The 124,087-nt window shown below is 46.8% G+C and overlaps 5 protein-coding genes across 13 annotated transcripts in view; 3 read left to right on the top strand and 2 right to left on the bottom strand.

The window, feature by feature from the left end:
* Nucleotides 1–7,709, bottom strand: part of mgp (matrix Gla protein) — a 22,319-nt gene extending 14,610 nt beyond the window's left edge. The window contains exon 1 of the mRNA XM_072442252.1: nt 7,549–7,709. The gene's annotated coding sequence lies outside the window, so the exon portion shown is untranslated. The remainder of the gene's footprint in view (nt 1–7,548) is intronic.
* A 29,351-nt stretch (nt 7,710–37,060) lies between these two features.
* Nucleotides 37,061–38,419, top strand: pde6hb (phosphodiesterase 6H, cGMP-specific, cone, gamma, paralog b). Its single transcript, XM_072442251.1, has 3 exons — nt 37,061–37,199; nt 37,937–38,094; nt 38,182–38,419. The coding sequence occupies exons 2-3, from the start codon at nt 37,952–37,954 to the stop codon at nt 38,297–38,299; spliced, it is 261 nt and encodes an 86-aa protein (XP_072298352.1). The 5' UTR covers nt 37,061–37,199; nt 37,937–37,951; the 3' UTR covers nt 38,300–38,419.
* A 2,558-nt stretch (nt 38,420–40,977) lies between these two features.
* LOC140358701 (retinoic acid-induced protein 3) lies at nt 40,978–48,029 on the top strand. The gene is made up of 4 exons (XM_072443719.1): nt 40,978–41,153; nt 43,038–44,140; nt 47,719–47,774; nt 47,948–48,029. The coding sequence occupies exons 2-4, from the start codon at nt 43,081–43,083 to the stop codon at nt 48,023–48,025; spliced, it is 1,194 nt and encodes a 397-aa protein (XP_072299820.1). The 5' UTR covers nt 40,978–41,153; nt 43,038–43,080; the 3' UTR covers nt 48,026–48,029.
* Nucleotides 48,030–61,132: 13,103 nt separating this feature from the next.
* LOC140358699 (RNA binding protein fox-1 homolog 2-like) lies at nt 61,133–107,233 on the bottom strand. Of its 8 annotated transcripts, none has more exons than XM_072443712.1 (13): nt 106,525–107,231; nt 95,158–95,208; nt 80,425–80,628; nt 80,142–80,318; nt 79,722–79,775; nt 79,541–79,633; nt 71,130–71,217; nt 70,775–70,831; nt 70,099–70,249; nt 68,788–68,830; nt 66,307–66,407; nt 65,671–65,746; nt 61,133–64,304 (listed from the first exon to the last, which is right to left on the bottom strand). In XM_072443712.1, the coding sequence occupies exons 1-13, from the start codon at nt 106,765–106,767 to the stop codon at nt 64,260–64,262; spliced, it is 1,383 nt and encodes a 460-aa protein (XP_072299813.1). In that variant the 5' UTR covers nt 106,768–107,231; the 3' UTR covers nt 61,133–64,259. The 8 variants fall into 8 exon arrangements, 6 of the variants coding, with proteins under 6 accessions (XP_072299813.1, XP_072299814.1, XP_072299816.1 ...); XM_072443713.1 differs by lacking the exon at nt 68,788–68,830 and adding an exon at nt 67,845–67,887; XM_072443715.1 differs by lacking the exon at nt 68,788–68,830 and adding an exon at nt 67,845–67,887 and having other exon boundaries at nt 70,775–70,828.
* A 4,517-nt stretch (nt 107,234–111,750) lies between these two features.
* Nucleotides 111,751–115,150, top strand: cd9r (CD9 molecule related). Of its 2 annotated transcripts, none has more exons than XM_072442250.1 (8): nt 111,751–111,946; nt 112,446–112,551; nt 112,632–112,729; nt 112,829–112,903; nt 112,974–113,075; nt 113,429–113,524; nt 113,603–113,686; nt 114,571–115,150. In XM_072442250.1, exons 1-8 carry the CDS (start codon nt 111,887–111,889, stop codon nt 114,658–114,660), a joined length of 711 nt encoding a protein of 236 aa, XP_072298351.1. In that variant the 5' UTR covers nt 111,751–111,886; the 3' UTR covers nt 114,661–115,150. The 2 variants fall into 2 exon arrangements, with proteins under 2 accessions (XP_072298351.1, XP_072298350.1); XM_072442249.1 differs by having other exon boundaries at nt 113,866–114,664.
* The last annotated feature ends 8,937 nt before the right edge of the window (nt 115,151–124,087 follow it).

The raw sequence follows: 124,087 nt of genomic DNA, 5'->3' as shown, positions 1-124,087 counted from the left end.
TGAAGGTGAGAGCAGGACAGGTGAAGGTGAGAGCAGGGCAGGTGAAGGTGAGAGCAGGACAGGTGAAGGTGAGAGCAGGTGAAGGTGAGAGCAGGACAGGTGAAGGTGAGAGCAGGGCAGGTGAAGGTGAGAGCAGGGCAGGTGAAGGTGAGAGCAGGGCAGGTGAAGGTGAGAGCAGGGCAGGTGAAGGTGAGAGCAGGGCAGGTGAAGGTGAGAGCAGGGCAGGTGAAGGTGAGAGCAGGGCAGGTGAAGGTGAGAGCAGGTGAAGGTGAGAGCAGGACAGGTGAAGGTGAGAGCAGGGCAGGTGAAGGTGAGAGCAGGGCAGGTGAAGGTGAGAGCAGGGCAGGTGAAGGTGAGAGCAGGACAGGTGAAGGTGAGAGCAGGACAGGTGAAGGTGAGAGCAGGACAGGTGAAGGTGAGAGCAGGGCAGGTGAAGATGAGAGCAGGACAGGTGCTCTCGAGCGTCACGTCTGGACAAACAGCACATGGTGTAGTAATGTCTCTGGGCGTCCTCTGAGCGGTCACTGCGGCTGGGCGTCCTCTGAGCGGTCACTGCGGCTGGGCGTCCTCTGAGCGGTCACTGCGGCTGGGCGTCCTCTGAGCGGTCACTGCGGCTGGGCGTCCTCTGAGCGGTCACTGCGGCTGGGCGTCCTCTGAGCGGTCACTGCAGCTGGGCAGGTGCATCAGGCTGAGCGGTTGGACACAAACAGAAACTTCTCCCAGGAAAACTAAACTTAGCCAAAGTACTAAACATATTTTCCTATAATAAGCCTGTGTTGTTGAAGGTGATTGACTTGAAGAGGCCGAGGGGAGTGAGTGAGTCAGATCGTGGGCGTCGCTGTAGACATGACTCCGCCCCTCGCTCTCTTTCCTCCCGGGCCTGTGATGCTCTGTTGTCCACTCCTGTGAATTCTGTCACATGAACGTCAGAGCTGCCGCATGTAGATTTATGGAGGTTGCAGAGCATTGCCATTTGGTAGATTTCAGGATTTATAAAATGATCTATGTTGTTGATTATCATATAATAACTGTAATAACAGTAGTGTTCTGGATCAGCATCCGCGCAAACTCTTCACAGACACAACCACACTGCTGCCGTAATAGTCTTATAAATCTAATTGTATTTGTCAGATCACAGCAATAAAGAGCATATGGATTACTAATGTAAATGACACATTATTGCATATTACACGTATAAACCAGGTCTTCTGAATCTAGATCCCCCTTCATTCCAGATTTGTTATTTCCAACAAATCCTAGAAAAACTGTCGCCAAATGTGGTTTCTGTCGGAGTGACCAGCGCGCTAACAGCACCGCCCTTCATTCATTTACTGGATAGGTACCAATTTGTTCCTGCAAACCAGAGCTGCTCACCTTACTCTAAAGTAACTTACGGCGTGCCACAAGGATCAGTACTCGGGCCAATTCTGTTTCCTCTTTACATGCTGCCGTTAGGTCACATGATCAGGTCACATGGCATTAACTTCCACTGCTCTGCTGTATTTATCCATGAAACCTGATCAGAGCGATCGAGTAGACTTAGTGCTTGTGTGAAGGAGATAAAAACCTGGATGACACTTAATTATCTGCTTTTTAAGCCTGAAAAAAACGTCATTGTGCTGGTCCTAAGCATGTACGAGACGCTCTGTCTGAGCAGATAGTCACACTGAAGCCTCCAGTTCTACTGTAAGAAACCTCTGAGTGTTATTTGACCAGGAGCTCTCATTTAAAGCTCATATAAATCAAGCTTGTAAAACAGAATATTTCCATTTGCACAAGAGCCAAAATCAGAAGAATCCTGCCTAAAAGTGATGCTGAAAACGTCTCCTGCATTTGTAACGTCTAGATTAGACTGTAACTCCTGCTCACAGCAGGTCCTAAAAGATCTATAAAAAGCTTTAACTGGTTCAAAATGCAGCAGCAAGAATACCAACAGTAACTAAAAGAAGAGAGCACATTACGCCGGTGCTGGAGTCTCTTCACTGGCTCCTGTCCAGTTTAGAATCACATTTAAACTCCTCCTCCTGACCTACAAAGCCATAAATGACATGGCCCCTCCCACCTCAAAGATGCTATAGAACCATATCATCCAATCAGAGCTCTTCACTCTCAACATGCTTGCCTTCTGGTGGTGCCAAGAGTCTCTAAAAGCACAATAGGTGGTAGAGCCTTCTGGTGGTCCCAAGAGTCTCTAAAAGCACAGTAGGAGGTAGAGCCTTCTGGTGGTGCCAAGAGTCTCTAAAAGCACAGTAGGAGGTAGAGCCTTCTGGTGGTCCCAAGAGTCTCTAAAAGCACAGTAGGAGGTAGAGCCTTCTGGTGGTCCCAAGAGTCTCTAAAAGCACAGTAGGAGGTAGAGCCTTCTGGTGGTCCCAAGAGTCTCTAAAAGCACAGTAGGAGGTAGAGCCTTCTGGTGGTTCCAAGAGTCTCTAAAAGCACAGTAGGAGGTAGAGTCCTGTCCATGTTAAAGAGGCGACACAGTCTCTTCATTTAAATCCAGGCTTAAAATGTTCCTCTTTGAAATGACTTATGGTCAGGCCAGTTAGGAACAGGAATATAAACCTACAGTTTCAGCTATGCTGCCCTAGGAGCAACTCTGGGGGATGTATGGCAGCTTGAGCACTATCCTCTGCTTCTGAATACTTATTCTATCAAACAATATTTAATATTTAATTCCACTTGCAAACTGTTCATTGCCTTTTCTTCTTCTCTTCCCACTTCCCGCGATGACCTGTGGATCCAGATGCTCGACTCCCTGGAGAAACGGTCTCTACTCCTGAAGAACGGTTCTTTATCTGCCTGGAAGAACTGGTTCTCCTCCTAAAGAACTAGTTCTCCTCCTGAAGAACTAGTTCTCCTCCTGAAGAACTGGTTCTCCTCCTGAGTGGCTCCAGCTCCACTGTCTCTCTTTATACTTTATCACAAGGAGCTTTGGTAGTTTTTTCTGGCCCGGAAGGAGGGTCTAAGGACAGGGGAGCTTGGGACATGTGTCTAAGGACAGGGGAGCTTAGGACATTTGTCTAAGGACCGGGGAGCTTAGGACATGTGTCTAAGGACAGGGGAGCTTAGGACATTTGTCTAAGGACAGGGGAGCTTAGGACATGTGTCTAAGGACAGGGGAGCTTAGGACATTTGTCTAAGGACAGGGGAGCTTGGGACATTTGTCTAAGGACAGGGGATGCTGGGACATTTGTCTGAAGACACCGGATGCTGGGACATCGCCCCTCGTCCTTATGAACATTGTTCAATCTGTTTTTCGCCCTCCGAGACAACTGCTGTTGTGATTTTGGGCGTTACAAAAATAAATTGAATTGAAATTGTGAGTTTGTGTCTGATGAAAATGAGAGACAAACATCTACTTTCACAGCATCAGTTGTACTTACAGTACAGTACAGTACAGTACTTACTGTACAGTACAGTACAGTACTTACAGTACAGTACAGTACAGTACTTACAGTACAGTACTTACAGTACAGTACAGTACTTACTGTACAGTACAGTATAGTACTTACAGTACAGTACAGTACAGTACTTACTGTACAGTACAGTACAGTACTTACAGTACAGTACAGTACTTACAGTACAGTACTTACAGTACAGTACAGTACTTACTGTACAGTACAGTATAGTACTTACAGTACAGTACAGTACAGTACAGTACAGTACTTACAGTACAGTACTTACAGTACAGTACAGTACAGTACAGTACAGTACTTACAGTACAGTACAGTACAGTACTTACAGTACAGTACTTACAGTACAGTACAGTACAGTACAGTACTTACTGTACAGTACAGTACTTACAGTACAGTACAGTACTTACTGTACAGTACAGTACAGTACAGTACAGTACTTACAGTACTTACAGTACAGTACAGTACAGTAAGGCAAGGCAAGGCAAGTTTATTTGTAGAGCACATTTCATACACAAGGCAATTCAAAGTGCTTCACAGCAGGAAAAATGCATTCAAGAAATTACAGAAATACAATAAAATTAACTAAATTAAAAATTATCAATCCAACTGATTTTCTAAACTAATAAAATCACAAACAAAAGAGAAGAGTGCAAAGATAAAAATTAACTACAATAAAATTAACTAAATTAAAAATTATCAATCCAACTGATTTTCTAAACTAATAAAATCACAAACAAAAGAGAAGAGTGCAAAGAAAAAATCCTTTCAGTCATATGCGCAGCTAAACAAAACTGTTTTTAGCTTAGATTTGAACATTGTCAGAGTAGAAGCCTGTCTCACATCTTCAGGAAGACTGTTCCAGATTTTAGCTGCATAAAACTGAAACGCAGATTCCCCATGTTTTGTCCTGACTCTGGGCACCAGCAGGAGGCCGGTCCCTGAGGTCCTCAGAGTCCGAGATGGTTCATATGGCACTAACATATCCAAGATGTACTTTGGTGCTAGGCCATGGAGAGACTTGTACACAAGCAGAGCTGCTTTAAAGTCTATTCTCTGAGCCACAGGGGGCAGTGCAGAGACCTGAGAACAGGACTAATGTGATGGTACTTCCTGGTTCTAGTCAGGACCCGAGCAGCAGCGTTCTGGATGTACTGCAGCTGTTTTACAGCTCGTTTGGAGAGACCAGTGAGCAGGCCGTTACAGTAGTCTAATCTACTGGAGACAAACGTGTGGCTAAGTCTCTCTAAATCTGGTTTTGACACTATATTTTTGATTTTGGCAATGTTTTTTAGATGGTAAAAAGCTGCTGATGTTATTGATTTGACGTGGCTATTAAAGTTCAAGTCTGAGTCCATTATTACCCCCAGATTTCTAATTTGGTTTGTAGGTTTTAGAGCGAGACTCTGGAGGTGACCGCTAACACTTTCTCTTTGTTTCTGTGGGCCAAAAACGATTATTTCAGTCTTGTCTGAGTTCAGCTGGAGAAAGTTGTTTTGCCTCCACAAACTGATCTGTTGGATGCAGTGACAGAGTGAATCTACTGGTCCATAGTCACCTGCCGACAGTGAAACATAGATCTGAGTGTCGTCTGCATAATTGTGATAGGACACATTTTCACTGCGTATCAACTGACCTAACGGCAGCATGTAGAGGTTGAACAGAAGGGGACCCAGGACTGACCCTTGGGGCACTCCACAGGTCAGGGTCATGTGGTCTGAGACACAGCTACCAATTTCAACAAAGTACTTCCTGTCTTCCAGATAGGACCTTAACCAGTTTAGGGCAGTGCCAGTGATGCCCACCCAGTCCTCTAGTCTCTGTAAGAGGATCCCATGATCGACAGTGTCAAAAGCAGCACTCAGATCTAACAGAATTAAGACTGAGGCTTTGCCCGTGTCAGTGTTCAGGCGGATGTCATTTGTCACCTTGACAAGAGCAGTCTCAGTGCTGTGATGAGGTCTAAAACCTGACTGAAAAACATCAAATGAGTTGTTTATTAAGAGGAAATCTGTGAGCTGTTGGTAAACAACCTTTTCAAGGACTTTGCCCAAAAATGGCAGATTAGAGATGGGCCGGTAATGACTCAGTACTGCGGCATCAAGACTGCTCTTCTTTAGGAGAGGCTTTATGACCGCAGTTTTCAAAGACATTGGGAATGTTCCAGATTGAAGCGACATGTTAACTATGTGAGTGAATGGTGCTAACAAACTGTTCAGCACAGACTTTAGAAATCTGGTGGGTAACACATCAAGGCAGCATGTAGATGAACTCAGACTGGTGATGATCTCATGGACAGTTTTGTCAGTTACTGGTGCAAAGTGAGTTAGCTCTAAGTGTCTTGGTGGTTTTAGGGTAATTTTTTGCATTGTGGGATTTATAACATTTTTAATGCCCTGAACTTTGTCATTAAAGAATAATGCAAACTCATTACACTTGGATGTGGAAATGAGTTCTAACGGCAGCTGAGCTGGAGGGTTTGTTAATCTGTTTACTGTGGCAAACAGGACACGCGAGTTGTTACTGCAGCTTCCAATTATTTCAGAAAAATATCTTTCCCTAGTTCTACATAAAATTAGGTTGTACATGTTCAGCTTTTCTTTGTAAATCTCTTTTTGAACCTGGAGCTTTGACTTGCGCCATTTCCGTTCGGCCCTGCGGCACTCCCTTTTCTGTGCCCTGACCGAATCATCATTTCTCCACGGCGCCTTCTGCTTATTTTTAACAATTTTAGCCTTTATAGGGGCGATGGTGTCCAGAACATTCAAAACACTAGATGTAACAGAGTTCAACAAATCATTTACATTAGAACATGAGACATTTTCAAAGTTTATCATTTCCATAAACAGTGCACCTGTGCCATCACTTATGTGTCTCCTCTGAACAACTGCAGGACCAACCGGAGGTTTGGGAGAAACAGACAGGTCAAAGAAGACACAGAAATGATCAGACAGAGCAACATCGATCACATTAACATTTGAAATATTTACCCCCTTTGTAATTATGAGATCTAGAGTGTGTCCTTTGCTGTGGGTGGGGCCTCTCACATGCTGAGTAAGACTGAAGGTTTCAAGGACAGCATCAAGCTCTTTAGCGTTTCTGTCACAAATATTATCAACATGCACATTGAAAATCACCTGTAATGACCAAACCATCAAAGTCTGTGCATATGACTGAAAGCATCTCAGTAAAATCATCAATAAAACTTTGGCAGTACAGTACAGTACTGTACAGTACTTACAGTACTTACAGTACAGTACAGTACAGTACAGTACAGTACAGTACAGTACTGTACAAACATCATAATCCCTTTAAGGAACGGTTTTCACAAATGTTTCCACATTGAAATTTAAATTTAAAGTCTTTCCAATGAAGGACAACCCATAAAAATATCAGTGCCTCAAATAGATAGAATTATACCACATCTGGATGTGCTCAGAGATGTCCTCTCAGGGCCACCGTAGTGAATGTCATATTCAAAACCTGGATCACTCCCACTGGAGCCCTAATTGCCAGGTAACAGAAAAACACTGTGCCCATTTATGCATGATTATATACTTAAACAACCATAATGATACATGATATATACTATTGCCACAAATAGATCGATTTAAATGGAAGCCATCATTATAATGTTTACATACAGTATGCACAGATTTGTCCTGATTCAAACAAAGAACAATCAGTACATACATACATATACATCAGTGAATAAGTGGGACTGCATATGGGGTCCTGGATTTTGCCATTGATTTAATCCAAATTTAGTCCGGTTTTCACTTTGGTTCTTAAAAGTAGCCTAATAATAATGGCTTGGATAAGCTATATTTTGCTTTATTAGTTCGACAAGCTTCTCAAAGCTTCTCAAAGCTTCTCAACCACATCCAACCACCCACTCACACCCCTTTTGTACATAGCAGGGTGCAGGAAATACACCACTGTTGTACACAACTGTACAACAGGTCAGACAGTCTTGGACTGGGTTTAGATTAGGTTTATCTCTGCATTAGTTCATGGTGTTTTGTCCCCAATGCAATGTTTTGGTCCTGAGTTTTGGATTTTATGCTCCGTTTACTCTGTCAAGATCCCACAAATAAGCCACATTTGGTCTAGAATCATAATATTTGAATAGTCTCACCGTGCTGCCGCTGCACACTTCGAAGAAACTGTTCCACTCGTCCTTCCAGCTGCAATGGTGTTGACTTAGCACCTCATCTTCACCAAGGCACTTCTCAGAGCGTCAGGTCCACAGTTTGACAGACACAAGCAGAGGTCAGATCCTCTAATCTCCACTGCAACCTACAATCAGCACAACACGCAGGCATGCACAGCTCCACCGGGCGAGCGCAGGGAGCTGTAATTAGATGTAATTGTTTGACATTTTGTACCACACAAATTAGTGTTAAAATGTGAGCTATTGCATAAAACAATGTTGCATTTGTAAACATGAAGGTGCATACAAAAGGTGCATAATGTGACTTTTGTGGTCAGGGCCCGCCATGATTGCATCTTTGGATATCTTTGATTCCACAGAATGGCAGTGTGGCATTAAACCCACTCATCTCCATGGAGACAAGAAGGTGGTGGCAACAGGCTAAAATACAGGACAGATTTTAAGCAATAAACATGTGAAAACCTGCAGTATTTTGGTTGAAACGGCAGGAGGAGCGGTTGTGAGGCACAAGGGGGCGCTTAAGGAGATATCACCTGCATTGCACCCGCATTTATCACAGATCAATCTAAGTTTCTGCTTTTCCACTGTGCCAACTGTAACAAGCCTACCAGGAATCTCACACAACACTTTTCACGCACCACCTACTCACGGCACTATCTCGCAATTAGGCGGCACAAACAAAGCGTCCCAGACAGACGGCCCTTTTATCGGCCTCATCTAAGTGCAACAGACGAGAGGGGAATTTCCTCCAGACTCACCCGTTCACTTCACCTCAAATAAACTAACTGCATGTTTCATCTTGAGCACTGTCTTATCATGTTTGACGTTCTTCCATTTCAGAAAATAAGTAGTGGATTCTTTTTTTTCTACTATTTTCTTTCCTCTTGGCTGGATGTTCTATATCATTAAACCAACAACGCCAACTCAACTGTGCTCGGGTTTGTTCTGCCGTTTCTAAACTTGGAGGCCATGCTCCCAGATAATGTGAATATACACTTTAAATTCAGCAACAAGAATGTGCCAAAATATCTTAGCTAGGTCTGCATAATTATTATATTGGGCCTAATCTTTCTTTGTGAAAAGGTCAGTTTAAAAACAGTAAATTGTAGCATATGCACGGTGGTGGAGTGGTTAGCGCGCTTGCCTCACAGCAGGTTCCACCTCCAGGCTGAGCGGGTCGTTCTGTGTTTAGCACAGTGTGTTTCTCCTCACGTCTGGGGGGTCCACAACCCTCCAGCTACAGTCCTGACCAAGACTAGCACACGATGTGGAGATGGGTCCCATGTGCTGCTCCTGACAGGTTGCCACGGCAGCGGATGAATGGGTCAAATGCAGAAGACAAAGATCCTCTTAACAAGGCTGCTCTGTAATAAAGCAAAGCCATTTAAGTTCACAGAAAGTGTTCCAGAGAATACTTGATTATTTGTCCTAAAGAGGCTTAAAAATGGCTTGTTTTGACTAATAATAAGGAGATGATTGTATCAGATATGAACTGTATCCTGAATGCAACAGCAATGTATGAATGTTTAACATGAATCTTATGTTATACATATTCTTTTATTAGGTTTTAATAATGCAACTACAACAAAAACAACAACAACAAAACAGTTTATTTTGCTGTTGCATGTTGGGTGTTTGATGGCAGCGCACGAGGAAATGAGTCTGTGGGGAGGTTATAATAATGGCCATCTAAGTTGTATTGACATTTTTCCTCTAAGCCCGGTCTGTGTGGTTTAAGTTTGGCCTGGATAATCACACGTGTGTATGAGAGTGTGACACGCAGCTGCACAGAGCTGCACAGCGCTGCACAGCGCTGCACAGAGCTGCCCAGAGCTGCACAGAGCTGCACAGCACTGCACAGAGCTGCCCAGAGCTGCACAGAGCTGCACAGAGCTGCACAGCACTGCACAGAGCTACCTAGAGCTGCCCAGAGCTGCACAGAGCTGCACAGAGCTGCACAGAGCTGCACAGCACTGCACAGAGCTACCTAGAGCTGCCCAGAGCTGCCCAGAGCTGCACAGAGCTGCACAGAGCTGCACAGAGGAGCTGGAGAGGACCCAGATACTTGCACCCAATAACCTCTACTCAACACTAAACGGAGCACTTTAAGAGCCGCGGACACTGCAGAACGTGCAGTGTTCATGTGTGCAGAGTTTAACTGAGGAAAAGAGTGTCTTTTATATTGAAAAATGCATGAAAGTTTAGCTGCAGTTGAAATTGGGATTGTGTCTGAACATATTGACATAACGTTATATCTGAGTTAGTGAGTCAGAAGTATTTTGTGCTTGAACTTCTCGGCCTAATCTGAATCAAACTAATCTGATACACACAAAGCTGCCACACACAAGCCAAGCCTCTCCTGTCCCCTCCTGTCCTCTCCTGTCCCCTCCTGTCCCCTCCTGTCCCCTCCTGTCCTCTCCTGTCCCCTCCTGTCCCCTCCTGTCCTCTCCTGTCCTGTCCTCTCCTGTCCTCTCCTGTCCCCTCCTGTCCTCTCCTGTCCCCTCCTGTCCCCTCCTGTCCTCTCCTGTCCTGTCCTCTCCTGTCCTCTCCTGTCCCCTCCTGTCCTCTCCTGTCCCCTCCTGTCCTCTCCTGTCCTCTCCTGTCCTGTCCTCTCCTGTCCTCTCCTGCCCCCTCCTGTCCTCTCCTGTCCCCTCCTGTCCTCTCCTGTCCCCTCCTGTCCTCTCCTGTCCTGTCCTCTCCTGTCCCCTCCTGTCCTCTCCTGTCCTGTCCTCTCCTGCCCTCTCCTGTCCTGTCCTCTCCTCTCCTCTCCTGCCCTCTCCTGTCCCCTCCTGTCCTCTCCTCTCCTCTCCTGTCCCCTCCTGTCCTCTCCTCTCCTGTCCCCTCCTGTCCTGTCCTCTCCTCTCCTGTCCTCTCCTGTGTTCTCATCTCCTGTCCTCTCCTGCCCTCTCCTGTCCCCTCCTGTCCTCTCCTCTCCCCTCCTGTCCTCTCCTCTCCTCTCCTGTCCTCTCCTGTCCTGTCCTGTCCTCTCCTCTCCTGTCCCCTCCTGTCCTGTCCTCTCCTCTCCTGTGTTCTCCTGTCCTCTCCTGCCCTCTCCTGTCCCCTCCTGTCCTCTCCTCTCCTCTCCTGTCCCCTCCTGTCCTCTCCCCTCCTGTCCTCTCCTCTCCTCTCCTGTCCTCTCCTGCCCTCTCCTGTCCCCTCCTGTCCTCTCCTGTCCCCTCCTGCCCTCTCCTCTCCTCTCCTGTCCCCTCCTGCCCTCTCCTCTCCTCTCCTGTCCTGTCCTCTCCTGTCCTCTCCTGTCCCCTCCTGTCCCCTCCTGTCCTCTCCTGTCCCCTCCTGTCCTCTCCTCTCCTGTCCCCTCCTGTCCTCTCCTGTCCCCTCCTGTCCTCTCCTGTCCCCTCCTGTCCTCTCCTGTCCCCTCCTGTCCTCTCCTCTCCTGTCCCCTCCTGTCCTCTCCTGTCCTCTCCTCTCCTGTCCCCTCCTGTCCTCTCCTGTCCTGTCCTGTGCAGCAGCAGCAACCACAACAACAACAACAACAGACTCAGTCTCATGCTCTGCTGAATGAACGACGCCCTCCACTGGCCAACATGAGTCATTACCCTTCACCCTGGAGCCTGTACACACACAATTACCCACAATTCAACTCTGTTACACACAAAGACTCTTTTTCAGCTTCAGCGTTTTGTTCACAGGCTGTGGGCAAACAACATGAGCCACAGCATATTCATACATATACATATACATATACATATACATATACATATACATATACATATACATATACATATACATATACATATACATATACATATACATATATCTTCAGCATGTTATCTTCAGCATGTTATCTTCAGCATGTTATATTCAGTATGTTATATTCAGCATGTTATATTCAGCATGTTATCTACAGCATGTTATCTTCAGCATGTTATCTTCAGCATGTTATCTTCAGCATGTTATATTCAGCATGTTATATTCAGCATGTTATATTCAGCATGTTATATTCAGCATGTTATCTACAGCATGTTATATTCAGCATGTTATATTCAGCATGTTATATTCAGCATGTTATATTCAGCATGTTATATTCAGCATGTTATATTCAGCATGTTATATTCAGCATGTTATCTTCAGCATGTTATCTACAGCATGTTATCTTCAGCATGTTATCTTCAGCATGTTATCTTCAGCATGTTATATTCAGCATGTTATCTTCAGCATGTTATCTTCAGCATTCAGCATAAAGTCGGCCTGACCCCTCTACAGTCAGCCTGACCCCTCTACAGTCCCTCTACAGTCGGCCTGACCCCTCTACAGTCAGCCTGACCCCTCTACAGTCGGCCTGACCCCTCTACAGTCAGCCTGACCCCTCTACAGTCGGCCTGACCCCTCTACAGTCAGCCTGACCCCTCTACAGTCCCTCTACAGTCGGCCTGACCCCTCTACAGTCGGCCTGACCCCTCTACAGTCGGCCTGACCCCTCTACAGTCCCTCTACAGTCAGCCTGACCCCTCTACAGTCGGCCTGACCCCTCTACAGTCAGCCTGACCCCTCTACAGTCCCTCTACAGTCGGCCTGACCCCTCTACAGTCGGCCTGACCCCTCTACAGTCGGCCTGACCCCTCTACAGTCCCTCTACAGTCAGCCTGACCCCTCTACAGTCGGCCTGACCCCTCTACAGTCAGCCTGACCCCTCTAGAGTCCCTCTACAGTCGGCCTGACCCCTCTACAGTCGGCCTGACCCCTCTACAGTCGGCCTGACCCCTCTACAGTCCCTCTACAGTCGGCCTGACCCCTCTACAGTCCCTCTACAGTCGGCCTGACCCCTCTACAGTCGGCCTGACCCCTCTACAGTCGGCCTGACCCCTCTACAGTCAGCCTGACCCCTCTACAGTCCCTCTACAGTCGGCCTGACCCCTCTACAGTCAGCCTGACCCCTCTACAGTCCCTCTACAGTCGGCCTGACCCCTCTACAGTCGGCCTGACCCCTCTACAGTCGGCCTGACCCCTCTACAGTCGGCCTGACCCTTCTACAGTCGGCCTGACCGCTCTACAGTCAGCCTGACCCCTCTACAGTCCCTCTACAGTCGGCCTGACCCCTCTACAGTTGGCCTGACCCCTCTACAGTCCCTTTACAGTCGGCCTGACCCCTCTACAGTCGGCCTGACCCCTCTACAGTCCCTCTACAGTCGGCCTGACCCCTCTACAGTCGGCCTGACCCCTCTACAGTCCCTCTACAGTCGGCCTGACCCCTCTACAGTCGGCCTGACCCCTCTACAGTCCCTCTACAATCGGTCTGATCCCTCTACAGTCGGCCTGACCCCTCTACAGTCCCTCTACAGTCGGCCTGACCCCTCTACAGTCGGCCTGACCCCTCTACAGTCCCTCTACAGTCGGTCTGATCCCTCTACAGTCGGCCTGACCCCTCTACAGTCGGCCTGACCCCTCTACAGTCAGCCTGACCCCTCTACAGTCCCTCTACAGTCGGCCTGACCCCTCTACAGTCAGCCTGACCCCTCTACAGTCCCTCTACAGTCGGCCTGACCCCTCTACAGTCGGCCTGACCCCTCTACAGTCGGCCTGACCCCTCTACAGTCGGCCTGACCCTTCTACAGTCGGCCTGACCGCTCTACAGTCAGCCTGACCCCTCTACAGTCCCTCTACAGTCGGCCTGACCCCTCTACAGTTGGCCTGACCCCTCTACAGTCCCTTTACAGTCGGCCTGACCCCTCTACAGTCGGCCTGACCCCTCTACAGTCCCTCTACAGTCGGCCTGACCCCTCTACAGTCGGCCTGACCCCTCTACAGTCCCTCTACAGTCGGCCTGACCCCTCTACAGTCGGCCTGACCCCTCTACAGTCCCTCTACAATCGGTCTGATCCCTCTACAGTCGGCCTGACCCCTCTACAGTCCCTCTACAGTCGGCCTGACCCCTCTACAGTCGGCCTGACCCCTCTACAGTCCCTCTACAGTCGGTCTGATCCCTCTACAGTCGGCCTGACCCCTCTACAGTCCCTCTACAGTCGGCCTGACCCCTCTACAGTCCCTCTACAGTCGGCCTGACCCCTCTACAGTCCCTCTACAGTCGGCCTGACCCCTCTACAGTCCCTCTACAGTCGGCCTGACCCCTCTACAGTCCCTCTACAGTCGGCCTGACCCATCTACAGTCGGCCTGACCCCTCTACAGTCGGCCTGACGAGGGAAGAACAACTCCAGCTCTAAAACGACCCTCAGCGCTCTTAAGAGGGAGGCAGTGCAGAGGAGGGAGTCTTAAGTTGATTCTGGATGGAGGAAGTGTCTCACCTCAGAACACGATCCTGCAATGGAAGAACGAGGTGTCAGTGGATGTAATCGCTATAGAAAAGACGCTTTGGGTTGTGGGGAATTCGATTGTGTTCAGTCCAAAATGCTTGGATTCAGTTACACACAAACACTTCAGGCTTTCATCACACTGAGTACGACATTGTGCAGCGTGAACATGATATGTTATTCTAGAAGAAAACTGCCTTACTTACGAGACGAAAACAGCATGAAAGGGAGAATGCCTGGAGAAGAGGAGGAGGAGGATGTACTGGACAGGATCAAAGAGACCAGACTTCAAATTATATAAAATAATCTCTCGTTTTACTGACTTCTGAGCACAGGAAATAAACGAAGGTCAAGCTGTCACAATGTCGAATTGGGTTAAAATATTTTGAGGAATAACATCACGATATAACGATTACACACAATTATTGACTAACAATAAAACAAAAGTGACATTTTAAAATGTTCTTTCATTTTAATAACTTACTGTTCCAACGTTTACAGTTATTCACACTGACATAAACAGACACTGACTTGATTTTGCTTCACATCCCGAAACGCACCACATTTTACCCAGAGGAAGTAAATTTACCACAGAGATCATCTTCTTTGTTGTAGAAACATTTCAGAACGATGTATTTGGGCCTCAAAACCCTTTCCATGGACACAATACATGATACTTCTGGAGCGTTCTCCCGGCTGTGGGAGAACGCCATGACAAAGAAAGGAACGACTCAAACTGCAACGATCAAGGATTGTCCCCAAATTATATGACATTCGAAACATTACATTTGGCTTAATTTGACTTATTTGTTGTGCAATAATTCTAGTCTTTTTTAATAAATGTCTCGATTTTGTTCTCTGTGTTTACATTTAGACCGAATCTGGACGTTGTCACCGTCAATCAATAATACAAACTGTTCGTATTAAAAACTAAAATCTTTGATCGAATTTGTACGATACATTTTTGTTCAAGATAATGATTAATATAGGATGTTAAAATGTACCCAGACGTTGAGAATCGCGTCCATCGCTCTGTGTTCTGCAGAGTTTATAACGAGTTTATAATGAGTTTCCACAGTATTCCAGGCTGATGACATTTATACTCTCTATGTATGTCTCCTCTGGGGTCAGGTGGGGTCAGGTGGGGTCAGGTGGGGTCAGGTGGGGTCAGGTGGGGTCAGGTCCAATCACCACTCACCACTCACAGCTTATGTAATGTGTAATGTGTCTCCGTGCTTCCTGACTCTTAATGACTGCCTGAAAGCACAATGGTGCAGTCGCATTGTTATGGACTATTTAAGTATTTATGAGTACAAACTGCAGCCTGGAAATGTGGATGTCAAAGTAGCCGAGGGCGAATCCTGCATCGCTCACACGTCACATGAATAATGAACGAGAACAGATTGGTGGATTTATGAGCCGCAATCCAAGACATAAACATCATTAGTCGAGCGATGAGCGAAAGCTGTGAGAAAAACAACATCCAACCGGAGCGTCCCGATACAAATGTGGATAAATGAATGGGCAGGAGTCAGGACGACAGGCCCGAGCGAGAAGGAGGAGTTAATACAGTTTAATAACGGGCACGTGACAGGACGACAGGCCCGAGCGAGAAGGAGGAGTTAATACAGTTTAATAACGGGCACGTGACAGGACGACAGGCCCGAGCGAGAAGGAGGAGTTAATACAGTTTAATAACGGGCACGTGACAGGACGACAGGCCCGAGCGAGAAGGAGGAGTTAATACAGTTTAATAACGGGCACGTGACAGGACGACAGGCCCGAGCGAGAAGGAGGAGTTAATACAGTTTAATAACGGGCACGTGACAGGACGACAGGCCCGAGCGAGAAGGAGGAGTTAATACAGTTTAATAACGGGCACGTGACAGGACGACAGGCCCGAGCGAGAAGGAGGAGTTATCACTTCAGGCTGTGGAGCTGGTGGAGGCTGTGGGTGGTGTTGGACATGAGGTGATGTTGGACATGAGGTGGTGTTGGACATGAGGTGATGTTGGACATGAGGTGGTGTTGGACATGAGGTGATGTTGGACATGAGGTGATGTTGGACATGAGGTGGTGTTGGACATGAGGTGGTGTTGGACATGAGGTGGTGTTGGACATGAGGTGGTGTTGGACATGAGGTGATGTTGGACATGAGGTGATGTTGGACATGAGGTGGTGTTGGACATGAGGTGGTGTTGGACATGAGGTGGTGTTGGACATGAGGTGATGTTGGACATGAGGTGGTGTTGGACATGAGGTGGTGTTGGACATGAGGTGGTGTTGGACATGAGGTGGTGTTGGACATGAGGTGATGTTGGACATGAGGTGGTGTTGGACATGAGGTGGTGTTGGACATGAGGTGGTGTTGGACATGAGGTGGTGTTGGACATGAGGTGGTGTTGGACATGAGGTGGTGTTGGACATGAGGTGGTGTTGGACATGAGGTGATGTTGGACATGAGGTGATGTTGGACATGAGGTGGTGTTGGACATGAGGTGGTGTTGGACATGAGGTGGTGTTGGACATGAGGTGATGTTGGACATGAGGTGGTGTTGGACATGAGGTGATGTTGGACATGAGGTGATGTTGGACATGAGGTGATGTTGGACATGAGGTGGTGTTGGACATGAGGTGGTGTTGGACATGAGGTGATGTTGGACATGAGGTGGTGTTGGACATGAGGTGGTGTTGGACATGAGGTGATGTTGGACATGAGGTGGTGTTGGACATGAGGTGATGTTGGACATGAGGTGGTGTTGGACATGAGGTGGTGTTGGACATGAGGTGATGTTGGACATGAGGTGGTGTTGGACATGAGGTGGTGTTGGACATGAGGTGATGTTGGACATGAGGTGGTGTTGGACATGAGGTGATGTTGGACATGAGGTGATGTTGGACATGAGGTGATGTTGGACATGAGGTGGTGTTGGACATGAGGTGGTGTTGGACATGAGGTGATGTTGGACATGAGGTGGTGTTGGACATGAGGTGGTGTTGGACATGAGGTGATGTTGGACATGAGGTGGTGTTGGACATGAGGTGGTGTTGGACATGAGGTGGTGTTGGACATGAGGTGGTGTTGGACATGAGGTGATGTTGGACATGAGGTGGTGTTGGACATGAGGTGGTGTTGGACATGAGGTGGTGTTGGACATGAGGTGGTGTTGGACATGAGGTGATGTTGGACATGAGGTGGTGTTGGACATGAGGTGGTGTTGGACATGAGGTGATGTTGGACATGAGGTGGTGTTGGACATGAGGTGGTGTTGGACATGAGGTGGTGTTGGACATGAGGTGATGTTGGACATGAGGTGATGTTGGACATGAGGTGGTGTTGGACATGAGATGGTGTTGGACATGAGGTGGTGTTGGACATGAGGTGATGTTGGACATGAGGTGGTGTTGGACATGAGGTGGTGTTGGACATGAGGTGGTGTTGGACATGAGGTGGTGTTGGACATGAGGTGATGTTGGACATGAGGTGGTGTTGGACATGAGGTGATGTTGGACATGAGGTGATGTTGGACATGAGGTGATGTTGGACATGAGGTGGTGTTGGACATGAGGTGGTGTTGGACATGAGGTGATGTTGGACATGAGGTGGTGTTGGACATGAGGTGATGTTGGACATGAGGTGGTGTTGGACATGAGGTGGTGTTGGACATGAGGTGGTGTTGGACATGAGGTGATGTTGGACATGAGGTGGTGTTGGACATGAGGTGGTGTTGGACATGAGGTGATGTTGGACATGAGGTGGTGTTGGACATGAGGTGATGTTGGACATGAGGTGATGTTGGACATGAGGTGGTGTTGGACATGAGGTGGTGTTGGACATGAGGTGGTGTTGGACATGAGGTGATGTTGGACATGAGGTGGTGTTGGACATGAGGTGATGTTGGACATGAGGTGATGTTGGACATGAGGTGATGTTGGACATGAGGTGATGTTGGACATGAGGTGATGTTGGACATGAGGTGGTGTTGGACATGAGGTGGTGTTGGACATGAGGTGATGTTGGACATGAGGTGGTGTTGGACATGAGGTGGTGTTGGACATGAGGTGGTGTTGGACATGAGGTGGTGTTGGACATGAGGTGGTGTTGGACATGAGGTGGTGTTGGACATGAGGTGATGTTGGACATGAGGTGATGTTGGACATGAGGTGATGTTGGACATGAGGTGGTGTTGGACATGAGGTGGTGTTGGACATGAGGTGATGTTGGACATGAGGTGGTGTTGGACATGAGGTGGTGTTGGACATGAGGTGGTGTTGGACATGAGGTGGTGTTGGACATGAGGTGATGTTGGACATGAGGTGGTGTTGGACATGAGGTGGTGTTGGACATGAGGTGGTGTTGGACATGAGGTGGTGTTGGACATGAGGTGGTGTTGGACATGAGGTGATGTTGGACATGAGGTGATGTTGGACATGAGGTGGTGTTGGACATGAGGTGGTGTTGGACATGAGGTGGTGTTGGACATGAGGTGGTGTTGGACATGAGGTGATGTTGGACATGAGGTGATGTTGGACATGAGGTGGTGTTGGACATGAGGTGGTGTTGGACATGAGGTGGTGTTGGACATGAGGTGGTGTTGGAGTTTATCACGACTCGTCCTGAGTTTGATTCTGACATTTCACTGCATCAAGTTTTATTATATTTGTTTCATCTTTAGATTATTGGTTGTCAAACTCTGGGAGAACGTCATAGATTCTTCTGCATTTGGACTGTTTACTTTATTTAGAGTCAACTTTATCCAAATTATTATCCTCTTTTATGCTCATTTAGGGATCATCTCAAAATGGTTTGAAGCTGAAAAGATGTAATTGTTTTCGTCTCTCTCTGGAGCCCCTCCCCCCTCAAAAGACTTAAGTCTGGCTTCACATCAAATGTTACGCGTTGATAAAACGGTAGTAGCTTGATAGACCTGCTTCACCTCTAATGAACATCTCTGAACATCCTTTGGTAAGTTTATCAGTAGAAGTTATGAATGCTCCAAATAATCTCACCTGTCGCGCATGTTTGTTTACTCAATCCACATGGTCAAAATGAAAAATATTACGTCTTTTCAGCTTCAACCCATTTTGAGATGATCCCTTAGATCTTTATTATACAACAACGATGTCATAATTCAGAGCTGGTTTAGTCCCAGTTTTAGACCTGGTTCGGATCTGGTGCAAATTGGAAACAAACACATTTTTATTTAATTCATTTTAGCTTTAATTCACCTGGAAAAACATAACGAACGAGTCATTTTTGTGGGCAAACAATTTATCCAGTACAAATGAAATGATTCTGTTTTAGAGATTTACTGATCATTTACTCGTGTTCCTGATGCTTTTTAAGGCACTATTTCCTCACTTCACTTCCTCCTCACTCACAATCCTCTGGCTTCATTCTTGGACGTGATGAAGCCTCGTGTTAATCCATCGATCCCGGTTTGGTTCCAGCAGAAGTGGAAGCAGTAATTATTCTGGAGGAAGGTGTGAATATGAAGCTGTGGGAGTGTTTTCTGTTGCTCTCTGACACGGGCTCTACATCATTCTGTTCTCATTGTTTCACAACCTTCTGTGTTTCATTCTTTCATCTTTTATTGGGATTTCCAACAGCAAAACCAATTCTGTTCTTTTTGATTTATTGTGTGTGAGAAGGCGACGGTGATAAAGCAGCGAAACAAAGTGTGAGCAGCACCAGAAGGAGCAGAGTTTAAAGCAGTAGAAGTATTTAGACCTTTACACTATAATATCTATAAATATATCACTACATTAACTCAGTATTATAGTATTTGAGAAGGTAAAAGTCCTTCAAAACAGGAACAAGTCACAGGACTGAAACCAGTAAATACTAAATCTGCCACTGCTGTTATCTAAGAACAAATGGAAGTTCTGACTATTATTTGTACTGATTCATCAACTTATATAGATCAAACTGAAGTGTGAGGATTATTGTGAGAAGAAACGATTATTCACGAGGATTGACACAAAACATTCGTTACTTACTTTACTTTTAATACATTACTGTTCCAAAAAAAATAAGAAGTAATATTATTGTGATATAAACAACTGCAAATCAAGCACTTTACATTGAAGTGTACTTTTTTGGAACTCAAAATGAATTGAAATTACTACATTTTGCTTTTAAAACAGTCACAATTATTGATTTTTTGATTTTACGATTAAATTGTGACCTGAATAGTCCTGATTATCGATCAACACGATGGAGAAGGAAAATAACATGAATAAACAGTCTTTTCTGGTTGTTTTTATGACAATCCAAACTATTACCGGCTGATTCTGTTAGTAGCCGCGCTGCAGAGACTCCATTTCCCATGTGCCCCTTGTGTTTGTCATGTGCTCCCATGGTTGTTTCTGTGTCTCCGCCCCTCACCTGTGACTCCGCCCCTCACCTGCTGTCTGTTACTTCCTGGATTTCCCAGTCTCCTCCCACCACACCTGCTGTCAGTCTGCTCATTACCTTCATTAGTTTCTCCTGCCACTTGTTTGTTTCCATCAATCACCTGCTTCTCTGTGTGTTTAACTTCTGTCTCCCCTTTGTTCTGTGTCTGTTCGTCTCCTGCCCTGTCCTGCCCTGCCTGCCCCTGCCTTGTTGATCTGTTTACCTGAGCAAGTTTGTACTTTTCAGTTCTGGCTTTTTGGAAATTTGGATATTTTGTGTATTTTGACTTTTGGAGCCTTTGTGCCTACCTTTGGATTTTGAACTCTTTGTTAAATAAATTCTTATTTGCTTCATCCGGACTGCTTTTGGGTTTTTGCCTCCGGGATCATAACAGATTCTTTGATTGTTTGATCGTAGGTTGATTATACCATTAACAGGTCATTCCTTACCTGTTAATGGTATAATCCGTTTGATTGATTGTGTTTGATACTTTCTGTGCTAAAGTGGTGAGAGTGGAGCGTCTAATTGAAGCGTTCATTTCCCTGACACACGCGACACGTTCATGAGCTGAGCATCTGCGCCGGCTCCTGCCTCTTTTAAGCAGCGACGTCGTGATCGTGATTGTGACGAACGCTTTTCTCATTTGCTTTCTGTGGGCGTCGTCCTTCTGCAGATTCAATTAGGCCCAATCCAATAAAGACCTGCTCCTGGTGCAACTCTCAATAAAGACCTGCTCCTGATGAATTCACGTTCCAAAAGAAAAGCTATATTAAATTTGTATTTGATTCTCTTTATTCATTATTAGAATAACAAATACAAACAGAGACTTTACAATAATGTCACGTGAACATAACTGATGTAAATGTGTTTATTTTACCCTTATTATTAGTATTATTTTGTCTTACACTGTTTTTATTTTACTTTATCTTTATTTTCCCTCCTCCTTATTAAGAAATGAGGTTTTGTTTATTAGAGTTTTGTTTATTAGAGTTTTGTTTATTAGAGTTCTTCTATTAAGAGTGTGTTTTAAACTTCCTATAAGTTATTTGTCCTTTTCCTCTGTATCTACTGCGTTGCAACAATGAAATTTCCCCATGTGTGGACAATAAAGGAATATCTGATCTTATCTTAAACAGAGTGTTTACTGGAGGTGAGCAATGCTAGGCTAAATGCTACATTTGAATATTGAGTACATCAATAATAGTATAAAAAAAAGAGCTGGTTAAAAATATTTCTGCACTTTTGTGATTAGACATTTCACATTTGTCTAATAATTAAACTAATGTGTTTAACGACACGTTTGAGCACGTTTCTGTTGGATTGACTCAATAGTTGGATCAAGATTCTCCTGAAAATATTCAGACATTTATTTTTGTCAATATTGCCCAGTCTTATTATTTCTATATTACATTATTTAAGTGCATGGACTCATAGTATAGTATAGTATAGTGTTGTATAGTATAGTGTTGTATAGTATAGTATAGTATAGTATAGTATAGTATAGTATTGTATAGTATAGTATAGTATTGTATAGTATAGTATAGTATAGTATAGTATAGTGTTGTATTGTATAGTATAGTATAGTATTGTATAGTATAGTATAGTATTGTATAGTATAGTATAGTATAGTATTGTATAGTATAGTATAGTATAGTATAGTATTGTATAGTATAGTATAGTATTGTATAGTATAGTATAGTATAGTATAGTATTGTATAGTATAGTATTGTATAGTATAGTATAGTATAGTATTGTATAGTATAGTATAGTATAGTATAGTTATGATTGTGCAGGAACACTATGAAACCTGCTTCGTCTCCATGGAGATGCCCGGGATGGACCACAACATGCCATTAACCATCATTTACATGCTGAAAACACAGCATTATTGCAGCTTTAACCAAACGTTTGCTCTGGAAAGGGTCAAACGCAGCATCAGCGCGTCTTTGACAAAGTGGAAGGAGGATTACGTGCCGTTTTACCCCATGTGCCAGTTTGCACCAGCTTCTGCGTAATGGGCTTTGTCATTAGGCCTAAACGGCTTTTTACGGATCCGACTGAGATCTTTGTGGGGCCCTCGGGGAGTAAATGGGAGCGATGAGAGCGGCAGATGAAATATGATTCTGCGGGTGAGAGTTATCAGCTGATCTGAATGATAAAAGTGTTGATGGGGCTTTTCACGGGTCGTTTCTAAGCGCTGAATATCACAGTTTGAATGGAAGTGACACGACTGCAGCTGGAGCAACTTCTGCACATGATCCAGTTTCAATGTGTTTTTTTTATGAAAGTTGAATCTTGTGGTTTTGTTTGGTGAAGCGTGAAGTGTCGGAGGGCCAAAAAGAGCAGTTTCTTTCTCATTTAAACGTGCTTCACTTTATTCTACAGCAGATTTAAATTGTTTGACTTTATATAAGATGTTTTATCATTGTTTTATGTTGCACAGAATCACAAAAGAAAGTTCCTGTTTGTGAATTCTGTTCATGGACAATGGAAATAAACCTTTTCTGATTCAGGTAAAAGAGCTCATTTCAATAAAGCATTTAATATACAATAGATTTAAGATGTCGCTCATAATCGTCTCTGTTTTTATCCAGTTTGACCTCTGGTTGGACATGAGCAGCAGATTTTTTCATCTTCTTCTGTCTATATCAATATATTTAGTTCAATATCTGTCAAATTAAACAAGGCGGCAAAAAAATGATTTAAAAAAGTGACAACAAATCATTCACATTTGTGTATAAAGTGATCGTTTGTGTATAAAGTGCTCTGGCCAATCACAGCAGGCGATGCTGTCATGTGTTTGTGAGGTTTAGAAAGCAGCAGAGACAACTGTGGGGAAAATATTACATTTGATTTTTTTATTTTTTTTTATTGATTTTGCATTTAAAAGACACCACATAGTGCACTCAAAACATCAAAGCAAGTATAATCATAAGTTACATAAACTTATACATATCTATATACACATATACCGGTACATGTACATGTATACACACATCAGGTGCTGTAACATTGGTAACCACCACTTGACCGAGGAACCTAGCATCCCAAGCTGAGGCCCACCCCAACTGGAACCAGTGTCGAAGGCAAACGCACGGGCAAGCCAACACCGGACCCCCCCCAATTAACTTCAGGGAGGCCGTGACCCATGCCGGAGCCAGTACTGATCCACAATGCGGAGCTCACAAGGCCGCCTTCATCCCGTGTCCAGGAATCCACTCGACCGTCCAAGAGAAGGCACGGAAGTTGGGATCAAGCCTCTTACCCCGCGCCAAGCGGGGTAATATACCCCGTACCCGTACATGTACATATACATATACATATACATATACACATACACACACATACATACCTACGCACCTACACCCTTATACCCCTACACCCCTACACCCTTATACCCCTACACCCCTACACCCCTACACCCCTACACACCCCCTAAAAAGAGAGGAGAGGAGAAAGGGAAAAAAATAATAATAATAATAATTATAATAATAATTAAAAACAATAATAAAAATAATAAAATATAATCATAATCATAATAAATAAATAAATACAAATAATAATAGTAAGTACTGTATTTTACATCTATAAGAGGTTTTGGAGCGGCACCAATTCTGTTCTTTACCTTGAGTTCCATATCTACAGTAATATCTACTCAACATGATATTAAATAAAATATTACATTTGATTTTAAATGTAGCTAATTACATTCTCGCGGTTTGAAATGACTGTAGTACATTATCTATTAAATAAACTACTCAGAAAAGTACAATTACCTAGAAAACTACTCAATTACAGTATTGAGTATTCTTCATTCCATCTCTAGTTTTTACTTCAATTCTTAATCTAATAAATCCTAGTTGAGCTAAACAGAAAAATATTAGTTTTTACTGTGGATTATTAGTCATGTGTTTAGTGTAAAATATGTAATAAAACTAAAGTGGATTGAATATTATATCATAGACAGTCGTGTGGAAGGACAGAATAAATACTTCAAACCCAACGACTATAAACATCTAAACCTGGTGTTTCTCCCGCGCTGCAGTTATTTCTCAGCATTTTTTATCTCCATCCATCTTCTCCTGCTTTATCCGGGGCCGGGTCGCGGGGGCAGCAGTCTGAGCAGGGACTCCCAGACTTCCATCTCCCCAGACACTTCCTCCATCTCCTCCGGGGGGATCCCGAGGCGTTCCCAGGCCAGCCAAGAGACATAGTCTCTCCAGCGTGTCCTGGGTCTTCCCCAGGGCCTCTTCCCGGTGGGACATGCCTGAAACACCTCCCGAGGGACGCGCCCAGGAGGCATCCGGAACAGATGCCCGAGCCACCTCAGCTGGAGGAGCAGCGGCTCTACTCCGAGCTCCCCCTGTGTGGCCGAGCTCCTCACCCTATCTCTAAGGGAGCGTCCAGCCACACGGCGGAGGAAACTCATTTCGACCGCTTGTATCCGCGATCTTGTTCTTTCGGTCACTACCCAAAGCTCATGACCATAGGTGAGGGTAAGATAAGATATTCCTTTATTGTCCCACATAGGAACGTAGACCGACCGGTAAATAGAGAGCTTTGCCTTTCGGCTCAGCTCCCTCTTCACCACAACAGTCCGATGCAGCGACTGCATCACTGCAGCCGCTGCACCGATCCGCCTGTCGATCTCACGCTCCATCCTTCCCTCACTCGTGAACAAGACCCCGAGATACTTGAACTCCTCCACTTGGGGCAAGGACACCACACCCACCTGGAGAGGGCAAGCCACCTTTTTCCGGTCGAGAACCATGGCCTCGGATTTGGAGGTGCTGATTCTCATCCCAGCCGCTTCACACTCGGCTGCAAACCGTCCCAGTGCAGCTGCAGGTCCGGGTTTGATGGAGCCATCAGGACAACATCGTCTGCAAACAGCAGAGATGGAATCCTGTGGTCCCCAAACCGGACACCCTCCGACCCCCGACTGCGCCTAGAAATTCTGTCCATAAAAATTATGAACAGAACCGGTGACAAAGGGCAGCCCTGGCGGAGTCCAACATGCACTGGGAACAGGTCTGACTTACTGCCGGCAATGCGAACACAGCTCCTGCTCCGGTCATACAGGGACCGGACAGCCCTGAGCAAAGGGCCCCGGACCCCGTACTCCCAGATCCCCCCCCAAAGGACACCCCGAGGGACACGGTCGAAAGCCTTCTCCAGATCCACAAAGCACATGTGGACTGGTTGGGCAAACTCCCATGAACCCTCGAGCACCCGATGGAGGGTATAGAGCTGGTCCAGTGTTCCACGACCAGGACCAAAACCACTCTGCTCCTCCTGAATCCGAGGTTCGACTATCGGTCGGATTCTCCTCTCCAGTACCTTGGAATAGACCTTACCCGGGAGGCTAAGGAGTGTGATCCCTCTGTAGTTGGAACACACCCTCCGGTCTCCCTTCTTGAACAGAGGAAGCACCACCTCGGTCTGCCAGTCCAGAGGCACTGTCCCCGACAGCCACGCGATGTTGCAGAGACGTGTCAACCAAGACAGTCCTACAACATCCAGATACTTTAGGTACTCAGGGCGGATCTCATCCACCCCCGGAGCCCTGCCACCGAGGAGTTTGCGAACAACCTCAGTGACTTCAGCTTGGGTGATGGATGAGCCAGGCTCCGAGTCCCCGGTCTCTAATTCCTCTTCGGAAGACGTGACTGAGGGATTAAGGAGATCCTCAAAGTATTCCTTCCACCGTCCGACGACATCCCCAGGCGAGGTCAGCAGGCCTCCACCCGCACCGTAAACGGTGTTGGTGAGACACTGCTTCCCCCTCCTGAGGCGCCGGACGGTTTGCCAGAATTTCTTTGGTGCCGACCGATAGTCCTCCTCAATGGCCTCCCCGAACTCCTCCCAGGCCCGGGTTTTTGCCTCTGCGACAGCACGAGCCGCGGCTCGCTTGGCCTGCCGATACCTGTCAATGACCTCCGGAGACCCACAAGCCAGAGTGGCCTGATAGGCCTCCTTCTTCAGTCTGACGGCATCCCTTACTTCCGGTGTCCACCACCGGGTTCCGGGGTTGCCGCCACGACAGGCACCGGAGACCTTGCGACCACAGCTCCGAGCAGCCGCATCAACAATGGAGGCGGAGAACATGGTCCACTCTGACTCAATGTCCCCGACCTCCCCCGGGACATGGGAGAAGCTCTCCTGGAGGTGCAAGTTGAATACCCTACTGACAGAGGGCTCCACTAGACGTTCCCAACAGACCCTCACAATGCGCTTGGGTCTGCCAAGTCTGTCCGGCTTCCTTCTCCGCCAGCGGATCCAACTCACCACCAGGTGGTGATCGGTTGACAACTCTGCCCCTCTCTTCACCCGAGTGTCCAAGACACGCGGCCGGAGGTCAAATGACACAACAACAAAGTCGATCATTGACCTCTGGCCTAGGGTGTCCTGGTGCCATGTGCACTGATGGACCTTGTGCTTGAACATGGTGTTCGTCATGGACAATCCGTGGCTAGCACAGAAGTCCTATAACTGAACACCGCTCGGGTTCAGATCGGGGAAGCCGTTCTTCCCGATCACCCCTCCCCAGGTGTCACTGTCATTGCCCACGTGGGCGTTGAAGTCCCCCAGTAGAACAACGGAGTCCCCGGTCGGTGCACTGTCCAGTACCCCTCCCAAGGACTCCAAGAAGGCCGGGTACTCTGCACTGCTGTTCGGCCCGTAGGCCAACACAATAGTGAGAGACTTGTCCTCCACCCGAAGGCGGAGGAACGTGACCCTCTCGTTCACTGGGGTAAACTCCAACACGTGGTGGCTGAGCTGAGGGGCTATAAGCAAGCCCACACCAGCCCGCCGCCTCTCCCCGCGGGCAACACCAGAGAAGTGGAGCGTCCAGCCCCTCTCGAGGAGATGGGTTCCAGAGCCCAAACTGTGCGTGGAGGTGAGGCCGACTATATCTAGTCGGTATCGCTCAACCTCCCGCACAAGCTCAGGCTCAGGCCAGCGAGGTGACATTCCATGTCCCCAGAGTTAGTCTCTGTGTCTGGAGATATGGTCGCCAAGGCCCCTGCCGTCGACTGCCGCCCGAGTGCCGGGCCCCGTGGGGTAAGACCCGGCCACCAGGCGCTCGCCATCGAGCACCCATCCCAGGCCTGGCTCCAGGATGGGGCCCCGGTGACGCCGATCCGGGCGACGTAAACAGCCTTGTTTTTGTTGTCATCATAAAAGGCTTCTGAACCGATCTTTGTCCGACCCGTCACCTAGGACCTGTTTGCCTTGGGAGACCCGACCAGGGGCTTGAAGCCCCCGACAACATAGCTCCCGGGATCATTCGGGTGCTCAAACCCCTCCACCACGTTAAGGTGTCGGTTCAAGGAGAGGAAGATTGCTGCAGAGGCTCTTGCTGCAGAGGCTCATGCTGCAGAGGCTCGTGCTGCAGAGGCTCATGCTGCAGAGGCTCATGCTGCAAAGGAACATGCTGCAGTAGCTCGTGCTGCAGAGGCTCATGCTGCAAAGGAACATACTGCAGTAGCTCGTGCTGCAGAGGCTCATGCTGCAAAGGAACATGCTGCAGTAGCTCGTGCTGCAGAGGCTCATGCTGCAGAGGCTCATGCTGCAAAGGAACATGCTGCAGAGGCTCGTGCTGCAGAGGCTCGTGCTGCAGAGGCTCGTGCTGCAAAGGAACATGCTGCAGAGGCTCGTGCTGCAGAGGCTCGTGCTGCAGAGGCTCATGCTGCAGAGGCTCATGCTGCAAAGGCTCATGCTGCAGAGGCTCATGCTGCAGAGGCTCATGCTGCAGAGGAACATGCTGCAGAGGCTCTTGCTGCAGAGGCTCGTGCTGCAGAGGCTTGTGCTGCAGAGGCTCATGCTGCAGAGGTTCATGCTGCAAAGGAACATGCTGCAGAGGCTCATGCTGCAGAGGCTCATGCTGCAGAGGAACATGCTGCAGAGGCTCATGCTGCAGAGGCTCGTGCTGCAGAGGCTCGTGCAGCAGAGGCTCGTGCTGCAGAGGCTCGTGCTGCAGAGGCTCATGCTGCAGAGGCTCATGCTGCAGAGGAACATGCTGCAGAGGCTCGTGCTGCAGAGGCTCGTGCTGCAGAGGCTCGTGCTGCAGAGGCTCATGCTGCAGAGGCTAATGCTGCAAAGGAACATGCTGCAGAAGCTTGTGCTGCAGAGGCTCTTGCTGCAGAGGCTCATGCTGCAGAGGCTCGTGCTGCAGAGGCTCTTGCTGCCGAGGCTTGCGCTGCAGAGGAACAGGCTGCAGAGGCTCGTGCTGCAGAGGCTCATGCTGCAAAGGAACATGCTGCAGTAGCTCGTGCTGCAGAGGCTCATGCTGCAGAGGCTCATGCTGCAAAGGAACATGCTGCAGAGGCTCGTGCTGCAGAGGCTCGTGCTGCAGAGGCTCGTGCTGCAAAGGAACATGCTGCAGAGGCTCGTGCTGCAGAGGCTCGTGCTGCAGAGGCTCATGCTGCAGAGGCTCATGCTGCAAAGGCTCATGCTGCAGAGGCTCATGCTGCAGAGGCTCATGCTGCAGAGGAACATGCTGCAGAGGCTCTTGCTGCAGAGGCTCGTGCTGCAGAGGCTTGTGCTGCAGAGGCTCATGCTGCAGAGGTTCATGCTGCAAAGGAACATGCTGCAGAGGCTCATGCTGCAGAGGCTCATGCTGCAGAGGAACATGCTGCAGAGGCTCATGCTGCAGAGGCTCGTGCTGCAGAGGCTCGTGCAGCAGAGGCTCGTGCTGCAGAGGCTCGTGCTGCAGAGGCTCATGCTGCAGAGGCTCATGCTGCAGAGGAACATGCTGCAGAGGCCCGTGCTGCAGAGGCTCGTGCTGCAGAGGCTCGTGCTGCAGAGGCTCATGCTGCAGAGGCTAATGCTGCAAAGGAACATGCTGCAGAAGCTTGTGCTGCAGAGGCTCTTGCTGCAGAGGCTCATGCTGCAGAGGCTCGTGCTGCAGAGGCTCTTGCTGCCGAGGCTTGCGCTGCAGAGGAACATGCTGCAGAGGCTCGTGCTGCAGAGGCTCATGCTGCAAAGGAACATGCTGCAGTAGCTCGTGCTGCAGAGGCTCATGCTGCAAAGGAACATGCTGCAGTAGCTCGTGCTGCAGAGGCTCATGCTGCAAAGGAACATGCTGCAGAGGCTTGTGCTGCAGAGGCTCATGCTGCAGAGGCTCATGCTGCAAAGGAACATGCTGCAGAGGCTCATGCTGCAGAGGCTCATGCTGCAGAGGCTCATGCTGCAAAGGAACATGCTGCAAAGGAACATGCTGCAGAGGCTCGTGCTGCAGAGGCTCGTGCTGCAGAGGCTCATGCTGCAAAGGAACATGCTGCAGAGGCTCGTGCTGCAGAGGCTCGTGCTGCAGAGGCTCATGCTGCAAAGGAACATGCTGCAAAGGAACATGCTGCAGAGGCTCGTGCTGCAGAGGCTCTTGCTGCAGAGGCTCATGCTGCAGAGGCTCATGCTGCAAAGGAACATGCTGCAGAGGCTCTTGCTGCAGAGGCTCATGCTGCAAAGGAACATGCTGCAGAGGCTCGTGCTGCAGAGGCTCGTGCTGCAGAGGCTCGTGCTGCAGAGGCTCATGCTGCAAAGGAACATGCTGCAGAGGCTCGTGCTGCAGAGGCTCGTGCTGCAGAGGCTCATGCTGCAAAGGAACATGCTGCAGAGGCTCTTGCTGCAGAGGCTCATGCTGCAAAGGAACATGCTGCAGAGGCTCGTGCTGCAGAGGCTCGTGCTGCAGAGGCTCATGCTGCAAAGGAACATGCTGCAGAGGCTCGTGCTGCAGAGGCTCGTGCTGCAGAGGCTCATGCTGCAAAGGAACATGCTGCAGAGGCTCGTGCACATTTCATACACAAGGAAACTCAAAGTGCTTCACAGGAAAAATGCATTTAAATCTCAAGGACATTCCTCTGCAGGAGCGTCATGTCCACTTCCTCTGCAGGAGAGTCATGTCCACTTCCTCTGCAGGAGCGTCATGTCCACTTCCTCTGCAGGAGCGTCATGTCCACTTCCTCTGCAGGAGAGTCATGTCCACTTCCTCTGCAGGAGCGTCATGTCCACTTCCTCTGCAGGAGCGTCATGTCCACTTCCCCTGCAGGAGCGTCATGTTCACTTCCTCTGCAGGAGCGTCATGTCCACTTCCTCTGCAGGAGAGTCATGTCCACTTCCTCTGCAGGAGCGTCATGTCCACTTCCTCTGCAGGAGCGTCATGTCCACTTCCTCTGCAGGAGCGTCATGTCCACTTCCTCTGCAGGAGCGTCATGTCCACTTCCTCTGCAGGAGAGTCATGTCCACTTCCTCTGCAGGAGCGTCATGTCCACTTCCTCTGCAGGAGAGTCATGTCCACTTCCTCTGCAGGAGAGTCATGTCCACTTCCTCTGCAGGAGCGTCATGTCCACTTCCTCTGCAGGAGCGTCATGTCCACTTCCTCTGCAGGAGCGTCATGTCCACTTCCTCTGCAGGAGAGTCATGTCCACTTCCTCTGTAGGAGCGTCATGTCCACTTCCTCTGCAGGAGAGTCATGTCCACTTCCTCTGCAGGAGCGTCATGTCCACTTCCTCTGCAGGAGCGTCATGTCCACTTCCTCTGCAGGAGCGTCATGTCCACTTCCTCTGCAGGAGCGTCATGTCCACTTCCTCTGCAGGAGCGTCATGTCCACTTCCTCTGCAGGAGCGTCATGTCCACTTCCTCTGCAGGAGCGTCATGTCCACTTCCTCTGCAGGAGCGTCATGTCCACTTCCCCTGCAGGAGCGTCATGTTCACTTCCTCTGCAGGAGCGTCATGTCCACTTCCTCTGCAGGAGCGTCATGTCCACTTCCTCTGCAGGAGCGTCATGTCCACTTCCTCTGCAGGAGCGTCATGTCCACTTCCTCTGCAGGAGCGTCATGTCCACTTCCTCTGCAGGAGCGTCATGTCCACTTCCTCTGCAGGAGCGTCATGTCCACTTCCTCTGCAGGAGCGTCATGTCCACTTCCTCTGCAGGAGCGTCATGTCCACTTCCTCTGCAGGAGCGTCATGTCCACTTCCCCTGCAGGAGCGTCATGTTCACTTCCTCTGCAGGAGAGTCATGTCCACTTCCCCTGCAGGAGAGTCATGTCCACTTCCTCTGCAGGAGAGTCATGTCCACTTCCTCTGCAGGAGAGTCATGTCCACTTCCTCTGCAGGAGAGTCATGTCCACTTCCTCTGCAGGAGAGTCATGTCCATTTCCTCTGCAGGAGCGTCATGTCCACTTCCTCTGCAGGAGAGTCATGTCCACTTCCTCTGCAGGAGAGTCATGTCCACTTCCTCTGCAGGAGCGTCATGTCCACTTCCTCTGCAGGAGAGTCATGTCCACTTCCTCTGCAGGAGAGTCATGTCCACTTCCTCTGCAGGAGAGTCATGTCCACTTCCTCTGCAGGAGCGTCATGTCCACTTCCTCTGCAGGAGAGTCATGTCCACTTCCTCTGCAGGAGAGTCATGTCCACTTCCTCCTCACATCCACATCGCAGCTAATGAAAGCTCCACTGTCTGCGGCGGGAGCAGAACACGAGGCTGGACACAGTCTACTGGACACTGCTGGACGTGTCTAGTCTGCTGGACACAGTCTACTGGACGTGTCCAGTCGGCTCTTAAATGTTTCTGGAGAGCTGTGGTCAGACTTGACATTCCCTTAAAGCCACAGCCTAAAGAGAATATCAATGTGGATGAAGTTAATTAACGGCACAGAATGACACGTTACAAGAAGTCGGCAGATTATGACAATTGTTTGTGATTATCATTCGACACAGAAAACAAGCACAAATACTTCATTATTCATCTTAAATGTGTGTAAATAAAATCAGAATATACAATGTACAGTATTTAATCTAATGGTGGAAAATAAGTTAAAGACACTCGCTGCATGAGTGAAATGATGTAATCATGTGAAAGAAGAAGTCAAATCATCAGATTTATATACTGTATATAGTTGTTCAAAGTAAAAGTGATGTCATGGAGTCTTCAGCGGGCCCTCAGAGGGCCCAGAGGGTCCAGAGGGCGAGAGCCCGCCCAGAGGGCCCGCCCAGAGGGCCCGCCCAGAGGGCCCAGAGGGTCCAGAGGGCCCTCAGAGGGCCCAGAGGGATCAGGAGCCTAAAGACAAAACCTGGATGACGACAGTTGAATCCCGTGAATGAGATTCAGGTCAATCTGGCTGTACAAAAGTCCAATTAGTTTAGCGCCGGCTGCTTAAGTCTTACATAAGTGCGACAGGGAGAAGTCAGGGAAGCACCACCTTTACTTTAGACCATTTATGCCTCAGGGGCCGTGAAGAAAGCTCTGAAATATCAATATGTTGCAGATTGTGGCGGCGGCTTCAGAGATAAAGCTCAATAAAAAGAGGCCTGGAAAAATGAACTTTATTCTTACTAGATTATTATTGTAATCATGATGTTCTCCTCGTGTTACCGTGGGTTCTCTCCGAATACTCCGGCTCCTCCACTGTCCCGGTTAGAAAGGTTTGTGAACCCCTGGTCCTGCCCAAAATGTGCATTATTTAAGTTATTATAGCATTTTTTTCTAATATTTAATATTTCATTTTTGTAGTAGGAAGTCTGAGGGCAACAACATTGGTCTGAGGTCTGCATGTGGCCCCTGGGCCATAGTTTGGACACCCTGTCTCTCTCTCATCCCCTTTTCACACCTTCATGTCCAATAAACATTCTGAAAAACAGAAAAGGAAATGCAATGTAAAACATTTGTGTTAAAAAAGCACATATGACTAATTTCTTTACATTTTTGAATATACTCTTTTTATTTTATTAGTAAATTCTTAATTTAATGCCGTATTTGATATATTTTGCTATTATCATTATTCATTGTTGTATGTCTCAAATAAACTCCTGACACTGCTGAACGTGCTCGATTGATGTTGTTTAAATACTACATGAAAGAACTCTAGAAAGTTGAGACAGTGTAAATGTTTTCAAGTCATCAAATGTTAAGTTCAGTTATGAAAGCTAAATAGTTTAATAAAAGAGAAGGTTAATAAGCAGCAGGGCAGATATGAAACAGAAATACATGTTTCATTATGTATTCAAAATCATTTGCTGCGTTTGAAATACATTTCCATTAAGTCCAAGAGTGACATGGACTGAAAGTACAAGCGAGATGTTTTATCAGAGGATTGTGTGTTTGCAGTGAAGTGTGTCAGTGGAGGAGGAGGTCAGAGGTCAGAGGTCAGAGGGCGTTATGGAAGAGCAGGTTCAAGGAGATTATGCCCTTTAAAGTGGAACAAAGGTGTGAACACAAACACTTGACCTCGCTGACCGTCTGAGCCCCGCCCTCAGCGTGGGCGGGATATGTGGGCGGGGCTGTACTTCAGCTTTTATGTGTCACGTCTGGCGCTTTTATTCTGACATAAGATCAGGTCAAAGGTGAGTGTGACGGTCATTAACATGTCATACACTTCAATAAGATGTCAACACGTGCATTTCATTCATTTAGAGCGACAGTAAAAATCTGAAATAAAATCCATGTTCCATCTTCACACATTATTTTCTGTATCATAAATGCATAAACAATGAGTGTCACTTGTATTCTCAACAGTTTTGTTTGAGGCCGTGATAAATGTGCCCAAAGACGTTAGGATTTGACTTTAGTTCATAGGTTCATAAGTCACACTTCCTGTGCTTTCACTTCTTTAATCAGAGCAAACATGTAAATACCTGGATAATTAGCACATCTTTAGAATGAAAGAGAAACAGCTCTGAGGCAGAGTAAAGCTCAGCTCCAGCACAGATCCGCTGTGTGTGTTTGAAGGGAATTTATGGAGCGTTATTCCTGGTTCAGACGCAGGAGAACTCTGTGTGTCCCAATAATACTTCACTTCAAAAGGCGTCCGGACACACCACAGTGACCGCTGCACCCAGACTCGTGTTTGAATGTGACGCCAGCTTAAAAAGAACTGGGCTAATTCTACACAAATAATACAGGCATAAATATATATACGGTTTTAAAGAGAGGTTTAAAATATTGTACATCAGGAAAGAGGAGAAAAGTGACTCACTGTATTTGATTCAAATACAAAAAGCAGTCGACTATTCAAAGGTTTATTAAATCTGGGGATTCCACTTCTATTTTCGTGCCATAACTGGGATAAAAGCACAGATACAAATATAACTCCAGCGCAAGTTAAAGTTGTTCAGTCAAGTTAAAGTACTTAAGTAGTATTCTCATTAAGTATCGAACAGTAAGTGTATTGTGTATAATGATAACTTATTAGTAGTGAAGTAAAGAAGTACATTGTATTTTGGTCTCATTCTGTACAGTCCACCATTGAAAGTAACCACGGTTCTATGAATCTGGGGATTAAATAGAACTAGTGTAAAAAACAAGAGACATATTTGTTTAGAATGAGTTCATTGGAAACATTTATTCATTTATAAGTCTCCAAAACAAAGAATGAATAAATAAACTCAGAACGTGTTAGAACTGCAGCTCATGTTAACAACAACTACAATAGATTAAAGCCAAATAAAAACAGACTTATACTTGTCGTGTCTGTAACATCTGCACAAAAGTCAGCGTCATAAGACTTTAAAAAGGGAAACGCTGTGAAACTCCTCCACAAAAGTACTTTAAATGGAGAAAAAAGTACAATACTATATTTATCTTTCAACTGGAGGCGAGCCACAGCGCTGCCCCTGATTTGACATGTTAATAAAGTACATGCATATACAGAAAATAATCTTAAAATTGTTACTGTAATCCAAAAAAACACCGACTATGCCAGTAGTTCGGACATTTACCCTTGTACCAAAAGATGATGAGGATTATACTTATACTTATACTTGAAATAACCACCTTTTAGTGACACATCCACATTAATGTCTGCAGACTTTAAGGCGTGTCTTATTGTGTCTTATTCAGAACCAGCTCAGTTTAAAGAAGTTCACACATCTCGTGTCCTCTTTAGACAAACTAACGCTTGAAATGAATTGTCCTCCAACAAGAGCCACACCGACCCAAAGGCGTCTCACGCAATTATAGTAAATAAAAGCGACAGATTAAATATGCAACACCAAAGTATTTAAAGCAGTGATAAACAGTCTCGGCAGACATTTAAAGAGTTTATCAGAGGAGTTCAGGGAAAATGCAGCTTCTGGTCAGAGTGGTTATGTCTCCACTCCTGTGTGCAAACAGGCTCCTCCCAGCTCCTCCCAGCTCCTCCCAGCTCCTCCCAGCTCCTCCCAGCTCCTCCCAGCTCCTCCCAGCTCCTCCCAGCTCCTCCCAGCTCCTCCCACAGGTCAAACACACCACTGCATAATCTGTTTCCATTTACAGTAACTAAAACACTTCAGCAGAAATACTCCGGTTCTAGATCAGAAAGACACTTGGTTAATCCCCGATATGGGAGGAAACTCACAGCAGTTCTCAAGAGCCAATAATGTGTTAGAAGTTTATGGTTTGATTTTACATTAATGCTGTGCGGTTAATTTAGGAGCAACGATGCAATATAACATAAAATACTCAAATCTTTAACATTAGAAGCCAATGAAGCGGTTGTTTCTCCAGCACGAAACATTTACGTTCATCTCCAATGGGACTAAAACCCCCAAAATGTAGGAAAATGCAGAAGATAAAATGAGGAACACTTCAGTGGAGTACGTTGGCACAAAGTACTCATATATATATATATATATATATATATATATATATATATATATATATATATATATATATATATATATATATATGAATATATATATATATATATATAATATCAGGTGAACTGAGAACCACAAGTGTACATTGTTTTTATCGCTGAAACATACTTCAAGATACAAGATACTTCTTCTTTATTTAGAGTGACAAGTAGAAACACTCAGCGGTGGGCAATTGTTTTCCTCCGAGGGCCATATTTGAATCCAGGCAAGTAGTGGAGGGCCGGCCCGTGATCATTGTTGTGAAAAAAATTAACTATAAAATAAAAAAATTGCTTTTCTGACAAATATAGGCTATTGAATCTATTATTTAATTCATTTCACGTCATATTTATTAAAGATACAAGTGCAGACAGAAGCCTAAGGGCAAAAAAAGAAAAAAAGAAAATTGTTTAAAAAAATTTTGTACTTTGCATGTTTGGCGGGCCGGATTATAAAGACCAACGGGCCACATGTGGCCCGCGGGCCGCAGTTTGTCCACCCCTGCTCTAGAAAGTTCTAGTTAAGCTTGTACTGCAATGAAAGATCACAAAACCAGATCCATGAGCTCATACTTTTAATAAGTCATTTTGTTTTTGCTCAACAACAGTCTTTAATTTACATTTAAATAAAGTCATAAAATGCTGTTTTATCAAAAATGTATAATCAACTGTAATATTAAAGACGACTTTAACCTTTTCTTATTTGAATATTCTCAAGCAGGTTCTATAATGATGTTATTGACACTGAATGTTAACATTTGTGTTGTCGCCATAGCAACGACGCCTCGCAGCGACGCCTCGCAGCGACGCCTCGCAGCGACGCCTCGCAGCGACGCCTCGCAGCGACGCCTCACAGCGACGCCTCGCAGCGACGCCTCGCAGCGACGCCTCGCAGCGACGCCTCGCAGCGACGCCTCACAGCGACGCCTCACAGCGACGCCTCACAGCGACGCCTCACAGCGACGCCTCACATGGCCCAAAGAGTGACACGTTATTCTCCTTAAATCCAGGCCTGCTCAGGCTTTACCCGGATAAGCTCCATCCAATCCTTCCAGATTGATCTTTGACACTGCAGGACGGGAGGGCGCAGGACGCAGCAGGACGCAGCAGGACGCAGCAGGGCGGGGCCAGGGCGGGGCCTGGGCGGGGCCAAGGGGCTGCTATTGTTGAGAAGGGTGAAGGTTTGTGACCATGTGACTGGAAAACAAGAGGGACCAGGATTAAAGCAGAAAGTATAAAAGATGCAGAGGACTTGAGCGACTCAAACAGAACAGGAAGTACGTTCGGCTCGCGCAGCAGTGACCGGCGGAAACTCTTTGGGATTTCTGTGAGAACAGGTGAGCATGACATAGCATCTACTAGATATTTATACAGTGTAAGTTTTAAACAATGATAGTTCCTAAAGGATTGTAAAGAGTGAATTAAACTGACTTATTTCTGGATGAATCAAACATTGAGTTCAATCATGTTTAATATTTATTCAGGCTTGAAGCGATCACCTTCCATTTAAATCCCAAATACATAGTTCAAAATGGCAGACTTTATTTTTCAACTTCAACCTCAAAAAGGACAAACTGCAATTAAAAAGCTTATTCTTGCCCTGTTTTTCAGTCAAAAGAAACGTTTGTAACAGAAGCAGAGTCTGTGGAAAGTGTGTGATCTGATGTGAGCTGTAAGAGGATTGAGTGACAGCAGACGGCTAATAACACGCTGGGCTAACTCCATAGATCCCTTAATGAGCACAAAGATCAGAGCGTCTCTGCAGCACGTCTCATGTCGCAGACTCTGTGAGACGAACAAGTGGTTTAGGGTCGAGACCATCGAGTGCTGGAGGTTTGACAAACAAAAGGTCAAAGTCACAGAAGCCGTTCACAAGCTAAAAACAGACCTGGTGGAGCATAATGAGTCTTCTGTGGATCTGAGTGGGATTAAGTTTGCTCCTGTTAATCCCAGAGTCGCCCCTGAACAGATTGAGAGCAGGAAACAGGATTAGCAAAGGGCCTGAGAGTGACGGACAAACGGGGCCAAGAGCCAGACTAACTACTAATGTGGCCCTGCTCTTTTTGTTTTGTAGAGACTCTCAACAGAAATGAACGCCGCGCCTCCAGCAGGAAGTGCGCTGACGGCCAACGCCAGCGTTGGGCCCACCACGCCCAAGAAGGGCCCACCCAAGTTCAAGCAGAGGCAGACCCGAACATTCAAGAGCAAAGCCCCCAAGCCGGGCCAGAAGGGGTAAGTTCACAGCACCTGCCCCGCACCTGCCCCGCGTACAAACATGTGTCTGACCTCTGACCTCTGACCTGTGACCTGTGACTGCAGCTTTGGTGACGACATCCCGGGCATGGAGGGTCTGGGCACAGACATCACTGTGGTGTGCCCATGGGAAGCCTTCGGCGACATGGAGCTCAGCGACCTGGCCAAATACGGCATCATCTAAACCTCCTGCACCTGTCCTCCGTGTGACCCTGCCCAGCCTTCACCTGCCACACGCCACATAAGGCTGTGAGCTGCCCCTAATGCCCTCTCGTCTATCTACCTCTGCTGCCATCCACTAAGTGGAGAAGACAACTAATAATGTTTTTATTTTTATATAATTATTATATATGTATTATATGTATTATATATGTAATACTGTTACAGTATGAGGACGAGAACACCCTCCTGCACCCTTTTCCTCCAAACACCCAACTACACTAGTCCTTTCCGCCTTCATTCACCTCTGCCCCTCAAACCACGCCCCTCCAAACCACACCCCTCTAAACCACACCCCGCTAAACCACACCCCGCTAAACCACACCCCTCTAAACCACACCCCTCTAAACCACACCCCTCTAAACCACACCCCTCTAAACCACACCCCTCTAAACCCACAGCAATGGACGCAAGCAAAACACTAGTGGACACTGGCCTGTATTTGCTCATAGTCGATTCAAATGTAAATACTCAAGAGTAAGACCTTTTTACCTTCTGACCTTTTATACTTCCTCGCTCTTTTTATGCTCACGGTGTGATGCTCACGGTGTGATGCTCACGGTGTGATGTGCTCACGGTGTGATGCTCACGGTGTGATGCTCACGGTGTGATGCTCACGGTGTGATGTGCTCACGGTGTGATGCTCACGGTGTGATGTGCTCACGGTGTGATGTGCTCACGGTGTGATGCTCACGGTGTGATGCTCACGGTGTGATGTGCTCACGGTGTGATGCTCACGGTGTGATGCTCACGGTGTGATGCTCACGGTGTGATGCTCACGGTGTGATGCTCACGGTGTGATGCTCACGGTGTGATGCTCACGGTGTGATGCTCACGGTGTGAACACCAGGGGACGATGGGAGAGGTTGTAAGAGCTGGAACGCTGCACCATTGGAGGAGGAAGCCCCTTCTAGACAAATACTTTGTGCCGCACTGTCAAATACTGTGTCCTGATAGTTGCAGTAAAATGTGTTTATTTTAACTACTTGGTCTTGTACTTGTCTGTTTTCTGCATTCAGATAAAGAGCGTACAACGTTCTACTGCACAAAACATGAACAAATATGCGTCACATTGATTTCATGCACAACATTTTCCACCATCTCATTCATAATACGAGCTACATTAGCTTACATTACATTAGCTTGTTCATATACTGTATCGTGATGGAAGGTTGTTACTTTTGAAACATTTTCGAGCATTATTAGTCTTTTATGTGCAGTAAAGCTGCACAAAATGATTAAAAAAGAGAGCAAAGTTTAAAGTGATGCATTTCCCGGTCCAAGGCTGTGTTACGGGTGAAGCAGCTGCAGTTTTCTGACTCAAACTCTTCTGGATCTTTCATTCCTCCAGAGCTGTTCTGGGGCTTTGCAATGGAACCAGAGAATTCAGTCAAGGTAGAAAGTATGTTGCAACCTGACGGCACCTTTCCATTCACCCCTCCCAGTGACTCCCAGTGACTCCCAGTGACTCCCAGTGACTCCCAGTGACTCCCAGTGACTCCCAGTGACTCCCAGTGACTCCCAGTGACTCCCATTGACTCTTAATGACTCCCAGTGACTCCCAGTGACTCCCAATGACTCCCAGTGACTCTCAATGACTCTCAATGACTCCCAGTGACTCCCCATGACTCCTCATGACTCCTCATGACTCCTAATGACTCCCAACGACTCCCAGTGACTCCCCATGACTCCTCATGACTCCTCATGACTCCTCATGACTCCTAATGACTCCCAACGACTCCCAGTGACTCCCCATGACTCCTCATGACTCCTCATGACTCCCAATGACTCCCAGTGACTCCCCATGACTCCTCATGACTCCTCATGACTCCTAATGACTCCCAACGACTCCCAGTGACTCCCCATGACTCCTCATGACTCCTCATGACTCCCAATGACTCCCAGTGACTCCCAGTGTCTCCCAGTTACTCCCAGTGTCTCCCAGTTACTCCCAGTGACTCCCAGTGACTCCCAGTGCTTTCCAAACAGGGCCCACTCTCCCCTCTTTATGCTCCAGCTTCTTTTCAACAGCAGAACAATGTGGAAGTGCCTGAGGGATATTGGAAACATTACGTCAGGCGTCACAAATTCCTTCGTGTTATCTGTCAGTCTGGGAGCAGCGGGGCCCCTACAGCACTCACGCGGGGACATTTTTGTGGTTCAAGCGCAGATATATGTTTGTACTACTATAAACCCTCTGATAAGTCACTCAAGACGAGGTTCAACAGCCGACACGCCCAATAAGCTCTCGGCATGTGCAGGCACGAGATGGGCCGGCTGTGTATGGGCACGCACCAGACAACAGGCAACAGGAGTCCTTGAGGCTCTGGGAGAGTCACTGGTAACTATGGTAACGGCACTAACATTTGGATGAGTCACCAAAGTGTGTCAAGCAAACGGCTCCAGATATCGTCTTTTATCAGACACTATTTGCATTAGAATTGTGATATTAGCGATGTGTGCGTCTCGTCTGCCGGCGCATGTGCTGGAGTATGAGTCTCTCCAGGTGTAAAGGCCCCACCCCATGTGTGGGAGGGCGGGACGGGAGCGGGACGGGAGCGGGACGGGAGCGGGACGGGAGGAGTAAGAACAAGCACCGGAGTGTGAGCTCTTACCAAACCTGTCTGTGGAAATGTGGGTGTGGAGTTCAGATATCTGGTTTCCTCTCGCCTTCATCAGAGTCTCTTCCTTGAACCTGCCACAAAACACAAAATGGACACATGGTCGGGATAAGAGAGAGAGAGAGACAACAAACATAATCGAGATTAATGCACTTTGAGCATTACACTTTGGGATTATCATCGATTTAAAACAAAAAGGTAAGTGAGAGTTTTGCCTTGGAGGTTATTTATATCATACTTGTATTTCTCAAGTATGTACGCTTTGAAAATGGCTATTTCTAATATTGTCTTGATTGTTTTGAACCATGAAACGAGGCAGAATTCCCAACGTGATTAACACAGCCACTTCACAACTTTAAATTGAGTCTTCACTTGACGAGCTGTGGAAATGGCATCGTTAGAGCTTTACTAATCATACGATCATTTGCCACTTCATTTAGCACAAAGAGCAAGAATGAAATGACATGAGTGCGGTCACTTCAGTTAAAGGTCAGGAAAGGTCAGATCGCTGTCCAAAGACAAAGCACTGCGAGCTGAAGGAAGCAGCCGCCGGTTATCTGATAAATGAGAAATAATGTTGTTTCTGTGACGTGTTGAGCAATGTTGGAAAAACACTGTGAAACATACTTCATCTCATATACAGTAATATATAAACATACTTCATCTCATATACAGTAATATATAAACATACTTCATCTCATATACAGTAGTATATAAACATACTTCATCTCATATACAGTAATATATAAACATACTTCATCTCATATACAGTAATATATAAACATACTTCATCTCATATACAGTAATATATAAACATACTTCATCTCATATACAGTAATATATAAACATACTTCATCTCATATACAGTAATTATATCCTCTGTGAAATAGAAGCTCCAGATCTGGAGCGTGTGAAAGTCACAATGAGATGGTTTAAATATGAAGCTCTTTGTGAGCGTTCTGCAGAGGAAGTTCATTCCTCCTTTATACTGCAAATACAGTGCATTTGATTGGAACATAATGTGTAGATAAATACAATGTGTAGATAAATATAATGTGTAGATAAATACAATGTGTAGATAAATACAATGTGTAGATAAATATAATGTGTAGATAAATACAATGTGTAGATAAATACAATGTGTAGATAAATATAATGTGTAGATAAATATAATGTGTAGATAAATACAATGTGTAGATAAATACAATGTGTAGATAAATATAATGTGTAGATAAATACAATGTGTAGATAAATATAATGTGTAGATAAATATAATGTGTAGATAAATATAATGTGTAGATAAATATAATGTTTACACGGGGAGTGGTCAGACAAACACACTTAACTCACACAAGTCATAGAACAGGAGCTGTGAGTTTAGAGCCAGATCATAACCGGATGTGATGGTTGCTCAGAGGAACACGTGTTTACCAAGCGCCTCTACAATTCTTTCTCGGCGGTGATCGTGCATAAAGCGCCTCCTCGCTCTCGCTGCTGTTATGACATGTTTATCCACTCTCGTCTTCAGCTGTCAAGTGTCGTCTGCTTTTGTCTCCAGGCTGTGACCTCGGCGCTTTCACCTCCAATAGTGTTTGTTTACCTCCCTCTTCAGCGCCGAATCCATTAAGACCGACACGTAAAGCATTCTTGATGCCATAAGCTGAGCGGACGGGAACATGTTTTGTGAAGCCCTCAAACGCTCAGTTACACAACTCTGGCTTTACCACAATGGGTGACGTGTGATTAATGAGTCATATTAGGCTAAAGGTGCTATTTTTATTTCACCTTCATCACAGATTTAAGTTTAAGCAATAATTACATTCAATTCACGTGTTCAGGAAAGGTTGGTAAGTGACACAATAGTTCATCTGTTTGTGCAACACTATCTAGAATGCGATAGTTACATTTGAACGCTCTAAACAGATCGTTTATTTGAGCAGGACAACAACTCTGCAAGAGTCAATAACAACAGTCCTTTCCATGTATTGACCGCCTGTTGCCCTCATTTCAACACGAGTCAATCCAAGTCAACTTGTTATGCAATTGTATGGATTAATTGACAAGAGTGTATTTTTTTTGCAGGAGGAGAAAATACATCAAAGGGAATTTGTGAAGAAAAGTAAAGATGGCGCCTCGCTTCATGTTCCACCTCCTCTTTGCTGTGGCCCAGATGCCTCTAACATGTTTGTCTCAGTCGAACAGCACTTCAAAGAAAAACACAACAACTAAGATTCGGGGCTGTGGGGCCGGACTGGACCCTGCGTACAAGTACTTGTGCGACCGGCGAGCCGCGTGGGGCATCGTTTTAGAGACTCTAGCCACGTCTGGCTTCCTGCTCTCCATCGGCCTCCTCATCGGTCTGATCCTGTGGTCTCTATGTGTCTGCGCCAAGAAGCAAACCAGCAACATCGGCGGCTCTGTGGCCTGCACGTCCATGTTTCTGCTGTCCACGGCGGGGATATTCGGCCTCACCTTCGCCTTCATCATCCAGCTGACCCCTCAGACTTGCCCCACGCGCCTCTTCCTGTTCGGGGTGCTGTTTTCGTTTGCGTTCTCCTGCCTGCTGGCCCACTGCTTGGCTCAGATGGGATTCGCGGCCGCTCGAGGTTGGGGCGAGACGGGCGTGGCGCTGGGCCTCTTCACAGTGCAGATCATCATCGCGACGCAGTGGCTGATCGTGGTCCTGGTTCGGGACGGAAAGCCGTGCGAGTACAGCCAACAAGAGTTCGTGATGCTGCTCATCTACGTTCTGTGCCTCTTGGCCATTGGTCTGTTGATGTCGCTCAACCTCATGTGTCGATCCTGCATCACGTACAGCTATAGCTACTCAGGACCGTCAAACCAGCATGGAAACCTCCAGGCCATGTTGCTAGCATTCACGCTAATACTGAGCGCCTCCATATGGGTGGTGTGGATCGCCATGTTCACCAGGGGGAACGCTGAGATTGGAAAGCGGCCTCTTTGGGACGACCCGGTGATGAGCATAGCCCTGGTGGCCAATGGGTGGGTGTTCCTGATGGGGCACGGGCTGTCCCAAGTGGCCTTCCTGTGCCGGGGCGAGGCCAGGGGCAAGGACGTGCCTCTGAGCTTTGCAGGCTGGACCAGCCCCAGTGCAGACACGCCCGGACTCAACAGCCCCCAAGGCCAAGAGAACGGGAGCTTCGAGAACGAGGGCAACAGACGAGGTGAGCGATTCAACATGAGCTAATCTGTAGGAATTTGTGTAAATATTAGAAACGTGGGACGTTCGAAGACACTCAATGCGAGGCTAAAATCAAGATAAAGACGCAAAACAGTCAAGACACATTCTTTGTTGAAGTATCAGTTCTTTAAACCCTTTTTTTAAAACATTATTATTATGTTTATAGAAGTCACTCTGCTTCTTCAGACCTAAAGGCTGCGCCACAAACGCTGGCACAGGCTGTTTCGAATTGTCTGTTTGCCAAACCAATTGCTTTCAGAGGTTGTTTATTCAATCTTTAACTGTTTCTAGATTTATAACTTATACATTGCATGAAAGGGGAATTCTTTCAAAAGGTCAAAGGTCATGTTTAATTGTATAGCACGTTTAGAACAACCAGCGGTGCCCAACGCGCTTCACACAAGAGCAAAAACAAGAATAAACTGGGACAAAGAATTAGAATATTTGGCTGTTTTTTGTTGTCAAATCACCAGAAGCTCCAGCAGGACATACAATGTCCATAGGCTCAGCTCCAAAGTCTGTCCTTCTGTCCTGGTTCGACCTCTTCTGTCCTGGTTCGACCTCTTCTGTCCTGGTTCGACCTCTTCTGTCCTGGTTCGACCTCTTCTGTCCTGGTTCGACCTCTTCTGTCCTGGTTCGACCTCTTCTGTCCTGGTTCGACCTCTTCTGTCCTGGTTCGACCTCTTCTGTCCTGGTTCGACCTCTTCTGTCCTGGTTCGACCTCTTCTGTCCTGGTTCGACCTCTTCTGTCCTGGTTCGACCTCTTCTGTCCTGGTTCGACCTCTTCTGTCCTGGTTCGACCTCTTCTGTCCTGGTTCGACCTCTTCTGTCCTGGTTCGACCTCTTCTGTCCTGGTTCGACCTCTTCTGTCCTGGTTCGACCTCTTCTGTCCTGGTTCGACCTCATCTGTCCTGGTTCGACCTCATCTGTCCTGGTTCGACCTCTTCTGTCCTGGTTCGACCTCTTCTGTCCTGGTTCGACCTCTTCTGTCCTGGTTCGACCTCATCTGTCCTGGTTCGACCTCTTCTGTCCTGGTTCGACCTCTTCTGTCCTGGTTCGACCTCTTCTGTCCTGGTTCGACCTCTTCTGTCCTGGTTCGACCTCTTCTGTCCTGGTTCGACCTCATCTGTCCTGGTTCGACCTCTTCTGTCCTGGTTCGACCTCTTCTGTCCTGGTTCGACCTCTTCTGTCCTGGTTCGACCTCATCTGTCCTGGTTCGACCTCTTCTGTCCTGGTTCGACCTCTTCTGTCCTGGTTCGACCTCTTCTGTCCTGGTTCGACCTCTTCTGTCCTGGTTCGACCTCTTCTGTCCTGGTTCGACCTCTTCTGTCCTGGTTCGACCTCTTCTGTCCTGGTTCGACCTCTTCTGTCCTGGTTCGACCTCTTCTGTCCTGGTTCGACCTCTTCTGTCCTGGTTCGACCTCTTCTGTCCTGGTTCGACCTCTTCTGTCCTGGTTCGACCTCTTCTGTCCTGGTTCGACCTCTTCCGTCCTGGTTCGACCTCTTCCGTCCTGGTTCGACCTCTTCCGTCCTGGTTCGACCTCTTCCGTCCTGGTTCGACCTCTTCCGTCCTGGTTCGACCTCTTCTGTCCTGGTTCGACCTCTTCTGTCCTGGTTCGACCTCTTCTGTCCTGGTTCGACCTCTTCTGTCCTGGTTCGACCTCTTCCGTCCTGGTTCGACCTCATCTGTCCTGGTTCGACCTCTTCTGTCCTGGTTCGACCTCTTCTGTCCTGGTTCGACCTCTTCTGTCCTGGTTCGACCTCTTCTGTCCTGGTTCGACCTCATCTGTCCTGGTTCGACCTCTTCTGTCCTGGTTCGACCTCTTCTGTCCTGGTTCGACCTCTTCTGTCCTGGTTCGACCTCTTCTGTCCTGGTTCGACCTCTTCTGTCCTGGTTCGACCTCTTCTGTCCTGGTTCGACCTCATCTGTCCTGGTTCGACCTCTTCTGTCCTGGTTCGACCTCTTCTGTCCTGGTTCGACCTCTTCTGTCCTGGTTCGACCTCATCTGTCCTGGTTCGACCTCTTCTGTCCTGGTTCGACCTCTTCTGTCCTGGTTCGACCTCTTCTGTCCTGGTTCGACCTGTTCTGTCCTGGTTCGACCTCATCTGTCCTGGTTCGACCTCTTCTGTCCTGGTTCGACCTCTTCTGTCCTGGTTCGACCTCTTCTGTCCTGGTTCGACCTCTTCTGTCCTGGTTCGACCTCTTCTGTCCTGGTTCGACCTCATCTGTCCTGGTTCGACCTCTTCTGTCCTGGTTCGACCTCTTCTGTCCTGGTTCGACCTCTTCTGTCCTGGTTCGACCTGTTCTGTCCTGGTTCGACCTCATCTGTCCTGGTTCGACCTCTTCTGTCCTGGTTCGACCTCTTCTGTCCTGGTTCGACCTCTTCTGTCCTGGTTCGACCTCTTCTGTCCTTGTTCGACCTCTTCTGTCCTGGTTCGACCTCTTCTGTCCTGGTTCGACCTCATCTGTCCTGGTTCGACCTCTTCTGTCCTGGTTCGACCTCTTCTGTCCTGGTTCGACCTCTTCTGTCCTGGTTCGACCTCATCTGTCCTGGTTCGACCTCTTCTGTCCTGGTTCGACCTCTTCTGTCCTGGTTCGACCTCTTCTGTCCTGGTTCGACCTCATCTGTCCTGGTTCGACCTCTTCTGTCCTGGTTCGACCTCTTCTGTCCTGGTTCGACCTCTTCTGTCCTGGTTCGACCTCTTCTGTCCTGGTTCGACCTCTTCTGTCCTGGTTCGACCTCTTCTGTCCTGGTTCGACCTCTTCTGTCCTGGTTCGACCTCTTCTGTCCTGGTTCGACCTCTTCTGTCCTGGTTCGACCTCTTCTGTCCTGGTTCGACCTCTTCTGTCCTGGTTCGACCTCTTCTGTCCTGGTTCGACCTCATCTGTCCTGGTTCGACCTCTTCTGTCCTGGTTCGACCTCTTCTGTCCTGGTTCGACCTCTTCTGTCCTGGTTCGACCTCTTCTGTCCTGGTTCGACCTCTTCTGTCCTGGTTCGACCTCTTCTGTCCTGGTTCGACCTCTTCTGTCCTGGTTCGACCTCTTCTGGTGCCAAAGCACTCTTGACACATATGTTTCTACTCGTCTATAGGTCCTCACTGAGGTCCTCATTAGAAAGCATCAAAGGCAACCGCAATAACAGCAGCATTAGTCATAAATAGCTCAAAGCTGTTGTCCTGCTGTTTAGTTTAGCGCACATAAAAACAATGGCACGGAAGAGAAATGAGTGTAATAACATTTAAATCGACACAGACTGAAGACCACAGGTGCTTTTCGGGGTAAAGATGAGGACAAAACGAGACCGGCGTGAACGCGGTTTACCTCGCCCGCCCTTCGTGTACGAGCAGGCCACACGTCTCATAAGACAAACGATAATCCATGGGAGACGCCTACGGGGATCGTGAGGCTGAAATTCCAGTTTAGTGACTTGAAATGCTCCCCGCGTGTTCTGGCGTGATGGAGCGCCACTGGGATCGCTCTGTAACGCCGGCCTTTACGATGACCGGTGTGTAACGGTGATACTGAGCTGACCGTGGCGTGTGTGTGTGTGTGTGTCCCAGGCAGGAGGACGGACGCGGCGCTGCGCTCGCCCTACGAGTCGGAGTTCTCCATGACAGTGAGTAAAGTGTCACCATTAATGCTCTGTGTCTGTAGTAATTAAGCGCTGACCTTTCACCTTGGGAGGCGATTAGGCTGTAGCGTAAGATGGAGTGTAAGTCTAGTTTATTATGGACATTAACCGCACTGACCGGACCGCGGTGTGTGATCGCCGACGTCTTTGTGTTTCAGGGAATCGACCCCGACAGAGACTACGCCATTCCTCGGCCAGAGACGACAAACTGCGAGGAATCTTATGATGATTATTAAGGACGATGCGCGACACTAATGAACTTTGGGGACGTAGAGACTGAGCAGCAGTGAAGACATTTTAACGTCTCCGTGTCGCTTCTGTCCCTGGCACTATGATTTTTATTTTGATTGGTTTTCTGACACTAACCTCCTCTGATTGTGCCTTTTCTTTCAACGTTACCGTGTCAACGTTAATTAATAAGTTGCAGTGGTTGAGTCGAGCCACAAGGAAAAGCGTGATGAGAACACGCCCTTCCCTCTGAAAACCCCTTTAACAAAGACACTTAAAGGCGGTATGGACGATTTTTCGGCGATTTGAGAACGCAGGCGGAAGTGCGCATGCCACTCCCCCGTGTGGACTGATACAACACACACGTGCGTTTGTTTATTAGCGCAACGGAGCGCATCGCATCTCTCGTCTCCCGTAGATTTCTGTCCACTTCTGCGTCAGCTCGAACTGTCTTTCTCCGTCTTCATTTTGCCCCGTACACTGAGGGAACTATATTATGATAGATCCATGCGCTTAGGCACGCGGAAACGTGGGGACGAGCCTGACGCGGCTGCAGGTGAGCGACAGGTGCGTTTTATGATTGATACGTGGCAGGACTAATGATTTATCCACGCCACGAGGAAATATGATAAAAAATTGCTGAAAAAAATCGTCCATACCACATTTAAACTAAAGGATGTATGACACCTTTTGGGATTGTTGTCAGATTAAGTAACAAACACAACACAACACAACACAATACAACACATAATGATGTTTTATGAGACCAGAGGCAGTGAAAAACCTGCTCCCACAGTCGCCCAGTGTGTGGCGCGTGTCCAAGACGTGACTTTTTGTCCCCATTCCTAAACATTTCAAGACAATTCCGCAAATAACAAGCAAAACCCCCAAAAAATGCCTTATAAAAGATGTGCCACCTGCCCACAGTCAGTAAATGTAGTTATAGCATCATTTAAAGGTGCACTATATAACTTCAGCCACCTGCTCGTCTCACTGGAGATGTTCCGCCGTCCGTCATTAAATGTCTCCATATCTTGCATTTATTCAAACCGCTAAAATAACTCCACAGATCTGAGTCGTCGCTTCATCTGGTGGCGGCTCCTGCTCGTCTCCATGGCGATAGACACGTTTAATGCCATACTACTCCGTCTCCACGTGGGGCCCTACATTCCAAACGTGACACGGTTGTGACACGATTGTGACACGGTTATGTTATCACCTTTAAAAATGATCATAAAGGATAAATTATTCCAAATATAATGGTTTAATTTCACTGAATTCCGGTCACATCTTTTAAAAGTCTGCTCTATGTTTTAGACTCAGACATTTACTGACTCCTGTGTTTTGTCTTTTCATTTTTCTTGCAGTGTAAATATTTCTTTTGTTTTATGCAAGACGTTGTGTTTAATCTGGCAGCGAAAAGAATGAGAAGCCAGACGGACTCATGTGCCCGGGGCACGACCCCACGACCCCACGTGACCGGGGCACGACCCCACGTGACCGGGGCACGACCCCACGTGACCGGGGCACGACCCCACGTGACCGGGGCACGACCCCACGACCCCACGTGACCGGGGCACGACCCCACGACCCCACGTGACCGGGGCACGACCCCACGTGACCGGGGCACGACCCCACGTGACCGGGGCACGACCCCACGTGACCGGGGCACGACTCCACGTGACCGGGGCACGACCCCACGACCCCACGTGACCGGGGCACGACCCCACGTGACCGGGGCACGACTCCACGTGACCCACGTGACCAGGGCACGACCCCACGTGACCGGGGCACGACCCCACGACCCCACGTGACCGGGGCACGACCCCACGTGACCGGGGCACGACCCCACGTGACCGGGGCACGACTCCACGTGACCGGGGCACGACTCCACGTGACCGGGGCACGACTCCACGTGACCGGGGCACGACTCCACGACCCCACGTGACCGGGGCACGACCCCACGTGACCGGGGCACGACTCCACGTGACCGGGGCACGACTCCATGTGACAGGGGCACGACTCCACGACCCCACGTGACCGGGGCACGACTCCACGTGACCGGGGCACGACTCCATGTGACAGGGGCACGACTCCACGTGACCGGGGCACGACTCCACGACCCCACGTGACCGGGGCACGACCCCACGTGACCGGGGCACGACCCCACGTGACCGGGGCACGACCCCACGTGACCGGGGCACGACTCCACGTGACCGGGGCACGACCCCACGACCCCACGTGACCGGGGCACGACCCCACGTGACCGGGGCACGACCCCACGTGACCGGGGCACGACTCCACGTGACCGGGGCACGACTCCACGTGACCGGGGCACGACTCCACGACCCCACGTGACCGGGGCACGACCCCACGTGACCGGGGCACGACTCCACGTGACCGGGGCACGACTCCACGACCCCACGTGACCGGGGCACGACCCCACGTGACCGGGGCACGACTCCACGTGACCGGGGCACGACTCCACGACCCCACGTGACCAGGGCACGACCCCACGTGACCGGGGCACGACCCCACGACCCCACGTGACCGGGGCACGACCCCACGTGACCGGGGCACGACCCCACGTGACCGGGGCACGACTCCACGTGACCGGGGCACGACTCCACGACCCCACGTGACCGGGGCACGACCCCACGTGACCGGGGCACGACTCCACGTGACCGGGGCACGACTCCACGTGACCGGGGCACGACTCCACGACCCCACGTGACCGGGGCACGACCCCACGTGACCGGGGCACGACTCCACGTGACCGGGGCACGACTCCACGTGACCCACTTGACCAGGGCACGACCCCACGTGACCGGGGCACGACCCCACGACCCCACGTGACCGGGGCACGACCCCACGTGACCGGGGCACGACCCCACGTGACCGGGGCACGACTCCACGTGACCGGGGCACGACTCCACGTGACCGGGGCACGACTCCACGACCCCACGTGACCGGGGCACGACCCCACGTGACCGGGGCACGACTCCACGTGACCGGGGCACGACTCCATGTGACAGGGGCACGACTCCACGACCCCACGTGACCGGGGCACGACTCCACGTGACCGGGGCACGACTCCATGTGACAGGGGCACGACTCCACGTGACCGGGGCACGACTCCACGACCCCACGTGACCGGGGCACAACCCCACGTGACCGGGGCACGACTCCACGTGACCGGGGCACGACTCCACGACCCCACGTGACCGGGGCACGACCCCACGTGACCGGGGCACGACCCCACGTGACCGGGGCACGACTCCACGTGACCGGGGCACGACTCCACGACCCCACGTGACCGGGGCACGACCCCACGTGACCGGGGCACGACTCCACGTGACCGGGGCACGACTCCACGACCCCACGTGACCGGGGCACGACCCCACGTGACCGGGGCACGACTCCACGTGACCGGGGCACGACTCCACGACCCCACGTGACCGGGGCACGACTCCACGACCCCACGTGACCCGGGCACGACCCCACGTGACCGGGGCACGACTCCACGTGACCGGGGCACGACTCCACGTGACCCACGTGACCAGGGCACGACCCCACGTGACCGGGGCACGACCCCACGACCCCACGTGACCGGGGCACGACCCCACGTGACCGGGGCACGACCCCACGTGACCGGGGCACGACCCCACGTGACCGGGGCACGACTCCACGTGACCGGGGCACGACTCCACGTGACCGGGGCACGACTCCACGACCCCACGTGACCGGGGCACGACTCCACGTGACCGGGGCACGACTCCATGTGACAGGGGCACGACTCCACGACCCCACGTGACCGGGGCACGACTCCACGTGACCGGGGCACGACTCCATGTGACAGGGGCACGACTCCACGTGACCGGGGCACGACTCCACGACCCCACGTGACCGGGGCACGACCCCACGTGACCGGGGCACGACTCCACGTGACCGGGGCACGACTCCACGACCCCACGTGACCGGGGCACGACTCCACGTGACCGGGGCACGACCCCACGTGACCGGGGCACGACTCCACGACCCCACGTGACCGGGGCACGACTCCACGACCCCACGTGACCCGGGCACGACCCCACGTGACCGGGGCACGACTCCACGTGACCGGGGCACGACTCCACGTGACCCACGTGACCAGGGCACGACCCCACGTGACCGGGGCACGACCCCACGACCCCACGTGACCGGGGCACGACCCCACGTGACCGGGGCACGACCCCACGTGACCGGGGCACGACCCCACGTGACCGGGGCACGACTCCACGTGACCGGGGCACGACTCCACGTGACCGGGGCACGACTCCACGACCCCACGTGACCGGGGCACGACCCCACGTGACCGGGGCACGACTCCACGTGACCGGGGCACGACTCCATGTGACAGGGGCACGACTCCACGACCCCACGTGACCGGGGCACGACTCCACGTGACCGGGGCACGACTCCATGTGACAGGGGCACGACTCCACGTGACCGGGGCACGACTCCACGACCCCACGTGACCGGGGCACGACCCCACGTGACCGGGGCACGACTCCACGTGACCGGGGCACGACTCCACGACCCCACGTGACCGGGGCACGACTCCACGTGACCGGGGCACGACCCCACGTGACCGGGGCACGACTCCACGACCCCACGTGACCGGGGCACGACTCGACGTGACCGGGGCACAACTCCACGACCCCACGTGACCGGGGCACGACCCCACGTGACCGGGGCACGACTCCACGTGACCGGGGCACAACTCCACGACCCCACGTGACCGGGGCACGACTCCACGTGACCGGGGCACGACTCCACGACCCCACGTGACCGGGGCACGACCCCACGTGACCGGGGCACGACTCCACGTGACCGGGGCACAACTCCACGACTCCACGTGACCGGGGCACAACTCCACGACCCCACGTGACCGGGGCACGACTCCACGTGACCGGGGCACGACTCCACGTGACTGGGGCTCACGGAGGTCCAGAAAGTTCTGTTTGAGCCGATATATAACGGGTCTGAGGTGATGAGCCTGAAGCTGCCACTGGAGGCGCCAAACTGAGAGATAAGACACGTGACATGTCTTATGTCAGCTCAGGAGACATGTCTTATGTCAGCTCAGGAGACATGTCTTATGTCAGCTCAGGAGACATGTCTTATGTCAGCTCAGGAGACATGTCTTATGTCAGCTCAGGAGACATGTCTTATGTCAGCTCAGGAGACATGTCAGCTCAGGAGACATGTCTTATGTCAGCTCAGGAGACATGTCTTATGTCAGCTCAGGAGACATGTCTTATGTCAGCTCAGGAGACATGTCTTATGTCAGCTCAGGAGACATGTCTTATGTCAGCTCAGGAGACATGTCTTATGTCAGCTCAGGAGACATGTCAGCTCAGGAGACATGTCTTATGTCAGCTCAGGAGACATGTCTTATGTCAGCTCAGGAGACATGTCTTATGTCAGCTCAGGAGACATGTCAGCTCAGGAGACATGTCTTATGTCAGCTCAGGAGACATGTCTTATGTCAGCTCAGGAGACATGTCTTATGTCAGCTCAGGAGACATGTCAGCTCAGGAGACATGTCTTATGTCAGCTCAGGAGACATGTCAGCTCAGGAGACATGTCTTATGTCAGCTCAGGAGACATGTCTTATGTCAGCTCAGGAGACATGTCTTATGTCAGCTCAGGAGACATGTCAGCTCAGGAGACATGTCAGCTCAGGAGACATGTCTTATGTCAGCTCAGGAGACATGTCAGCTCAGGAGACATGTCAGCTCAGGAGACATGTCTTATGTCAGCTCAGGAGACATGTCTTATGTCAGCTCAGGAGACATGTCAGCTCAGGAGACATGTCTTATGTCAGCTCAGGAGACATGTCAGCTCAGGAGACATGTCAGCTCAGGAGACATGTCTTATGTCAGCTCAGGAGACATGTCTTATGTCAGCTCAGGAGACATGTCAGCTCAGGAGACATGTCTTATGTCAGCTCAGGAGACATGTCAGCTCAGGAGACATGTCTTATGTCAGCTCAGGAGACATGTCTTATGTCAGCTCAGGAGACATGTCTTATGTCAGCTCAGGAGACATGTCTTATGTCAGCTCAGGAGACATGTCAGCTCAGGAGACATGTCTTATGTCCGCTCAGGAGACATGTCAGCTCAGGAGACATGTCAGCTCAGGAGACATGTCTTATGTCAGCTCAGGAGACATGTCAGCTCAGGAGACATGTCTTATGTCAGCTCAGAAGACATGTCAGCTCAGGAGACATGTCTTATGTCAGCTCAGGAGACATGTCTTATGTCAGCTCAGGAGACATGTCAGCTCAGGAGACATGTCTTATGTCAGCTCAGGAGACATGTCAGCTCAGGAGACATGTCTTATGTCAGCTCAGGAGACATGTCTTATGTCAGCTCAGGAGACATGTCAGCTCAGGAGACATGTCTTATGTCAGCTCAGGAGACATGTCAGCTCAGGAGACATGTCTTATGTCAGCTCAGGAGACATGTCAGCTCAGGAGACATGTCTTATGTCAGCTCAGGAGACATGTCTTATGTCAGCTCAGGAGACATGTCAGCTCAGGAGACATGTCTTATGTCAGCTCAGGAGACATGTCTTATGTCAGCTCAGGAGACATGTCTTATGTCAGCTCAGGAGACATGTCAGCTCAGGAGACATGTCTTATGTCAGCTCAGGAGACATGCCAGCTCAGGAGACATGTCTTATGTCAGCTCAGGAGACATGTCAGCTCAGGAGACATGTCTTATGTCAGCTCAGGAGACATGTCAGCTCAGGAGACATGTCTTATGTCAGCTCAGGAGACATGTCTTATGTCAGCTCAGGAGACATGTCAGCTCAGGAGACATGTCAGCTCAGGAGACATGTCTTATGTCAGCTCAGGAGACATGTCAGCTCAGGAGACATGTCTTATGTCAGCTCAGGAGACATGTCAGCTCAGGAGACATGTCTTATGTCAGCTCAGGAGACATGTCAGCTCAGGAGACATGTCTTATGTCAGCTCAGGAGACATGTCAGCTCAGGAGACATGTCAGCTCAGGAGACATGTCTTATGTCAGCTCAGGAGACATGTCCCCACTCATTTACATCTGTGTTTAAAGTGTCCCGCTGTGGCAGGTCCTAAACAATTCAAGTCTTTCCAGTTCTTAATTCAAGAAGAACGTCGACTATGTAAGAAAATTGTACATGTTTGAAGTTTAATATAAAACAAAAGTATATTCATTTTATTTGTCATAACTGTTGACTTGATGTTGATGAATAAACAAGGCTCATGAATAAAAACGACTTATTTAGAAAACAGAAAATCGTCACAGTGATAAATATATTAATATTATTGAATTAGGTATATTTATTTCAGAGGTAATTACACATTTTTATCAATTTAATCGACCTACATTTTTATCAATTTAGCATGTTTTGAAAACGAAAGTAAAAAGGCAAAAAAAATAGCCTAATCCCGAATAATAATGTGGATTTTGGACGTAGTTGCTCTCGTGTGCAGGCCTCACTTTCCTCCACCAGGGGTCAGTGTTTAGACATTAATCAAGCTGTGCGTGGTCCACACGTACACTTTAATATAATATAATATAAACTCTAAAGCAGCACATGTAACACTCTAATATAAACTCTAAAGCAGCTCATGTAACACTCTAATATAAACTCTAAAGCAGCTCATGTAACACTCTAATATAAACTCTAAAGCAGCTCATGTAACACTCTAATATAAACTCTAAAGCAGCTCATGTAACACTCTAATATAAACTCTAAAGCAGCACATGTAACACTCTAATATAAACTCTAAAGCAGCTCATGTAACACTCTAATATAAACTCTAAAGCAGCTCATGTAACACTCTAATATAAACTCTAAAGCAGCTCATGTAACACTCTAATATAAACTCTAAAGCAGCTCATGTAACACTCTAATATAAACTCTAAAGCAGCTCATGTAACACTCTAATATAAACTCTAAAGCAGTTCATGTAACACTCTAATATAAACTCTAAAGCAGCACATGTAACACTCTAATATAAACTCTAAAGCAGCTCATGTAACACTCTAATATAAACTCTAAAGCAGCTCATGTAACACTCTAATATAAACTCTAAAGCAGCTCATGTAACACTCTAATATAAACTCTAAAGCAGCACATGTAACACTCTAATATAAACTCTAAAGCAGCTCATGTAACACTCTAATATAAACTCTAAAGCAGCACATGTAACACTAATATAAACTCTAAAGCAGCTCATGTAACACTCTAATATAAACTCTAAAGCAGCTCATGTAACACTCTAATATAAACTCTAAAGCAGCTCATGTAACACTCTAATATAAACTCTAAAGCAGCACATGTAACACTCTAATATAAACTCTAAAGCAGCTCATGTAACACTCTAATATAAACTCTAAAGCAGCTCATGTAACACTCTAATATAAACTCTAAAGCAGCTCATGTAACACTCTAATATAAACTCTAAAGCAGCTCATGTAACACTCTAATATAAACTCTAAAGCAGCTCATGTAACACTCTAATATAAACTCTAAAGCAGCTCATGTAACACTAATATAAACTCTAAAGCAGCTCATGTAACACTCTAATATAAACTCTAAAGCAGCTCATGTAACACTCTAATATAAACTCTAAAGCAGCTCATGTAACACTCTAATATAAACTCTAAAGCAGCTCATGTAACACTCTAATATAAACTCTAAAGCAGCTCATGTAACACTCTAATATAAACTCTAAAGCAGCACATGTAACACTAATATAAACTCTAAAGCAGCTCATGTAACACTCTAATATAAACTCTAAAGCAGCTCATGTAACACTCTAATATAAACTCTAAAGCAGCTCATGTAACACTCTAATATAAACTCTAAAGCAGCTCATGTAACACTCTAATATAAACTCTAAAGCAGCTCATGTAACACTCTAATATAAACTCTAAAGCAGCTCATGTAACACTCTAATATAAACTCTAAAGCAGCTCATGTAACACTCTAATATAAACTCTAAAGCAGCACATGTAACACTAATATAAACTCTAAAGCAGCACATGTAACACTCTAATATAAACTCTAAAGCAGCTCATGTAACACTCTAATATAAACTCTAAAGCAGCTCATGTAACACTCTAATATAAACTCTAAAGCAGCTCATGTAACACTCTGATATAAACTCTAAAGCAGCTCATGTAACACTCTAATATAAACTCTAAAGCAGCTCATGTAACACTCTAATATAAACTCTAAAGCAGCTCATGTAACACTCTAATATAAACTCTAAAGCAGCTCATGTAACACTAATATAAACTCTAAAGCAGCTCATGTAACACTCTAATATAAACTCTAAAGCAGCTCATGTAACACTCTAATATAAACTCTAAAGCAGCTCATGTAACACTCTAATATAAACTCTAAAGCAGCTCATGTAACACTCTAATATAAACTCTAAAGCAGCACATGTAACACTCTAATATAAACTCTAAAGCAGCTCATGTAACACTCTAATATAAACTCTAAAGCAGCACATGTAACACTCTAATATAAACTCTAAAGCAGCTCATGTAACACTAATATAAACTCTAAAGCAGCTCATGTAACACTCTAATATAAACTCTAAAGCAGCTCATGTAACACTCTAATATAAACTCTAAAGCAGCTCATGTAACACTCTAATATAAACTCTAAAGCAGCTCATGTAACACTCTAATATAAACTCTAAAGCAGCTCATGTAACACTCTAATATAAACTCTAAAGCAGCTCATGTAACACTCTAATATAAACTCTAAAGCAGCTCATGTAACACTCTAATATAAACTCTAAAGCAGCTCATGTAACACTCTAATATAAACTCTAAAGCAGCTCATGTAACACTCTAATATAAACTCTAAAGCAGCTCATGTAACACTCTAATATAAACTCTAAAGCAGCTCATGTAACACTCTAATATAAACTCTAAAGCAGCTCATGTAACACTCTAATATAAACTCTAAAGCAGCTCATGTAACACTCTAATATAAACTCTAAAGCAGCTCATGTAACACTAATATAAACTCTAAAGCAGCTCATGTAACACTCTAATATAAACTCTAAAGCAGCTCATGTAACACTCTAATATAAACTCTAAAGCAGCTCATGTAACACTCTAATATAAACTCTAAAGCAGCTCATGTAACACTCTAATATAAACTCTAAAGCAGCTCATGTAACACTCTAATATAAACTCTAAAGCAGCTCATGTAACACTCTAATATAAACTCTAAAGCAGCTCATCTAACACTCTAATATAAACTCTAAAGCAGCTCATGTAACACTCTAATATAAACTCTAAAGCAGCTCATGTAACACTCTAATATAAACTCTAAAGCAGCTCATGTAACACTAATATAAACTCTAAAGCAGCTCATGTAACACTAATATAAACTCTAAAGCAGCTCATGTAACACTCTAATATAAACTCTAAAGCAGCTCATGTAACACTCTAATATAAACTCTAAAGCAGCTCATGTAACACTCTAATATAAACTCTAAAGCAGCTCATGTAACACTCTAATATAAACTCTAAAGCAGCTCATGTAACACTCTAATATAAACTCTAAAGCAGCTCATGTAACACTCTAATATAAACTCTAAAGCAGCTCATCTAACACTCTAATATAAACTCTAAAGCAGCTCATGTAACACTCTAATATAAACTCTAAAGCAGCTCATGTAACACTCTAATATAAACTCTAAAGCAGCTCATGTAACACTCTAATATAAACTCTAAAGCAGCTCATGTAACACTAATATAAACTCTAAAGCAGCTCATGTAACACTCTCACACGTCTTTCTCTCCATGACCTTTAGTGACCTCGTCCTCTTCAGGTTAACTCCTCCCTCCAGACCCGCGCGGGCCTTTAAGCCCCGCCTTACACACGTGCCATCAAATTGCCAATTAGCCTCTTGTGCAGTTGAGAAATGAGAGTAAAGGACATGAAGCTTCCGTCACATCCAAACCATTAACTCCAGATGCAATTAAAGATTGTTCCAGATCTGTTCCCCAGGCAACGGCGAGGAAGAGGTCAGAGGTCAAAGGAGCAGAGGAGGACACAAGAGCACGAGAGGAGGACACGAGAGGACACAAGAGCACGAGAGGACACGAGAGGAGGACACGAGAGCACGAGAGGAGGACACGAGAGGAGGACACGAGAGGAGGACACGAGAGCATGAGAGGACACGAGAGGAGGACACAAGAGCAGGACACGAGAGGAGGACACGAGAGGACACAAGAGCACAAGAGGACACGAGATGACACAAGAGGAGGACACAAGAGCACAAGAGGACACGAGATGACACAAGAGGAGGACACAAGAGCACGAGAGGACACGAGAGGAGGACACGAGAGCACGAGAGGAGGACACGAGAGGAGGACACGAGAGCATGAGAGGACACGAGAGGAGGACACGAGAGGAGGACACGAGAGGACACAAGAGCACAAGAGGACACGAGATGACACAAGAGGAGGACACAAGAGCACAAGAGGAGGACACGAGAGGACACAAGAGCACAAGAGGACACGAGATGACACAAGAGGAGGGCACAAGAGGAGGGTACAAGAGCACAAGAGGACACGAGAGGACACAAGAGCACACGAGAGGACACAAGAGCACAAGAGGAGGACACGAGAGCACAAGAGGACACGAGAGCACAAGAGGACACGAGATGACACAAGAGGAGGGCACAAGAGGAGGGTACAAGAGCACAAGAGGACACGAGAGGACACAAGAGCACACGAGAGGACACAAGAGCACAAGAGGAGGACACGAGAGCACAAGAGGAGGACACAAGAGGACGACAAAAGAGGAGGACACGAGAGCACAAGAGGAGGACACAAGAGCACGACACGAGAGGACACAAGAGGAGGACACAAGAGCACAAGAGGACAAGAGGAGGACAAGAGAGCACAAGAGGACAAGAGGAGGACATGAGAGGACACAAGAGGAGGACACAAGAGCACAAGAGGACGACAAAAGAGCACAAGAGGACGACAAAAGAGGACACGAGAGCTGTGATAAAATGTGAATATATGAGTATATTTCTGTGATGTATTTTATCTGCATAATAGTGATATTTTATCTGCATCATTAGTCTCAGAGAAGAACGGGTGTGTGACAAACTGCATTTGTGAAGGGGTCGTAAAGATGGGCCAAAGGATGTTTACCCGAGGGGGTGTGACAGCCCAGGGGAGTTTGGGTAATATTTACCCAAGGCTTGATCTCTACGGAAAAATACCAAGTGCCTTGATGTGAGGCTGACCAATGAGAAATGTGACCCGCCTATTCCAGAATATCTAATAAAACCAACCAGCATGGGAAAAAACAGGGTGAGACGCAGGAGGGTCAGCCAGGCTCCTTACAACGGCTTGGCTGACACAGCCCAGCGTTTTCTCCCAAGCTTGTCATACAAATGTCTGATATTTCTGTGTCGTTTCATATTCTAAGTTGAATTGTGTTCTCGATGTGTTACGGAATAGCATTGGTGTATGTCTGATTCCATGACAAGAGCACAAGAGGAGGACACAAGAGCACGACACAAGAGGACACAAGAGGAGGACACGAGAGCACAAGAGGACACAAGAGCACAAGAGGACGACACAAGAGGACACGAGAGCGAGGACACGAGAGCACAAGAGGACACAAGCGAAGGACACAAGGAGGACACGAGGACAGGAGGACACAAGCATCTGTCAACACTCGTAAGGACTAATGTATGAATCACATCAGTTACAGGATTTGCTCAGAATTATTTACATTTCATTAGAACATCAACGTTCTATGTTCTAATGATGTTCTAATGAGCTCATTAGAACATCAATAGAACATCATTAGAACATAGAACAGTGATGTTCTAATGAGCTCATTAGGCTCTGGATGTCTTCAAACCCGCTCCTTCTTCACGCGACACAAGGGGGGCGTGTCACGTGGTGGTTTCTCTCTCCTGATTGGACCAGACCCAAAGATGAGACAATCATAGGAAGGAAATAAAACGGGGACTAACCTGGAAGTCCCGGTGTCCTCTGAGGAAGAAGAAGACGTCAGAGACAAAGTAAAAACCAAACAGTTTATTTAGTATATACATTCAATAATAATGAAAGGGAATAAACTGAAGGCAGACACAAGAATGGCAAAGTAAAACATTGTGAAAATACATATCACTTATTGAAAACAAAAATATATCATCACTTGGGCGTGGTCTTTATGGAGCATGTGACATGGACACGCCCACATGCAATTCATAACCACTGAGTCGATCCCTGTACAAAAACTCCCATTGGGTCGACTTGAGCACAGTGCAGGGAGCCAAGGGTCAGCAGCCAGGGGTCAGGACGGGGTCGGGACGGCGGAGGACACACGCATCAGGCCACGCCCTCTTCCCTTCAGACTAATTAAGCTTTACAATTAGTGCCCTGTGGTTCTCTCTTACCTCCGCCGCATCCGAGCTGCCACATCCTCGTTTGTCACAGCCGCAGGCCCCCGGGTGTTTGAGCGGGCCCCCCGGGTGTTTGAGCGGGCCCCCGGGTGTTTAAGCGGGCCCTCGGGGTGTTTGAGCGGGCCCCCGTGTGTTTGAGCGGGCCCCCGGGTGTTTGAGCGGGCCCTCGGGGTGTTTGAGTGGGCCCCCGGGTGTTTGAGCGGGCCCTCGGGGTGTTTGAGCGGGCCCCCGGGTGTTTGAGCGGGCCCTCGGGGTGTTTGAGCGGGCCCCCAGGTGTTTGAGCGGGCCCCCGGGTGTTTGAGCGGGCCCCCCGGGTGTTTGAGCGGGCCCCCGGGTGTTTGAGCGGGCCCTCGGGGTGTTTGAGCGGGCCCTCGGGTGTTTGAGCGGGCCCTCGGGGTGTTTGAGCGGGCCCTCGGGTGTTTGAGCGGGCCCTCGGGGTGTTTGAGCGGGCCCCCGGGTGTTTGAGCGGGCCCCCGGGTGTTTGAGCGGGCCCCGGGTGTTTGAGCGGGCCCCGGGTGTTTGAGCGGCCTTTGCTGACAGATATTCACTCGACTTTCATTAAAAGAAAAGAGTGGGTCAGCGGCACGACCAAATTAAATATCTTACGACTGGCGATTACCGGCGGGGCCCGGAGCGATCGTAACTGGGATTATGAATTTGCTGCCACTCTATTCTTCTAGCTCAGCGTCCAGCGGCCTCCAGCGGCGTCCTCCCCCGCTGCCCGGCCCACTCCCCACGACATCACGACATGCATGCAAGTTGAACCCTTTTCCTCTCACAAAAGCATGCATAGCAACACTTCTGATAATACTTTTTAAGGAATAATAAAGACAAAAAAAGAGGTAATACGCGTCGAAGAAAATACTCATTGGACCAACTGCACACGCTTGTTTTTTAAACCACGGATAACGTGACTCCTCCCGACACAAAATGACGACGGGGAACGTTGCTTTTCTGTCAGAGGATGATTCATGGCTCAGCTCGTCACCTTCATCGTGGTCGCCCGGCGTCCCCTGCACCCCACAGTCACATGGGTGCACCCCGCAGTCACATGGGTGCACCCCGCAGTCACATGGGTGCACCCCGCAGTCACATGGGTGCACCCCGCAGTCACATGGGTGCACCCCACAGTCACATGGGTGCATTGTTGCAAAAAGGTGACCACTGCAGAGGCCCCTGACGCGCCCTTTCGACATTGGACACTCTCCTGGCGTTTACCTCGAGGCAAACGTGAATGAATAAATATCCGTTATCGTTTGGATCCCTCATGGCTCGGATTTTCCCTTCCTCTGTATCGGCTTCACATAAAGAGCCAATTATTAAAACGAGTGGAGCAATTTGTTTGCGGGTCACAACTGCCAAATTGCTGCAACCTTTTGAACACGTCTTCTTTTGTTTCTTTGACATTTCTGCGGCTGCTTCGCCCGCTACAGCAGAAAAGAACAATACAAATGTGAAGGCAAAAGTAATGACAAAAATATGAAATATATAATGACCAAAAAAATGAGATTTTTTTTAAGAGAATCTTTGGAACCAAAAAGACACAGAATGTAAAAGAGTAATAAGAGTATACGGAGGGTTACATGAGATGGACAATCCTTTCTCTGTGGATGGATCAAACCAGTCAAGAATTTAGAAAGCACCAGAACAAACTGCCATCCCGTGACAAGACTATTTCCAAAATTAATTACCGAAGCGAGGGAAATTAGCCACACAGATTCAGTCAGCCTCATTAGACTTGATCATTTTGATTGGCCATTTCCAGTGGGCGCCGCTCCAGTGGGATTCTGGGTTATAACGAGAGCACGTCTGATGGAGCCCGGAGGCAGAAACATTTCAATACATCTCAATTGCCCGGGACATATTTCCATTTGGCTTGACTGACAGATGGATTAGCTCCCCTTGTGGGCGTCTCCATGTGACCCGATGGTTATTGGAAAACCTGGTGGTGTCCGAGGCGGCGAGTCCAACCCTTTAAAGGCGACGGCTGACTGTGGGATCTGTGGAGAGACCATCTGAGCGCTCGCTTATGTTGCAATGGGACCAATCCATGACGTGAGCGAGGACGACAATCTCTTCTACGCAGCTTTCTTCGTGACAAAAAGAATAAAGTAGTGCAGAAAAACACCTCATCAGCCTCGTCTTGAAATGATTCTGTACAGTTGTGTGGGGCGGAGGGGGGGAAAGACTTCTACTTCTCATGCGTTTAGGACAACAGTGGTTTTCTTTCAAGACGAGTCAATACGTAATAGAAAGTCCAGCATTTTCTCTTCTGTCCATCACCTTTTCACCTCCAGTCGACTTCAATCAGAGGGATGTAGTGTAAAAACCTTTGAAAGTACCTTCTTAAAGTGTGCGCTGGCAGTTCCTTTCCTTTCCCCACCAGCAGACACGTGGAAATGTAGTGGAGAGCGTATACTGGGAGCGGCGCTGTACAGTGGGCAGTGGATATAGTGTTTGTAATAGATTGTAGTGTTGCAGGTTCAAGTCTCTTGTTGTAGTGCTGCTAAAAAACAAAACCCTAGACAGACAGTAGTGGCCCGAATCCCACCAAACCGAGCTCCAGCTGTTTTCACGTGGCAGTTTTTTTCCCACCGTTTCCGTGTCGGCGTGGGACAGAACAAGGACAGGGACGGGCGAGTGGACCGTGTGGCAGTGACCTCTGTGCCACATCAAAACAAGAAGGGGGGGGGAAAGGGTTTGTGTTTTGGAGCCGTGTGAAATTCCTCTGGAGTTTTTGTGGTTTAGTACGGAGCAAATCGACTGTAGCCCGCCCGGTACAAACTGGCCTGGAAGAGACAGAGGAGAACAGATCATGAGTCGGGTCGCATCATTTTACACTAAAGACAAAAGAGCAGGATTTAAACCACCACTTTTAGAGAACGCACTGAACTAAAACAAACTTACAACACCCAAAACGAAGACTGGACCAGGTCAAGACGGGAAAAACAGGTCTCGTCTTACACGACTTACAGCAAGAGCTTTAGAGAACCACTGGAATACAGCCTCTATCACCTGACACTAATGTTATTGTAAAATGTCACATCAAATGACTGCAATACTGACTTAACCATGTGCAATACTGACTTAACCATGTGCAATACTGACTTAACCATGTGCAATACTGACTTAACCATGTGCAATACTGACTTAACCATGCGCAATACTGACTTAACCCTGTGCAATACTGACTTAACCATATGCAATACTGACTTAACCATGTGCAATACTGACTTAACCATGTGCAATACTGACTTTACTGACTTAACCATATGCAATACTGACTTAACCATGTGCAATACTGACTTAACCATGTGCAATACTGACTTAACCATGTGCAATACTGACTTTACTGACTTAACCATATGCAATACTGACTTAACCATGTGCAATACTGACTTAACCCTGTGCAATACTGACTTAACCCTGTGCAATACTGACTTAACCATGTGCAATACTGACTTAACCCTGTGCAATACTGACTTAACCATGTGCAATTACTGTCGTACTCACATGCAATAATGTCACATTCATGTGCATATAACTGATGTAAATAGAGTGTTTATTTTACCATTGTTATTAGTATTATTTTGTCTTATGCTTTGTTTAGCTGTTGCTTTGTTTTTCCCTCCATTCCTTATTAAGAAATGAGAGGTTTTGTCTATAGGAGACTTTGTTTATTAGAGTTCTTCTATTAAGAGTGCGTTTTAAACTTCCTGTAAGTCATCTGTTCTTTTCCTCTGTATCTACTGCGTTGCAACAATGAAATTTCCCCATGTGTGCACAATAAAGGAATATCTTACCTTAAAATTGTAACATATGTATGAGTGCAACTTTTAGAGAATGACCGTAATTAAATACACGCATCAATGTTATGAAAATGAAAACAACACTAAACTTATGAGAAATGAATGTGATTCGATTTGACAATAAATGACTCATAAAGATGAGTTTTATTTCTTCTTCTATTGTCCAGGTCTGGGCACGTGCAAAAGAGCAGCTGCCCACAAACCAGCAACACAAACCAGGCCAAATTACAGCCACGGTCCTCAGCGCTCCCCAAATTACCACCAGTGTAATCTAACGCCGCCTGGCTCGGCCCCGCCCTCATTTACGCCCCCCCCCCCCCCGGTGTGTTGCAGCTCATTTGCTCACCATGGCTCCCACTCCGTACGCCGCAGCAGCCGGGGCCAGAGCGTGGTAGGGGTCTGTAGTGTACACTCTGCCATAACTGGGAACACAACAGAACAGAAGGGGTAAAAACAACACACAATGAACGTCTCACTCGAGTCCTGCTGGTTTATCCATTAGCAGATTCACGGTGATTGCAAAACGCACATGCTCGTGGCTTCTTTAATGAAGCGGAGTTATGAAAACAAACTAAAGACTGTCCTCTTCCTGTGCAGAGCCTCTCCTCTGCAGACAGGTGAGGCAGAGACGATGACCACACATGAATACTGCCCAGCTGTGCCTGGACCGGTCACAAGACGGGGCCGCTCTGGAGTGGGCACTTGCAAAAATGCCAGGTGGATGGATTATATTAGCACAAGATTACGTGTTGGTTTTATGAACGAGGGACACATCTGCTTCAATTGAAAACATCAACTACAATTTATGGAAAAAAAAAAAGTAGTTCCATGTGGTTGAGTGCGTTTTAGAGCCGCATGATGTCAATATGCAGCGCTAACGACGACGCGTTTCTGTCGCTGACGCTGGAGTTTGTACAACTGAATCTGCTTCTCTCACTCTGTAGTCGCGGCGTTGGCAGAGCGTGTCCCAGAGTGACCTCACCTGTCGCTGTAGGCGGCAGCTGCGGCGGTTGCCCCGGTTACAGCAGCTGGCTGGGCGTAGCGATAGGCGGCGGCCGCGGCTGCAGCAGCCGGATAGCCCCCCTGAAGGCAAACATGAGAGGACTGAGTGGCGCTGGGACAGAGGGACGCTGCACATGTGCGGGCGAAGGACGAAATGCCATAGACTGACACGAGACGCTCGGGCTGAACCGGTGCTGTTTAGATCATTTATCATGAGACGAAGTGACTGATGTGGGAGAGCGAGGTTTAGTCCCACCCACTCAATATGAGAAGTCAGTCTAGCATTTTCACATTTTTACTGCAGATGTATTACATTTCCCCAAAACTCTTTACTTTAAGTGCTGCGTCTTCCATTTTACTCTTCACAACTACAACTGATGTACATTTAGCACTACTGAGCATCAGCATTAACGGTTCTTTTACCGTCGATATAAATAGTCTTTGTGGCTCAGTAAACGAAGCATAACCACTGACCTAGAACATGCAGGGTTCAAGTACAGAACCATTGCAATAGTCAGTGCAGAGCTATAATTATGTGTCCCCTACAGATACGGCGTCATTATTATATATATATATATATATATATATATATATATATATATATATATATATATATATATATATATATATATATATATATATATATATATATATATATATATATATATATATATATATATATGTTATTCGTGTGCCAGAGTATTGCATTTCGAAGAGAGAAGGAAAGGAGCGATTATTACCACTACAAGAGAGAGAAAGAGAGAGAGAGAAGACAGAGGCCGATAGGAAACACTTTGTCTTGCCTAAAGGACGCGATAATAGAGTTGACATGTCATTAATGGGATTAATTAGATTGTCTCTTTGCATCGACAGCACATGCACGAGCCCCAAGTTCACCAAACCTTCAAATAAACACCACATCACTGCGTTTGGACCTGGCCAGGACAGAGCACAGCACAAATAGAACATTCTCTGAGACGCCCCGGGACACAGGGCGGAGGGGGGGTTAGAGGGGAGACAGCAAGGCTTTCTGGGTAAGTGGAGGCAGAGGAGGAGAGAAGAGGTATGTCTCCATGCAGAGCAGCTGATGGGCGCATGCTTCAGTGATCGTCCCGTAGGAGACGAGGACAGTTAATTCAGGAAGAGACCATGTTCTCCGCTTCTACTAGAAAGGACGAGATAAAGGATAGACTACAGCCTTTTCCTGTAGTTGTGGGTGTGACAATTTAGAAAAAACAAAGATGGAAATGATCATATTTGTCGCTTGGAACTTTTCAGAAAGAGAGAGAGAGCGAGAGAGCGAGAGAGAGACCTGGTACTCTTTTGAAGAAACTCATTATCATTTAGTTGTTTAGTACAAAGAGACCATGTCCTGTTAGTAAGAAGCAATCTTCAAAGCAGTAGTTTGTGAACTAGAAGACAACACGAGTCCAGACTGGATCAGAAGATGATTCGTAAGATCAGTGGTAGTAGTAGAAGTCAAACAATGCACACTGGAGGGTTTGGTGTTGGCCCTACCTGAGGCAACCTGGGACTAAGCACTGAGTCCTGAAACACTAGTCTATAGAGAGAACAAAAACAACCGTGGTCAACCTGGTTACACACTCACACTGCTCCAGGGACGCAGCGCCCGCCACGCGACACACCGGCCAGGCCACTGAGACCCTCTGGACCACCCTCTGGACCACCCTTCTATGCATTATTACAGTTTATGTTTGGCACTGAGGCTTTATTACAAAAACTGCTCCTCAACATTACGATTAAAGTGAGTTTCTTTGCACTTTTTGGCCTCATTTTTGTCTGTGTGGCTATTGTTTTGCTCAGATTAACGACATAAGGCAAAATGGATACTGAAAGCTAGCTTGTTGCTAAAGGCATTGTGAGTTTTAGGTCACTTAACTGCCCCACAAAAATGAATTACCTCAGCAAAGAGACAAAGAGGTAATCGGTGATACATGTTTATCTGGTTTTCTACAACTGTCAGATACAAATTAAGTATTTGGAGTTGTAAACCTTATTTTTGTCATTAGACTGTAGCAGCTCTTTCACGTCCATCGAGTGCTGCTAAAATCCTGAATGATGTGATGTCATCTGCATAACCTCTTTAACAGTTAAGCGTTATAACTCCGTTTTCACCATAACTTTGCAAAAAATTAAAAAATGCAATGAATCCCCATAATCGTAAATAACTGTAATATTTCATTTCCAACACATTTGTTTGAATGTGCTCGGTGCCATGTTGTAGAAAACGCGCCTTTGATTGGTTTTTCGGAGTGGAAAAGTGTGATAAATCTGGGTTGGTTTTATTCATATCGAGGGCTCAGTCAGCCGTGGCCGGGGAGTCTGGGGCGCGGCGAGTGGACGGACATGCAGAATCACCCGCAGAGGAAAAACAAAAAGGAGAAAAACAAAAAGCAGTGAGGAGGAGAGTGCAGTGTGGGTGAGACGTGAGTTTACTTACATACAAGTCTGCAGCGCCGTAAAACCCATCCTGATAGACCACACTGAGAACGATAGAGGAGAGAGAGAGAGAGAGAGAGAGAGAGCGGTGGAGGAACAGATGGTGGTGCACAGTCCCAAAAACCAAAGTGGAGGCGATTCACAACACGGCAACCAAATACAGAGGGGGGGAGAAGAGAAGAGAGAAACAACAGTTATTTCACACCCATGCAGCATGCAGAGGAAATAAAACCTCCATCCAAGCTCCACAGCTAAAACATGATGCACAACAGGCCCGCGGGAGCCATAGAAACGCTCGCCGGGCCGAACGAAACGACAAACTGCCATCGTTTCCCCGGCAAAGTCTCTCAGGGACGGCCCACTTTACGAGGCGAATGGCGCTGGGAAGACCCGTGTGCGTTTTAACCGTGGAGCAGGATTTTGGAGGGGGCATTTCCTGCTCCCCAAACGTTCCATCTTGCTTCATTTGAATCGTGACAATAAAGCGCCAGTGCGGCCATTTCTCAATCAATCCGGCTTTGATTTGAGTGCCATTGTAATCATGACCCCCATTAGCCAATCAAGCGGCAACATCATGCACGGCAACAGACAAACTGCAGCGTGGTTGTGTGCCGGGCACGTCTGTGCGATGCGGGCGCGTTTATGCTAAGCGGCTGGTGGATCCGCGTCGCACTCGTCTCAAAGGCCGGCGCGCTGACTGACAATGTGCCAGACGCAGTGAAGGGAGTGGATGAGGTCTGAGCATGGCTTTAATACAGTGGGACCTGCTGCAATAGGAACGGGGAGCACGATTCTGACAAATACAGACTAGAGCTGCCAATAGACGGGCTAAGCTTGTAACAAAACAAATGCTCTTCTATATGATCTCCATGTGCATTTATATAACTGTATAATGTAATCTAATAAAGTGCAGATGTTTATGGCATTGTCCTACAGAGCTAGTGTCTGCATTGGACTGTATTTCTAGTGAGCAGGGATTTTGAGCCCAAAATGTACTTTTAAAGCTTTATGTTGGAGAGAATAAACCACTCAAATGTCATTTCAATTACAGTTTGAACTAAAACCTCACTGTGCTGTGTATCAGCCGGCTCTGGTTAAATCAACTTACAGGTTCAGCAAATTTGAATTACTGTCCAAAGCAGAACCGTTTATTTAGAAGAAATGATAACATACTGATAATTTGCCACCATGGAAATACAATATTTTTGACTTTGCAGCACCTTATTCCACTGATAAGCCGTTTGTTATTAACTATTAACGAGTGTGTAGTGTGCGCAGTGCCCAGAGGGGGCGCCCAGAGGAGGATAGTTACCCGGGATAGGCGGGGATGGCAGCCTGGGGCACAGCGGCCCGGACAGCGCTGTACACGGGCCGGCCACGCCCTCGGAGGTGTGCTCCGCGGAACGCCGCCGCCGCTGTGGTGGCCGCGGCTGCAGCTGCCGACGGGTACGGGAACCCTGGCACTGACAAAGGGAAGGGGAGAGAATGAGAGGAATACGCCCAGGAAAGGAAGAGAAAAGAACAAAGAGAATACATCTACTCAATCCTCGGGCACAGAAATAAGTCCATATAAAGTCAAAGGAAATGGGACCTACATTTAAAATGTGTCTCAGAAACAGTGTATTCTTGTTGTTTGATAAGGCCAGCCAAATATGAATGTACATAAATCATATACTTTTATGTTGAGCCAAAAAGGACAAAATAACTTTAAAAAGCTCCGTAAGCTGCTGCGTTTGAGTCTTTTCATTTAAACTGTTTGACAAAGGGAAAATATTTAGTTTGGTTTTTGCTTGTACAAAACTTACCTTTATGAGAGACATAGATTATATAGACATAGAGTGTGTATTTAGATGCTAAAAATTATAATTCCAAAATAATTGTTGATAGGTTTAGATCTAGGTTCCTAGTTTTATTGGAGGTTAGTAAAAGTGAATATGTTACACAAGGAGGACAGACAGTGGTCAAAGAGCTGGACTCGGGGGTCTCACCTGCATAGAGCTCGGGGCCATACACAGCTCCCATCATGGGACTCAATTTCCAACCTGCTGATGACAGTCAAGAGTCAAATAAAAGAACATTACACTGCCATTCTCTTTTAGCACACTCATTCACTTTTACAGTCAGCTGTTGGGTCCAGTGGGCACTTAAAGAGCAGGGTTGATTCAAATAGTAGTTGGAGAAAGAAGAAAGTCAGTAATGTCTTAGTAGTTTCCAGATGGATGAAACACAGAAATCATGTTTTATTCTGATCTGATCCATTAGTGGAGAATGTCATCAACCACACAAACGTCTATGCTAGGACTGTTAGCAGGTTCATGGTCAGTGTGTGAGTGGACTTGTTACCATAGGGCAGTGCGCTGAGAGCCTCTCCGTTTGGATAGGGGCTGACCATTTTCTTGTTAGTCATCACCCTGGCTGTGGCATTGTTCACCTGGGGACGGAGGAGGAGACAGTCAGAGGCAGAGACACCCACAGAGCTGTGCTTCTGACTCATTTCACACTTCTCTGCTGACATACTCACTCTAACTTTTGACTATAGTTGTATTTAATCTAGTTCACCCTTTTGTCTCTTACATAACGTATAACGGTGCACTATTCCCCAGCGCGGCAGTCGCCCCCTGGGAGTGCGCTTCAGCAGTGCTCTGCTCCTGTCATGGCTCTGCTCCTGTCATGGCTCTGCTCCTGTCATGGCTCTGCTCCTGTCATGGCTCTGCTCCTGTCATGGCTGCCTAACACTTTCACTTCTGTCTGTGTGTTGCATGTCAATTACAACGGAGGGAAAAACTGGGTGGGAATCATTATGGAGAGTTTTAGTCATCATGCAATTAAAAGCCAGTTGCCCAGAGGAGATTTGGTGATTCATTGTGGGTAGGTATAAGAGCTGCCATGGGGACAGGGCTGCTTATGTTCCTGTGACAAGAGAGACGGAGTAGAAGAAACACAGCAGCAATTTTGTCTTTCGGAGCAGGCACTTTGTACAATCCGTTGAGGATTTTAATATGTGCACGTGTCGTGTGCACATCCACTGACATTTTCAGGCTAATGCCTATGCCTCCCTCTCCAAGATGGCCGATAATCTTCTTTGGGGCTTCAAAGGCTCATACACGGGTCCCTTGATCTGTCCCCATCTTCCTTTGATGGGCTTTAAAAGAAGGAGATTGTAGCTCCCTCTAATAACTGTGCAGTTTGAGTGTGCTGCTGCACTGCAGAATGTGAAACAAGCTAAAGATTAATGACCTTTATGCTCGCCATGATGAGTGTGTGCTTATGTGTGACAGAAAAGGACACGCACTGGGAAATGAGCGCTTCCGTGGATGTAAACACCACACTCCCATTTAGGAAACCATTATGGCTTGGTTGCTGTTCACATAACTTCTCGCCCCATGTTATTCCATCAGCCAGCCTGCATTAATTCAAATGGAAATGGAGTTTAATTCATTTTCCCCCTCGTTCCAAATGACAAGGTCAATGGAGATTGATTCAATTAGCAGAGCTTGAGTAGCTTTCTGATGACATTGTTCAGTCGAGCTTAAGTATTTTCGCACTGCAGAAGTATTGTGCATTTCAGCTGAAGGAGTCCGTATAGGACTGAGTCTGGAGCTGTTGTGTTACGAGTGTTTAAGCCTCTTAAACAGCCTCCACTGCATTTGTAATGGACATCATATTTTGTGTGCAGACTGAAAAGACTTTTCTGACAGCAGTGCAAAGCCATAATCTACAGCGCATGGAGAACGAGAACGTTACAGGGAGGTTATAGGCATTTTCTCAAATTTGATTTGGGTAAACGTTTCTGGGCAAACGGCAAATCCAGATTGTAAAACTGGGCAAAAGCGCGTTCAGCTTCACTCGTGGGACATTATCGCTTGACGACAGCGGTGCTTCTCCCGCACGTATGATTCAACATAAGCAGCAGCCTAGAGCCCACAGGGGATGACTCATGTTGCATTCACAGCATTGTCATCCAGAGGGGGCGCTCTCCGCACTTCTCCCTGTTGTCACCTGCCTCTACTGTTTGAGTCATGCACAAGTAATGCCGTTAGGTGGACACATGCAACCGCCACGGAGTTGATCAATTGACCTTTTGAAGAGCCATCGTTTCCCTTAATAATAAATAATAATAATTACTCAAATCAGACATGTTAAAATTCCATATGAAACCAAACTTGTGGGGTTTACAAACCTCAAAATAATTAAAATACAAAAAAATAGGGGATAGAAAGAGGGGGTGCAAAAACATTTCCTCGACAAAATCAAGAATCATATACAACAAAAATTAACACGCAGCCATATATGGGTGCATCACATGACTAAAAAGTGGAGGAGATCAAAATAAAAATAAAATCAGCCAATCAGCAAGCGTCGGATGCAGCATAGAGACCAATCAAATTACAATTGCGACACTCCCACATCAAACACATACAAGACAAGAGATGGGACAGGGACATGGAGGGATGCAGGTGGAAGAGACAGAGCCAGTCACAATCAGGACAGAGATGGAGAGAAGAGAGGAACACAACATGAATGAACAAAATACCAAGGTGCATCATTCAAATAAAGCAATTAGATTTGGTGACCATTCTCCTGCAAATCTCATTGTATGTGGTGAGAGAGCAAGAGCCAGAAGAGAGAGAGAGAGAGAGAGAGAGAGAGAGAGAGAGAAATCCTCATTCCCAAAAAAGAGAAATGAAATAAACATGAGACACTTGGCCAGGCATTAGAACTGTGTCACAAACTGAGACCAGGACACTAGAACTACGTCGTCTACCACTACTGAGAACACAAGACAGTCCACTACAAGAACCAAACTGAAACAAACGTAAAGGAAAACAAAATGGCAGCCTATAGACCCAGCAAGGTAAACCCCATATCGGTTCAGAGGTGCATATGGTTAATACTGGCTGGGTTTAGAAGTCACCACCTGCACAAGCTCAGAGCTTTGAAAAGATGCTACAGTAATTCTATCAGGCATGATTCAAAAGTGAACACATTCATTTTTATTGACAGTTATGGGTGAAATAGCTTTAGGGGCCTTGATGCTGTTACATTTCTCAAATGAACTGTACAGTCTCACAATCTGTGTTTAATCAACTGTAGTTAATTGTTGTGCTTCCGGGAAAAAAGTACAACTCTAGAATTCAATCAGGAGAAAATGCCCTAAACCAAGTGTGGCAATATAAACAGAAGTGTGCTCACTGGTGCCAGCCTACGACATGACCGCAGTGTGAGTGTGTTAACATACAGCAGAGTGTATATTTAGCAGATCTACACTAAGCAGGCAGGTCAATGAAACGAGAGGCATTACATCATTTGTGCAGATTTTTAATGATTGGGGAAAACAAACAGTATGCAGTTCCTGGGGGAGAATTTAGCAAACAGATCAAGGATCTTTGCATGGAGTGATTACATTGGCTCATTCTCAGAGGTGTTAATGAGATGGAGGGGGTGTTAGGGCTAATAAAGCTACAATACAGCTAAAATACAGCTAAAGCTGGGTCTGTCTATGGAACAGCACAGGGACTAGAACTAACTCCAATATCATAATCACTAGTTCAAAGATGGGGTGGGTGGGGGTTCAGTTTCAGTGATAAATGTTTGTACACAACTTACCGTTGCCGTAGAAACAGCGAGTGGTTACCGTGGAGACTGACAACAACACACAGAAGTCGTCAGGAAAACAGAAAAAATATAATAAATAAAAAGAACAAATAATCCTACAAAACAAAGGAAGCCTAAAATGCCCTGCTCATGGCCCCGCCCCGCCTTTACAGCTCCTGGAGGCTAACAGACCATTTTAGCATCACACGGCTAATGCTAAAGGAGTTAACAGGAAACACTGGACAGAATAATGATGATATGGGGCAACCTTGCCAGTTAAAATGATCTGTGTCAACCAGTCAGAAAGCGCACCAGCCATTTAAGAATAGCAATGCGATGGTTTGACACGGTCTGGGGCAATTACAGTCAAAAGGACAAAAGGAGCTACTTTAGTTAGATGCTGCAAGAAAAGGCTTTTGTGGTTTAAGTCAAACCACAGGGGAAGAGCTTATTTTACATTTTTTGGTGGGAAAAATGGCTAACATTTCCTCACTCTACCAGTCACCATAAAAAACATTCAAACAAAACAATGTGGTTACAAAGACAGAAATGTTTTCAAAAGGCGGAAAATATGAATTAGAAAAGATATGAAAGAATTTAAAGACTGGCGATAAGGAGAGGTAAAGAGGAGGAAGGATGGATCGGACACACAGTCAAAAACAGACAAGTGGAACGGGAAAGTGCAAACTCTCTTTCCCCTTTAAGACAACTGTCACTCATGTACAGAGCACACAGGCATGGACACGCACTCGTCCAATAGTCTGGTCTAAAAACAAGTCATGCGGGAACACAAACTCAATATGACAAAACTGGACAAGTCAGAATCCAACGCGGGGAAGTGAGGGAGCCGCTCTTCTGAAACCGGGACACTTTGGCTGGCGCACGTGTCTTTATCATTCCGTGCCTTTGAGTGGTGAATAAAAGCCTCGGAAATGCTCGCTCACTTCATGGAAAATGACATGAGGCTCAGGTGAGGAGGACCAGCAGCTGTGTCCCATTGTGTCGTACAGGATGGACATGCAGGACCACCACCATTTACCCAGAAGCACGAGGGCTGCACAATATACAGATATATTGGTTTGAAAAATATTAGCAATTTTTGATTTGCTATAATTGCTAGACCTGAATCAAAATCCGCTGTCTCTGCACATGTTCTAGTGGTCAGACAGGAGGGGGTTGTTTACCAGCTTCCTGCTCCAGTTACTTCCAGAAGCCTTCCTCAGAATGGTGGAGTGAGACAGTGGGGGAAGATTACGCCCCCTAGTGTCCGACTCGTCCCGGACAGCATCCCATGTATGTAATAAACGGTTCATGCTCCTTCCACCCCGCGTGTGGCTCTCGGGGGCCTCTCTGATCCAGCGGTGGCCTCCGTTACGTTCAGGACACATGACCCTGGCATTGTCCCAGTCCATGATGTGGTTTTGTCTCTTGCAGCGGTCGGATATGGCGCTTTTAATGTTTTCTTCTTCAGATTTTTCCTTTACTGCTCTCGTTTGTCTGTGTCTTTCAGTATAAGACGTGGAATCTCATATCTTGTGGTGCAATTGTGTTGTGGCTGTATTCTGCCCTTTTGAGTAGAAGCTTTTGTATGTGTCATGTGGTTTCCTCATGGCCCCTGTGTGCATTCTGTGCCCCCCTGTTGTATGGTAAGGGAACTATTGTGGGTTTGTTGTTGATGGTTCTGCGTCTGTGATGGTTCTGCGTCTGTGATGATGGTTCTGCGTCGTGAGGATGGTTCTGCGTCGGTGATGATGGTTCTGCGTCGGTGATGATGGTTCTGCGTCGTGAGGATGGTTCTGCGTCGGTGATGATGGTTCTGCGTCGTGAGGATGGTTCTGCGTCGTGAGGATGGTTCTGCGTCGTGAGGATGGTTCTGCGTCGTGAGGATGGTTCTGCGTCGTGAGGATGGTTCTGCGTCGGTGATGATGGTTCTGCGTCGTGAGGATGGTTCTGCGTCGTGAGGATGGTTCTGCGTCGTGAGGATGGTTCTGCGTCGGTGATGATGGTTCTGCGTCGGTGATGATGGTTCTGCGTCGTGAGGATGGTTCTGCGTCGGTGATGATGGTTCTGCGTCGTGAGGATGGTTCTGCGTCGTGAGGATGGTTCTGCGTCGTGAGGATGGTTCTGCGTCGTGAGGATGGTTCTGCGTCGTGAGGATGGTTCTGCGTCGTGAGGATGGTTCTGCGTCGTGAGGATGGTTCTGCGTCGTGAGGATGGTTCTGCGTCGTGAGGATGGTTCTGCGTCGTGAGGATGGTTCTGCGTCGTGAGGATGGTTCTGCGTCGTGAGGATGGTTCTGCGTCGGTGATGATGCTGGCTCGGTTTATCAAAATAATTGTTGCTTAATAGTGTGAAATAGTCGACAGAATGAATCTTAGAAATATATTCTTTGCATCAAATTAATTCCTATTCATATTCAAAAGGGAATGAGATTTCGCCGCACTAAATATGTTTAATTATTTTTATGACTTTGGTTTTCTGATCTGAACAATAATTATATGCGGTATATTTTTAGGATATTGTGCAGCCCTAAAGCATACAAATGATACATTATTGTTTTACATGCAGATGCACACACACACCTCAGTTCACTTTAAACGTCTAAAACTCTGCGCTGAGAAGAGCCGTCACTGTAGCAGCCACGAGGGCCACGGCCTGAAGCATGTGTTAATGGGGGCTAAAGGTTCTTATAGGTTCCTCTTCTGTGACCCACAAGTACCCGTCCTGCCCTTAGTGCATGCTCATCAAAGATCTAAACTGAACAGATAAAGCCGACACTTTTCCACTGTGTTAATTGTTTCAGTCCGACTGGGTAAACAACTTAATTAAATGCCTTTATTCCAATCTGTATTTAATCTCGACAGTCTGACACTGCAGCAGATGGAACCTTGAAGGACATTTAAATAAAGATGAGTTAAACAGCATCTTTTTCAGTGCTTACATTCTGAGCTCTTAAAGAACAGGTAGTACAATGTGCCAAACCGTACTAGACCGGCACTTTGTGGATTTGATTAGCACAGGTCCTGAAATCTTAATAGACTTTAAGGATAAATGTGTATTTCTTTGGTGTACAAATGGAAGCGTACTACTTGGTAATGGCTTTTCTGTCAGTAGATGCACATGACTGACTAAACACATGTGGTTAAATGGATCCAAGGACCTTTCCACCATTGGCTCTCAAAGTTAACGGCAGTGGTATGCGTGTGCACAAGGCAAACCGGTGCTGTGAAGGTCAGCTGAACTATCTGTGATGGAGCATTGGCAGAAACACGGTGAAGAGATGGATGAGTGCAGATGCATTGAGGTGTTTGTGAGTGCATATCAGCATACACACTTGCACACCTATATATAGGACACTGCAGTCCATATATAGAGGGAGAGAATGAGATGAGGTCACAGAACAGCAGGTAGAGACAATAGTAGTTGGGCGACTTACATGGACACATTGGAAGCACACGGGGAAGTGACTTCTTCATAACGCAGAGTTTTATTCCAGACAAAGAGAAGTACAGTGGAACTTTGAGCACAACAACTTGGATGTTGACTGGTTTATAATGGCTAACTGCATGCACTATTAGTAACTGCTAAATCATAATCTACACACATGCACCGAGTAAGAAATGCCAGACTGGAGTCATTTAAATCCATTTTAAAATTCATCTCCTCAGCCCTATTCCAATGAGTGGAATGACTGCCCAAGAGTGCAGCTGATGACATGCTAAAGGAACAAATACAGACGTTTCATCTAGAGAATGCTAAAGAACATCTGAACATGCAACACAAAACATCTGCCTCAGGTAAGGCTGTATAGTTCAAGGAATCATTTTTCCAATAGTGTGTAAGAACATGCTAAGCCGACATGCTAGCGAACAACGGTCACACAAAACTAGCCTCATTCAGTTACTTTTCCATCTTTTAAAAATAAATTGATGTGCCAATAGATGAATAAACTATGCAATGATATGACCTGGTTAAGATGAGAGTTAACATCTGTGTGAGGGGAGAAATGGCACCGCTTTAAAAATAAAAAAACAGACATATCGATATTTGTCCCGTGTCAGCTTTTTGTCTCTCTGAGCCCATGCACCAAAACAAATCAGACTCCCGCTGCCTCGCCCGCCATGCAGCCAATTCACCGCGGCCCGACACCACTGCGCCAGTACAACATGCAGAGTGATTCAAAAGTCCAAATGAAGAGAAACGGATTTCTCGTTATCACAAAGTGGCTGGGCGCATGCATGGGTTTGGACAGGACTCAACAGCACAAATACGGGGGACAGGTTATGTTGGCTCCATCTCCATCCAACCATTCTGCCGGAAAAACAAACAGAAACGATCCAGCCAGTCTCATGTGTCATGCAAGAAATGACTTCCAACATCCACACACACTTACACGGAGGAGTTCCCACCATAAGCCCATGCACAGGTCCTGGCTTACAGTGGCTTGGGTATCCAAAAGAGACAGCAGTTGTTTGAAACCCCCAAGAAAAAAGAAAAGAGCAACTGGACACAGTCAGCACATGCTTCATTTACAAAAGAAAAACACAACCTCCACCCACAGAAACTGCACATCAAACTCCTCTGGCCAAATCTCCAGAAAGTGAACATGCGTCAGTGTCACTGTGATCCCAGCATGCGGCCATTGCACCAGAAGCTTGTCACAACCACTTAGCCACTGCACCGGGCGAGAGGAACACAGAGGGATTTCTACACTATAGAACTTAATGTTTGACAGCGCTCTGCCATGCATCGTCCTCTCCCTGCGTTCCTCTGAGTTAGCTCCGGTACCACCACACAAACATTCCCATTTTAGCACAAAGAAAAGTTGGAACATCACATGGCTATGAGTTCAGTGAGGAAAAAGGTGAAGAGCAAATATGTCAACATAAACGCAGCAGAAGAAAAGTAAACGGCATGCCATTATGCACTGTTGTTGCACCCCCAATCACTGGCACCACCAAAACACGAGGAGGAGGAAAACAGGTCTTTGAAGTGATAGTTTTGTAGCAGAGGGTCCGGGGAGTGGGATACCAGTGGGCTACATGAGAGCATGTGACTAGAGGGAGGATACAAGCTAGCTAGCAGTCATTGCACAAGAACAAGAGTAGAAAAAAAGCCAGAAGGGGCTAGTGGTGGGAGAGACGGTGTGAAGAAAATTACCTCAATCTTACGGCCCTCCACCAGCGTGCCGTGAAGCTTTTCTCTGGCTTTCTCTGCGTCTGCGCTGGTCTCAAATGTCACGAAGCCAAAACCCTGTGGGACACAGCACAGGAGACGGTGAATGGTTCAAACAAACACTTAAAACGTACTTGGAGAGCAAATGTTAGCTCTATATACTTACCTTTGAGCCCCTCTCGTTGAAAATGATCTCTACATCGAGAATTTTCCCAAATTGCTGAAAATGTATAAAAAAGAAATAAATTAAAAACTGCAAGTGGAAAATTCACCTTTTTTCATTAAAGCTGCATTTAAACATTTGTTACAAATACAAATGTCCTTTTTAAATTGACCAATGGGGGAGAAGTGAGGCTCATATTCACATGTTTCAGAGCTGAAATCTGTGTAAAAGCCGTTCTGATGACCTGACACCAGGGGTCACTATAGCACCAAAGACAAAAGGCTCTCGCTGCTTCTCTTCCCCTTGAACCCTGCTCTTGCACACATAGGTCTGCATTTCTCATCATTTCTGCCTCTGTGCCCCCCTCTCATCATGTGACCCGGTCCCTGTGGAAGGTTCCAGACTTGATTTATTGATCCTTACCCCAAACATCTGCCTGAGGTCTGGGTCCCGGAATCTGAAGGGGATGTTGGAGACATGAAGCCTTTTCGGGGCGCCTTTGGCCTCAGAGTCTCCTGAGGACCCTCCTCCTGCGCCTCCCGGGCCCCCCGTCACGCACAGCACCCCCCCATCTCCTTGGGACGACTCCTCTGCCTTCCCCTGTGCATCGCAGAAAAATAAAGATGGAACATAGAAAACCTTATGTGCAAAAATAATTTCTCCAGAGCAAACCATATTTAAAAAAAAGAAGGAAATAAATACTTACATTATTGTTTGTGGTCGTGGCAACAATGTTAGCCCCATTTGCACCGGCCCCTACTTCTGCTGTGCCCTGGCCTGCAGCACCAAACATGGCCCCGGGGCCAAATTCTGTCCCGGGTAGGCCGTTTTGAGGTGGGGGCGGAGGGGGAAACACTGCAAAAGGCGGAGCTACCAGTCCTTCCTGTCCTCCTGTCGAATCCTGGGAGCCCTGGAGGAGCGCACACAAGGAGAAAGAGGAGAAGGAGAGGAAGAGAGACCATTAGCATATATACAGTCAGAACCGCGCTTCCATTGGCTGATGAAGGCAGAATACGAGGGTTAAAACCTGCCTATTACATTTCACTCTCTCTCTCCCTCCCTCCCTCTCTCCCTCCCTCCTGCTCAAAGATCCCCCTCCCTTTACCTCCATATCTCTGACAGGCATGTGTTTTCAGTCAGCCGACCATGAAATATTTACAGCAAACACATCTATTATTAAGAGTCAGAAAATTCGATACACAGTTTGAGATACCAAGATGCTCATAGGATGCATGGACACACACACACGCCGAGAAATAAAGCGTGACATGTTTACTGCCATTCTTTCTTTCTTTTTAAGCTCTTGGACCAGTGGGTTTCTTTGAGGCGCCATTTATAATTCAGATTTACTGTGGATCAGATAGGACTCCCAGGTCTTTGTTCTTTTACAACTCTATCAGGAGCAGCAGGAGGATCTACAGATTCTTTACAGCCCTGTTCCAATACAAGTACACCTTATCTCAGGGAGTGACTCTGCACTGCTGCAGTCTTCAATCTTCACAGCCTCAAGGGCAGGCTGAGCGCTTCACACCTGGTATGAGAAGGTGGGCAAACTGTGAAGCAGTGCATGAGGAAAGGCTGGAGGACAACCACAGCAGCACTAATGGACCGTATGTTGTCATTTCGGGCATTACAAAATTAATTGAAAAATGTAATCGAATTGAAGTTTATAATCAAAAGAGACGGGCGTCTACAATCACAAATGTGAAAGGCAGCATTGTGTCATTATTTGCATGGTATTTGCATCATTATTTCCAATGCATAAGGTAAAAGTAGTAGGTATGTCACCGCTCAGAGAGGATCGTGGTCACAATGTCGTTGTTGACACCATTAAACACTGACATGGCTAATATTAATCTGGACTTTTCTTTGTGAAGCAAACAAAGCCGGTGCTAAAATAGCCATTTCTAATCAAGCCAACAAAACAATGCTGACCCTGCCGAGCAGTTCATTTAAGAAGAGTTTTACGATGGTAAAGATTAAGGTTAAGTCAATATTATGAGACATTGTTTTGGTTGATTTTTCATTCTCGTCTAGATAAAAAACACAGGCCGAGCAGAACGACACGCAGCACCGACACCATGAAGCGCTGGTGTGGCTCTGCCGCGGGCTGGATGTGGCAGGGAGACGCCTAGAGACACTCAGTCTCCAGACAGCCTTTTTAATTAGACAAAGTAACTAAGATGCAATGCCACAGAGCAAACGAGTGCTCTCTCCGCCTCTCCCTGGCTCTGCCTATAGGCTGCACGGCTGCACACGGCTCCTCTACTGTGACAACTGTATTCTGCTAGTTAGGGCTAAAGCTCATGTGAGAGACAGAGCTGACAGAGCATGCAACTGGAAATGCAGTCGAATCCCAGTGCAGCAGGGGAAGTAGCTCCATTTTGTCTTCGTTGTTTGCCAAAGGCTATGAGATTGTAATTGTCTCATGTGTGAAGATCTTACCTAAAAGGAAAATGTAATATGAATCATGTGCATTAGAAACAAGCGTTTTTAATTAACGTAGTCGTTTTAATTAGTATTATAATGTATATGCAGTTCAAAGATTATGAGCGTTTGCTGTAGGCGACACAGTAACTCTGCTTGTGTTGATGCCGTGTAAAGTACAGAATAGTACGATGCAGAATACTGCATTGTACTATTCTGTACTCGCTTGTGATGGCGGCGGGACTGTTTTCTACTTACATACTTCTACATATGCATATTCTACATATGCATATTCTACATATGCATATTCTACTTATACATATTCTACATATGCATATTCTACTTATACATATTCTACATATGCATATTCTACCGTGGCAATCACAAAACTTTGACTGGAAAGTTTGGACCAGACTAAATGAGCGTGTCACTATTTCCCATAGTCCCTGGCTCTCCCAAACGTTCTTTTTCCATTATTGCACTTTTCCTGGCGGGCCGTCTGTATATCTCAGTATATGATGTTGCCATGTAGGGCAGTGCGGCTCCAGAGTCAGCGGGTCAGGAATGCCGCTGGTGCAGTCTGGAGGAGAGGTCTGCTTCTCATTTATGATCCACGTCCACTGCCATTGCATTCTCTTTTTATCAACTCACCACTTTAACCTGGAACACGTCCGGCCTCATCCTGGACAGACTGCATACAACGCAGAGCTAAAGGTCCACAGAGCTGACCTGCGACAGCCGCCAGGAGATTCCCGCTTGTGATTTTGATCTTTCAATCCTTATGTACAGTAAGAATTTCTCCAATTAATGTGTGTGAGGTTTTAAATAGAGCACATAATTGAATAAAAGTGCAAAAAGCTGAATCTAAACAGCCACTTATTCAGCCTAATTACTTTTCTGATTAATCCTGAGCTTTAGCCCCCGTGACACAGTGTCGCGAGACGTTTGGGACTCTGTTCATTTCACTCGCGGCTGTGAACGTGTCAGAATGAACCCTGGGTTGGGTAATGCCTTTTGAAGCACAGGCTTCTACAAGTTTGGAGCCTGTACAAGTCGTTACAAGCGGGTTTAGACTAAGACTTGAACCCAGCTCCTGCAGACCAGCTCCAGACTGATGGATTTTAACGGCTCGTCTCTCAATAAGTGTTGCTCATGTTGGTCTAACATGTGGTGACCGAGTCTGTGGCAGATACAAACACCAGGCATGTTCTTCTGCTTGTCCAAGAACAAAATGAACCTTCTTCCACATTGCATTGGGATTAGACTCACTTACAGCAGAGAAGTGGCCACGAGCAAAAAGATGACAAGAGCTCTGGACTCTGGACAGCAGGAATGGGAAATGTGTTGCACAATGAATTTCTCTTCATGAATCTATGAAGAGTTGGAAAAATGTCAATGTAAAGTAGAGCTACATAATACGAGGGAAATATCATATTAATCGACTATGTTTATTTCATATTTGATCATACAAGGATCAGTTCATCAAAACATTTACATTGACTTATCAAAATGTGTAAAACAATTAAAATACTAGACTAGACTAAAATAGGTTTTAATAAGGAAGATCATGAGCTTTTTGTCATTTTAACAAAGAAATATGCTTCATTTTCATCCAATTACCAAAGTCTAAATGAAATATGTAAAGTTTTGTGCAAAAGTGATTACTGCATTTGCCAAAGTAATGGGACATATTTCTAAATATTGAAGGCATTATTTCTGCAATATTTGTGCAGCCCTAAAAAGATGCTGGATTGAATAAAACCATAAATATTAGAATATTGCTCTGAGATAGACATTTTGAAGTTTATAAACAGACATTCTTGTAAAATAGAAGGATTGAAGTGTGAGCTTTTGTGTTTAAATAATGACCAAAGGTCTTTTTGGAGCGGCTGCTCAGCGCGATGCAGAAGCCTCTACCTGCAGCACCATGTGTTTTTCCAGTGCAGATCAGGGCGCGGGAGGGGAAACGCTTTTCACTGCAAAGCCCATCAAGTCTGCTGACTTTCACCTCACCGCCCAAATAACGCACCCAGTAGCCACTGATTAATGGGTAAGTGGTTATGCTACTGGGTCCGACCACGCTCATCAATCATACAGTTTGTATTCCAGAACTGCGTGAGGGGAGACGCAGCCCGAGGATAGAGCGAGCGAGCGTCAGCCGCTGCAGTCTGTTCTGTTGCTGGGGCTGGTATGCCCCCCCCCCTCCTCACCACACTTGATGAAAGCCAGAGGGGGAGATTTTTGCACTGCTTTAAACCACCAGTGCCCGCCTCTCCAGTCACTCAAAGGGTTTACGGCTCTGTTATGTCCATCACATACAGGCCTCTGCCCAGGCGCCTGGAAGCCAAAACAGACAATACTATGTACATCAACTCATTACTATTCATGAAAAGCTCTACGGAAGAGAAAGACCAACCTGGGAGTAACGGAGTAGAATAAATGACCACAATATATCGCCATCAAATCAAAATCACAATTTCAGTTGACGTAGTTATAACAGTCAATTGCAAAGGCTGTAATTAATTAGATGACAGCATGTCCTCTGCAAATAACAACATACTTTCTATGAGATTCTTGTATTCATATTTCATTCTTCTCTCAAATGTTGATGCTCCTTTAGTCGTGTTGAATAGGCGTTTTTGCACATCCCTCTCCCCCAGTCCCCCTTCAGGAGGAACCACCTGGTCCTCCTCGCTCGCTCACACCACAACAGAGGCTGAGAATGGCTCTAACCGACGATACATTTAAAGATATTCTACTAAGTTGTTATTTGTTTCATTCCTACTCCTTTTAAGCACTGTAAACTAAACATACAACTGTAGTGCACCAAAAGCGGGAACAAACATTGAAATTAATGGTAAAACGCAATCAATATACTAATTAAGAATTATTGTATTTGTGTAGCTACTGTGTCCAAGTCATTTCTCTTGTGGCTCAAAAGTGTTTGTCTAAGTCAGAAAATCAAAACAGTCAAGTTTGTAAATGTACTTGTGTTATCAAAAAGGCCCCTATGAGGGAGCTAAAAAGTCTCCAAAGTCTGGCCCCAGTTCCCAGTTCTTACGCTGTTCAAAAGCGCATCAAATAGGGGCTGGAACTAAAAAAGGTTCCTGCCATAGCATCGGGTTGTAATACTTAACTGGTCGATATAGCATGTCTTCAGTCGACCAAGCATTTCTTTAGTTAGCTACAACCCTAACAGCGTGGCGTTTGTTTTTGAGGACACTGATTGGAGTAAGTTAAAGACTTGTAAGTCCTTTAGCCCAGCACTGGTATACAGAACGACTCAATTAGGCATTGCTTCATTATGGATAACCAATCTCTCCATAGGATAAAACTCCACACTCCAAACCGCAGCTTCTCCTTTAGATGGGATTGTTTGTATTTCACAGTTCTGGATTTGCATAGTAATTACTGGATCATTAATTCCAACTTCAGGAAATGAAAAAATAATAATACATTGGTGAACATATTGTGAGGTTATATATATTGAGGTTTCATTGGACTTTGATGACATCATGACACAGAAGCACACGTCCCACACATGAGCCTCTCCTGGGGGTGAGAGCAGGGACTGGTGGGAGCAGAGCAGTTGTTGCCCTGAGTGGGGAGCAGGAGCTGGACACATGTCTGTCAGTGTCTCCTCGTCTCCTCGGAGGTGTGTGACATGCCACATGCCTGTTTTTGACAGTTCAGATCATCGTCAGCATGAGGAGCATTAACATAATCACACATGCAGCTTCTCATGCCTCACGCTGGAGCCTGGAAAATGATTAACAGACATGGACAAAAACCCTATGTTTTACTGAACGTAACTTGTATGGAGTTAATTCATTTACTTTAGTATTATAGTATTACTTACTTGACATAAGTGGTAACCTTCAATCTACAGAGTTACAACTGATCTCAAAGCAATGAAACACCAAATAAAGCTAAATTTCCATCCATTTTCTACCGCTTGTTCCCTTTCGGGGTCGCGGGTGACTGGAGACTATCCCAGTGACTTCGGGCCTTAGGCGGGGTACACCCTGGACAGTGGCCAACTTGTCGCAGGGCCAACACAGAGACACAGACATTACAGACAGTTCACTCTCACATTCATTCACTAGGGCCAATTTTAGAGTCACCAATTTTACCAAACACATGCATGTCTTTGGACGGTGGGAGGAGCCGGAGAACCCGGAGAACCCGGAGAGAACCCACAGTAACACGGGGAGAACATGCAGACTCCACCCAGAGAGATCATGTGATGTTGGTCTGGTCCGGGAATCGAACCCATGATCTCCTTGGGAGGCAAGAGCGCTACCGCCTTTGCCACTGTGCACCCTTATAAGCAGGGTATAAAGCTAAATTTAAATTCTAAAATTACAGTTAATATTAGAATTCGAAAAGTGCATGCCTCATCTCTAAAGTATCTGCATGCTGGTAACCATGGAGATACATACATTGATGACTGCTGAGGCGAACAGTGTAAACACTCGATGCTTTCACCCCTTGACCCTGGCACACGCCTGAGGAGCACTGACAGCAGCATTAGAGACTGACAATATCAGAGCTGCAAAAGCTTTGTGAAAGCAGTTAGAGCGCACTAGACCAACACTCTTCAGTGATTTAGGCCTCACTGACCACAAGCAGGGATGTTTTTCTGCTAACTCGGACTGTACACAGAGCAAATCTACTGCTACACTATTGTTCATGTGTTTATGCAGAACAGCAGCAGCAGCATTATAGAATATACAAAGTAGAGCTGCATCTTGCTGATTTATGCATAGAGTATACTAAAATGTATTTATTGAATAGCTCTATAGGGCTGACCTGACTAACAATTATTCAAATAGTTTCTGAGTATTTACGATTAGTCAAACTATTATTTCTATTGTATATTGAGACTTTTAAAATACATAATCAAACAAATAAAGGTTGATATATGCTGACTCAAGTTATTAAATTATATCATTGATGATAAGAATAATTTTGGTTTAATATTGCCACTGTCTTTGTTGAAAATTAAAGTATTTTCATCTTCTGTGTCCGAGTCTGTGACGTACAGATAATGATATATATATTATTTACAATGAAAAAATGATGCAGCCCTAAACAGTAGAAACCAGGGGCGGCTGTGTACTAAACATACATGTTTTGGTGTCTGTGTGTGTGATTTGTTCATGTTCCACTCTCACAAACAGCAGCTCCTGTGAGTGGATCCTCCTCCAAGGCCTGTTGCCCTAAAGTGGTTCTAACCTTACACTTTAGTGAAGGTAACGCTGAGGATGAACTGCTCGGCTGCACTAATACTCAAAGACACATTTCTTTTGCTTAACCTTAAAAGGCTAGGTCAGAGGAAGGATGCAGCACCTCCGGACGACAAACACAAAGATGGAGATGTGATGGGGAGTTTTGTAACACCAAGTTGTGAAACGGAAAAAGGAAATCAGAAAACCTGCAGCAAAGTAACAATAATTGAAAAGTGATGATGTTCTAATGTTCCAAGAGATTGAGCCAGCCAAGAGCACCATATCCTGTCCCTCATAGGTGTGAATGACCAATTAACTAATCAAGAAACACATAGTTCCTTTGTGTCCAAACAAACATGGAGGCTACAAGTACAAAATACAGAAATGTAAAAACACGAGGAGTGAGAAACGGCAAACACATTTCTGTCAAATCATCAAGCAAAAGGGAAAAACTCATTACATCTGTATTCAAGGAGATGTCTTCTGCTGCTACAAATGAGTGTCTGTGATTAGAGCATCCTAAAATTGGCTGGTTTTCTGATGGGAGTGGCTGGCTCACCAGGAGACCAAGAGATTTACTTTACAGATAATTCAATAAAATGTATTCTTATTGTGACCTTTTTAAATCTTAACCATTTTTCAAACTTGATATTGTCATTTGGGCAGAGGGTGTTAGTGTTTATGTAATGGAGCCACATGGACAGACAGATGAGCAGCACTTCTTCACTGCATCTCAGCCCTGAGTCCGTCTGCAGCCGGCAGTACATCTGGACTCCCTTAAAGGTGTAAATGTTCTACACTGAATCGAATGGACTTAACTATTGCGACAAAACTTGATCAACTTGTTGTGACTGTGCTACTTTATAAGACAAAGATGATCATAGTGGTAGCTCGAATTGATGCCAAAAGCTTCAAAAATAAGGGGGAGACATAAGTTTTGAAGTGGTGTGGTGGTGACGACTGCTGGGGTATCACCTTTAAAGGGTGTTCCCACCCTGCCTTGTACCCTTCTCGTTATTGCTGCCAGCCTCCATTTGGTGTCATTCTCTTTGAAGAGGAATAATGTGCTTGGCTTACAGCTGCTACAGCCTGGAGGGTGCGGGGAACCATGGAGGAGGGAGATAGAGGGAAAGTTCATGGTGAAAAGGGCAACATTTGATTGAGATTTAAGTGGTCTTGTTGTGGGCCCAGCCACACGAAGTGACCGATCAACACGAAGTGACCGATTAACACGAAGTGACCGATTAACACGAAGTGACCGATTAACACGAAGTGACCGATCAACACGAAGTGACCGATCAACACGAAGTGACCGATTAACACGAAGTGACCGATCAACACGAAGTGACCGATCAACACGAAGTGACCGATCAACACGAAGTGACCGATCAACACGAAGTGACCGATCAACACGAAGTGACCGATCAACACGAAGTGACCGATCAACACAGCACAAGACTTAAACAATGCCCGCGTTATAGTCCAACATGCTGCGGCTTTGTAAAAAAAAATGGTAAATTATGTTAAGACATCTCTGCTTAAAAAACTATGGCTGTCAGATGAGCAGGCCTCTGGGTCATTTCTGAAGCTGTGTGACTGACACTTTTTTTGCTGTCAGAGATCTCATGTTACAAGAGGACAGTGATTCATTAATAGCAATGCTGTAGGAGGCACTAAAGTATTTCAAGCAACAACTGGTGCGTTGCCGCTCTGAAACAACTGGGCCTTGGCACCTGTCTCTCTGTGTCCAGGGACAGATGAAGTTTGAGCTGCATGGACAGCTTGGATGACAATGTTAGACGGCCTGCCAAACCAGCACACTCTGCACACAGCACACACACACGGCTACACACATGAGCAGTCTGTGTGCTGTGGGCATACAACCTCTGCTATACATTCATGTTAAAACAGGCAAAGAGCAGCCATAGAACCTGATGTATGCACCCCAACCTCCCCCAGGGGCCTGGAGGAACCCTCCACCACAGAGGGACATGCTTAAACAGGGCCCCAGTGCAGATCTGCTCCTCGGGCTGTCTCCAGCTAAAGTAGCGCAGACACACCCACAATATGCTAAGCACAGCCTTGTAAAAACAGCAATATCAACTAAAATTCTTATATTGCAATGCAGTATGTCAGCACATTCAGCACATATTGACATGAAAGCGCACACACAGCTAACGGCCGCAACAACAAAGTGACCAAACTAAACACTAAACAGATGAAACGGCAGCACAAATTTGACTAAAACAATGACCAGGAAACATACGTTTCAAAGAAGTGATCTGCAGGGACGAGCTCTGGTGTTAGATACCACCTCTGTGACGAAGGCCTCACCTGGGCCAACATGCAGCTCACTACAAACACTAGACTGTCCAAATGCTCAAGCTAGTTTCCATACAAATGAGCAGCTTTCTCTGGCTTGGATTTGACTTTTCTGGCATGTCCACAATTTGTTTCTGTTTCACATTTCGCTTACTCACCGGCAGCAGTGCAGGATAATACAGCCCCATCATGGTCTGCTCTGGAGGAACCACGGCCCACTGTGCACTGCCCTCCGGTTCCCTGTGCATGTCCAGCTCTCCTGCTCCTCCTGTCCTCCTGTGTCTGTGCTCCAGGACCATGAGCTGCTGGTGGCTTCAGTCCACGTTTGTCTCACACATTCAAATTCTCCCTCGTCCACTCCCTCCTCCTTCCCTTTCTCCGGCGAGTCCCTTCTTCTTTCTCTCCTCCAGCACGTATCCACTGTCTGTTTGTCAGCCCCCGACCGCCTGTTTTTTTTTTAAACTCTCAGGCCAGGAACCTTTTCTGGCCTTGCCGTCTCTCTGCTCCTGACAGCCCGAATCTCCTCACTCCACCTCTCTGGTTCCTCTTCGCGCTGCGTCTGTCATTCACACGCTTGCATTACACATCCCGCTGCTCCCCCCTTTGCTTCCTCTTGTTCCCGCCCCTCTTTTAAAAACTTTCCCTCCCTCTTTAGGCTGACTCCCTCCTATCCATCAAAGCATCCATCATTCAGTAGTAGCCGGCTAGCCCCGTCCCTGGTTAAAGACAGAGTGCAGTTGTGGCCGTCTCCTCAAACCCCTGTAGAGAGAAAAAGAACAGGAAGGAAGATGCCGTCTTCTATCCACGCATTGGCTGCCTGAGAGTACAGAACGCGACCCCCACTGCATTGCAGCGTTTTTTGATGATTTATTTATTGCTTGGCAGCCTGTCAGCTCCAAAAAGCAGTGGTAGGTAGGCCAGTCAGTAGACAGCTTGATAGCAGGCTGCGTGGGTAGGCTCCAACATCACCATTCCTCTTGTCTTCTTCAACTCTTGTCTGTGGAAAAAGCCAGGCGAGCGTGGCTGAACCTAAGCGGAGAGCGAACTAAGGCTGCACTGCCTCATCCCCGCACTTTATTGTTGGAGGGTGCTTAATTCGCAGAGTGCAGTTCCTTGCGCCGCATTTTCATATGGGAGGGACTGAACCCTGCGGAAAAAAAGCCCTGATGCCAAGCTTTCAGACATCTGCTGAGTCTGGCTAGAATGGAGTCCAGAGGGATGCAGAGGGAGGGCCAGAGAAGTGATTGGAGGTGCTTGCAGAGGAAAAGGGCCAAGTCAGGGAGAACAGAGGGTCAGCGGATGCAAACGACAGATAACTGGAGACGTAGATAAAAGGATAAAGGGGAACAGAGAGTGGGATGACAGGATTAGGGCTGTAAGTGAGAGGATGAATAGGGATGATGGCTGGATTAAGCTCACAGACTGAACCAGGCGATAAACTGTGGCTGTGTAATGTACACACAGACGTGAGGCGACCTGTACCTGCGCTGACACAAACAAATATGTGGGCTAAAACAAAGGCCTAGATCTGTCCTCAGCTCATCACACAGTTCAAACAAAGGCCTGCTCCAGCGTGGCAGCGACACTGCTGTGAGCTATAGTTTTACATTTCAAACGCTCAACGTTTTCAAAACCATTTTTTGAAAAACTGTCCAGTTGCATCAGATTTTTACTTTTAACATTTGGAGTCATTTTGGAAATAGACAATACAAAACAACTAATTTCCTCGTGGAACACCCAAACTACAATATACAATATATATGTGTATATACTGTATATCAATGTAACTATTAGAGTAATTAGCAAGATAGAGACATACACTTTATTACTTTATTATCATTTCAGTCAATGAATTATATTTTTCCTCTATAGTTTGAATACTGCTGATAAAGTGTTTATTGAGGACATATTACACTGTAGCTCTACTTTTCCATGAGGCCTGTGACCTCCATGTTGCCATTTACTTGTGTTGTCATCCCTGATCTTTTACATGACATAAATAGCGGGAGAGTGACATCTACGGCCCCCAAAGGTCAAATGTCTCGTGTCGACTTGTGTCCGGGCCCCGTACTTTACCAGCAGTTTGGCCCCCAGGAGCCTGTCACCATTAAACACATTCATATTGACACAGGCGAGACCAAGAGGCAGTTGAAACATGCATACACAACATTCGACAGGGGCAAATGTACAGCAGCTATGAACAGGCGTGTCCAGCCCTGCCCAGCCCAGCTCCAGACATTTGCATGAGGACCAGGCAGTGCACGAGGGCCCCACATACGTGTGCTCAAGGGCCCCACATACGTGTGCTCAAGGGCCCCTCATACGTGAGCTCAAGGGCAGAATATATTAGTCAGGATGACTTTTCAATCTTTGATAAAACAGAGTTACGTGTCAAACAGTGGATGTTAAAAGACTATTTGAAATTGTCCGACTGCAGATGAGAAGAGGGCGGGTCAGAAGAGAAGAGGGCGGGTCAGATGAGAAGAGAGCGGGTCAGATGAGAAGAGAGCGGGTCAGATGAGAAGAGAGCGGGTCAGATGAGAAGAGGGCGGGTCAGATGAGAAGAGGGCGGGTCAGATGAGAAGAGGGCGGGTCAGATGAGAAGAGAGCGGGTCAGATGAGAAGAGAGCGGGTCAGATGAGAAGAGAGCGGGTCAGATGAGAAGAGAGCGGGTCAGATGAGAAGAGAGCGGGTCAGATGAGAAGAGAGCGGGTCAGATGAGAAGAGAGCGGGTCAGATGAGAAGAGAGCGGGTCAGATGAGAAGAGAGCGGGTCAGATGAGAAGAGAGCGGGTCAGATGAGAAGAGAGCGGGTCAGATGAGAAGAGAGCGGGTCAGATGAGAAGAGAGCGGGTCAGAAGAGAAGAGAGCGGGTCAGATGAGAAGAGGGCGGGTCAGATGAGAAGAGGGCGGGTCAGATGAGAAGAGAGCGGGTCAGATGAGAAGAGAGCGGGTCAGATGAGAAGAGAGCGGGTCAGACGAGAAGAGAGCGGGTCAGATGAGAAGAGGGCGGGTCAGATGAGAAGAGGGCGGGTCAGATGAGAAGAGAGCGGGTCAGATGAGAAGAGAGCGGGTCAGAAGAGAAGAGGGCGGGTCAGATGAGAAGAGAGCGGGTCAGATGAGAAGAGGGCGGGTCAGATGAGAAGAGGGCGGGTCAGATGAGAAGAGAGCGGGTCAGATGAGAAGAGAGCGGGTCAGATGAGAAGAGGGCGGGTCAGATGAGAAGAGAGCGGGTCAGATGAGAAGAGGGCGGGCCAGAAGAGAAGAGGGCGGGTCAGACGAGAAGCGAGCGGGTCAGATGAGAAGAGAGCGGGTCAGATGAGAAGAGAGCGGGTCAGACGAGAAGAGAGCGGGTCAGATGAGAAGAGGGCGGGTCAGATGAGAAGAGGGCGGGTCAGATGAGAAGAGAGCGGGTCAGATGTTGGCCTTGTTTGCTTCAGATGAACAAAGGGGAAATATTTATTATGTAAGATTTATGCCACTGAGACTTCAGTAACATTGCTTTCATATTTTCAGGTTTTAGTGCCTTACAATACTGACTGGTCAAACATTGATATTTTGATATTTGAATGTTTCCATTCCTGTCGATGTCTCAGAAACTGAGACAACAGAAATGTAAAATTTAAACCAAATATCTCAGGTCATTTTGGTCTTTTCATTCAATCTTTCTGTGTTGTACACACCCAGAGTAATGAGAGTACTGGGCTGTGACCACATGCCCCCGAGTGGGCTGAGCCATCATATCTTAGCATGAGTGTCACTCATCTGTATCAATCATTTTAAAAAATAACATGAATTTTGTAGTTTTAGGATACACAATATTCTTTGCATATTGTTTTCATTATAGATTTATACATATTTATACATCGGGTTTTTTTTGGCATTTCATAAAATATATGTAATGAAAATATATGTTTGTTGCATTTCATTTTGTTTGTTGAATTTTATACCTGGTTCCAACCACTTCTATTCTGGTTCAGTTCTGTTTTCATGCTTTAGCACTGAATGAAAGCGTCTTCATAGACACGCAGTTACATTCCTCATGTTCTTTATGTGCTGGCCTGGAACTATGTCCTTTAGAGAATTTTCAAACATTAAATGCCTTTTTCTCAAATGAAAACATCACATTTGTACAGAAAATATGAAATCTATGTTTCTTTTCTCTTCACCACCAGTGTCTGGCCTTAAACTGCCTTTATGGGATCGTTTTGCATAACTTTATAAAATAGGTGATGCTCACACAAAAAACAATTTGGTATATGTGTAGAATAAATATGTTTATAATTGGTGTCATGATTGACAGTAGAAGTATTATTCAGGTAGTGAATACCATCTGCCAAACACATGGTATTTTGATGCAGATGTGATGTCGGCAAGAACTCAGAATTATTCTAATTATTATTGTATATTATTATCTTATTTATACAATATATGGCTTATACAGTATATTAATATCATGTATTGACACATATTTATGTTAACAATTTGAGGATAAGGCTTTCTCCTACAATGTTTCCCCTATGCATAAATGAGAAAAATATTATTTCTTTTAAGCTACATCCTTTAACCCTAATACTTTGTGGCCAGTTCACAGTTTGTTCTATCCCAGACACAATGCTGAAAATGGTTTCTTGGAACCTAAATAAGTCGTCAGCCTGTTCCTAACCTCCGTCACGCCGCTGGAGAAGTATATTCCCCTGAAAGAAGAAGTGTGGAGCGAGCATGTGTAGAGCGGACAATGAGCACAGGCTGGGGGCCAGTGTGGTGTGAAGAGGAGGAGGCTGGGGGGCCATCAGGCTGAGCAGACCAACACTCCCCTCCTGTGGCACTGCCAGAGAGCTGCACATCCAACACAGGCCAGGGGCCGTAGACAAAGGAACACGCATGGAGACTTCACAGGCGCCATGCGTGCATCCGTGGCACGCGCTAAGCCACTCTTGGTTCTGCTGGAAGGTAGATAAGACAGCTACGCGGCGCGGCGCGGCACATACACTACTCATTATTGGGAGCAATATGCATGGAGAGATAGTTTGCCTGAGAGGGAGAGAGAGGGGAGTGGGTGCCATTGTGAGGCAGCGCAGCATGCACAGCGCCGGCTTAGTTTAAAGCAGCCAATAGCTTAATGTCGGTCTATGTTCAAAGGGTCAGCACTGTGAAAAGAGGTTCAATCGCACGTTTCTCTTTCATCAGTCCCTCTAACAGTCATTTATGAGCCACCAGAGGCTGTAGCAGGAAAATATAACAGTGTAACACAGTGGCGCGGAACATTACTAAAAGACAAAATATGACACCCAACTGAAGGACATGAACTTCACACATGTCAAAGGGAATATTCATAACATGGCGTACATAACACCAGATACACAAACCATTTGCTTTCATCGCATTTCCGTGTAATAACGTTCAAGGATATTTTTCACGATTTTTACAATGGTCTGCAAGCAGTCACTAATCTCTTACCTGACTGTGAGGTGGGTATCCATGGAAACCAGGATTTAAAGGCTCATTGTTCTGCAAGAGACAACAGGAGGGAAGAGAGCGGTGAGTGGCAGCACTTTGAACAAGCACACAGATGCTGCATGACAGTCCCAAACTTTTACATTTCAGCTGGAGAGCTCTCAAGCAGAAAAACAGCTGCACTTAGCTTGTTTTTTATAGACTACACAGGGGTGAGCATTCATCGGATCAAAGCCACATGGTACCTCACTGCAACTGTGCAGTCAAGTGTTGATTGGTTAATACTTGTCATATATAGAGGAATTGAGAAAAACTGAACTATTGTGAAACATTTAACAGATAAAAACGGCATGGATGTCATACATGAGCAGGGCTGTCACACATAAGGCCCGCGGCTTGATTCAAATGCAAAATATAGCATTTTTATTGTAGCCAGAACTACAAGTCCCTCAATCCTTGCCAGGGTTCTAGTGAGAAATTGGCCAGAAGAATTTAAGACCAAGCACACATATTCAAATAATAGATTTTATTGGTGTACTATGTTTACTATAGGCATTGCTTGTGTATACCTAAAATAAAGGGAATTGCTTTTAGAACATAATAAGCACCCAGTAAAATGCGATGGTGCCTTTGTTATAAGCCTCCTATGTATAGCCTTTTTTATTTGAAATAAGCATCTTAATTTATTGACTCTCAGATGTGTTTCAATTCAAACCATAAAAAAAAATCTAAATCAAAATAACATCTAATAGAGGTCATGTTCAAGTTGTTCCTTCACCCTGAGTTCACCCTGTCCAGATTTGAGTCGGCTGAACGCCTGGAGGGCCACCTGTCCACCCGTCTACCTGTCCACCTGTCCACCTGTCCACCCGTCCACCTGTCCCTCCTTCACGACACTCATCAGTTGTGACCATGATGTCCAGGGACAGCGCACACAACTTCTGCAACTTCAGGCTACAGCCTGCTATGTTTGTGTAGCTTTTATAGCGGATCACGATGCTACGTCAGACGCATATTCAGCCCCATTTACAGTGAGTTCACCTGTCAGTCTTTAAAACCTTCTCGTTAGATTCCAAACTTTCGGGGCTTCACAGAATGTAGACTGCGTAGCTTCTACAGTTTAGTCAGTGCAGGGCTCTTGCCTCACATAGATCACCTCACCGCTGCGGGATCACCTCACCGCTGCGGGGCTCACCTCACCGCTGCGGGGATCACCTCACCGCTGCGGGGCTCACCTCACCGCTACCTCACCGCTGCGGGGCTCACCTCACCGCTGCGGGGCTCACCTCACCGCTGCAGGGCTCTGCTCACTGTTAGTGGAGCTTGACTCACAGCTCTGAAAAGGCTGTGGCTCCAGGCGCATCTGACGCTTATTAACCTGACAGACTTTTCACAATAAACTGAATATCTACGACACAAACATCCCGCACATTCTTTATTGAATTCAGATAAATCTGCACGGGAAGCAAGGTCTTCAAAATAGAAGCTTTAAACGAAACCCATTTTTTTGTCAAATTGAGGACGATTTAAGACCTTAAATTTCCAATATCAGATGTAAGACTTTTTAAGACCCCGCGGGATCCCTGTTTACACCAGCTGCCCCTCCCCAGCTGCTCAGCTCTGCTGTGCTGCTGGAGCATCTGCTCAGTGCAGTGATTTAACTTGAGCAGAGAGGTCTGAGCGGGAAAGAGACGTGTGGCTTTGGGGAACACGCGGAAGAAAGAAACGAGAGGGTTTTGTGGATGTTACAGCTGTGCTAAAAGCGGCGCTAGTGTGGAGCCAACAACAAGAAAACAAACTTCTGTGATGACAGTGCTGTGAGAACATAAAAATAAATACAAACCAGTGCAAACCTGGACAGATCAGGAGCCACAGGTAAAAACACAAGTCATGTCTCACTGCAGTGGAATAGAGCATTAACATGCCAGAGTAATGCTGCTCTGACAAGCCCACAACCCGTGTGAGTCAAATCAGAAAGCACTCATTCGATTCACAACATTAATAGTTTATTTCCATAAAGCTTGAACTATAAAAAATAGTGAGCTCATATTGAGTTTGAGCAGCAACAGTTGTAAAGTCAAATGCAGCAGATTTGTGCCACAGTGACACACGCAGGTCGGGCAGATGTATTACAGTGGTGTGAGGTGTTTCGAGTGCTCTTTGTGGATGCACACAGAACCAGTGCCATGTGTGTCTGACCCTAAACCCTCAACTACAGCACAACCATGGAGCACAACAGAGAGGACAGTGTATTTTAAACGTACGAGTGTGACTGGGAAGCATAGTTCTGTTGTGTGAAAGAGCACAGAGGACTGCATATATGAAAGTCTGCGATGACACGGTGGCTAAAGTGCTAATGCTGCTAAAAGAGTGCAGCTCAAAACAACAACACAAGGCAAACAAACACTGGCCTCATGTAACAAGGTTTTACAAACAAGTAGTGCAAATGCAAATGAACTGTTGCTCAGATCTAATCTGGTCTGTTTACTTCAGTCTGGTGACAATTTGGACTAGTGAAGTCAAACGTGTTCTTTTAATCAGAAACTCCTTATTTGTTTATTACTAAGAGCTACAGCGTTTATCCAAAACATATTGAGTATGCTTTTAAAAATAGTGTATATTCCATACACTATTTTTAAAAGCATACTCACTAGTTTACTCGAAAGAAAAGAAAATAATCGTAAGATTACTCCACTATATGAGCGACAGCTGCAGCCCTAATCAATATATTTGATTTGAGAGATTGGTGTTGGGAACATTACATCATCAATTCGCTCTACAGCAAAGTCAACAAGTTCAAACAAGGACAAGAGAGTGTGTGAGTGCGATCTAAAGAGGCTGCCCCCTCCTGATTCACCCCTGGCCCAGAAACCTTTGTTGTGCCTAATTGCTTGGTAATTGTTCTTAATTCAATTATTTCTCAACCATTCTTGCTTATTCGTGTGTGACATTGATTTGCACTGAGCTATAGTTGAGACGACAAAGAGCGAGGAGTCGAGGAGGGGCTTCTGAACAATGTGGAAAGTTAACCAAACGATGATATTTTGACAGCAGCCGTGGAGCGAGATGATAACTGCACTCTCGCCTGCTGCAGGCCTAAAGGGGGAAACATGGCCTAAAAGGGGGAAACATGGCCTAAAAGGGGGAAACATGGCCTAAAGGGGGAAACATGGCCGCCCAGGGAGACTCCTGCCTCGGCTCTAAAGCACAATACAACCAGCCTAATGATGGTAAACTAGGACTTACTGGTGTTGACCAGAACAGTGGATACATTTTGGCATTAAATCAATAATGGATAAATTAAAAACCTGTTTCTGTACCTAATCTGTGTTGCAACATTGTAATTTCCCCATTGTGGGACAAATAAAGGTTATCTTATCTTATAACTTGTCTGAGTTTCCACTCTAATGCATATTTAAGGAGGGGGCTCTGTGACTCCTCTGGTGACACCCTGCTGTCCCACATGTATGTACAGGGGGATGGGTGTTAGGCTGCTGTCTGAAGTGCTAATGTTACAATACATTTAAAAATGTTTCTCCTCATGTTGGTCCAGCTCGAGAGTAGGCCGCATAGTGAGTGTCAACAGTGTTAACCCTGCTGCCCTGACCCCCAGCTGCCTGCCCACTTCCTGGTTTGCTCATTGAGCCAATCAAGCGCAGGTGTCAGAGGCTGAAGGGATCACAGTGGAGACATATTGACATCCAGCATGTCCAAACCTGCGCTCTAATAACCACGCGAGCGGGTGCAGAGCCAACACGCCGCTCAGTGTGTGTCTTTGTCGGCTGCACCAACACTGTCAAACTGGATTGTTTTTTTTGGTCTTGTGTTAGAACTTATCATTGCATGTGCAGTGATTTCAGGGCGAGAGTGGAGGTAGTTATCCAAACAGAAGTGGGACGGGCAGGAGGTATGAGCCCCCAGTGGTGAGGCACAGCTGGGAACCCGGCCAGCGGCGCTCCACTTCTTATTCATTGCTTTATTGTTAACGCATTTTATACAAAAAACGTATCTCTTGTTTAGTGTAGCGTGTCATGTTCTTGATAGTTAAGTCACACAAAGATAACACTATAAACAGTGCTAGAACTTTACACACGCAAAAGTATTCAGACAATTCAGTAGAACTACATTCTCTTCCAATCCCCATATCATCAGATAAACAGACCGCAATTTTCATATACCCTTTCTCACTAGCCCAGTCATCAAATGTTCTTTACTTGCATGAGGCACAAACAACTGCATTTTTGGAGCCTTACTGTAATCTTCTTTGAATGTTTTAATACACTATACATCCTGGAAAACCATTCAAAGCAAAAGCAGACGTGTTTGGGACATATAGAGACATAAAGAGATGGCGGCCTCAAGGGAAGGAAAGTCTAGACATTATGGGCTGGAGAGAAATAGCCAAAGAACAAGGAATGGGGTTATATGCTATATGTGAAGGTTAGGTAAGTTTTTGTGCCGCTAGGTCACAACCTTGACCCTGTGGATACATTTCTGAAACAAGGCTTTCTTTGTCTCTGCTCACCACTTCCTGTTTCATCTGGAACTAATTTCCCCCTCGTGCCTGGTCCCAGAGGGAATACTCTTCTTGGTGCGCCGTGGTAGTATTAGATAGTGAGTGTGTGAAGATCGTGGTGCTGGGAGCTGCAGGGCCCTGTGCGACGTGGCAAAAAAGAATCCAGTCGAGACGAATAGAATCGTGTCGATGTATAGTAAGGATTTCAATGGTTTTCCGAATACCGAGTGAGGGGATCAGGTGGCATGATGGCGCCCTCATTACGGTGCTTTTCAATGAAACAAAATGAGCAGAAAGTGGAGGCTGGAGTGACTGGGCTCTGCAGGAGGATTATGAAGTCAGAAATGATGGAATTCCTGTAAAATCCAAACCAAATGCGCCCAAATTATAGAGCGAGGTCACGAATGGACGAGAACAAAGAAAAAACAGTAGGCGGAGCCGGGCAACATCTGGAATCAATCTATCTGTGGCGCACTGAGAGTGGACAGAGAGGAAAACTGGGCAGGCAGAGAAGCATAGAGGAGGAATTTGGACATGGGTTAAGTTAAGAACGGAGAGGGAGAGAAGGGGAGAGAGTGGAATCAAGTGGCCCAACTTTTGCGAAATGGAGACAATGAGTCATTGGCTAAGAATGCATGTGATTTATATTTTCTCAAGACATTGGGGGAGGGGGTTTGAACTTGATACCTCATTTACCCATGGTCTGCCTTTGCCATATGGCATTGCGTTTGAGTCCGTTATACGCCTGCACGTCTCCCAGGCACTTTTGTTCCACCCTACAGGAAATCAAATGGAAAAACTAATCCATTAGAGGAGTTGAAAGCAATGGCGGAGCACTTTGGAAACTTTTTGAAGTTGTTTGTCGAAAGCTCCCAAACTGCTTAAGGGTTGGAAGACTAAAAATCAAGTCCAGGAAACAAACTTTTTTTTTTTTACGAAAGGGTTTCTCGCTTGTTTATTTTTTTCTCTCATGGCCTTGCTATTTTAGGAAATGTGAAGAAGTTTGGGAGTTGCTGAAGAGAAGGGGGGAGTTAAAAAAGAGGCACTGGTGAAGGCAAAATGACATGAGGTCAACAGATGGTGCAGGGGGAGGGGTGCAGGGGTAATTACAGAGGCGTCTGCGACTGGGCCACAGACAGAAGAGAGAGGCCATGCTATTCAAACACCTAAAGTAAGAAATGCCCCACCTGCTGCCCTCCCAGCTCCATGTACGCCAGAGAGGGCATTATACAACTACTGGTCACCACCATGTGTCTTCATCCGAACCGATAAAGAAAGTCAAAGATGGGATAGAATACTGCCATAGTTATAAAAGGATTTAAAAAAGTAGTTAGTTATAGTTATAAAAGGATTTAAAATGGTTGTGAGTTACCTGGATATTCAGTCTTCAGTCATAATTGGAAGCATGTACACAACTGTCGAGGTGCAAATCCTACAGATGCATCGCAATCGACCAACAGGGGGTTTTCTACTGCTTAACATTATTTACACTTTAAATGTCACGGTAAAATACAGTGCGTTTAATAGAAACTACTGTATATGTCAAGGATAGGAAAAAAGTCCAGATATTTATCGAGTGAAAATCTTAGTAATCTGTAAAAAGTGCATCCCAAACAGGCAAAAGAAGTAGAAATGATGCGGCGGGAGGACAGCGGACAGAGTGATGGATGAGATGTGCTGTGGAAGAATATCAAAGCCACATGATGAGGCCAAAAAATGACAAATGCAGTTGCGGCGCGCGGTGACAGGCAAAGCAGACGGAGGAGTAGAAGGCAGGGCGGGCGCGAAGGAGGCGAGACCAAGAGCCGCTCTCTGAGTTTGTACATAGCACTGGCCACGAACGTCTACAAGTATGTTTTACACTTTGCATTCCAAGTGGGATTCCTATATTTGGCCTGCGTTTATGTGCTTTTTAATGTATGGCCCGCCTGTGCTGAGGCTGAGCCGCTGCATGTGCCAGAAACACACTTCTGCAACTCAAAGTGTTAAAGGTTGAAGCATTGGAGGATTTACATTTAGTATTTTTATTGACTCCATTATGAGACAAGTGTGGATATAGTTTTAGTTATGCAGAATACTATATTCCATCAATCATGTCCTTAAATGTCTCAATCCATTCAATAATAACGACTTAGATTGGGGCTGAAACAAGTTAATAGATTAGTTGCAGCTAATTGATGATGTAAATAATTGTCAAATTATTTAGCAATTGAATAATTACTTTTCGTATTATTATATTAATAATCGTAACTACAATATGCATGTATTAATAATAATATGATTATAAATATCGCCTTTTTAAAAGGCCATTCACAAAATAAATAACGAATGAAAGAATAATCACCTAATTAATTCATTGATTAGAAAAATAATTGTTGGTTGCCGACCAATCCCTCCATCTCAAAATGGTGAACAACAACCACAAGAAGAAACTCATTTGTGGGCACAAAACAAAATAGAAGCATCAAACTTCTACTGTAACCAGTAGAGTAGAGTAGAGTAGAGTAGAGTACAGTAGAGTACAGTACAGTACAGTACAGTACAGTACAGTACCAGGTGGATAAAAGGCATTTACCTATTTCTCAATATATGAACATAATGTCAGTATTACGTGCACTATGTAATCTTTCTGATGGAGGATTCCACCATTATGGAACGTTACACAGTATGGAATTAAATCTAATCCATTCACCTGCGCAGAGAGATATAGGTGACACTACCAGGGTAAGATCAGATCTGTGGGATGTTTTCAGCAAACAAACACCTGAATAAATGCAAGCTTGACACGTTTACGTAAAGCAGTAAGAACATAGCGTAGTGCTGCTTTACCATGCACTCGCACTGTTGACTCATGCATCATTCACCGTCACAATTGATTATTTTGATTGGCCAAAGCCGAGCCGGCAGGCGCTGCGCAGCACTGTAAGACATTAGCAAACACAGGCAGAGCTGGCTGATGATGAAGATAGATTTCATAACGGCCACGTGACTGCAGGGGTGTCAGGGCATCCCGCCTGACCCCGACATGAAAGCAAGAAGTGGCATATCTCCATTTAAAGAGGCAGGATGGGAGCGTGTGTGACATTTTGGGGGCAGCCTTGGGGAGGGGGGTCTACATGGGGGGGTACGCTCAGTCCATTTCAGTCAGTGCCTTTCCCATGTAATCTGATTACTCCTCATACTTTGGCAATAGCAGCGCGGCTCTTGTGTCAATAAAGCCCAGTGTAGTGAAGGGAACAAAGCAAAGCACGGCAGAGATAGAAGCAAAGGATACGAGTGAAGCAACAGCGTCAAAGGAATATTTAGCTTATCGCTGCTGGTTCAAAAGTCAAGACTCGCCTGGGCCACGGCTCAAAGATTAACAGCAATCATTAACACAGAGGTGCAGAGGCTCGTTACGGGAGTGAGATTGTTCCAAACTCTCGACAAAGAGAGAACATTTGGATAGTTTGAGCCAGAGTTTGAGCCAGAGCATTTATCGAGTTATTCACGCATTAGTGAAGACAAACTTGGGCTACAATTCGGCTAAACACACACAGCATAGGAGGACAGAGAAGACAAAAACAGTATTAATCAAATATTCAGTTCAATTAGACATTAATAAGAAAGAAAAGGTTATATTAGAATAGCATATCCAACTCAATGGCTTAGAATTAAGTTAATGTTACGTTTTTCATATTACAAGGAAAAACAAGGGTTGAAAGTTAATATTTCAGTACCTCCCTCAAAAGTATGCTAATCAGAATAGTGTTCAGCCCCATTGGTAATGTTTTAATGGCAATGTTAATTCGGAAACCTTTCCAAACAGAGCAGAGAAACCCCAGACAGACATGAGCAGATGTGATTTAAATCTGATGTCAGCAAAGCTTTAACATTAGGAACCGGGATTACTGAGTTTTGGTTCCGAATAATAAACCGTGACACGTTCTTTTGGCCAGCAATCCTGAATAAAGTGGCTTTGTAATAATAACCTCTAGTATCTACATAATCTGTCTGTCCATATGCCCCCCACCTCTGGCCCCGCCCCCCTCCACTCCGGCCCTGTTAAAGCGGTCAGGCCTGTTAATGCCCTCCGCTAAATGAGCTTTGATCTCGTTAGCGTAACACAAAGCCTCTTTACTGCCAACGATAGGACAAATCGGCTCTCGCGGAAAGAGAGGGAGATGGACGGAGAGTGAGGGAAAGTGCACCAAGGGTTTGAGTGGCCGCGGCGCTGCCTCCAGGGAACGCATCACCACAAAGAGTGCAGGACGAGCGAGGCACGTGAGGCATGAAGGACAAAGAAAACAGCAACGATGAAGCTTCTCCTGGGTTAAGAGGGGGCCACATCACATGACAATCCACGTCGAAGTATGCAGCTCCGTCACCAGGGTCGGACATGTTGTACTTTCTATAATATATGTGTAATATACACGGCACGGTTCAGGGCGAAAGAGTATTGCAACTGCGATCAGCCATGTTTAAAAAGTGCACACTGAAAACAACTCCAGGAGCATTAGCAGCAGCACATACTTGGATTCTGGAATACAGAATTTTAACTATTTCCTGTTCCTGAATATGTGGATATTTTGGTTTTCACATCTTAATTTCAAATATACTAAACATGAGAGGTGAAAGTAACGACTGGGGGATGGCACCCAGAATGTCTGTGAACCAGGACTCAATTAGCAATCTGGAAAGCCGCCTGGGGCGAGCCAGGGTGGGGTGGGGGTAATCAGAGGACAGCCAGAGGGGAGCAGAGGTAAGAAATGGGGGTCCGCACAGACTGTGTATGAATGTATGTATGAGCACAAGTGGGGGAGGAGAGCAGTAACAAAGGGCAGCAGGCTCAGCGCTGCACTCACATTTATTATAAAAAGCCTGATTTACAGTCAGGAGGAAGGTCAGTGCCTCACTACACCTCTGAATGGCAGCGCTATGGTAATGGCCAGGCTCATTTAGATAAGGGAGCATCCCCCGATTCAGTCTTGCTCATCCCAGGCACGAGCTCTGCCAGAGTCAACTATTCAGGAGCCACACCTTGACAAATACGCTGACATTTCCCAGAATGTAATTTCATTTTATATCCACCTTAGCATGAAGCCAGAGGGTTACTCTGCTTTGACTCTTCATTCAGAGCCTCCGCTCCTGCTTATCTGCAGCCCTCAACTCTCCATGGCATCCCTGCAATCCATCAGCCATCGCCCCAGCTTCATCAGGATCTTTATGGTCCTGGCCTAATGGACACTTACCCTAACTCTCTTATCCTTCATTTGACCCACGTGTGGGTCCAGCACATGTCCCACATGAAGTCCTCTCAAAGAATTACCTCAATAATGTCACATAGAACATCAATATTTCTTTGTTTGGATTATGTACGCTAAAGATGAGAAACAAAATGTAAAGGGACAGTAAATAACTACATTCACTTCTCGCTGAAAGCTGTAAAAAAATACTCAATACTAAATTGTGTTAAATCCAGTGTTCAGAAAAGAACACTCCTCCTTCTCATCCACAGATATATTAAGTGTCATTGTGTGTAAGTCTGAAGAACGGCCGTTAGCGCCGCCATGTTTGTTTTGATTCGGGTTGCTGCTCTGTGATTGGTTCCAGTCCCGCCCGCCGGCCCTAAATGCCATGTGATTGGCCCGTTAAACCACTTTCCGGACTGCAAACGAATCAGCGGGAACTCGCAAAATCACAAGAATTCATCTTGAGGCGAGGTCAGCACAATGGTATTAATACATTGTATTAAAAAGCTGCTGTTTGTTCAAATATGATGACATCAATTAGCAGTTTTTGATGGTGCCTAAAATCTGTTTTTACTTCATCAAACTGTCTGAGCCTTGTTGTTCAGCCATCAAACAAGCCCCTCCCCCCTATAACACACACACACACACACTCAATATAACTGATGGGCAGTGAGGTCACATCATCTTCGCCTGCGGCTTTAACCTTTTTCCATCATCGTGTCCATCCGCTGTGAAGTTATCAGCGCGGCGGACATTGCACGGCACATGTTTGGCTCTGCAGCCGCTCAGACACAGCCAATTAAAACATTTCAACAGCTCCCCGGGATTCAGTTACGTGCAGGTAACCCCGAGTCCCTGCTCTCCACAACTGTTTGGACCGTTTCCTTGAACTAAACAGCCAGAGCTGCTGGATTATGAAAGCATGTGTGAGGAGGCGTTACAGTGATGCATGTGTTTCTGTGGATGAGGCAGACATTACCAGGAGGAGAACTGCAGAGTGCAAACATGAGGTGCTCCATCTGACTGATTTACAGTAATATACAAGGACAAGCAGGCGAACGCTGCCTCAGCCCTGCTGGGGACATGGGGAAGACCCATGTAAGGAGAAGGGCCCCTGAGCTGTACTCTTCTTTTGCCTTCACCCAAAAGACTGTTCTTTGTCTTTCACTGTGCTGACCCTCCCCCACCCCTCTCCCTCTTAACACCTAGCGACAATCAGAGGGGCACCCAGTGATTAACAGCACAGGAGTGTGTCCAGATTTGAAGGGCGAATAAACACAACCTTCCTGAATTATATTTGATTGACTAAAGATAGAGCTTCACATGTGACTGCTTTACTCTGCTGCTCTCTGGGTGATGAATGGCTCTGATGTTGGCTGTGCCTGTCATAGCTGTGGAGCCTGTCTCATATTACCTTTGTCTGGCTCTAGTCTCCTTTCACCATTACAGCTCTATTCTTAAACAGTGTCACTGGATAAAGAGCTTCACATTTTGCTGCAATGAAGCATGAGCATATTGTTGATGAGAGGAAAGTGTCGAGCAAAAACATTGCACATTCTCAGTGACACAATGAACAAAAGCTGAAAGAGGATGAACATCAGGACATGTGTATGACAGCCTCACCTGTCCTATGTCTCCCACCACGGCCCCGGTGCCGGGGTCTATCCTGGGTCTTTTGCACTCCGCCCCGGGCAGGTCATTGAGGGCAGCGGGGGTCTGTGCGTCTGGCTCCGGGTCGCCCCTCTTCATGGCGCGCACAGCCGCTGGGACCCCGGCTCCAGCCGCAGTATCAATGTCCCGCTCCAGGTCCATTATTCCCCGACTAACGGGAAGCATTAAAGATGCAACGTCAGTCGACATTAACATTGGACGGCGGACAGTCTCCGGTCAGTCTCAGCTCCTTTGTAATAGTCCACAACTCCAAATGTGCTCTTTTCCCCAAAAACGCACTCAAAACTATTCTAGAAATATATTATTACTGGCAGCTTTTAAGCTTAGTTGTCAAAGTTTCCATTTGCTTAGTGAAACAAGAACATGGCGCCAATTGTAATGTCATAAATGGAGCAAACAGCCAATTTAGAAACAATGACCTGTTTCAGTAAAGATCACAGTCTGACTCCTGGACGCCTGACGAGCTAATTAGCCAGCTAACATTAGCTAGCCGCTAGCATTACATTCCGCTAGCTCTGGTTCTAAATGTGGCTCTGGAGCGCGCTCTTCGCGGCCAATAATGGAAAATGTTGGAAATGAGCGTCGGAAAAGCCGAGTGCGTTGTCCTTCCGCGGCTCGCCCGGTTCTCCGTGCTCCCGCCCGCAGTCGTGTTCCAGCCGCGTCTCCTTGGTTCAGTCTCTCGCTCCGTCCTCTCCTCGCTGCGCTGTGGATGTGTCTTGGCGTGCGGACCTGGCTCTGCGCGGTTTCCTCTGCTCTCGGTCCCACATGGGGGAGCTCGGGAGCTCTGGAGCTGCGCGCGGCTGATCCACGGTCAGTTCTGTTCACGGACACCGGGGCACGAGCGAGAGAGCGAGCTGAGGAGGGCTGATCCAGGGTCAGTGTTTTCTCAGGCTCTCCTTATTTTCCCAAATCCCATCGCCACATCATCTCCACCTCCACTATCTCCACCATTACCACACCTCTATCACCTCCACCATCACCAAACCTCCATCACCTCCATCACCTCCACCACCTCCATCACCTCCACCATCACCACACCTCTATCACCTCCACCATCACCAAACCTCCATCAACTCCACCACCTCCATCACCTCCACCACCTCCATCACCTCCACCATCACCACACCTCCACCACCTCCATCACCTCCACCACCTCCATCACCTCCACCATCACCACACCTCCATCACCTCCACCACCTCCATCACCTCCACCATCACCACACCTCCACCACCTCCATCACCTCCACCACCTCCATCACCTCCACCATCACCACACCTCCACCACCTCCATCACCTCCACCATCACCACCTTTACCATCACCTCCACCATCACCACATCACCTCCACCATCACCTCCCACATCACCTCCACCACCTCCATCACCTCCACCACCTCCATCATCACCACACCTCCACCACCTCCACCATCACCACACCTCCACACCATCACCACACCTCCATCACCTCCATCACCTCTATCACCTCCACACCTCCATCACCACATCACCTCCACACCTCCATCACCTCCACCATCTCCATCACCTCCATCACCTACACACCTCCACACCTCCATCACCTCCACCACCTCCATCACCTCCACCATCACCACACCTCTATCACCTCCACCATCACCAAACCTCCATCAACTCCACCACCTCCATCACCTCCACCATCACCACACCTCCACCACCTCCATCACCGCCACCATCACCACCTTTACCATCACCTCCACCATCACCACATCACCTCCACCATCACCACATCACCTCCACCATCACCACATCACCTCCACCATCACCTCCCACATCACCTCCACCACCTCTATCACCTCCACCACCTCCATCATCACCACACCTCCACCACCTCCACCATCACCACACCTCCACACCATCACCACACCTCCATCACCTCCATCACCTCTATCACCTCCACACCTCCATCACCACATCACCTCCACCACCTCCATCACCTCCACCATCTCCACACCTCCATCACCTCCACCACCTCCACACCTCCATCACCTCCACACGTCCATCACCTCCCACACCTCCACCACCTCCACACCTCCATCACCTCCCACACCTCCATCCCCTCCACACCTCCCACACCTCCACCACCTCCATCACCTCCACCACCTCCATCACCTCCCACACCTCCCACACCTCCACCACCTCCATTACCTCCACCACCTCCATCACCTCCACCACCTCCATCACCTCCACCACCTCCATCACCTCCACACCTCCACCACCTCCATCACCTCCACACCTCCATCACCTCCCACACCTCCCACACCTCCCACACCTCCACCACCTCCATTACCTCCACCACCTCCACACCTCCACCACCTCCACACCTCCATCACCTCCCACACCTCCATCCCCTCCACACCTCCCACACCTCCACCACCTCCATCCCCTCCACACCTCCCACACCTCCACCACCTCCATCACCTCCACACCTCCATCACCTCCACACCTCCACCACCTCCATCACCTCCATCACCTCCCACACCTCCCACACCTCCCACACCTCCACACCTCCACCACCTCCACCACCTAGAAGTAAACATTATGGGATTACGCCATCAATTATTCCCCCAAGTTTATTACTTTATTGTCTAGAAAAATCTACAAACCAGTGAATTTAGATTAAAATGACTTGTGTGTTTTTTGGTTTGTTAAACCAGGTTAGATACTCTTAATATGGCCCATACTATAGATGTGACTAGCCTGGTTTTTAGTATTAGAATTATTATTACTAGTAGTAGTAGTAGTAGTAGTAGTAGTAGTAGTAGTAGTAGTAGTAGTAGTAGTAGTAGTAGTAGTAGTAGTACCAACAACAACAATAACAACAGCAATTATAGTTTTGTTCACCTTGTGTATGAATTAGACCAGCTGCTATGACGTCATATTCCAGTGCGTGAACAGACAACAACACGTGCAGGACATTTGTATTTGATGTTGTAACTGACACAAGAAATGTTCACTTCTGGTGCTTTAGCGCCCTCTGCGGGTGTAAGAGTGTTACTGCGTGTGGGGCGGGACAGCCCGGCCAGAGGGGGTTTAGAGGGCTTCAAACATCCAATACATTAGATACATGGTCCAACATCTACCACCACCACCACCACCACAACAACAACAACAACAACATCTACCACCACAACAACAACATCTACCACCACAACAACAACAACAACAACATCTACCACCACAACAACAACATCTACCACCACAACAACAACATCTACCACCACCACCACCACCACCACAACAACAACAACAACAACATCTACCACCACAACAACAACAACAACAACATCTACCACCACAACAGCAACAACAACATCTACCACCACAACAGCAACAACAACATCTACCACCACAACAACAACATCTACCACCACCACCACCACCACCACCACAACAACAACAACAACAACATCTACCACCACAACAACAACAACAACAACATCTACCACCACAACAGCAACAACAACATCTACCACCACAACAGCAACAACAACATCTACCACCACAACAACAACAACAACAAAAATATCTACCACCACCACAACAAAAACAACAACAACAACTACTACCACTACTACTACTATAACAACAACAACACAAAATAGGAGACCAAAAAAGACACGAGCGAGACAACAAGAAGCCTGTCCATAATTTCTAGTATTTCTCAACCATACATTCTGTTTTAATTGCACATTTGTGTGTAGTTTCGATTGTACACTTCCGGCCTGTGTTCATGCTTCTTGGCTTGCATTGTTTTATTTTTACATTTTCTAAATCGTAGTTGTCTTTGTAAACGTTGCGACGAGTTGGCCCCTGTCACTGGCTCCAGTCCCCCACGGGCCCCTGAAGGGGACGAGCAGTGGAAGATGAGGCTCCTTCACACCTCCTTTGTGTCTCGGATTCTCCATCAACATATCGTTACCCTGCGACGGCCACTGTCCAGGCTGCACCCCGCCTAAGGCCCAAAGTCACTAGTGGGATTGGCTCCAGTCTAAGTATAAACATACCTTTATGTAATTGATCTATTTGTATTAAGAAGTTTAGTTATAGGTCAACATTATTTGTCCAATGAGCATTTAATCATGATCATGATTTTTACCTTTATCAAACATGTTAAATGGCGTGATAAGCTTTATTATATGAACTAATAATGTCATTAAATTACATAAATCATTGAAATGATATTGTGCCACTTTATTTTTACATTTTTAAGGTTTTATACTATAGCCTAGAATATGGACAGGAGTTATGTCTGTAAAAAGTTCAAATTCAAAGCAACACTTACATTAGTTAATCATCTACTCATTTACTAATACCATTATCTTTATTCTTTATTATTTGTTCTTTGTGGACAAGGTTAGTTTGCAGCAGCTACAAACTGATCATCAAAATGAGGTGCAGTACAAGCCTGTGTAATAGAATAAACACAGGCTTAATAAACACTAAAAATCTATTTCTTTTGAGGGTTGAGGCCTGAAAAGTTTGGAAACCCCTTTGTCCACATAGTGCATACACTTGACATGATGTGTTATAGTATATATATATATATATATATATATATATATATATATATATACAGTATAAAGCACTTCCAGATGGTCGTCACTAAGACTGCATTATGTTTGTTGTAATCGGGAAATATATATGTATTATTTTTCACAGCATTCAACACTGATGAATTGCAAAAGTCAACTGTATTCTCCCTTTCTAAAAACAAACAAACTCGTTCATTGTTTGTTCTTTCAATTCTTTGGAAATGAAAGAACAAAGTCTGACTCACGCGTGTTTTTAAGCTGAATAATGGGCCATATGTGAGTGTTTTAAAATAAAGACATTGGGATTCTTATCGTAACATGAAGTCTGGCCCTGATGTGACAGTCAGACATGTAAATAATGTAATAATAATATAGAGAACGCAATGAAATGTCGCACACTCAGAGCACTTTAACTTTCGTTTCCTCTGAACTCTCCTTTCCGCCGTCTTATCCTGGTAAACCCCCGCGGCATTTGATTGGTTCAACCTGACGTCCATCTCCAAACTGGACCAATGGCATTCCTGAGCAAACTCAAAGGGGCGGAGCGTAGGTGCAGCAGCAGCAGACGTAAAAGTGACAGGATCAGTTTGTGCTCAGTTTCCGGCTCGCGCTTCACTCAGACAAGGTGCGTCACGACGTCTATGAAACATACTGAACATTTGTGATATTTAGACTTACAGACTGTCCCAGTGGTCACGCAGTGGTCACGCAGTGGTCACGCAGCCGCCGCTGACCGCGCGTCTTCATCATGGACGGATGTGGCCTCGTCTGCAAGTACATCATCATCATCTTCAACGTCATCTTTGCGGTGCGTTTGACTTGAGTCGTTTTTGCATTTCAAACTACTTTTAATATGTTTTTTTGAAATGACATGTTTATTATGACATATTCATGTGCAATTACTGTCGGGATCACACGCAATGGTATTTATGTATTTATGTATGTATTTATTTGTCTATGGGAGTTTTTATTTATTTATAGGAGATCTTCTACTGAAAGTGTTTTTCAGACTTCCTATAAGTGATCTGTTCTTCTGTATCTACCTCTGTATCTACCTGCGTTGCACCAATGAAATTTCCCCATGTGGGACAATATAGGAATATCTTATCTTATCTTATCTTATGACATGTTTATGACATGTTTACCGCGCAGATTGTTGCTTTGCATGTTCTGTGACGATGTGTTCTCACCAAAACTAGGACTTGAGCCGTTTCTGTGTCACAGCTTTAGTGTTGTGGCAGATACAGGCCACAAAAACATGAAATATAATACATACAGTTGGTTTACTTTCACTTCCCTTTCCTCAGGTGTTGGGCATTGCCTTTCTGGGGCTCGGCCTGTGGTTGAGGTTCAGCGACAATACCAGACCGATTTTCGAAATACCAGAACTCAACTCAAGCACGTTTGTAATTGGTGAGTAATAAGCAGCTAAGTTTTGTTTGAAAAGAGGCAGTAGGTTTTGGGGGTACATCACCCTGTGTCTGGTTCCAAAGGGGCGACGGTGCTGATCGTGCTCGGGACAGTGATGCTGATCGTTGTCTCGTTCGGAGACTATGGCGCCTGCAGCGAGAAGAAATGTGCCCTGCAAGTGGTAAAGACTCTGCTGTGTACCCCATGTACCCCATGTACTTTAAGCACCACAAACAAGGATTTCAATCTCGTCTAATCATTGGTCTCATGGTGTATTTAGTTCTCCTGCCTTGTTTCCCTCCTCACTGGAACTGTGACCATCATCGGGGTCCTGGCCTATGCCAATAGTGATCAGGTGAGAAGTCAGACAGGGAAAGAGTATTTGGATTCCAACGGCTCTTTTAACCATGTTGTTGAATGTTCAGGTTGGATTGCGGATGGCAGAGTTCTACACCAGCTTGTACGGAGTGTACGTGACCACTGGAGACCCGGCTATCGCAATCACGCTCAAGTTTGTGCAAAATCTGGTTGGTGTCATTATTCCCCTTTTTGCCTCTACAGTGAACACATTAGAACGAGTGTGACAGGTGCAGAGTGCTTCCTGGAGGCGGGGCCCAGAGGAGGCCCTGTCCTACTCCGGGCCCCACCTCAGAGTCTCTATCCGTCTGCTCATCCCAGGAGAAGGATAGAGACTGTTCTCGAGCTAAAGACGGCAGGAGTCAATCAAAAAAACACGTCGGCACATTTAAGAGCACTGTAAAGGAGACTGAAGGGACTGGATCTCATGAGGGTTAAAATGGTTTACTTCTGTCTCTGTTAATAGAATTGTATTATTTAAAAGCCAATCACAAACTGTATTGACCCCGCCCTGTTGTTGCAGCTTCACTGTTGCGGCTTGTCCGGAGTCTCACTCGTAGAAATGGCCAAGAAAACCTGCCCTGAGCCCAAGGGATTTTTTGAGAACATCAAGATGGCCGTAAGCACTCTCCATGTCCAACACTCACACGTCGGGCTGTAAGTTCCATGTTTTAAGACCTCCCACACTGTTTTACAGAGCTGCCCGGTGACTATCGCGACCATCTTTGACAGCAGCGCCCCTCTCATGTTGGGCATTTTCCTCGGAACTGGAGCCCTCTTGGTAGGCACATGTTTGAATAATCAAATGCATTAAACACTTATTTTAAGGAAAGTTAGAACGGGAAATAGCTTGATATGTCGTTGTGAGGTAAATTATACTAACCAAGCCGTTCTTGTGCACCCTGGTCCTCTCCTCTTTCACTGCTTTGCTTATCTGCTTGTTTTCCCTCGCTCTTTTAGCTCGCCGCGCTCATCTGCAGCGCAACTCTTGCTAAGAAGATTCATGCAGCGGCGGCGTCTCCTCAATACATTATTCTCAGTTCCTCCTCTAACCCTCAGCACCCCCAGCAAGCCTTCCTCACCCCCTCCCCCTTCCCTCCCTTCGACCCGCAGCCTGTGGTCTTCACCCCTCTCACTGAAGCACACATCCCAATCGCATAAATCCCTTCAAACTTACTAACGCTAACATCTAACATTCACGCTAACATGTTCTTATATATAGGGCTGGGAAATGAGAACATTATTTAGCCTTTGAGTTCTCAGACAGTGAAAAATAATATTCCCCTTGTCAACAATGATGTCCCGTGAACTAAGGGATGTGTTGAGATAGTTGAAGAATAATGAGATAAACATTAGCTTTAACGTGCTATGGTAAGTTCTACATGTTATAAAGACTGTGAGGCTAAATCCCACGCACTAGATCAAACACTTCATTCATAAGCTCTTGTTCCCAGCCCTCGTCTGAGTTCAGTGGTCACTCTGGCTCGATCATCTGGACGCTCCTTCTGTCGCTTGTGCATCTTTTGTGCCTTGTCTTGGTGTTTGGCTGACATAGTGGGACATCACGGTGCATCTCTCTTTAGTCTAATGCTAAAACAGTAGTTAGTTGTTCACGGCTCTCCCCCTGCTCTTCCCTCTTCCCCCCGTCCACACTCTGTCCCACAGGTCACTGCACTGGTCTGCTCACTGATCCTCCTCAGTCACCTCAAAAGACGCCAGCAAGACATCAATGCCCACTACTCCTATGTGTACTAAGAAGACTGCATGTCCAGACGCTGGCATCAAAGCTGTTTATGGTTCATACCATTTTCATTTTTAGACAATGTGTCTTATAATCCAGAGTTTACTGAAATGTCCAGAAGCTCGTGTGAGCAGATCACACCTGCAAGACAAATCCATTGGACTGATTCCTCTTCCCACTCCACGGTCTTTACAGAGTTATAGGTTGAGACTTTGCTGGAGCCCCTAATGGACCATATGTTAAAGTTGTACATTTATACTTTAGTGTTTGAAGTATGGACCAAGCATTGTTTTTTAGTCACTGGAAAACCAACTCAAGGGAGATTTGTTGCATTTTATTTAGATTTGATTAATGCGTAAAACTATTTTGTAGCGGACTGTAATTGTAATGTTATATTTTATCATTTTTAAACATTCATGTAAAACATGTTTAGAGTATAATGTGTGATTTCAAGGGGCTTTTATCTTTGCAGAAATAAAATAGTAACACGTCTCATTTTGTGTGAACAGTCCATGTTTAGTCCAGTTTATGCACATTTAAAAATGTATGCATGAATTATTAAAAGTTGTGAGATGCTACAGGAGTACTAAACATGTACTTTATTTACTTAAGTACACATGTTCAGTACTTCTGTTATATTGCTACAAATGTACTCCATTACAAACCAACCAATTTCTATACCAGACGAGTAAAATGGTCAGATTTGTTTTTGCCACTTTCATTTCTGAAAAAGAATCAAACATTTACACAATTTAGAAAGAAGAAATTTTAGAAGTTTAGATAAATCTTCTTGAATTTTGCGTTTCAGAATCAAAAGGTTTATTGCCGTTGACTAAGCAGAATTCACAAACAGGAACTCTTTGGTGATTCAGTGCAACATAAAACTATGATTAAATGACTTACATAAGTCAAAAAGTAAAACAATTTAAAGCTGCTATAGGATAAAAATGGCTTCTTATGTACACAAATCTATTATTTGTTTAAAGAACTTCATGCAATTATTCTTTAATTAGCTTGTGCTGTACAAAGTCCACTGCACGTCAAGCCCAAACCCTGGTCCAGAGAACTACTTTATGAAACCTTCTTGTTCTGACTCTCTGAAGACTGAAGGACTTTCATACACATGGCACACGGCTGGTTAAAGATGTGAGGCTTTATTCAAAGTATCAGTATTTGTGTATTCAGTGGATCAGAAGTGTCGCAGGCATGGAACAAGGCAGTCAAAACGAGGGGTTTCATTAAAAAGAGATGTTTGATCTTGTGAAATCCAGATGATCCAACGGGTCACAAAAAAAATGAGGCCAACTTACAAAGAATATTAAAGAAACGGAAGTCAGAGATGAATTCAGAAACCATTTTAAGTAATTTAGACTTTATTCAGTCTCATTCAGGACCTAAAAAGAAGGTAAATGGGTCAATATTGTTCCATGAACAGATACTTCAAAATACATTACAACTGCAACAAACAGATGAGATCAGCATTCAATGTTTGCATTTGATATGTGCATAAATAATGAAATGGGAGAATGGAAAAATGACAGTAAACTTATTTTATCATGTCATCATTGGTCAAAGCTCCTTAGACCAGCAGGATGGGACGCTGCAAACTTCTTTTGTGTATTTAATACCTTTGCCATTTTTATTTGATTGATATGAATTCAATGTGCTCAAATAAATGAAATAGTCCTTAAAACACAACTACAGTTTATCATTTCAAAACTCTCCACTTTTAAAACTTACGGTTGGCACAGCCCTCAGAGCAGACGCCATGCGCTGCAGAACACGCCTCAGTCAAGCAAAAGAAGTAAACCTGCAGCAAAGAGGAGAAGAGGAACAGACCAAGCTTTGGTCAATGCTCAAAGAGTCTTCGTACCTCAGGGTCAACATCATCCATGACCAAAGGACTTGGTGAAGTTAAAGACATAAAGCTGGTCACCACAATATACTGGGTGTTGGGATTGACTGAAGGAACATTCTGAGAATCACCTGCAGATCGACAGCTGCACGACAAAAAGAAGAATCAAAATCACAAATGACTCTTGCAATGTGCACGTAAAAAACCCACCCATCGTAAATGAGCATCGTGCTGGCAAATGGGGTTAACGTATAGGCCACGCAGTAGTGGACCCACAGCGCCACCTGGGGGTCTGGAGGCAGCAGCAGACTGAGCTCCACAAACACCAGCCGGCCCCGTAACCTGCTGAGGGGAAGCTGGGCCTCTGGGTGGAAGCTCAAAGACTCATCTGCGGGACGGCAACGGTGACCAGAATATTCCTCCACACACACACACACACACACACACACACAATAGGACGACATCAAACATGGCAGTGAACGCAGACCTGTCGCTATCCTCAGCTGCACGGGGACGGCGGCGGTGGACGGCGGCGGTAAAGGGTCCAGTATGACCAGAGCCTCTGCTCCAAGGAAACCAGGATAGAAACTGCATTCCACCATCATCCTGGAGGAAACACCCACACGTTAGACACCAATGACGGGCCAAAAAGAGAGTTTAATCATCCGTACGAACAAAGGATTGTACAGCTTTTACATTGGTCTGAAAGTATTCACAAACCTTATCAAAGACTGATCTGAGACACACGTTTGGAGTGCGAGCCGATAAACAATCAATGCATCGATGACCTGGTGACCAAGAGGAGATTCAAATAACACCACATTATCTTTATGCAGCTAGAAGGATGGAGCGTACTTGATTGGTGACCCCACAGCCTTTCAGGGGCACAAAGAAAACATGTGGGTCGGAGGTCAGACGGCCCAGTGCACAGGACACTTCCCCGTTGTCGCGGTCAGAGCCGGAGAGTTTGGGTTCGACCACAAATTCGGGTAAAGAAAACAAAAGGTACTCTCTGCAATCTGTTGAGACAAAGTATTCAGACACACTCCTCGTGGGCATTTGGGAGTATTTCGATCAGAAACAGTCTCAAACTCGGCTTCCCACAGTGCATTTTGGGCATGTACAAACAGGATCTGTTGTTGGAGAGCCTCACCCTTCACAGACAAAGCGGAGCAGCCAAGAGCGATGGCGCAGTGGAAATGTGACCCGGAGCCAGGCCAACTGGGCGCGGCGAAGGGCGGGGCCATGGCACGAGTGTGATCTGTGGGAAGAGACGCTCAGTCAATGTGTTTTTCAAAGTGCAAACAAGTCCATGGCACAGAAGAATGACCACAAACGTGCCCTCTAGTGGCAACTGTGAAGGAGTGAACTAAAAGGACGGTTACATAATCCCCTTAGATCATTTAAGAGATTTCTGTGATCACTTTAAAATTCCACAATGGGGTCAAGTAGCAATTATGAATATACCCCCCCATAAATCCTAATCCCATACATTTGAATTTATGAGGAGATACAGTATGCATTGCTAAGATTGACAGCCAAACTTTAGTCACTCTTCCTACAAACCCCCAATTTAAATGTCATTCTATATTGTCATTTTAAAATGTGTCCTGTTTACCTTGCACACGCCCGTCCTCCTGATGGTTGTCCTCTGGCTCAGGCCTCGGAGGGACATGGACATGGCTGACTGGAGCTGCCTGATTGAACAGTTCCTCCCAGCGGCGCTCCAAATGAGAGAACTCTGAAGTGGATTCTCTTTCATTCAGAGCTTCTGCTGCGTCTTGTGCCGGTGCAAACGTCACAGGGATTTCAGGCTGGAAGTCTGAGCCAAAGCCATATCGCATCTCTTCACCTGGAACAATGGGCTTTGCACCTTGTTGAGGAGGAGGGGGGGTAGACGCTGGATGGCTCAGACTTTGAGGTTCATAATAGTAGTAGTTATACAGCAGGGGGTGCTTCATGTAGGTGGAGGGGTGCTGAATGGCAGAAGGTGTGGCTTTAACAACAGGGGACACAGCTTCAAATGTCTCCATATTGTATTCTTTATGGACCTCGGGAGTCTTCTGAGACTCACCGTCTCTCATCTCTTTGTGAGGGTAACGACGTGGGAGTGTGTCATAGAGTGAAGGAGCAGGTTTGCGTTGAAGACCAGAAGCGTTAAAAGGTGTAATGCCTGAGTGTTGAGATCCTGCAGCAGAGCCAGGATCAAGGGGCCGGTTTGGCTGTGGGATTTTAGGAAGGTGGTAGTAGTGGTAGTATGGGTTGAAAACATAGTTGTGAGGCTGCATACTAGGATTGGTGCCCTTAGGTGGTGTAGGGTGAGGTTTCACGGGAGGAGCAGCTTTCAGAGCAGGGAAACCCTGGCTGTGGGAGCTTTGCAGACTGTAGTACTCTTCTGGTCTGTGGTCATTCTGTTCATCTTTTAGTGGGATTTTAAGACTTTTAAGAGGCAGTGCATATGTGCTGGTGGGAGGGGCCTTCAGCGGGCTGCCCGGGACTCGAGTTCTGTGGAAGTCTGAAGGGTTAGGGTAGTGGGGCGGGGCCAGGTAAAACGGTGGCTTCAGGTTTTCTGGAGCAGGTTTAGTCCTCGTGATGGGTGGAGACACTTTTGATTCTTCAGTAGGAGACATGGGACATGTGAACAGAAATATGTCTTCTTCTATTTGAAGGAAAAGTGCACGATTTCCTCCCTAAGAAAATATGACTATTGCAAATATTTACAAAAATACATATATTTTGTACATTATCTCAAAATTAATTTCCTTCATAATCAAAGGCCTTTTAATTCAAATAAAACAGAACCTCAGTGACTGGGCTGGCCGGTCCACTAAACCACCATGAGCTGGAGGAGGGCCTCCTCATAACATGCATCTAGTGCCGCTTTCATGAGGCCCTCGGGAACTTGTGGAAAAAATGTTTTCAGGGTCAAAAACGAGCATGAACGCTGACAAGAAAACAACTCTCCAGGAGACATCGCCCGGTGTGAGGAGATGGACCAAAACAGCGCATTTGACTAAACGACTGTACGTCAGTCAGTTATCCAGAAGCGCAACAGATTTACAATATTGTTCAGACAGAAACGCTTGAAACAATGTTTTCCAAAAACAAACTGCTCTGGACGTTGGCCCTAGACAAATCTTAAACTTGGGGTTAGAATTGTTTTCTATTGGTGAGAGCAAAATCCAGAATTTGAGGTAAAAGCATCTGAAAAAGTTGGAACATCAACTTCTCGTTCTGGAACCTCTGGCCCCCGAGGACCACATGAAGGAAAAATGGAAAATGTTCTGACGTGTGGTTTTAACTTTGTTTCCATGGAAACATGCAGGTGACTTACTAGAAAGTTAGTATCACTTTAACTTATGGCATGAAATAGGCAGCGCGTAAACCCTTTAATATTTACCCTTGATGTGATTCCACATGCGAGGAACGGCACAAGGATGACGGTCTGTGCACGCGTCCTGTTCAGGCTGAACCCGCAGCGCTGCACCAGCTCCAGCAGCGGCGTCCACTCACCTCGGACTGAAGGGACAAAGTCAGAAAAGAGAAACAACTTCCAGCTCAGTGTCTAATTTACCATTTACTTTGGGCTCCTTGAATACAGACGGGCCGTGGATGCGGATGGACAGGCCAGAGCGGGAGCAGCACTGGGACAGCCCGTCCAAAGCCTGGGACGTCTTTGGAGACACTGGGCAGGACATCCTAACCGGAGTCCTCCGCCAGAGCAAAGGCAGCACGTAACGACTGTTCTGAAACCAACAAGTCATTGGAAGTCTAGTACAGATTATTATAACTACAGAAATAATTGTCACACTTTAAATAAAATGATAAAATAGAGAGATTACCTGGACTGTGACGAAGCAGCCGTTGTACTGAGCAACTAATGAGACGTCTCTGTAGGTTTTGTGAATGGAGAATCCACACTGAGGCGGCAGCTTGGACAGAGCAAGAGACGAGTCATTTCCTACAAAACCATGAAGATGAATGTGATATAGTGGTTGATGTTCTAGTGAGAGACAAGAGTGCATCACCTGTCCTGACACGGAGCTGCACAGCCCTGGTCCTCCTCACAGTGAGGACCAGGGAGTCCTCTGCACACTCCAGCACAGGCTGCAGCTCCCTCCAGCTCTGAGCCTGCACATCTGCACCAAACCATGTCAAATGTACAGAATGCATTATACATATGAACTCTCCTCACATCGAGGTTTGTTTTGCTGGTGTCAAACAGACAGAGCTTCAGCAGGAAAGTGAAACCACAAAAACTCACTTCTGCTCTGGCTTATTGCCAGCTTTCTAAAATGGGCTAATTTGTCTTTCTAAAGTCCTTTCCACGTGACATAAGTGTACATTACAAACTCAAACCTTCAGAAAGAGGCTTATTTTGACACTGACAATGCTCCAACTCAAATATATAAATAAATAAAAACAAATGAAAATATATATATTTTTCATTGGTTTGGTTCTTGGATTTGAGAACGACTGGGAAGACCACGCCTTCTCAGCTTGCATTAAAAATCCCCATTATGATTCATTAGCATATGGTATTGCCTAAATGCAGCAGAATTACAGAAATGAAGGCATCAAGTTCAAAAAAAGTCTTCACACTTTGTGATATTATTGGTTCCAGATATTTTCTAATATATGGACAGCTGTGTTTGTCTAAATGTTCATTATGTTCCGGTGGGTTTTCCATTAACATCTACATTTCACTGACAAAAACTTAATGTACTCAAAAGTTTTATCATCGGTTTTGAATAAAATACACATAAAAACCTGAAAACTGAGCTCATGTGTCTTACCTGAACCAGTGAAGTCAAAGCTCCCATAAACAATGTGCTTGACCGCTCCCTCACCGCACTTAGGGTCCAGGGAATGAGATGGATTCTTTTGAGATCGGGCCATTGAAGACCCCTCCACAGGTTTAGCTCTAAATGTAGATGTCCCTCTGAATGTTTTCACATCCATGTTCCTGGAGCCTGAACGCTGGGGCCCTTCTCGGGGCCCTTCTCGGGGCCCTTCTCGAGGCCTCGCTGCAAATGTCTCCCTTTCATCATGAACGGGGTTTTCTGATGCTCGTGGTGAATGACCTGAGGCACTGGACCCTGAACTAAGGTTTAGTGTCGCGATGATGCAGATGAGAACACACCCTCTGCACTTCAGCTTCATCGTGAGTCTTGTGCGTGAAACACGGACCAACCGGGATCGGCCGCGCGTTTTATTGATTTGCAGCTGCTGCTCACTCATTAGAGACACGTGCTGGAGCCTAATGAGGAGCAGAGCCAATTAGCACACGCTCCTGCCTCTGTGAGGAACACAGGAGGATTTGACACGAAATGATTATTACTATGGAAACAACGGCTCTGCAAATTCTGACAGTTGAATGAGTGCTGTTTTATTCACGGCCACTAGAGGGCCACACTGCATCACACCAGAGAAGATTATTAATGGGACGAATTGTCTTTCAATATTTGCCCCAAATACACCAATAAATCATCTGAGTGGACAACGATAGCTAAAGGGGGATTGACCTGTAATATTCTACCCTGATGCAGAATGTTTTAGCATAAAACAGCCTAAAGATGAATCATGTGATGTCTTCATGTGCGATCGATACAATATCGACTCTAAAAGAAATACTTTTGACTGCAAATATGTCATGTATATTCATGAGTGTGGCATGTGGACTTTTTCAAACCTCTAGACGTGACCAAACTCATTCACTTTGTGGGGCCAACTAAGGTCATTTCCCCACCAGAACCTCATCTGCGAGGCCCCTTCAGTTCTATCTGCGAGGCCCCTTCAGTTCTATCTGCGAGGCCCCTTCAGTTCTATCTGCGAAGCCCCTTCAGTTCTATCTGCGAGGCCCCTTCAGTTCTATCTGCGAGGTCCCTTCAGTTCTATCTGCGAGGCCCCTTCAGTTCTATCTGCGAGGCCCCTTCAGTTCTATCTGCGAGGCCCCTTCAGTTCTATCTGCGAAGCCCCTTCAGTTCTATCTGCGAGGCCCCTTCAGTTCTATCTGCGAGGCCCCTTCAGTTCTATCTGCGAAGCCCCTTCAGTTCTATCTGCGAGGCCCCTTCAGTTCTATCTGCGAGGTCCCTTCAGTTCTATCTGCGAGGCCCCTTCAGTTCTATCTGCGAGGCCCCTTCAGTTCTATCTGCGAGGCCCCTTCAGTTCTAGTTCCATTCCAGGTATGGGAACCAAAGGAACCAGAGCAGTTTAATGCGCCAGTGGGGGGAGAATGATCGCAGCAGCTTCAGTGGATGAGGAGGACTCTGGGGCGGGTGGAGGAGGACTCTGGGGCGGGTGGAGGAGGAGGAGGACTCTGGGGCGGGTGGAGGAGGACTCTGGGGCGGGTGGAGGAGGAGGAGGAGGAGGACTCTGGGGCGGGTGGAGGAGGACTCTGGGGCGGGTGGAGGAGGAGGAGGAGGAGGACTCTGGGGAGGGTGGAGGAGGACTCTGGGGCGGGTGGAGGAGGAGGAGGAGGAGGACTCTGGGGCGGGTGGAGGAGGAGGAGGAGGAGGACTCTGGGGCGGGTGGAGGAGGACTCTGGGGCGGGTGGAGGAGGAGGAGGAGGAGGACTCTGGGGCGGGTGGAGGAGGAGGAGGAGGACTCTGGGGCGGGTGGAGGAGGACTCTGGGGCGGGTGGAGGAGGAGGAGGAGGACTCTGGGGCGGGTGGAGGAGGAGGAGGAGGACTCTGGGGCGGGTGGAGGAGGAGGAGGAGGACTCTGGGGCGGGTGGAGGGGGACTCTGGGGCGGGTGGAGGAGGAGGAGGAGGAGGAGGAGGAGGACTCTGGGGCGGGTGGAGGAGGAGGAGGAGGAGGAGGACTCTGGGGCGGGTGGAGGAGGACTCTGGGGCGGGTGGAGGAGGAGGAGGAGGAGGACTCTGGAGCGGGTGGAGGAGGAGGAGGAGGACTCTGGGGCGGGTGGAGGAGGACTCTGGGGCGGGTGGAGGAGGAGGAGGAGGACTCTGGGGCGGGTGGAGGAGGAGGAGGACTCTGGGGCGGGTGGAGGAGGAGGACTCTGGGGCGGGTGGAGGAGGAGGAGGAGGACTCTGGGGCAGGTGGAGGATGAGGAGGAGGAGGACTCTGGGGCGGGTGGAGGAGGACTCTGGGGCGGGTGGAGGAGGAGGAGGAGGACTCTGGGGCGGGTGGAGGAGGAGGAGGACTCTGGGGCGGGTGGAGGAAGAGGACTCTGGGGCGGGTGGAGGAGGAGGAGGAGGACTCTGGGGCAGGTGGAGGATGAGGAGGAGGAGGACTCTGGGGCGGGTGGAGGAGGAGGAGGAGGACTCTGGGGTGGGTGGAGGAGGACTCTGGGGCGGGTGGAGGAGGAGGAGGAGGAGGACTCTGGGGCGGGTGGAGGAGGAGGAGGAGGACTCTGGGGCGGGTGGAGGAGGAGGACTCTGGGGCGGGTGGAGGAGGAGGAGGACTCTGGGGCGGGTGGAGGAGGACTCTGGGGCGGGTGGAGGAGGAGGAGGAGGACTCTGGGGCGGGTGGAGGAGGAGGACTCTGGGGCGGGTGGAGGAGGAGGAGGAGGACTCTGGGGCGGGTGGAGGAGGAGGAGGAGGAGGAGGACTCTGGGGCGGGTGGAG

The sequence above is a fragment of the Eucyclogobius newberryi genome, unplaced genomic scaffold, assembly GCF_026437365.1.
Source record: "Eucyclogobius newberryi isolate DKJ021-1_F unplaced genomic scaffold, fEucNew1.0.hap1 SCAF_13, whole genome shotgun sequence".
In the NCBI taxonomy this organism is placed as follows: Eukaryota; Metazoa; Chordata; class Actinopteri; order Gobiiformes; family Gobiidae; genus Eucyclogobius; species Eucyclogobius newberryi.
Note: the sequence above shows the minus strand (reverse complement) of the source record. Positions and strands in the feature narration are given on the sequence as shown.

Bases quoted from the DNA above. Each gene is read 5' to 3' on its own strand.
- cd9r (XM_072442249.1), top strand. From the start codon at position 111,887: ATGGACGGATGTGGCCTCGTCTGCAAGTACATCATCATCATCTTCAAC. The intron at 111,947-112,445 runs GTGCGTTTGACT...CCCTTTCCTCAG, and splicing joins TCTTCAACGTCATCTTTGCG to GTGTTGGGCATTGCCTTTCT. The intron at 113,076-113,428 runs GTTGGTGTCATT...CTGTTGTTGCAG, and splicing joins TCAAGTTTGTGCAAAATCTG to CTTCACTGTTGCGGCTTGTC.
- LOC140358699 (XM_072443712.1), bottom strand. From the start codon at position 106,767: ATGTTAATGTCGACTGACGTTGCATCTTTAATGCTTCCCGTTAGTCGG. The intron at 95,209-106,524 runs GTGAGGCTGTCA...TGTCTCTTGCAG, and splicing joins TGGTGGGAGACATAGGACAG to AACAATGAGCCTTTAAATCC. The intron at 79,776-80,141 runs GTAAGGATCAAT...ATACATTTTCAG, and splicing joins ACCTCAGGCAGATGTTTGGG to CAATTTGGGAAAATTCTCGA.
- pde6hb (XM_072442251.1), top strand. From the start codon at position 37,952: ATGAACGCCGCGCCTCCAGCAGGAAGTGCGCTGACGGCCAACGCCAGC. The intron at 38,095-38,181 runs GTAAGTTCACAG...CTGTGACTGCAG, and splicing joins CCCAAGCCGGGCCAGAAGGG to CTTTGGTGACGACATCCCGG.
- LOC140358701 (XM_072443719.1), top strand. From the start codon at position 43,081: ATGGCGCCTCGCTTCATGTTCCACCTCCTCTTTGCTGTGGCCCAGATG. The intron at 44,141-47,718 runs GTGAGCGATTCA...TGTGTGTCCCAG, and splicing joins GAACGAGGGCAACAGACGAG to GCAGGAGGACGGACGCGGCG. The intron at 47,775-47,947 runs GTGAGTAAAGTG...TTTGTGTTTCAG, and splicing joins AGTCGGAGTTCTCCATGACA to GGAATCGACCCCGACAGAGA.